The following is a 144,179-nucleotide window of genomic DNA, read 5'->3' as shown; positions in this document are numbered from 1 at the left end:
CAGTAGTTGTGGCGCACGGGCCTAGCTGCTCCGCGGCATGTGGGATCCTCCCGGGCCAGGGATCGAACCCGTGTCCCCTGCATTGGCAGGCGGACTCCCAACCACTGCGCCACCAGGGAAGCCCTGTAAAATGTTTTTTAAAAACTAAAATGTATATGTGATTCATTAAAAGATGTTTCAGATTAAGTGGGCATTCTGATTCTTAAAGGAAGATTGACAGGTGCGGTGAGAATGACACATTGTGTCATGATAAGTAAATTAAGCCAGTTTTTGTTTTGAAAAGTTAATTTCTAAATAGATCAGTTAAGGGGATATTATCAAGGAAAATGGTTTAGTTTGAATGAGAACCACAAAGTCTGAGTGGCAGTTATAATAAATAATTATGTTTAAAATTAGAGTCAAAGACACAGTTTCTGAAGAAGACATCTCACATCCAGAGATAGTATGCTCTTCTTTACTATCATTTGCTCATTATTATTCTCAATTGATTTCAAATATATTTTATACATTGACTATGTCACAATTCACCTGATTATTATTTATTTAAATATAGTTTAATCTTTTAAAAAAGTTTTCTAGTTAAAAGGAAGTTTGTATTTTCTCTTAATGTGATATCAGTCTGTTCAAATGTCTGTAATATGTGTAATATGTGAGGACCTGATGACAGTCAAACATTTAAGCCTATGGGTTTTTTTTGGCCAGTTTATGCTATTGTGAAACAAGGAATGAATACATTCTTTTTTAAAAAAAAAAATAACAATTTTGACACATGTCCCCTTAAGAGGTTACAGATTTAGCTAAAAGGAACATATTCACCCATAACTTCATAAGTTAACCAGAAAAGCCCTGAAATTTTTATCACTAAATTTCACATACATCATATTCTCTAACTAAAATGCTCAGGATTAAGATAGTCTAGGGAACGCTGCACTGTCTTTTTATTTTTAAGATAATCCTGTCTTCTAACAGAGCCTTTCTGTGTTTAGTTTGTTGATAGATTAATAAGCTCGATGTGAATTAAAAGTTCTGTGCTTAAATGCTATGTTTGACAAATTTAAATAGATTTCTTCACTGAAGGATTCCTCGTACTCTTCTATTTGCTAGTGTATACCTTAACTCTCGAAGAAAAAAATTTCAAATATATTTGACCATAGAATTTTTTCAAGTAAGTTTTTAATTGGCCAGGATTTACAGACTATGCCTTGGTAAAATTGAACTTAATTCCAGGTAACAACATCAATCATTTCTGTTATTATTTTTATAATAAATGTCATAAAGCAAAGACTATTTTATCTATTACTTTTGGTGGCTTTCTTGATTTACTTACTTCACTTCTTTTTTAATGCTATCATGTATATTTTACAAAGATCCTGGCTTATCTGTTAGTATACTTCTCAAACTTATCTCATCTTGGTAACTGAGAAGTTATGCATGAAAGAACTGAATCATGAGAGTTTGGGATTAACATGGCTGTCATGAATGATGAATATTTTATACTAGTTAAGACATCTTTCATCATAACTGTGCCAGCTAGGCATACTTTTATATCTGTTGGTCCTAGGAGTCAATAGTTGCTTGGGAAATGCTGTTATACCTGTAAGTTTCCCAAGGGTGCCGTGTGCTTAAGATTAAAAGAGATGAACTAAATTTACATGGATATCTCTTAGGTAGCCAGCTATGTGTTTGAAAAAACATATTCTAAATCATGAATCTGAACTAAAGGCATGGAGCCACATCCAGTGTTTGGCACTAGATGTAGATGGTTCCATATGTTTACTATTTTTTGTTTTAATTTGAGGTATTTAAGATTAGATACTTGAAGAGAGAACTTTTTGTAAGCTTGCTTAGTTCCAGTGGAAGTGTTTATTTGGCTTTATAAACGAGTACATGTCAATTATGCATCAATTGACAGTTAAGAGAGTATTGAGATTTATTATGAGAGATGCTGTGTAATCAATTTTAAATTATAGGACACTAATATAATTAGATTTTTAACACATAAAAATTGTAAGGAATATTTAGGCACTTAATCAGAATTTTAAAAGCCAGTGATAACAAGTTAATAATTGTGACAGCTAATAGAGTATCTAAATAAATGTCACTATTTGTATTAATTGATATTTAATTTGCTGTAGCTTGCCTTGGTAAATGTTAATTAAATGCCAGAAAATTCCTTATAATTTTAACATATTAATAATCTTATAATTATGCCTTTATTGCTTACATAATTATAAGTTAATTACACAGCTACTAGATTTACTGTACCCTTTATAGAGAGCTCAGGACTATTCATTTTTCTCCACAGGTCAATAAATTTGATTGCCTGGTAACCACTGTAGGTCATAGAACATCAGAACTATTTGTGAATAAATATACATTTCCATACAAAACTCTGAATATTACATATTAAATCAAGAAAAATGAAATAATGGAAATCTGCCATTATTCCTTTTATTAATCTATTATCTTTTACCTTAGAAAATATGTATTGATATGGGAGAAAACATGGGAATTGTTTGTCTTTCACAAACTTTTCTAAAATGGTATATATGAATAGTATTTTCTTTCAATGTGCTTTCATATGTGTAGTCTGATTTTATATATACAACCTTATAAAGTTCAGTTATCCTTATTTTACTACTAAGGAAACTGATTTAGAGATTAAATGACTTTCCCAATATAATTCCATATTACTGTTGCTTACACACACACTGACCTTTGTCACTCTTCAGTCCCTTGTATTTTCACCCCCACTTCCTCCCAACTATCAATTTCCAATCTAGGTATGTTGCTACGACCCTGTTTACCTCTCTTTCTGGTAGACAACTAAACATTATATGAAGAAAAAAAACGTAAATATGGTCATTGGTTCTTCAAAAAAACCATGTTTCTATCAGCTTTTCACCACTGTGGTCAAGCCTGGTAATGAAGAGGCCATGACTTACTCATCTTTGGATGCTTAGCTGAGGCTCTATCACAGGACATGCAGTATTTGATGCAAAAGTATAAGTGAATTCAAAACTTGTAGAAGTTTTGTTCAAGTTCAAGTTAGGTCCATTTCATCTCTCTCCTGACGGTTATAGCAGAACATCATCTCCTCCCAGTCCTCAGATTTTAAGCCTGCCGCTCTCTTACCAGTTTGACAATTTTGTCTCTTAGAGAGAGACCTTCTACAACCAGTCTCTCAAATCTGCCTCTCATTCTCAAATTTCAGCCTATTCTCATCTCATTCTTTCTTATTACAAAAGAAGAGATCCTGTTTTTTAAGGTGGATCCTCCATTTATGTTCTTGATCATTTCTATTTACATCTAGTGCTTATAGCCAACCACTGATTTCATAAAATGTACAAATAAAAAGCACATACCACTAATTAAGCAAGAAACAACACAATTTGCATGTCAAAATCACTAAATAGAGGTGAAACCTCATTATTATTTATTTTATACTTACAGAAATATTTGTTATAATAGACACATTTGGATTGCATTTTTTAAAAAAAAAATTAATTGCGTATTCTAAAGGTAACAATAACTCAGCACCATGGAGACATTAATTAATACATAGTATTAGTCTTTTTCAACATATTGCATCATGATATAATAGGAAAAAATGGAATGGATATTATGACATCTACAGTCCAAATTGTGCACTGGAAAATGAGATAAATGGATTAGAAAGCTTTTGTAGCCTTTTCAAATTCCAGGTTTAAAATTAAACTATTTGTCCTTCTACTGTACATAATATATTAAGATTAGAATAGATTGTTAAATAAGCAACAGTCACTTCTTCCATATTCTCATTCTTGATTTTATAAAATAGTGTTTTATTCATGTTGAAGCAAGTTTTATCAGTCATTCTTGCATCACATGAAAAAGTCTGCATATTCTGATGATGGAAGAGACCAAGTTTTACAGCAATCAGTGCAGAATCTACTACTCTGCCCAGTTTCCAATTTTCTTCATAATTTGATGTCACACTACTTGTTCAATATACTTTCTCAGTTCTCTTCAACATGTAATTAGATTTCTTATCTCATACTACTTCCATAACTTGCAAATCTATAGCTTTGACCAGAAAGACCCTATCTACTCACCTCTGAGTGTTCAAATGGTTCTCATTTTTTGAAGACCCAACCACGTCTTATATTTTATCATCTTTATGATACATTATTAACAACTCTGGCCTTCACTGATCTTCAATACTGATGTTCCCCAGTAAATACTCTTTATTTAATTGAATACCTCTTTTATATTACTTGTCTTGTGCATTTTAAATTTTTCCCAAACTGTATCATTAGACCCTTCAGACTAATGACCAGGACTTCTGTTTCTGTTTTATCTCTAACACTCCCTGGCATTGTATTATGTATATAGCAGGCAGTAGGCATTGTTCAATTTAATTCTTGTTTGAATCTTGTACTAGTGGAGCATTTTTAATTCTGTGGTTCTTTAGTGAAAGTGAATTACCTAGAAGTTTGTTGAAATATGGTCTCTTCTGGCCTGCCCTGGATCTGAGAACCATGGAGTAAGGGCCAATACTCTTTAAAAGGAGCCTCACTAAATCTTATACAGCATATAGGCTGCAGGTGACCAAGTTTGGATGTAGATTTCTAATACATAAATATTACTTCTCACCTTATTTTAATGTTGATGAGCATCAAAGGGGAAATGATCCTGCAATTCATCAAACATTTTTGGAATTTTTAGACTAATTAACAGGATATTATTAGGATAAGTATATGTACTTCTAATTCCACATATGCCTTGTCCATGGGTAACATTTAGAATATGACAAAAAGAAAGTATGTAACACCAGTGAAAGATCTTTTGATGACCTCATTGTTTGTGTGCTTTGAAATCTAGTCTGTATAGTGAAAGAAACACTTTTCATGATCAACAGCAAATTAATTTAAAAAAATTAAAATAGACCTATTCCAAAGAAAGACATTATTAAAGAAAATTCAGTGTATATCACTTAGTTCTTCCTAAAGATCTTTTTTTTTTTTTTTTTTTGCTTTTTTAAGAGAGGAAGAAACTTATACTAAATATAATTGAAAGGAAAAATGGAATTATCCTGTTTGTCTTTATTTTGCTTTCCTATGGGTAAAAGTCACAAATTATTCTGTGAATTTTATCAAGGAAAAAATGTGTCTTAATAGATTGCCTAGGTGAAGCTCCATTCTAGAGTAAAAATTAAATTTTATGAGAAACCAATTTCTCAAAAGATTTTCAGCTTAAAAATGATTTTTAAATACTCCTAATCATTACTGTTAGTTTAACTCAGCCAGCAGCTATCAATCCAGAGTTTCACGAACATTCTTTGCAGAGGAAGTTGGTCCATAGATATAAACTTCAATTTTAATTTCTTGCCTTTTGTTGTGTAGAGATAATATGCTTTCCAGGTATGTACTTAATTTGTAATTTATATTTATACCATTCTGAAATCCATGCGGTAGGCTCATCCTGGTACAAAGTTACCTTTCCCATAGGACTGGACATTTATACACTGTAAATGAACAGCTGCACAGTGTACTGGTTTCCAAGGCTCACATTAGTACAACGCTAATCCATGTATATTTGCAAATTGTTATGATCATTGCTCAGAAATGGCATCAGTTGCAGCTGCAGCATTCTGAAAATATTTCAGACTTGTGATGGCTAGAACAACAACACAGAAATTATAATCATCTGACATCCATCACCACTGCTCTTTCACTTGATTACACCAGTCAACAAATCCTGGGCAGGAAGACAGTGAAACAGGGAACAGCACAAGTCTTATCTGCTAAAGAAATTATTATCCTTCTCTCAGATTTTCACCATTCCAAGTTTCTACCATCTTCCTTCTTCCATTTCAAACAGTATCCAATACACAAACAGAATAAGAAGAAATATGATTTTTTGAAATGTCCATTAATGTGCTACTTCTTAAGAACTGAATCAACAAAGAACTTCTAAGAAAACCTAGTCCCAGGTAATGTGAGGTTGTTATGAAATATTAGTCTAAATATGATTTTGTTTTTAGTATAAACATATTTATCTGCTTCTTTTTCTCTTTTCATCCCCCCTCTTTGTTTTCTTTTTTCTTCTTACTGGAAGATTTATTCTCAATGTACAGGGTAGACAGGATTTCTTTTTCAATGCTGCTGTTTTTATCTTGTATCTCCTAATCCATATACTATGGCTAAACAGTTGTCTACTGAAGGCTATTTTGATAATTGATGTCTATGAAGTCACTATAGAAATTCAACCTAAAGCAGTTTTTTAAGTCTCAGTTGTAACCTTAGTGTTACTAGTTTTTCTTTAATCTCCCAAACAAGCAGAGCAACTTCATAAGATCCAACACCAAGCAAAGTGCTTTTACTTAACATATGCTAAATCAATGTTGTGGAATGAACTAATGAAAGAATATTTAATCAGATGACGTGTTATAAAAGTATACTGTGTCTTTTCAAATTAGGATCCAATTAGACAAAAAAAAATCCTAGTATTATAACATGTAATATAAAACCTTTCATTGGCTGACCTTTGCTTGTTTATTATCCTGCTTGCAAACCATCTTTTCATTATTTGCCACACCATATATTATGTCTGAATATCCTTAGGTTTTAAGTGTAGTATTTCATGGCTTGTGCATGATGTTCTCTCTGAGAGAATTCTATTCACTAGTAATATATCTATCTCAAATGATTCTTTCTCCAGAAAACCATTTAAAGCATACAATTCAATTTAAAAAAATTTTTTTAGTAAAGTTGCAGAGTTGGACAACCATTACCAGTATCTAATATAGAACATTTTCATCGCTACAGTTTTGATTCTCTTAATTTCTTTGTGTAGATTTGTGTTACCATCTGGTTTCACTTTTTTATTCGAATACATCTTAATTCCCACCTGCCCTCCTTTGTATGGCTATCGTATAATGTTTGTATTGTGTAATATTATACAAATTACATATATATTACATATATAAAAATGTATTAGATGTATATATATACCTCCAATAACACAATTAGATACATTGTTTTATTAAATTTTTAATTATTTAAGAGAAGGGAGAAGAAATATGTAATTATACTATCTTTTATAACTACCTACATAATTTTTTTAACTAGCACTCTTTGTTTTTTCATGTGGCTTTGAATTTATGTCTGCTATCAGTTGCTTTCAACCTGAAGAATTTTCTTTGATCATTTCTTGTAATATAGATATGATAGCAATGCATTATCTTTATTTAATTTTCATTTTTGAAAGACTCTTGGTGGTTTTTTTTTTTTTTTACCTTTAGAACTTTGAATATGTTGCCCATGACTTTCTGGTTTCCATTGTTTCTGATGAGAAGTCTGACTCTTCTAATTTGGTTTCTCCCACATGTGATGAGTTGTTTTTCTCTTTTGCTTTCAAAATATTTTCTTTATTGTTGGCTTTCAACATTTAACTGTGATGCATATGAGTGTGGATATTTTTGTGTTTATCTTATTCGAACTTCATTATATTTTTGGATGTGTAGATCAATATTTTTCATCAAATTTGGAATATTTTCAGCCGTTGCTTCCTCAAATATTTTTCTGCCCTTTTTTCTCTTTCTTCTCCTTCTGTATTTTGCATACATTGATGTTCTTAATGATGCCCCACATTTTTCTGAGGCTCTATTTATATTACTTTATTTTTATCTCTTCTTAGGATTGATAATTTCTATAATCTTTCTTCAGGTTTGCTAAATCTTTGTTTTGCCTGCTCAAATCTACTATTGAACATTTTGATTAACTCTAGAATTTCTATTTAGTTCTTTATTATAATTTGTATCTCACTATTGATATTCACTGTTTGTTGAGATATTGTCAGCATGAATTTCTTTAACTCTTTAAACGTGGTTTGCTTTAGGTCTTGGCACAAATTAATCCTAGCTGCTTGGAAATCTGTCGACAAAGTTCAAAATCTGGTTCCCACAGAAACGTTTCTATTGTATGTTTTGTTTTGTTTTTTCATTTGTTTGACATACGCTTTTCAGAACTTTGCATGTCTCATAATTTTTCAGTTGAAAATTATATCTCAAGATCATATAATGTCAGAACTATGGAGACTGATTCCCACCCACAGACACCTATAGGGAGTTGTCATTTTTGTTATTGTTGTTTGATTGGTCATTTGTTTATTTGTCTAGTGACTTGGTTGAACTGAAACTATGATGTTTTATTTTCCCTGCAGTTTGAATCTTCTGATGCCCCTGCTTAGACTTTTCTTTTTTTTTTTTTGCTTGTTTTTATCTTTTAGCATGGCTACCAGTGGTTTCTCCTTTGTCAGCATAAGCTACTTACTGATCACTGAGTGTGTTTAAGCCTCCTGACCAGTTAGATTTCTACTCTTTAATGTTGGATATGTGTGTGGCTTGTGTGCTGTTAACACAGTCAGTTTTTGGCAAACATTCATCCAGGGACTAGTAGCCTGGATGTTCTCATTCTGATGACTTCTGAGAGGGCATAGCCCTGGGCATACACACAGTCTTCCAGACTATCAAGGGTGCATGTGATTTTATTTTTAAACAAATAAACTTCCTAGAAGTTGTTCCTTGGTTAGAGTAGCCTAATGTTCAGGCAACATTGATCAGAGGTTGTAGTTAAGTCCCCTGTGCCAGTTGTTTTCTGCCCTCTGTTAATAGATAAGTGTGAGATTTAGGAATTGTTTCCACATCCTGTTCTGAGATTGGGCAGCCTAGTGAATGTGTATAATCTTCATGATTCCCAGGGTTGAGTGTGATCTCAAGGGGTTCCTCTATTGCTCTCTGTTATATTTCTGATCGCTCTGCCGTTTTGCTTGCTTCTATCAGTATGATGGAGCTACCAGACCCTCTTAATTGCTCTCTCCCAAGATCTTCATGGTTTGTGACAATGAAGGGAACATCAGTCCTGTTGCCAGTGCTCACCCAGAAGAGTGTTTCTGCAACATGGGGCTGAGGAGGACAAGATAAAGTAGTGTCCTTCCCCTCTTGGGGAGCCCTCTAGGGCTCCCAGCCCTAGACCAGGAGCTAGAGGGAGGGGGAACTCCCTTTTTGCTACACCCACCCAGGGTAGAGTTTCCATATGCAGGTCTGGGGAGCAGCATAGGAGTAGGTTGTAGATCCAATACCACAGTCACTTGTTTTCTAACTAAGATCTAGCATATCTTCTTGAGTGGATGTGTCTCTATTTGCTGTAAATCCTTTAGACAATTTCCAGAGATTTTAAAATGTTGTTGCTGTAGTTATTTCTAGGTAAAGGCTTGCTGCTGTTGTTGGAGACAGTGTCATCAAGGTCCTCTCTCCACCACTCTAGAAGAAAAAACAGGGTTTATTGCAGCAGTGTGGGGCTTTTGTTTTGCCTTGTTTTTGTTCATAATTACTTTACTGACATACCCATCATAGTAAAAGGCCACTTGGTAAAAATCGTATGATTGGATAATCACTTTCAAAAATGTAGCAGTCACTTGCTAAACACTCATGTTTAATTTTAATAGTTAGTTTAGGCTTTGTAAAAGCACAAATGAATAGGTTATAAAGTTAACTCATTGACTTGCCACTTTATTTGATCTCATTTCCCATGTATGTTTAACAAAGAATATTGATGCTTTTGTCTTCTTTTATATCATTATCATTTCTATGATTCATTACTGAATCATCCTTCCTAGAGGGAATAAAATATTCTTGTATTTTAATACAATTTTATCAAATCATCCAGCAGCATATCAAAATAATAATATAACACGATCTAGTAGGGCTTATTCCAGGAAGCTAAGGGTTTCTCTTTATTAATCTGTCTATTAACATAATTCTGTACAGCAGTAGACCAAAATTTTAAGAAAGTATATGATTATCTTCTTAGATTCTAAAAACTCAGTGATGAGACACATACTTCCTAAAAGTCTCATTAAAACACTTCCTCATAAGAAATGGTTCTGATGAACCTAGGGGCAGGGCAGGAATAAAGATGTAGACATAGAGAATGGACTTGAGGACACGGGGAGGGGGAAGGGTAAGCTGGGATGAAGTGAGAGAGTGGCATGGACATATATACACTACCAAATGTAAAATAGGTAGCTAGTGGGAAGCAGCCGCATAGCACAGGGAGATCAGCCCGGTGCTTTGTCACCACCTAGAGGGGTGGGATAGGGAGGGTGGGAGAGAGATGCAAGAGGGAAGAGATATGGGGATATATGTATACGTATAGCTGATTCACTTTGTTATACAGCAGAAACTAACACAGTATTGTAAAGCAATTATACTCCAATAAAGATGTTAGAAAAAAGAAAAAAAAATATTTGTTTAGTTAAAATAAATAAATAAATAAGATAAACAGCCCTGGCTATTTCTGTCCTCACTGGTAACTGCACAAGTTTGAACAAGCGCAAAAGTATAATTCTTCTGCATTTCTGTTAATGCCGCCTGCTGACCTAAATGGAATATTTGTTTGCCTATACTAAACATCATATAAAAAATTTATCACTGAAAAAAAATACTTCCTCATAAAAATATTTTGTAAGCATACTTGAGTTATCTATTTATTTACTTATTTCAATCAACACATATGTTAGCAACAAATCTAATGAGGAAACTATGAAGGCTTCTCGGACAAAGTCAAGGAGAAATGTAAAGATCTCCTTTATCACCGCAATCATTTAAAAGTCTTCTATATGTATATAAAAGAAATGAGGGGTAAAAATTAGACAGGAGGAAATAAAACTATTCTTATTTACAGATGATATTACCATTTACCTCAAATACCCAAGAGACTTAATTAACACTACAAGTGATATGATAATTCAATAAAGAGATGGGGAGCAACAACCAGTGAAGTAATACAATTAAGGAAACAAATCTCTTTATACAAGCAAAAGAAAATACCTAGGAATCAATAAGAAATGTACAAGATCTATTGGAAGAACAATTTTAAATGCTACTAAATGTCACAAAAGAAGAGTCAAACAAACAGAAAGACATGAGTGTTTTTGGCTAAAGTGGCATGGCAGGTAGAAGTGAGCTCTAAGCCATAGGTGATTAGTTAACTGAATAGCCAATCTGTTTGGTGACCAGATATTTTCTCACAATGACTGAGTGGTTGCCTGACATCTCTACTTCATCACACTAATGGGCCAGTAGAACACAGCCCTCGTTTAAGCAAACAGTAAAAAACAAACATATCTGCACTATGAAGGCATATTAGAATTTCAGAGGAAGACGTCTCCCTAGGCACTGAAGTGTAGTTGTGGGGCTGGGTAACTTTTTTTTTAAACAACATGATTGAACTTCATAGAAATCCCCCCCACCATCACCAACCCACCCAGGAGTGTAATAGTTGATGTTTAATACCTCTTAGAAAAAATAAAAATACTCTAAAGCACTAGATTGTCTTCTAGTATAAGAGAGTATATATAGTCTAATCTTACAAATAAGTTTAGCGCACCCTATTTACTGATGTTAAAAAAAAAATTGACTTTTGCTTATAAGGTTAATTAACTATATTTTTTAAAGGTTTTCATCTTTCTGTATAAATAATGTCCGAATATAGTGCCTCCATGTTTGGGTAATGTTAATAAAGCATTTTCTTTTTCCGGAGTCTGGAATAGAAATGTTTCTGTGGTTCTGCTTTTACAGAGGAAATTTATTGTATTAGGCCACAGCTGTAAATTTTCTCCCTCCAATCCTATAAATTTCTTCTAAATGTTTAATGGTTTATAACTGTAATTATTCTTGTGTGCCAACATTAAACTTTAAAAAGTTTAATTTGGAGACTATTCAGAGAAACTCATCTTTTTTACAGCCTCATAAATAGTTCTTTGATGAAATGAGCAGAGGCTCTGTGTCTGCCCGAGGTGAATACAAATGACACCACATAGCCTGTCCTTATGAAGAGGAAACAAATGCACTGATGTTGAAAGTGATCAGCTGGTGCTTAATAGCAATGGGGAGTAATATGTTCAAAGGTGGGAAATGACATAGTTCTCAAGCTTTATGTCTTTCTCCTTCTCCTCCTCCTTCTCCTTGCCCTCTTTTTTCTCCTTCTTATTTTTCTGAAAGTTCTCAAAATTACCAACTAGTTCTAAGAAACAGAGGATGGTGTAGGTATAGCCACCACAAATTCCTAATCCAGAATATATAGTTCATGGCTTCTATTTAGTCAATATATTTCAGTGCCCTTTATGAATACTCTGCAATGGAGAATACATAGCTATATTATATATTGCTAAGAATATATCTTCTTTGCAAAGTTCATTTGCTTTATCATATCATTTCAAGAAACTGAGGTGAATGAGAATTTCTTCAGCTTCACTGTAGGCTATGGACATTGAGATAAATACTGAAAACTCTCAAGTAAACAGTTGTACATAGAATGCTTCCAAATGTGAATTTATACACAGTAGTTCTTTAAGTTCAATTAAGATAGAATACCCAGTTGATTTTCTTTAATTAAATTCAAGGAAAATAATTGAAAACTTCTCACCTACAGATACATAGAAGGACATGGGCATACCCTGGAAAAGATTGAAGTTTCTGTTTTTATTTTTAAATTTTTAATTATTATGTTTAAATATATATTTTACCACAAAACAATGCATTTTCATTTTGTATAATTGCTTGAATTGAAAAAATTCAAATTAATTTATGATATATTAATATACGACCTTAATTAAAAAGGTATTTAAGATGGCAAATACTAAAATATATATCAATTATTTCTTCTATATAGGCATTATATACACATATTTGTAACATATGCATTTTTCAAATTTTAAAGCTAATACACAATTAAAGAAAAAAATATAGAAAAATAGATGTAAGCACAAAACAACAAAACAATCTATTTTCCTTTCCAAAGTTGTCTGCTTACTCTATAGGTATAATTCAGATATGATCATCAGACTTCTGACTTACAGAAATGTAAGATAATAAATTTGTTTTGTTTTAAGACACTAATTTTATGGTAATTTATTATAGCAGCAAGAGCAAACTAATACAATAAAAATGCAGCATAGGTAATATAATGTATGTAAAGGTACAATATATGACAAATATGGCACAAAGGTTGGGAGGGGAGAAATGGAGGTATAGTATTATAAATTTCTTATCATATACATTAAGTAGTATAAAATCATTTAAAGGTGGTTATGATAAATTAGGTATATATTATAAATCCTGCAGAAGCCACTAAAATAACAACAACAAAAGAGTTATTGATAAAAAGCCAACAATGGGATGAAGTAGAATCACAAAAAATTATAAGATGAGATCAATGGTAAACATATAGCAAGATGATCGATTTAAAGATAAAGATGTCAATAATCACATTAAATGTAAATGCACACTGATTAAAAGTCAGACATTGTCATAGTTAATAAAACACCAAGGTGTACTTATATGTTGTGTATAAGAAATGTACTGAGACATAAATTTAAAGATATGTATGGAAAAAAGATATACTGTGGTAACACTACTTATAAAAGGGTGATATTAACAAAGTAGATTAAGGAGCAAAGAATATTCCCAGAAATAAAAGGTTATTTTATAATGGTAAGAAGTTAATTATTCAAGGGGTAATAACAATCCTAAAGATTTATGCATGTAACAGAGCTTCAAAATACATGAAGCAAAAACAGTAGAATTAAAAGGAGGAAAAGCCAAAGCTACAATTATAGGAACAGATTTTAATATTCTTCTCTCAATAATAGACCAAGTAAACAGAAAATCAGTAAGGATATAGAAGATTTGATCAATACTATTAACAAAATTAAACTAATTGACATTTATAGATTCTCAATCAATGGCAGAATACACATTCTTTTCAAGGATACATGAACCACTTGCCAGAATAAACCATCTTCTGGAACATAAAGCATGTTATGTTTCAATTGTTTAAAAGGATTCAAGACATACAAAGTAGATCTCTGATTAAAATGGAATTAAAAGATAAATCAACAACTTAAGAATTTCTGAACAATCCAAACATGAAAGCATAAAAATGAAAATCAAAAAGTATTCTGAATTGAATGAAAATGAAAATACAATATAACAGGATTTGTGGGGTGCTGCTAAAGCAGTACATAGAAGGAAACTAGTAGCAATAAAGGCCTATAATATTGTAGAAAAGGAAAAAAAGACAATCAGTGACCTCAGTTTCCATGCTAAGACACTACAAAGATAAAACAAAGTTAAATGCAGATAAGTATAAAAAGAAAGAAATAACATCAGAATGGAAATATGAAATTAATGAAATGAGAAAAGTAGAGAAAAATCACTGAAAATGAGAGCTGTTTGAGAATATCAATAAAAATTTCTGACTAGACTGACCAGAAAAAAATGGAGAAAACATAGACATCTCCAAAATCAGGAATGAGAGAGATGACATCACCATAGGTTCTACAAATAATAAAAGTATAAGTTAATAAATATTATGAACAACATTACATCAATAATTTTTAAAACTTAGACTGGACAATTCCTTGAAAGGCACAAAATATTGCAATAGCACACTCAAAAAGAAATTGATAACATAAATCTGTCTATATCTATTTTAAAAATTGAATTTGTACCTAGAAACCTTTTCGTAAAGAAAACTCCAGACCCAAACGTTTTCAGTGATGAATTTTACCAAACATTTAAGGAAAACATAATAAGAATTATATACAACTTTTCCAGAGAATAGAAGAAAAGAATTCCCAATTAATTCTATGAGGTCAATATTATCCTGATATTACAATTAGAAGAAAGACATGAAAATAAAATAAAACTACAGACTAATACTCTTCATGAACATAAGGGCAAAAATTCTTAACAAATATTTAGAAAAAGAAATCTAGCAATATACAGAAATATATGATACTCATGAACATGTGGGATTTATCATAGGAATAAAACTTGGTTTAACACGTAAATAATCAAAACGTAATTCACCACATGTGCAACTTTTTTAAAAAAGAAAAACCATGTGATCTTCTAAATAGATATAGAAAAAGCACAAACCCAACATCCACTCAGATGAAAATCTCTAAGAATAGTAGGGAACTTTCTCAACCTGATAAAGGGCATCTAAAAAAAAAAAAAGCCTACAGCTAACATCATACTTAATGGTGAGTAACTGAATTCCTTCTCTGTAAAATTGGTAGCAAGATAAAAATATCTGCTCTTACCACTCCTATCTATCATGGTACTAAAAGTCCTAGCTAGTGAAATAAGAGAAACAAAGAAAATTAAGATCATATAGATAGGAAAGAAAGAAATAGCACTCCCTAATTGCAGACAACATGATTATGTAGAAAATACCAAGCAATCTACAAAAAATATCACAGAACCTAGTAAGTGGGTTTAGTAAGATCACAGAATAAAAGGTCAACATACAAAAAGTCAGTTATATTTCTATTTACTGGCAATGAACAATTGGAAACAAACTTTTTTTTTTTTTTCTGAAACACCATTTGATAGCTCCTTTAATCAACAGACATATCACACCATTTGAATTCTCTCTGCCATAATTGTTGTTTTTCCCATTGGCTGATATCTTTCTGGCACACTTGTTAGAAAGAGGAGGCTTGTTTAATCTCTCTGAGCGGAAGAGCCCTTTCCTTATTGGAATTTAATTAAATGTGTTTTCCCTGATACTCCTTGCTGGGTTTCACTATTTCACCATTCATATCAGTATAAATCAAATCAAGAATTAGAATCACATCGTAGGTTAAACAGGGAAAGTGTGATATAAAAAACTATGAAACTCTGCTAAAGGAGTGACTGTAATTGTAAGGAAACTGTATATGGTAGGTGAGGGATGAGGGGTAGTACTCAAGAAAGGACAAACTTGGAAAAGTTCCAGACTTTGTTGGAGAATTTTTTTTTTTAATTTTTATTTTATGTTAGAGTATAGTTGATTAACAATGTTGTGTTAGTTTCAGGTGTACAGCAAAGTGATTCAGTTATAATATACATGTATCTACTTTTTTACAAATTATTTTCCCATTTAGGTTATTACAGAGTATTGAGCAGAGTTCTTGTGCTATACCATAGGTCCTTAATGGTTATCTATTTTAAATATGGCAGTGTGTACATGTCAATCCCAAACTCCCAATCTATCCTTCCCTTCCACCCTTCCCCCCAGTAACCATAAGTTTGTTCTCTAAATCTGTGAGTCTGTTTCTGTTTTGTAAATAAGTTCATTTGTATCATTTTTTTTAGATTCCACATATACGTGATATCATATGATATTTGTCTTTCTCTGTCTGACTTACTTAGTATGATAATCTCCAGGTCCATCCATGTTGCTGCAAATGGGGTTATTTCATTCTTTTTAATGGCTGGGTAATATTCCATTGTGTATATGTACCATATCTTCTTTATCCATTTATCTGTCAATGGACATTTAGATTACTTCCATGTCTTGGCTATTGTCAACAGCACTGCAACGAACATTGGGGTACATGTATCCTTTTGAACCATGTTTTTCTCTGGATATATGCCTGGGAGTGGGATTGCTGGATCATATGGTAGCTCTGTTTTTAGTTTTCTAAGGAACCTCCATAGTGGTTGAACCAATTTACATTCCCACCAACAGTGTAGGTGGATTCCCTTTTCTCCTCACCCTCTCCAGGATTTATTGTTTGTAGATTTTTTGATGATGGGAAAAACTTTAATTCGGCCTACTGAATAGCAGAGTTCACTGGTTTGCCCAGGCCAGAGCTGGTCTGCAGTCACTGTACAAACAGGAAGCAACATCATTGTACTGGTGGTGGAGCAGCTTGCTGCAAACACTCTAGAAAACTGTGGCACAGGGGCCTGCTAAGGAATCACTGTGCAGTTGTAGGTGGGAGGTCTTTCTTCCATGTACATCGCTTGCGGAAGGCTATTTACCAAGCCTGACCTAGGCCACAGTGTTAGGGCAGAGATTCACCGGATGTTTCAAGTCCACACATTAACCTACCAAGCAGCTGTAGGAAACAGCTAAAGGATGGTTTCCTCCCGCAGTGTCTCTCCAGCGCCCTCTACTGAGAAGCATAACGTGCAGCTCACCATACAGAAGGGATGCTTAAAGAATTCTGTCCATTATGTCTGCACATATATTGAAGGGCACATTTGGAGCAGAGAAGCAATAAATTGATAACTGGCATACCATTTATTTTTTTGTTTATTAATTAATTTATTTATTTTTGGCTGTGTTGGGTCTTGTTGCTGTGTGCGGGCTTTCTCTAGCTGCAGCAAGCAGGGTCTACTCTTTGTTGCCGTGTGTGGGCTTCTCATTGTAGTGGCTACTCTTGTTGTGGAGCACAGGCTCTAGGCGCAGGGGCTTCAGTAATTGTGGCACACAGCCTCAGTAGTTGCGGCTCGCGGGCTCTAGAGCACAGGCTCAGTAGTTGTGGCACAAGGGCTTAGTTGCTCCGTGGCATGTGGGATCTTCCCAGACCAGGTATTGAACTCGTGTCCCTTGTATTGGCAGGCAAATTCTTAACCACTGTGCCACCAAGGAAGTCCTGGCATACCGTTTAAAATCTTACATCCTGCAGTTTACATAGGTCAAAGGGAGAGTCAGTTATGCATTCATGTGCTACGTAACTATATTTCCCAAGCCAGTACAAGTTATTAATTTTCCAGATATAGTCAAAATGAGGAATTAAAAAGAACTTAAAAAAAATTATAAATTATATCCATCTCTTTTCATCAACACAACAAATTTACCGTGATCACTACCTTTGCCGCCTGCATTCTCACACTGTTCTTTCATTCCTTTTCTTTTGTCCTTTGTATTCCCATAACTTTATACAACTTTCCCTTTCTGTACACAACCTCATCCCCTTTATCTTCTGGATTTCTTCATGACCTCATCATCTCTTAATTTTTAAAACAGGTTTATTGAGGGATAATTGACATAAGATAAACCGTACATATATTTAAATTGTACAATTTAATAAGTTTTGACATAATGAATAAAATTGGAAAATCATGACAGTCAAGATAATGAACATAATCATCAGCCCCAAAACCTGTGCAAGCTCTATTGTACTCTCATTCTTGTTCCTCCCGCCCTTGCTGCTCATCTGCAAGCAATAACAGATCAGCTTTCTGTCATCATATGATTTCCTTACTAGCTTTTTAATAAGTCTAGAATCTGTAATGAATCACCTCTTTCATTCCTGATTTTGGCAATTTGTAGGTTCTCTCATTTTTCACTGATCAATCTGGCTAGAGGTTTATCAATTTAATTGATCTTCTCAAAGAATTAGGTTTTCATTTCATCTGTTTCTCTCTCTTTTTTTTTTTTTTGCTTTCTATTTCATTGATTCCTGGTTTGCTTATACTATATTATTTTATCTGAATTTAGTTTGTTATTTATGTTGTAAGGTGAGATCATTGATTTGAGACTTTTCTTCTTTTCTAATATCCATTAATGATAATTTTTTAAATTATCAATTATTAATTGTGTCCATCATTATTTTGTAGCTGAAGCTACATTCCACAAATTTTATGTTGCATTTTTATTTTCATTTGGTTCAGTATACTTTCTAATTTCACTTTTGGTTTCTTCTTTGACATACCGATTATTTAAAAAGTATATTATTTATTTTCTGAGTTTGGGGGAATTTTCCAGAGATCTTTCTGTTATTGGTATCTTATCTATTTACTCACATATTTATCGGTCCCCCTCATTTATTCCTGATATTATTTTTAAAATATTCCATCCCTGAAGATATGTCCTAACTTATAAATAATGACACAGCAGAACATTTGAAGATAAATGAGAAGTCCAATAAAATTATAAGTGATATAAATGTAGATGGAGAATTCCAAAAATAGTTTGATTAAATTCCACATGATATTCATTTAAAAAGGAAGTAATTTAAGCTCATTTAACACTCATTAATGTAAGTTCACATAACACTCAACACAGATAATTGATCAGTAAGCATGTCAGTGTTTAGTTGTTGCACAGCTCAGGTCCCCAAAATATGTTTTAATAATGATCGTTGAATGATAAACCATGTCTATTATAACTAGATCTTCATGAATTTAATGATATTTATTTAATAATATATTATTAATTTAGGTATTGAGGATTTATAACTACATAATGGATATATTGCTTTATATACTCATAAGTGTCTTTTAAGAAATCATTAAAGTATCTAACCTCAATAATGATCCTATTAAGTTTCAATTTAATGCCTAGTTAAGTATGTTTAGGGCAAGTCGTTTAGACCATGCCCATACAGATGAAATGAATTAAAAGAACCAAAATAGTTATCTAAATAATTTCATCCAAAAGTAAATTTTAAGATCTTAATTAACCAGGACAAATGTCTTCTTTGATGTGTTAGGTACCTCTGTAATTCTTGGATATTTTTGTTTTCAAAGAATATAGTTTACATGTCATTAAAACTATAGTGAAGTCTCCTCAGGGTAGTAAACCTTTTTTTTTTTTGGCTTCTATATTTTTCTCATAGGCCAAATGAATTAATCAAGATGCCTAATAAATTCTTGATAAAAACTACTTAACCTTAGTTAGAAACACTAAATGATATCTACATAACATCAAATTTCATGGAGTATGAAATTTTGTAGTTTTTATTACAAGTTTTATAAAATATTATTATACTATAATTTTTTAAGTGTCTCTAATGTAAAACCAATGCATGAGGTTTTGTGTTTGTGTAAAAAATGAAAATTAGGGCACTAAATACTTTAGACTAAAATTGTCTCAACTATCTGGAAAAGAAAGCATTTTTATTGATTCATTATTTGACTATCTAAAATTGTCAGCCATCAAAAGATAAAGTGAGGCATATTGAAACTGTTGAGTTTATTTGAGCAAAACTCGATTCTAATAGGGCAGTGCCAAACTGGAAGTGGTTATGAGTACTCCTCAGGTAGGAGCTGTGAGAAAGGCTTGTAGAGAAGGTACAGAAACAAAGGAAGAAAATTGATTGGCTGTAGCTTAAAGCCTAGTTGGCTATTTCTGATTGGTTGTCCTTAGGTTTCGATTTCTTAACCTTGAGGTATTTACAGGCTTAGGTTTTGGTTTGTATACTTAGGCCACCAAGCATTAGAACCACTTCAGTGTAATGGGCTTCTTGTTTAATTAATTTAACATATGATGCTCATTTCTCACTTACTATGTAAATGTCATTCTTCTGGATACTGAATCATATTTGAAGATTAAAAGTGTGTAGAAATCAAACTTTTCAGTCTAAAGGGTAATAAATATGGAAATAAAACCATAAAGAAATACAAATATAATGTGATAAATACAAAAAAAAGGATAAAGGTGAAAATATTTGTGTTCAGAGGAAAAGGCAATTATTTCCAAAGAATTAAGGGAGATTTTGTAATAGAAATGGCATTTGATCATGTTCTTCAAAAATTGGTAAAATTTGGAAAATATCAAATATTTGGAAATCATTAAAGAACTGTAAATATTCCAAAAGAGCTAAGTTATAGGATAAAAATACTTGTTATGAGTCCAAGCAATAGCTCTAAGTTTGATAGAAGGAAACTATGTAAGAAGGAAAATAGTTTAGGACATAGTTGTCAGCATTGTCTGGTACAGTGAGTGAATTGAATGTCCAGCTAAGGAGTTCAGCTATCAATGAGATTTATTGAAATGACTGTCTTGATTATAATTTTTCAAGGAGCAAATCATATTCATTAACCCAAGTTTTCCATTGACTTTGTATAACTAGCGTATTATTTGTTTAAATAATCTTTGGCAGAGAAAAAACTGAAACCCAAAATGTTTCTTCTGAAAACTAAACCTAAGGCCAAGATGAGCCCTGAGAGCACTAATTATGTGTCAAATTTTAGTTTATAATCTGTTAAATAACTACTGTAAAAAGACCTGTTATGTTCAATCCAATGGGGGAAAAAATGTAATGCTCTAAAAGCCTGTCTCCAATTATTTTCCTAATTCCTCTTCCTATACCATTTCAACTGCATCATTCACCTCAGGTTTCCACTGTTTTTACGATGCAGCAGCTCCTCTAGTTCTCATGAAAAGTGATCTATAATCACGTTGAAATTGATGTGTTAGTGACTTAACATGTAAATCACCACTTTAGACAAAGAGCAGGAAGGGCTAGGGTAATTCTCCATAAAAATTAAATGCTAATGCTGAACTTTCGGCATCAATAAGGTCAGTTGGTATATTAGCTAGGACTCAGGTTTGCAAGTGGCATAGAATTCAGACCAAACTATCTTAAAGGGGAAATTACTGGTTGATGTCCCTGTAATATCAAGTACAAGGTTACTTAAGTGGAAGTTAGATGGAAAGCATTCCAACAATGTCTCACAGCTGCACTTTTTTTTTTCTCTCTCTCACTCTATTTCTCCTAATGCACTCCATATTCTCTGAGATTTCCTTTCTCTCCTGGACTTTCATAGCAGTTTTAGATGTTACATACCTCTGTTTGAATTGGGTGGTAGAAGACATGTTTCTTTCCCAGAAGTTCCATCAACAGTATTATCTTGTTTCATTCGTTCTGATTGACTCAAGACCTTCCATGGTGAACAATTAGTGGAATGTTCCGATGGGCTTGGGCCAGGACACCTGCTCCATTCCCTATCTGTAGGGAACAACAAAATTTAAATGGTGTTTTGTCAAAATGTAAAGTTGACTTTGATTAAAATTTCATGGCTTATGAATTACTTATGCATTCATTAATAGTGTCAGGTATGGGAAATTTATGTAGCAATATGAAATATTCCCGAGACTTCTCTCTCAACCAGAAAGCCTTCATATTTTGTTCAGTGTCAAACCTCAGACTTCATGAAAGCCTATACCTGCTATCCTACTTCATAATTCAGGCTGAGTCACTTTTTTTTTGAGGTTCATATATTTTTTTTTTAACATCTTTATTGGAGTATAATTGCTTTACAATGGTGTGTTAGTTTCTGCTTTATAACAAAGTGAATCAGCTATACATATACACATATCCCCATATCTCCTCCCTTTTGCGTCTCCCTCCTACCCTCCCTATGCCACCCCTGTAGGTGGACACAAAGCACCGAGCTGATCTTTTAATTTATATTCCCCTTTCACTGTTTCTCTGTAACTGCACTATCACATGAGGCCATGTGGCTCCTGGTGCAATTTCTGGATCCAGATACTTCCTCTTATTCTCAAAATACTTCAACTTTTGCAGCAAACATAACTTCTAAAAGTAGTCATTTTAAAAATCAAATTTTTGAAAGAATGTTTGTGAAAATCTCAGTTGAATTTCTACAAGAAAAAACTTTATTATATTTATTTTGAATAAATTTTAAAGAATCACTTCCAGTCAAAATTTGTGTATAAGGTTATGAACCAGCTTTCATTTCCTCTCCAGCTTCAAAATGTGTGGCCTCTCATTACACAGAAAAATCCCACCACACTATTAGTTCAAAGAAGTAGTGGCAAGAGAGTTTCACATCTTATTATGTAGAGTACAGAGTGAATGGAAAGACAAATATCCTTCTAAAGATGGTCTAAGGATGATATTAAGACTGCCTAGGTCTTCACACAATATTTGATGTTTTTGAACTGAATCTGTGTTACTGTGTTGTTTTCTCTCCATCCTACTTATATTTTAGAGACACGCTACTATTTAGAATGTTTAGAAATATTATAATTACTTTTTAGATAAGTTCGATTTTAAAGTCGATGTCCACTGATATATATATATATAAATACATATATATATGTATTTATACAGAGACATATATTAATAATGCACACATTTATATTTAGTAAAAATACGTTTATAGAAAGTTATACTTTTTGTTCATTTCCTATCTTTTTTCTACATGAATATGAATAATCTGGGATTTATATTGAGATCATGAAATATTCTTCAAAGTTCATTACTGGCCATAGTCTTTAAAGTTGAAAAAAAGTAAAAAAAACAAACAAAAAAAGCTGTACAAAAGTTTATATTATTCCTTAGAGAATTCTCAAAGACATAAAACAGAATGTTATATTCTTCCACTGAATATTTGCCTTATTTTCTGCAAAACACCAAACATGGGAAAAATCATTTCAATTGAAGTAGAGTGGAATTTGTCACCCCAAAATATTGCCTCTTTGACATAAGTACTATTTTGGGCTGATTATTTTTAAGAAACAGCAGACAAAGGAGAAGTTCTGAAAACTGAGCAGAAGTTACCCTTTTGTAGGAGACATTTACATTTATAAGGGGAATCTCCATTTGTGAGGGTCTCTCCCTACTTATACCAGGAAGAGGAGGGATGACCAAATCTCTGAAATCACTTATCAGTTTAATAACTTAAATATGCATAAGAACCACACCCTTGTTTACTGTGCTTTTTCTGGAAACCTGCCATAACTGGCTCACTCTTCTTTCCCCCACCCCTAACATCTTTCTTTTGTCTTCAGCTGGAGACGGTATTTAAAAGGGGGTGGCTTGGGCCATTTCAGGGAGTTTCTCAGTTTTCCTGGATATCTCCCATGTCTACAGGAGGTATGTATATTATTAAACTTCTGTTTCTCCTGTTAATCTTTTCTTTTAGGGGACTCTCAGCAAAGAACCTAGAAGGGTAGAGGGAATTTTATTTTTCCTCCCCTACACAGTCCTACCAGGGCCTGAGGTAATCTCAGCTGGTGTTTCAGAGTTTGTTAGAGGAATCAGTCTACTTCTGGATAGTCCTTTGTGTTTACCAAGGCTGCTTTTTATTTTTATTTTTTTTTGATCGGTGCTAAACTCCTATTTTTTCTTATCCTCAGCACTGTATATCTACTGAAAGATTCATTCAGCTTTTCAACATGTGTACAAGCTTCTAATTCTCCTGTGTTTTGCATTTTATGAATAACAAATGATTTCAGGAGACAACTGGCACTGTGTCAGGCTTATTTCCTAATGCCTCCATCCTCTTTGAGATTTAGAACACCCAATTCCAGGTTCCTTTAGCAGCCTAGAACTTTATTTTTTTTTCTACCTGACCCCATGGGATTGCCTAATGCTCTGATGTTTTTTTCTTCTTGGTACCCACCCTCTGCTGGGCATCTTCTATGGGCATTGCATGTAGCTGAAGAATTTGCAAATGCCTTGAAGGGAAAAGCATCAAATGCAATTTGGATTTGGCTCAATGAGAGCTTCTTCCTAGGATTTTGGCCTCTCTAATTTGACTGCTTTTGAAGCTCATTAATGCTTATAAATAGACTTTTTTTTTCTGTATATTTTCTTCAGCTTTTGTAGGTCTTCTCAGTCAGAGTATTAGTCTATTTAAATCTATCCCATTATAGCCAGAAGAAGCCCCCTAACTTCTTCTAAAGTGTGTGTGTGTTTATATACCTGTTTTTTTTTTTCTATTTCTATCTGCTTAGTAAAGACACACATAATTTGTGTAGAAAGCATCTTTCGGATTGTATGGATAAATGAACTGTTATCTTTGGAAACATTGGCTACATTACAAGTAGATATGAAGTTAAAAAAAGCACAAAAGCCATAATGTGGTAAACATCTTTGTTGCCTACTCAATAGCCATCTCCTCCCCAACCCCCTCTAAGTTTGTGTCCGTAGAAGCACAAAACCCCACTTTTGATCACTTACTGAGTATTGTAAAACAAAGAATGTTGCTCACTATCCTTTCCTACAAGGATTAAATGATTAGCTGCTGCAGTAGCTGACTGACAGTGCATCCTGAGAGGAATTAAGGACAAAAAACAAAATGAGGCACTCTGTGCTTTGGAAAAACAGGTTCCTTAGATAGTTAGATGTATATCTCAGGAAGAATTGTAATGAACCCAGATTCTTGCTTCTTCCCATACGTAAAAAAAAAGCACTAAAATCATTAACCAAGATATCTGTTCCTTCAAACAGCAGTAACCTTTAATTGAGGCGTATGCTTGACTACATGTATTCCCTAACCAAAAACCATATATATACTGGCTTTTCCCCCTACCTCTTTGGAGGAGTTCTCTCAGAAGCTACTGAGAGGCTGCTTTCTGGGCTATAGTCCTCAGTAAGGTCCCTGAATAAAACTGACCTTCACAACTCTTATGTTGTGTGTTTTTCTTCCAGTCCTCAGTATCCATGTGTTTTAGCTCGTGTCTTCAGCTTGAATGGGTGAAATTTCATTAGTTGCAGCCATAGTTGGTAACTCTATTTTCCCTGTCAATGATAGTATTACAAGTCAACCTGTAAAGCACTTCTGGCTAAGGAGATGTATTGGAAAGCCTTCTTTGTTGCTTTAGAGTAAGTCTCTCTTCTTTTAAAAGGTATATGAAGATTAGTTGCTCTTCTAACCCTCTTCTGAGTTTTGGGAAATTTGGTTTTGAACATGTGATTTCTGGAGATTTGAGTAGAATTTACAAACAGGAGCCCCAGGGGTGAGGGAGAAACCAACATGCTACAAATGTCAGAACGGTAAGTTGGAAGGAACCAGCGTCCATGAAAATTTAGCTGAGTTACTGAAGCAACTTGCCCTGGGAGGAATCTATCATTGGGCATCTCAGTGAGATAACGTGGCCGAGTGGCATAATCCACTTTAAATTATGTCACTTAGAGTCAGAAGTCTCCTAACTTCTACAGGGGCATCTAGAGACACCATCTTGCCATCCTCATATGTGTATTTGTTAATTCATGGGAACTAAAATCAGTATCATAAGATGAGACTGCTACTTTTGGCTCAATTCGGTGTTAAGGGTGAAAAATTAGTTAAGGTTGCCATTTTGTCTTTCAGCACGCTTCTGTTTACTCTGCACCTTGAAATTTTACCCTTTTCTAGTTCTCTGGCTCTTGCTTTGTTTTCAGATGCTTTGATTTCTAGATCCGTACCTAATGCCTTTGCTCATGCCTCTCTCACACCTGAAGTTCTCTACCTCTACCCTGTGACCTACATCTGTGAAAATGTTACCTTTGTTTGATGTCCTTATCAAATATATTCTCCATAATGAAGGTTTTTTTTTTACTCAATAAAGCTGCTTTTTATTTTCCCTGATTTTTCAGAGCATTTCTTTTTGTGCCTTCCTTTGCCCATTCTTATATTTTGCTTTATATTTTACTCAGACTTTACACTTTGTGAGGTCAAAGATGGCCTCATGTATTGATATATAGTGAGGTCCTTGAAAAGGGGAAGGGTTTTCATTCATCATTGTATTGACAGTTCCTGGTACGTTGTAGGTATCTAAGAAGTATTTATTGAATGAAATGATACTGGAATGCTCATTTAGAAATTTTCTCTCAGAGACTCTCTCCTTTCAGCTCCTTACCTGGAAAAATTCACATTGCAGATGTCTATGAGAGTAGTTAGTTACCCTTTGGATCCAATTAGTGTTTAACTTCTGCTTGCAAGAACAATTCAGTCCTGAAAGTAGTATCGGCCATTAAAATGAGGCACAAAAATTAACTTTTTTTTATAAACAATTCATTTTCCCTACCGGAAGCAAACAGGTAGAAAAATAAATGAAATTAGCATTCTTATCTCGTCTCCCAGCATAGATCTTAAGGCACTCTGGATGAGTTTGCAAGATTAACATAGCAGAATTTCACATAAGAATTGTTCACAGTTCCATGGATGAATTTAAATGTAATTCAGGAATATCATGAAAGAATTTAATTTCGTAAAAGTGAATGCAGAAATTGCAAGGATTAGAATGCAAAATACCACCAATTTTCAGTAAGTATTTGCTGGAATTAACCTTGCTGTATACAAATATTCTGTAATTCAGTATGCACTGGTTACTTTTCTATCAGAAGTAGCACTTAGTTTAATTTTTTCTCTGCACACTGAGAATTTGTGGTCTCTTAATTTAGAGACCAAGCTGCTGGGACCTCCCTCTCTGAATAGCTTTATTCCAGAAGGGACACATTCCATGTGCTTTGAGATCCACAATCTTACTCCTACTTAGTAGAAACAGATGAGATCTAAGTCCAGCAGAATCTAAAAGGAAAGGAATTTGGGGAGCTTGCAAGTTATCAGTTGCAATTCTTTAATCATGATGGAAATATGAATTACTAACATGTATTCAGTGCATACTATGTCTCAGGTATCTTGTTTAGTACTTAGCATGCATTATCTCACCGAGGATCATAGACACAGCCATGGAAAATAAGCTATGCAGCCTCGCTTTTATCATTCTTGAAAACAAAGAAGAGGAAAAGATCTAGGATCACTCACTCTGCCTCCCATCATCCTCTAACATCCATCCTTTACTACACATGATTTTGTAACTATAAAAATGAGGGCAAATTAGTCCACAGCATACATTTTATATTTTATTTTAATTGGTGTGTGCCTAACTGAGAGTATTGAGTCATAAGGACTTGAAATGTGGGTAAAACTCTTGAATGAAAGTGCTTTTCTTTTTTTCTGATTCATTGTATTCAATATCACCAAATCTGTACTAGATATTTTTCATTTATATTGTCCACAGGATTAACTAAATCACTTAGCCCTTCGGGAAATAAAAATAGAGTATGTGGGAAATAAGAATAAAACAGTTGTAAATGTTTTCATAAATGACATAATGAGCATGTAATGAAATAACTGAACATTGTGGTTCAGCCTTTGCGATGAGCTGCATAAGTGTGGGTGGCTCTGAGCTTCACCTTCCTCATCTGTAAAATGAAAGAGATTGGATTCCATCTTCCCTAGTATCCATTTAATTTCAAGTAGTCCACGGTACTAGGGAAGAAAAAGAAAGAAACTGTTTTTTTTTCCTGAGACATGAACAAAGTTGAACAACTTGGTGTTGATTTCTCCTGAATATTTTGACACCGGGAAGGAAAAGTAATTTATTTTTGGCTTTTTTCCTTCCAGTGTAACACTGGTAGTTTACACTATAATCAAAGAGACGTTAGTACACTTGTTCTCAAAAATATATTGAAAATATGAAATCCGGAAATATTGAAAGAGCGAGCTATTGACTCATACATAGACTTATGTTGATTCCTATTTCCTGTCATTCAAGGATGATGCTATAATAAACACTAGAAAGGAAGTTCACTGGAGTTTTTGCAAGAGTGAGAGAACTGGGCCTTATGTACCAAACAAATAAATTGGTCTGTTCAGTCCCTAAATCTATGAATGTTGACGTATTTTGAGTCACAACCAACACACTGGACAGTTCACTTCCAGCCTGGGTGTGTGACGTGGGATAGCCCAACGTGAGGTTTGTCTGCCTCTCTTTTCACAGCCTTGGTGGGAAATTTCTACTTTCTACAGTTCCTGGCACAAAAACTTCTGCACCGAAAGGAGTGGCAAACCATTTTTCCTTTGGGTTTGGTAAATCCTTCATTTCAAAGAATAAAATGATATAAAATCACAATATACAATTACTTTACAGACTCAGAGCTCACAAATCTGTCATTTTCAGTTATTCAAACACTGTGGGGAAAAAAACAAAACAAAACCCAGCAATAAGTAAAGTATCTTCTGAGCCACAGATACCTTGTAAAATGCATACATTAATACCCAGTCTCACAAAAAAAACATGGATTTTCAGCTCAGACAACACTGAAAGGAATAGCATGGAAATGACTGATGGGAGACAGACCATTTATAACATCGATACATAAACACGTATTGAGCACTTACTATTTGGCATTTATTGTCCTAAGTGCTATATCACCACCATGAAATAGAATTATTTTGTGAATGATTACCACAAATTACTACTTATTTCCATTTCATAGATGGTGAACCTGAGGCTCCGAAAGATGATGTGACTTACCCCAAGTCACACAGCTGTAAATGGTGTTGCCAGAATTTAACTTCAGGCAATCTTAGTATAGAACTCATACTTGAAGCCATGACGTTTTATTATTTTTCTGACGTTGGAAAAGTGTGATAATTTGTAGCCTAAAAACAGAGATGAAATAAGGAAATAAAGAGACATTTTAAAACATCCATTAGGGAAATACGAACTGCTAAAATATAAACAAATATTGATCTATTACTATATTTACTACAGTTGGGTATCAGTGCTTTCAGCAAATTAGTTTTCTCTTCGATTTCTGTCATTTGTGAGTATTGCATGGCAGAGCAAATTTTCTTAATTTACTGACCATAGGTTTTCTCATATATAAAATTGGGATGTTTTCATTGTGAGAGATGCTGTGATAATTAAATGACTATAAAAGGTCTAGCACAATGTCTGGCATATTTTGAACACTTAATACATGGTAGCTACTACTATTAGTCATTGGATAATAACAATGTAATATAGAATGTGCTCAGATCCTAGTATTAAGATTCAAGTGGATCATATCACATTTTTCTTTTGCCTGATGCTTATGCCAGTCATGTTGTTTATAATGTATTTTGCAATTATACATATATATAAAATTATATATATAGTACACCAATAGTAGTACAAGAAAAAACTGAAAGCACTAATCTTTTAGAAAAAGTTTGCAAAAGGAATCATTTTTAGCCTCCAACATATTTAAGGATAAAATAAAATGTCATAATCTATTTCCAAGATTTCAAATAAATGATTCTTAGTTTGAATTCTTCAAACACAGGTAGTTGGCTGTTTGAGGTCATATACTAAAATGCTGGTGCAGTGTAAATGCTCACATTAAGCATAAATTGCCCATATCAGAAGCAAATCATTCATACAGCACATAATCACAGATAGTATTGGTTACTTCACAATTCCTTGGTAAAGTCTGTTATAAATATTGAATCTCTCTAGAAAAAGATATTTTTCCATGTCAGTTTAACCAGAAAAATGTCCTTTCTTTAATCTTACAGTGTGAATCCAATTAATAAAGAGTTAGTAGAAACACTTTTTTAATAAAGAATGATAGTCATTGTGGCTACATACATTTTCATCTATTTGAGAGAAACGCCTAAAATGCTGGATAAATATAGAAACATTTATTTTAACGTATGGCTAATCTCTTGAATGCAAAGGACATTTTGGTGACAAGAACAAAAATAAGTAAAAAAAAAAAAAGAATAAAAATAAGTAAGTATTGTAGCTGGAGGTTTCCCTAAAGGGATCTGATGACAGATTTAGTGGATTAGGATCTGGATATATTTAAAGGTGCGTCTAAACAGCAGGGACAACACAGAACCTGGGACTATATCGGAACGACCTATTAAAAAATACCATACTTATGCATGAAGCCAGGACCCAGGACTCCCTGGAGACAACACTTTCAGTAAGAAAAATACTTGCACACATACTTCCCAGCCCCCCACCCTCCCCACACCCCATGAAATCTGTGAAGGGAGATTGTAAAGAGCCATGGTCTTGGTCAAGTCTTGCTTGAGAACTCTAGACAGAAGACTACACAAATGAGGGTTAAGGTGACTTAGATGTTGGTTCCAGATTGGTAGCGTTTCCAACAGTCTGGCAAAAGAATCATAAGCCTTCTATAGAGGAACTCACTTTAAACCTGTACCTTAAAATCTTGCCACAGAGAAAGTTCCAAGGAATATGGCTCATCTTCAAAGCTCACGAAAATCATTAGAAAAATAGGTCACCATGAGTCAATAAGAAAATACAATTAAAAAATCAGAACTGCCAAGCTCATGAATGTTGGAATATCAGGAACAAAGGCATTATACAAAAATTTTACTTAACATATGGTATAACACTTGGTGAAGACGGCTGAGTTAATCAAGCTCCTCAGTTCATAGCATCGCAAAAACATTGGTCTCTGTGAAGTCCCTTTCATGTTTCATTTATTTCCCTTTAACTACATCCTTGACTCCTTTCTATATCCTTATAGGCAGTGGTTGAGGTATGTGGATATATGTCCTTGAAATGGTATATATTATTGTAAATATGTAGTGAGGTTTTGGGGTCTGACTTTGATTTACATATATGCTACTTTTGTTTTACATAATTACTCTGTGCTATTTTTTAATATCTTTCCATAACTGTATTTCCATAACTGCTTTCTGTATTGGAATTCCTATAGTTAATGTAACTGTTTTCTCTGTTCACACAAATACTTCACGATGAACATCTTACATGTTCCCTTATAGAACTTTGCGAAAAATGTGTGTGTGTGTGTCAGAGAGAGAGAGAGAGAGAGAGAATCAATATGAATCAGGAGAGAAATGCTTGCTCCTAGGTACTTACTGAATTTAAGTAAGTTACTCTTAAGAATGGCTGTTTCTATCTTTCTTCTCCTCCATCTGACTTTAGTAATTAGGATTCTAAAGTTAATTGTGTTTGGACAATAAAGACCGGTTCCTAACCTGTTGCTGAAAATTTAAGGTTTGTTTAAGTGTCTTTAATTAACGTTACCCAAAAGGAAATTCCATGTTGTCCTTATTACAAAACAGGAAATTTGTCTTTGTCTTTTAATGATATAATACTACTAGAAAGACATAGAATTTGGTTTCTGATCTGAACCTAATCTATACATCTACAACTTTCTCTCTGTGTAACACTGGGCTGGTGACTTAACTGACTTAGGAGCTTTGATTTTATCATCTATAGTATAAGAATAAATACCTATTTTATATAATTATTGTCATGATTAGTAAAAATACTATACAGAAAATGCCTGTTACAGGGCAATCCTGAAATGCGAATTCCATTCCCCTTCTCATATCCCCCCCTTTTTACCTTTCATAATGCTTAGCATAGTGGCTCGTCATATTTTAAGGGCATTGACTACTTTGGAAAGTAAATGAAATCATTCTAACAGTTTTATTTTAAAAATCACATATACATTAAATACAAAATATTACACAAAATATCAAAGTGATCATGGACCTCTTTAGAGGCCACATTTGTTTTTAAAAATATTTTCCAAGTTTCACTAGAGCCTCTGGCATTTACCTCTTTCCATGGAGGACAGCCCCCAAATATGAATTAGATTCACAACCCCCATGATTTGGATAAAGGAACTGTTTACTGGGAGCTGATGTAACTAGCCCAGAGTTAGGCTGATGGTAGCAGCACTCCAGCTTAGCAGAACTCTTTCTCTCCATTCCACTGTCAGGAGATAAAGAATGAGAGCTTTCTGCATACTTTTTGCAAATTATAATTTGCTTTATATGGAACATTCATTAATGGCTTTTGTTTTCTTGTCCTGAGGCACACATTTCTGTCTATGCCTTTGGTAAATGGTTTCATTTTCTGCCATTATTTATTATTTGTACTTGTCAGATTTTTAATTGTATAATTAAGATGCTATTGGTCTTCACTAAAACAATCATCAAAGTGTTGTGACAGTGTTATACCAAATAAATTCTGAGGCCACTGAATATAAAAGGGAATTTAAGGATTCTAAGCTACCAGGTATGTAACATATTTCACTCAGGGACAAGCTTAATCAGGTTTAGGAAATAACCAGTTTTGCTAATAGCCATTGGAACACAGCCAGTTATTAACTCTCTATTATTTAATGAAATGCCATTAGACCAGTGAGCAATGTTTGAAATGGGGAATTTTAGGGAAATAAAATTAGGGGCAAACAAGTAGACATTGTTTTCCAATTCCTTTCTATGAAAACAGCAATATTGGGAAACAAATAAAACCAATTTAAAACTACAGGGAGTTTTCCTTGAGATAACAAAACTGAGGTCTGGAAAGTTTGTCATTTGCATGAGGTTATGTACTAATTGGGATTTCTAGTCAATCTGACTGTTTAGTGTTTTGTTTTGTTTTGTTTTTTTCCTCTTTTAGTTTCTTTTCTCCCTATACTTTGAGCATGCCACTGCACTTGGCCTCACTGGTAGCATTAATAGTTTAGACACCCATGTCTCCAGGATGTGGAGGTGCTGGGAAAGCAGATTAAAACATTTACAGCAAATTCTATAGGGCTATATATCTTTTCTTAATCGAAGTAGATTCTCTTTCAAATGCATATTGATTTACACAAATCCAAACTGCCTAATTACAAGAAACACTTTCTGAATTTATATAGATTAACATCATCAGCTAAAACATATGTGCCCAGGTACTATGTAGATGGGAAAATGTACAACTGTTTGATTATACATTATTTTTATCCTCGAGATAATATTTTTCTTTTGGAAAAATTGTTTCCGAGTCTTGTCCTTTTCCCCCCACTCTTATGAAATGAGGCTTTAAAAAAATGCCTTTATATTTCTTCTTGTATATGAATTGTATTGTGCAACTGTTTTGTTTTGTTTTTTGTTTTGTTTTGTTTTTTTTCCCTTTTGACCTTTTTCCCCTTTCAATGTGAATAACTCTGAGGCAGACAAGTACTGGATCAAAGCATTCCCAATTCTCTCCAGGAGAAATCTGCTGACACCTGAACTGGCTTCTCTTGGAATTGGTTTTGGGTTGATCTTTACATGACCTTTGAAATCCTGGCATCTGACTTGCCTTGGACTTGGACTCCATGGCTCTAAGCCTAGTTGCTTCAGGGACCTTGTCCTCCCAATCTAGTAATTTCTGGACCTTCTGTCTATCTTAACCCTCTGGAAGCCAAGATAGGAGAAGCTAGTATTTTCTGGGCCTCTTTGTTGGTCCTAACCCTATGAAAGATAAGATATGTAAAGCAAAATACCACACACCTCTTTCAAGTGGCTGTTGTGTCCCAATGAATATACCAGTGCTGAAAGATGTGCTTATAGAGGAAAAATGATGAGCTAAATTGGAAAATGCCAGAGACTGGGAAACCTTTGGCACTGTATACAAAAAAGGGCCTCAGCCAGTGATGCAGTATTTTACTTAAGCCATTCTAAATGCGAGATGGCTAAAGTTAACAGATTAAAATTTTAGGAAATTTCCAAGACCATGAGTCCCAAAATAATATTTTTCATAATACATTCTTTCACACTCAGATGCAATTCTTGGTTCTGGCTTGGACTATTGACAGATGTGCCAACATTCTCCCAGGGAAAAAAAATGCAGTCCTCACAGGGCTTCTGCCCAACTGGAAAAGGGAAATTCCAGCCATCTCTTAATAAAGCATGTGCTCCAGAGATTTGCAACTCAATTTTGTAGAGCTAATGAGTTTGAAGATGATTGGAATAAACATTGAAACTTTGGTAGCAGCTTAGCCGAATTCTGGCTAATCTCTATGTCCTTTGTGGTTTGCCCTTCACAGATGCAAACTCCTCACAGCTATTGCTAACCAAGATTATTAGTGCCATACAAAGCCAACTGAAAACAAGTCGAGTGACAATCCTTATTGTGTATCTTTAATTTACAAAGGGAAATTCTCTGGGCAGTTTTCATTAGCTTCTAGCAAGTTTAATTGGCTGAAAACATTGCTTTCATGATCTTTGATACCATGTGTTGGTACAAATTAAAGCATAGCAGCTTCTAGTCACGGAATTTTGCTCCTCAAATGCCTCCAGAGGGTTAGACTAGACAAAGGAGGGTCCTTAACAGAATTATTACAAATCTCCCAGGGTGCAAATTGATGCTTGTAAATGTCAAGATTCAGTACTAAACAAAAGAACAAAAGTTCAGATAAACACATGCGTAATCAAACATTCATGAGAAACATATAATGTGTTCAAGACAGATAATGCATTCAGGAGTCCTGCATTACTTGAAATAGCGGCAGGTACTTTTATAGAAAGATTTGTTTTAATGTATTACAGTATATGAATCTTGTCCGTGTGGTATCATAATGCATTGATAGTTTTCTGACCAGTTTGAATTTGTATCATCACTGATGGCCTATTAACTGAATTTGGTCAATAAGAAACATTCAACCCTGATTATTTTGTGTGTGATTTACATTGATTACCCCACTGAAGTAATCTTTGGGAAAAATAAATTAATCTTCTTGAGTTTGAGAAGGTAAGGGGAGGAGGCAGCAGACTAAGATTTGATATATTTGTCTAATAAGAGAATCACAAAAATAGTCATGTCCAGATTTTTCTGGTTGGAAAACACCGTTACGTTGATACCTCTGAGGTGGTTAGTCTTCGGAAGGTGGGCCCTCAGTAACCAAAATCACAAATTCCTAAAGCAATGCCGGTTGTTAGTTAGGATATATGCCTGCTTCTGCAGACCAGGATACTTAAGGTTGGCTTTTAAGGGCATTCACTCCCCCAAAGGAAGTCACACATCTCTTGATGAATTCCTAAAAAAGAGCCAGGGGAAATCCTAAGGGAAGTGTCACAGTCACGATAATGCACATTGTCCAGTTTTACCGTCTAGTGTTTATCTGCCAAACAGAATACAGTAAGTCCCCTACATACGAACCTTCAAGTTGCGAACTTTCAAAGATGCGGACGTGCCCCTGGATGCCAGCTGTTGTGCTGTACTACTGTACTTTTCAAGGTACTGTACTGTAAGATTAAAAATGTTTTCTTGATATTTTGTGTTTGTTTGTTATGTAGTATTTGTGCGAAAAGTACTATAAACCTATTACAGTACAGTACTATGTAGCCGATTGTGTTAGTTGGGTACCTAGGCTGACTTTGTTGGACTTACAAACAAATTGTACTTACGAACGCGCTCTTGGAGCGGAACTCGTTCGTATGTTGGGGACTTACTGTAAATGTTTGCGTCATCTGCTAACTCTAGTGGGTATTGACGTATTCAGACCTTTTATCTTCCATTGACTAGACTCAAGTAGTTAGGCTTGCGACTTCATGTTGTGAAGAAGATTATCACCTTAAAAATAACACAACTCCTTAATGAGTCTATGAATACTTATTTGAAACATAACAAATAGGTATCATGGATGTCTCCACACCCTATTCCAGAGGTCATGACTAACAGTCATTCCCTGGCATGCGGTCGTGAGAGTGTTTCAGGTGTTTGAGGCTGCCAATACCAACCCGACAGGATGGGGACACTAGTAGAAAAGTTTTGGTCCTGCTCTAACTATGTCATGAATTTTATAAAGCACTCTGGTCTTATTAGGGAAACATATACAGACAATCTCCTGGGGAAGAATCTTCTTGTATGTGATTCTTAGTAATCTAATAATACTAATTCTTAGTAATTTCAGATTCTGATGGTAATATTTTCAGGCTTGTCCCTAACTCTAGTGTATGTTCTTTATTTAGATAATGTGACACATATTTTACAATAATAATTTCAACCCTCAGTGGTCATTTTAGCAGAAAAGTTTAAAAGTTTAGAACCATTCAAATGATGCCTAGAAACATTTTAACCTTCTTTTTTCTTGGTATAAATATGCATACATTTAAACTATTGCTAATAATTCATTTGCTTGAATAGTCATAAACTTTAAATATGATATGTAGCTATTTGATTCAACTCCACTTTTTAATTAGAAAAAAATGAAGTCATTTTTAGCATTAAAAATCTTCAATAATGTTTTAAATGAAAGATCATGCCAGTGGTTATAAAGAATTAATTCTAATTTCTAGAATAAATCAGCAAAACACATTTTTGCTATTTAAAAAATGTTTGCTAAAAGGAAAAAAAAAAAGCATTTGTATGCAAGGACATGCATTCCCTTCTTATGCAAATCTCAAAAATGCTTTAATTTTCCTGAACACTTAATTGACATTATACATAGCAGTGAACGATTCATACAGAATCACGTTTATGTGAAAGCAAAGGTTCCTATTGAGCAGTACAGACTTGAAAGCCAAACCAGGAAACTATAATAAGCAACTAAGTAAACATTTAAGTCAAATGTGTGCTTCAATAATGGTGGTGTAATGGGATGATTCTTAGTAGATGCAGAGGAAACAAAAGAAAAGAAGTAATTCTGCTTGAATCATGTGACACTGAGTTTCTCTTTCTCATTGTCCCCAAATATTCACAGTAGGGAAGAGAATGTTCCCTCCATCTTTTCCTTTTCTATGCCCGCCCAGGGGAAGAGAACAATTTCATCATGTCTCATCATGCTCAACTTTCGACAGCTCCTTGAAGAATGCTCCCCAGGTACATGTGGACCTCAGTTAGCAATGAATGGGAGGGGCAGGTGTGGAGGGGCTCCAGGCATCATAGTGAGCACCCCCATGTAGTTTTCTCTTGCTACTTACTGGCACTGCTCCCCTGGTTGCTACTTCTCTCTCTGAACCAAATGGGAGAAAGCTTAATAGATATCACACCTTGCCCCTAAGTGGTTTTCATTCTTTTGGTTCACAAAAGGCAAGATTTAACTCTCCCCTTAACTGTGAAATTGTACTTAATTCCCTAGGATCCAAGCCAGGAAACTATTCTAATTATCACACTTTGTACAGTACCATTAACTTTTCTAATTTATCCTAATCTTGTGTTCTCAAATTGGGCACAAAACTCCCAGATTAACCCCTACCCGGGGCCTTGCCTTTCTACAGAACCTTCTTCTTCATGGGTCTGGACAGACTTATTTGAAGGTCTTAATTTGAATGATTCAGGCTTGTATATTAGTGTTCATATCTCCATTGGTGTCACACATTATGAGAAAGCTCAGACATGAAAAGGTAAGTAGGGATTTAATAAGCATGTTTGTACATCTCCTGTAGTACCAAGGAGCACAGACTGAGGTGGAGTGAACAGTGAGGAAAACACAGGGTCTAGAACTGGGTCTTCTGCGTTTGAATACTGACTCTACCACATACCAGTTGAGTGACCTCAGGAAAGTTACGTAACCTCTCTGTGCCTCAAAACTCTTATCGGCAAAATAGCGCTTAAAATCAGAAACAAAACCATAAGGTTATTGGGAGGAATAAAAGTATTAGTATATGTAAAACACTCAGATGTGTGCCCAGCATCTAGTAAAGCACAGTGTACTTCTTAAAAACAAAACAAAACAGAACAACTTGATTCAAGTTTGTCTTATTCTTGATTTTGTAGACTATTCTTTACGCCAATCATTATTGTTTCTGTGTGTTTCAAATGTCTTAGGTAATAGCTTATGTTTTCGTTATATTTTCAGTGATATCTGTACACAATTTTACATTTTAATATAAGCACAAACTTCAGTATTTTTTAATAATTTAGCTTTTTGGTATTTTGTCTAAAATATTTAGCTTATGCTAAAGTGAAATAAAACAAAATACAACATTGTATGTATAAATTATATGGAAAAAGCTTGAAGTAAAAATCTGATGTAAATGTTAGTAGTGGTGCTTTAGATAGAATATCTCCCCCAAATTCATGTGTTGAAATCCTAATCCCCAAGGTGATTGTATTAGGAGGCGAGGCCTTGGGGAGGTGATTAGGCCATGAGAATGGAGCCCTCATGAGAGGATTAGTGTCCTTATGAAAGGAGACCCCAGATAGCACCCTTGCCCCTTCCACAATTTGGGGACAGAGTGAGAACCAGGAAGTGGGCTCTCACACCAAATCTGCTGGTCCTTGATCGTGGGATTCCCAGCCTCCAGAACTGTGAGAAATAAACGTTCGTTGTTTATAAGCCATCCAGTATTTTGTTATGGCAGCCCAAACAGAACAAAACAAGTGGCTTCTAGTGTGTAATGGTATTTTCATCCTTTGTACTTTGCTCTTCACAAAATTCTATTATAACTATGCTACCAAGTATTGCATAAGTAATAATAAAAGTTTAAGAGACTGTGAGCTGGTCTGCAAACACAAACACACATACACACTCACGTGGACCAAAGACAGCAATCTAACTGTCAAGATGGAAGGCACTGAGAAAATACAATCCGTAGTGTGACTTCCTCTTCCCTTGGAATCCCGTGGGGATCATACTTACTGAAGATCCTCCACTGATTAAAATGGCAATCTCTTTTAAATCAGTATTCAGAATACACCCTACAGACTTCATCCAGGTTCTTCAGGTGTTTTGATAAATAATTCTCTGATTGCGTGTGTTTTGAAAAGAGGAACTAACTGAGGAATGAGAGCAGAATGGTGACTAACCTGGAAAGAAGGGTCCAATTATCAAACAGCAAGTACCCTCCACGTAAATAATGTGTGTCTTTCCATGACTCTTGCTTTGACAGCTGGTTGCTGCTTCTCTCTAGCAAACTGAGGTCTCTCCTCCTGATTAGGTCACCTCCCTTGATGATCATAATTCTTAGTGTCACAACAACATAGAAACAACAGTAAAGCAGGGATAACAACAAAGCCTTCTGGGCACTGACATTGCATTCATCTCTGCACGTTGTATGGTTTTGTAAATTGTCTTCACTTTGTAAATGTGCAAAGGCTGACTACTGGGTTTCTTTTCAAACTGGAGTTTTATCTAACAGATGATATCATCAAAATCAGACAGTGGTAGGGGTTCCCTTACCGCTCTCCTGGCAAAATGCTATTATCATTATGCTCCAACTGATCAAGTTTGAACTGTTTGCTCCAGAGGGATTAGACAGGGTATAGTTTATTTGTAAGGATGTTCTGTTGCTGTAATGTGGAGTGGAGTATGGAAATTCTCAAGTGAGTTTGGACAGGTACGTAGTTCATATCAATAATTCAAAGCCTCTCCTTCCTGAAACAACTACGTATTTATCTCAGTTACTCAGTTTGGGGTAAGATATAGGTTATAATCACTATGGAGCCACAGTTTCCTAAACTTTCCTGCAAGTTCTGACATTCCACCTGTCTTTCCTCCTCACTTTATAGTCTCACCACCAGCATATCCCTTGTGGGTTATTCTCCATATTTAGCTATATAGAGAGAGCATCTCTTCAGTTTCTTCCTTGATACCCATGGGAACCAAACAGGCCATTTTTTTTTTTGTTTGTTTGTTTTAACAGGGAAACAGTCAGATATATAGGAAATTACAAACTTGGGGATGTTAAAAAATGTTCCAGACATGCTCCTTGGTTAACAGTCCCTGTCTCCCTTCTGGGATGGTAACGAGACACCATATTGTTTTTATGGCTCCAAGAAGACCAATTCTTCCCCAGTGTAGACTGAAGAGGCAATCGAAGGGAGAAAAAGAAATGTCTATTTTTCTCATTTGGGCAGTTTACATGCCTAGGGATTTACACTGGATAATACTAATTTTCTTAAGCCTTTACACCTCACCAAAGAACCCTTTGAACATTTCTTACCTATCCAGAGAATCAAGGAGAAAGTAGATCGTGTCCCCATCTGTTACCCAAATGATTTATGTGGGGTGAAATGTATTTTTGGTATCTTAGGAAATTATTTACTATTTTTATTTAGTATGAAATATTTATTTTTTTAGTACAAAATAGAACTTGTAATTTAATAAAAACAGGTTCTTCCTACACACACACACACACACACACACACACACACACGTTTATATGAATGTAGACATAACCATAGTGCACTGTAAAGGCAAAAGAAATCTATAGATATTGTATCATCATGGTTATTATAGCTGTCATATATCTTGCAATTTTTTACACAACTTTTTGTTTTAAATATTTGAAATATGTATGGAAACAGAGCTTCTGATTTTATTCGGAATTTAAATATTTCAGGTAACCATTTTATTTTTTGTTTATTATAAATTTACTATTCATTATCTCTGGTGAGATTTGCTATCATTTATGATAATATTAAAATTAAATATTACTTTCAACTGAACCATTAAATTATGAAATTGAAAATTAATCCAGTCATACAGGTAGTAGTAGTTCATTCATCCTACCAACTCACGTTAGCCATCTGTTACTCTTCAAAATTATTTATTCAGATTGCGCGGTGTGTATCCAAAAGTAAAAGTGAGTAAGCACAAAAAGTTATATGTATTTTTTTAATATTGGTTTTCATGAATTCAGAGCATATTTGAATTAAATTTGGTCTTAGAGAAATTAATGTTCAAATTACAGGTGAGTAAAACAAGCCTGCAAAAGTTCAATGACTTTGTACAGGCCTATGACCAAAACCCTGATTTCTGGATTTCTAGTCATCAGAACTGTTAGTCTAGGAACTGATGGTAGCACCAGCTCTGTCACTAATAAGTTGGCTAAGTCATAGAAATTATTTTACCTTCCATTACCTTCATATCTGAACTACAAAATATGGAGGCCAGCTAGATACTTCCTAAAGTAATTCTGGTCCAAATATTCTGTGATTGCATCTCTAGCCATTCTACCAAGACTGTTTGCCTTCTTAGTGTAGATTTGCATATTAAAATTAAGAGCTCCCATTCCCCAGAAGGACACCTTCTGCAAAAAAATTGGGAATTCTGTTCTATTAAGGGAGAATAGTTACTATATGAGCTTTCAGATAAAAATAATATTCTAACATGTATTTATGGCACAAATTTCAGGTACAGAAATATAATTCCTGTAGTCTCCTCTTCAGAGTTGAAGAGTAAGCAGTCTTTCTGTGGAATATTAAAAATGCAATATTGATTTTTGGCTAAGTAATTTGATCATTTAGACACATTAATCAATGCAGTTTTCAGAGTGCATTGAATAACGGGTGATCAGTGGTATGGTAAGCATAGTCAGTCAGTGGTCAAGACTTGCAGCAAGATGGTAGGTAGAAAAAGTGTCTAGAAACTTTAAGGTGGTATGATATCCCTAGGATACTGTATTACCATTAAACCAATAAAAGAAGTTACTAAGGTGAAAAGGGCAGATAGGGTTTCTACTTTGGGGAAGCATTTCTACTTTGGGGAAGATAGATTCATATGTTAATTCTTCAAAGATTTTCAGGAAAGGCATTCAGGTTAAACCCAGGCAGAAACCAGTTTATTTTTGTAATTAACACGTATGACAGTTACATCAGGTAAACCCTTTGTGATCGGCAAAGTGAGGAAGAGTATTCAATGGCTACATCCTTTGTACTCAAAGTGTGATCCACTGATGAGCTACCTTTGGCATCATCTGAAATTTGTCAGAAATGCAGCCTCTCAAGCACTGCCCCCACCCCAGAATGACTAAATCAGAATCTTCTTTTAACAAGAGGTACATACAGTTTAAAGATTGTGAGGCATTTGTTTGAAAGCTTTATAACTTTAACCATCTTATTCTCCCAAATTCAGGCCAAAATAGCTAATGATTAATGTCCAGTTTTTCTGCATGTCGTGAGAAATTTCTTTAGCATGGAGGACACCTTTTTACAGAAGAGGTATTTTTCTCCGTTTCATTTTCCCCTGAAGGTCAGAGGCTAGCAAACAAGGTGATGGTCTAGCCAAGAGCTGCTGTTCTACCGCACGCCCGTCCCCCAATACCTGGCCTGCTTCCTTCTCTGAGGTTCGCATTTGGAAATTTCCTTTGGGAGAGGAACAAAGCTGCCGGCTTTATCACTCTTCACCTCAAGCATGTTTTTGTCAAATCCTAGTCTCCAGGCAGACCCTCCACCACTGAAATTTCAAATTTTTAAAGAAATAAAAAGCAGTTATTTTCAATGAAGAAGTCAGGGAAACTTGGGGCTGTTTTTTTCTGTTTGTTTGTTTTTTTTCTTGATAAGAAAGAGTCTTTACTTCTTAAAAACCTCCGTGACTCAATCACAGAAGCTTTTCTTACCCTAGCCAAAATGCCATTTTATTTCTGGACTTAAAACAAACTCTTTCCCCTCTGTAATGCATACTAAGCCAAATTTGTTTTTGTTGTTTTTTGTTGAATCTCAGAGAACCATGATCCTTTTTAACCACTCATCTAAATGTATAATACACTCTCATTTGTGACACTGATTATTACTCTCCTGGCACTAGAAAACAGCAAGTATGTCTTATTTCTGTGTATTCCCTCTGTTTAGCACAATGCCTGACCCACGGTAAGCATTTAATAGTATTTGCTGATTAAACAAAGGAATTTGAGACTCAAAAAGTAATTGCTCAAAATGTCACACACACTTGAGATGTTTCTAGCTATAAATTCTATGTTTTTTCTTCTGTACCAATAGTTTTTCCAACCTGGCTGCATCCCAAACCAATTAAATCAGACTCTGAATATGGAATACTTGTGTTGGTATTGTTAAGGTCCTCCAAATATTCTAATGTGAAGCGAGGCTTGAGAGACTCTATACTTTGCTCTCTCTTTAATGTAATGGTGCCAAATCTTCCAGTTTGATAAAAAACAGCTATTGAGGAAGTCAAAATAAACTTGTCAATTGGTAGGAAAACACAAGGAATGAAAAATGTTCAGTTTGAAGTAATGAAATCTCAAAAAGAACTGGCTATCTGTCTTTAACTATTTGAAAAGTTTTCTTATATAAATGTGATTAGACTTATTCTATATATTCTCAGGAGGCAGAACCTAGCTGTATGCATGCAAATTACAGAAAGGCAGTTTGGGGCTCAATATGAGGAAAAAGCCTCTTAGAACTTGAACACTAAAAATATATTGCACCATTTTTGGAGGTGATGAGGAACATATTGCGGGAGGTATTTAGGTAAAGCTGGGTGGGTGGGTTGGTGAGGTCCAGATGCTGAATTAAGTTAGTTAGAATGTGGCTGCATGGGACTCTGTGATTCTGTCTCAGAATATTTATAAGTTTTATTAAAAAATTATTTAGTAATAATAATATTAAAAATAATGATAGTGAATATTTGTTGAATGTTAATTATGAGCCAAGCACTATCTTAAACAATTTATATTATTGTATTATCTCTGAAAGCCTCACAACAACTTGGTGACATTGGTATAATTAATAGCCCCATCTTAATGAGGAGGAAACACAGACATAGGAAGATTAGTAAAGCTGCACATGGTAATTAGCCAGAAATTATTGAAACAGGGATTCAAACTCAAGCAGTCTAATCTTGAAGCCTGAATTCTAGGTCATTTGGTTCCAATCATCCATACAGATTTCTGTATTTATCAGACAATTAAATACTGTTACTTTTATAGACATATATAGGTTTAAGATACCTACTTTAAGATACAAGAACAAAGCCACTAGGGAAGAAAATATTCAGTTCATTTCTTCTCTTTAAAACCGAGAGATTGCAACCATGTATTTGAAGCAGCAAAGGATGAAACTTTGTTTTGTCGGCTTAAGATGTTAAGGAGATACGCTTGATCTCTCCATTGAATGATAGGAAGACCAACTGAGGTGCTGCTTCTCAAAATCTCAACTCAGAAGTTTTGATTAAAAAACTTTTGTAGCTTATTCTTAGGACCTCAGTTTACTCACTCCCCCCTAAAGCGGAGAAAATTATGCCAACTTCGACAGACTCAATGAGAATTAAATGAAATAATTATCTAAAATACTTGGCACAGTTCCTGGTTCTCAGCATATGTTAAGCAAGTTTTAATTGCCTTCCTTTATCCCTCTTTTATTGTTTGTTCCATCACCTTTAAAACGGTGCCAATAAAACTCCCTGACTTAAGCCATAGTGCAGTTATGAAGATAAAAAATGAATTTATGTATATTCAAGCTATGAATACTGTAATTTACTATTTACAGTTATCACTATTAGTCATTGCCCTTTTAATTATTTAGTTGTCTATCACTATCTTGTATTTTGATTCTCCATAGTATGTGCCACCTCTGTTGAAGGCACTATAGAAATATTTCTAAGAAAAAAAAAAGGTCATAAAGTTAGATATGCAGCTAAGCTTCCCAGGGAGACAAAAAACTGGAAGGTACTAAAGAATATTGCTGTAGTAATTGCCATCTGCATCCTGTTTAGATTTGCTCTCATGACCCTGCATAGTTTCAGTGTAAAGAAACTATGGGAGAAGCAAAGGAGGTCACTCTTACAGCCAAAGGAAGTCTCTCTCTCTCTCTTCTCCCCTGTTCAGTCCTACTTGGAACTGAGTTCCCTGCCACCATTGTCTACAGAGGGTGAATATTTCCACTAGTATCAGGAAAATTGGTACATTTCTCTTCTTATTCAAGCTTATTAAGGCCATGCTCTTTCAATTCTTTTTCCTCATAAATACCTGCTTCACTTCATGCATGCATTTGGCTTCAGATTGAAACTTTTAGTACAACAATGAACTGCTTGTGTTTGTGTTTTTCTTTGCTAGGAAATGCATATACAGAAAGGATACCAGTTTGGTTTAATGTTAGGCCAATAACTCTAACAGAAAACTCTTCAGAACAAAAGCAGTGTAGGCATTTTTCCCCAAATAAATCATGTTTGCAGTCAACTGATAGTGACAAAGAGACAGAAGAATTATGTTTGAGAAAGCATATTTATTATTATGAAGTTTTCAATAAATAGGGCAAAGAACAAGCTGTGATGAATTATGTTTTACTTAGGAGTACATTTTCAGAATTGTTAATAAAAGGAATATTGACTTCAAATGAAAGTCATAGTACTTAGTTATTTTTTATATACATCATCAAGAGAGAATGACTACAAATAGGTTTTACCCCAGTACTTTATACTAGCAGAAATAATGGACTTAAATTTTCCAATGAGTAGGAGTGAATTCTCATGTAATCAAGTTAATTAAACTAAATAAAGCATCATCACAGATATAAAGAATAGTTTGGCAATATGTCCTTTTCTACACGATTTTTCAAACTTTTTTTTATTCCATCAGTTCAAGTGTGCAACATGTAGAACCTATGGTATCTTTCATTTACCCAAAAGGAGAAAATAGCTACATATTTTCTGGCAGCCAGGATCATGCTGCGTTGGTTTTAGGAATAGGAAGAATGGAGTCTTGTCCTTCACATTTGGAAAGTACATTGTGGAAATGTGAAAGTTCTGCTGAGTGTCTCATTTTATATTTTTCAACTATCCAGACTCCCATATTGAGAGCCTGTTTGTACACAGATTGATTTGTTTAGGCCAGAGGAGCTGGCTTTCTCACCAAAAGTCATTCAAAATCATCAGGACTTTTCAACCTTAGCCAAGGCAAATAAACTTCCATTTCCACAATATCCACAGTTTAAAGGCATGAAGGGTTTCTTCACAAATACTCAAGGATATTTAGGAACTCATTTCAGTCATCCAGAATCATCCTGGTAAGTTTCCCTTCTAAACAGAATATACATTGGTGGTGATAGTCTATCTCCCTGCTGTTATTTCAAAAGTAGTTTCTTTACAGTTCTGTTATAGTGCTTGAGATTGATCTATATTTGTTTTTGGTTTTAGTTTTGGTGGCATTTTGAAGAGGACAGGGCATTTTTGGTCAGGTAGAACTGAATTCCAGATTTACTACTCTTTGGGACTTTGGACAAGCTTCCTAGACTTTCTGAATCTCCATGTTCTCATTTATAAAACCAGTGGAATAAAATCAGTCCTGCAATGCTAGAAGTAAAAAGGTCAGCAATGTACCCGGCACTTAGCAACTGCTTTATTATCATTATCTTGAGTAAATGAAATGAAGACCAACACTGAATTACAGGCATCCATGAAGATGTACAATTTTAAGGCATAAGAAATGACTAATGAAATGTCCAGGAATTTTTCAAATTAAAAAAATGTTTTTCAGATCTCCAAAATATCCATTGATGTATGGGATTATTACAATAAAATTTGGAGCAACAAATTTGCATAAAAAAGAGCATTTGTTTAGCCCTTGGACTCATAAACTGTGTCCATTAAGAATTTCAGAAACTTCTCTATTTAAACTTTTCTGAAACTAACTGTGATTCCTTGTTCCACTTCTTTTTTTTTTTTTTTTCCTTCAGAGAACCCTTATATCAAGCAAGTAAAAGACAATTTATCCAGAATCATTCTAGCATGTCACAGTTCTATTTAGCGTTGCGTTGAATAAAATGACAGCTCACAAATCCCAACCCTGTTTTTTGGTCAGGGTTTTCGGTCCACAGTTCAAATGAAGCTTCAGCATTTTCCTTAATGCCCAAAGTAATTTGGCAAACAGAATTTGAGAAAAGAACATTTTTGCTTCTGCTATGCAAAGCCCATATGCTCCATAAATATTATTTAGCATCTCCATGGTGCATTCTGTGTGCGCTCTGCTTTATAATCATTGCTATGGCCATTAGCATAAAAATGCTTTTCTCCAGTCTTTATTTTTTTCCATGCTTTGGCTTTGAAATTTTATCCTTATTCATAGTTCAAGAACTTTGCAAACAAATAAGAATAAGCTGCACAGAATACTATAGGCAGCTTCGATCCCAGTACTAATCTGCACTTTGTAGCATGAAACGAAAGTTAAGCAAGCATATGGCCAAAGACTGGAGCACAAATAATATTATGCCATGAGACGTAAGAATGGAAATATTTATTAAGGTGATTAATTATAAAATTATCATTTATCTTTCTCTTACAAAATTTAAGGCTGATCACAAAAGTAAACTTGTTTGTCCTGTGTGTGTATGTGTATTATATACATATATAAGACATATTATATTTACGTATACACACATAGTCTTGTTATGTTTTTTACTTTTATATTGATTATATTTTTTATATAAAAGGTAATAGAAATATGTGAGGGAAATGGCAAAATAAAGGCAAGGATGAGATTAGTTTGGAGAAATGTATACATAGACTCTTTTGTAGTTTATAAATGTGGGGTAAACATTTGTTGGGAGACAAAGCAAAAAGGGGACCCAGTCTGCCACAAAAGCCATGGTGCCCATGGGAAAAATAAAAACAAGCCAATTGCTCAGCACAGATTTTCCTGATTCTGACACTTGAGGGAAGCTCTTTCTGTGAATTATCTAAAAGATAAATGAGGAAGAGGAGACAGAATAAGTTTTTTATAGATTTTGATCATTAAGATTACACACAAAATATATAACTACTAATGAGTCAGCTGCTTTTTCTAATACTGGTGTCTTACACAAATTAAAAAAAAATACATATCTTTGAGTCAAATCTTGCTTTATAGAACATTATTACCATATTGTAAAGCTGCATTTATATTAGTAGAGGCATTCTTATTTCACTTAACAGACATAATTCTAAAGATTTGAGTGAGAATAAAATTTTGGTAAAAGAGATTCTATATTTTAAATAAGGTGTTTTTATTTAAAATCTCACCATTGTATCCTTTGGTATACAGAAGTTCTTAATTTTAATAAAGCCTGCAGAAAGGAAAAAGAAAAAGACAACCAACTCATTTTTTTAAAAAAGGCAAAATTGTTACCTCATCAAAGGTCATAACCAAATAGCTCGTAAATCCATCAACATATGCTTAGTATCATCGGTTGTTGGGAAATATAAATTAAAACAACTACCAGATATACTATACATCTACCATAATTACTAAAATGAACTGAAAAGTGCACGTACATTTATTAAAATGTAGGAACCATCCAAATGTCCATCACCAGTGTCATGGATAAATGTATTGTGGTCTATTCATTCAATGAAATTGATATGGCACTAACATTTCACAAACTGCAGTTACACAGAACAGTATCAGTGACTCTCATAAACATGATGTTAAGAAGTCAGACAAGAGAGAGCTGTGGTTACCTTTAAGTGATGACTGGGGAATACTGACAGGGAGGAAACATGAGGGAGGCTTCCAGGGTGCTGGTAATGTTTGACTCATAGCTGTGCACATTATAAAATGTCATCTAGCTGTACACACATTATTAGTACAGTTTTCTGAAACTTAATATAGGCTCTTGAAAATCTCAAAAATAAGGGGAGCTCCTATATAGAATAAATCGCAAGTTTGTTAATAAAGCAAAAATAAAATATAAAGAATAGAGCTTTAGAAGTGTGTGCTTCTTTGCTGTGTAATGCAATTTCTCAGGGTTATTCTGTTGGCTATCCTTTGTATCCACCCTTCTTATAGCACTTATGCCACGGTATTATATTTATCTGTTTACATTCTTGTTATTTTTGGTTATCCTGGAAATTTCTCTTGGGAAAGGAAGAAGGTACTACAAACACCTGAAATTGTTAGATTTCTATTCTGTACTCTTTAGAAAGGGGCAGCATCAAAGCAAGGCCTGTCATTCCTGCAGCCTGTACTAGAACCTCTCCAGCAGGCCCCAGTCTCTTGGTGCTGAGCAATCATCACCGAGCCCCCATCAGCCAGTAAGTTGTACGCCATGTTTCTGCCCTCAAACCCTAACCCACTCCTACCACCATCAAGACTGGGGAAGGTGTGGAGCCGAAAGCCAATCAGATTACCTCTTTTGAAATTTTGTTCAGGAGGCTTAGGACTAGAAGTCAGTTGACTGGTTTTGGTTTTTGTTTTTGTTTGTGTGTGTGTGTATGTGTTTTCTCCTTGCTGAAAATGAGGAAAAAAAAAAAATTTCCTACATTAAGATCCTTGTTTTTCTGACAAGTGTACAGTGGAGCAGAAAGGCCAGTAAACATATAGAATTAAGAATGAAACAGAAATAAAGATGAGACCATGTTACCGTGAGAGCTGGAGGAAAGTAGCTTCCTTTGTTTATAACTTTATTTTTCTCCTTCTAGTTACATGTGAGGCCAACTGCATTTCCCTTCTCAAACCAGTAGCTGCATCATTTTAATTTGATGCGGCTTCTCCATGCTTCTGTTACTTGCAAAACAAGCAAACAAACCATAAACCCTCCTTTAAAACACATATATGCTGTTTCAATCAATTACTTTGCTGAGGCTTGGAAATTTGACCTATATGTGTAAATTTACTTTTTAACTTTATACTTTGTTGATTTTGTTCATCTGAATTTAAATAAAGTAGCATCATAATTTCTCATCTCTCTCAGATTAACCATAGGACAAAATCTGGTTTACTAGAAGATGAGTTTCTTGAAAGCAAAGAAGTCTTATTCTAAGTTTTATCCCCAGTATTTAGTGGGGCTTGACGTTAAAGAAAGCTTCCAATAAATACTGACTAGAAAAATGAATTATCCTGACATGCAGAAAGTCTACCTAACTGTGGAAAGCAGGAGAGTCCCCTGCAAGGTATGGTGGTGGCAGTGGCTGTTAAAGGGGAAGACTTTAGGGTGAAACCTTGTGTATTTGGTAAAGTGTGAAATAAATCTTTAGCAGGAATGAGGTGGGCATAGCTTTGATGATTTTCTTCCCCCGAGAAACTGACTCCATAGCTCCAAAAATAACATCAATTTTAAAAGTGTATTTGCTGTCCAAATAGTAACCAACATCTTTTTTTTCTTTCTTTCTTTTGTTTTTACATTCATGGAATCAAAGAACAAAATGTAGCCATTAAAAGAGGCTGTTTGGACATTTACGTTTGAAAAACAAATTTCCTCTCTTATTTCTGCTTGTGCTTCAGAATGCCTAATTTGAAGGCTCATGATTTGCTGAGGCAGTGCAGCAGCCTGAGCTGTGCATAGCGGCTGCATGTTTATGTCTGATCCACAGACAGGAGGATGTGTCCATAAAACATGAGAATGTGATTATCAGAGCTTTGAAATGAGCAATACCGGGTAAGCAGGCACAAGATTGGCTGCGCCGGACCTACCATGGGCCCTGGATGCCAAAAATAGTGCAAGACACACACTTAATTTCAATTTTAATTTCCAAAAGGCTTAATTGATTTAAAACTGATATACAACCACGATTTACTATTTACTCCACTTCTATTCAGTCTTTCACTTAAACCCTATTGTTTCCTAAAGATATGGAGAGCCTGTACCAAAATGTTAAATAAGGCATACATTCTTATAAACCCATAAGTAGTATCTCCCCTCTGTTTTAATCAGACTTTGTTGTTGTTGTTTATTGCAAGGAAAAAATGTAGATAGATTTAAGACATAGGGAGATAAGATAATGAAATGGAATAAGGCATAGTTCTAAACTGCAGGGTCCAAAACACACATATATCACAGTCATTCCTGAGGTATGTCATAATGACTTTACTACAGATAGTGGTCAACTTACTGAAAATTTTATATGATTTCCTTTTGAAAATACATTCTGTATTTTGAAGTTATATTTTTGTAATGTTTTTCTAATTCAGTTGTATTTTTAACATCTTCTTTGAGAGAAGCTAAAGTCATGGTTAGACCACCAGGTAAAGGTAAGGTGAGGGGAGTAATCACGTTATATGGAAAGTGAACTTCATTCTTCATTTATCTGACAAGAGAGAAGTTTTCAGTCATTGATATGAAAGGTTTCAGGATTTCATTAGTGTCAATCTTTATGTCTAAATACATCCTTAAAGTCCACTGCAGACACCTCTCATTTTTTCTCAAAAGATTATAGACTAACTGAAATCAACTTGATGTCCAGTGTTTGGGGGAAAGTAGGTTTTTGACATGACCAAGTTATGTACAAATCTCATGTAATTTTATTAAATCATAAGATCTATTTTATCAAATCTTATGATAAGATTGCTTCCTAAAAGTCTTTAGACAATGTAAGGACTTTGGGATTTGAAGGCATTGCCCCTTGAAGATGCAGGGCTGATGCGAATAGAACAAAGGTTGACACTGCCTTTACCCACTGTACTGGAAGTGCTGTTCCACACGAGGTACATAGGGTATATATGGCATAAGTGATATGGATATGACACTGTGAAATTCTCATGGTCATTTTTGCTTTGTGTCTTCTGAATATTCAAAAAAATGTTTTTCCCAGCATTTTGGCCCCAAGTTGTCTCTTCCTTCTAAAGAGGACCAATGTATTCAGTATGTAGATGTTGTAACGCAAAACATGGATAAATAACCTGATAAAAGATTATCATTGTTGCCTCTGTTGTTGTTCTTTTTGCTATATCTCAGTGCAAGAGACAGTTTATGTTAGAAGTTAATGTTTAAAAGTTTAATGGTTAGAAGTTTAGTTGAATTTTTTTTCTAGAGTTCATAATTTGTGAGGTCAATACAAAGGAATGTTTTATATCCAAACTGTACTGAAATTTTAGCAGCTGCGATGATTAGAAAAGAATTTAAAGATAGGTATTGCTCAGAAGACACCAAGTTCTTTAGGTAGATGTGGGTTTTAAGTCAACTCACTTTTCTACATTTCAATATATGGTAATTGTATGATTTTAAAGTTTTGGTTTTGAATAGAGGATGCAATGATTTGTTCTGGGGAGCAAAATGGTATAATGATTTTATTGTCAAGTAGATTTAGATTTTTATCCTTTTCTATTTACTAAATGGGTCAGGAAACCTTTTAATATTTCAGTATTTGGGCCAAAATAAGGATATTATGTCTAATTCATAAAGTTTATTATGATAAATAAAATAAGCTATATAAGGTGTTTAAAACCCCTAGCATATAGTCAGTAATCAATAAATGTTTGTTTATATTTTTCCTCATAATTTAAAAAAATAATACTTATATCAATATAATCTCACATATAATCTCTGTGCTATAATAATATTAGGTAATAAGAGTGAAAAAATATTGATAATATTTATTACACTGAGAAAAGCATTTAATGTGGATTTCTCTTTTGATCTTCACCATAACCTTAAGAGATAAGTGCAATTTTTGTCTCACTTCACAAAAGAGAAAACAGAGGAGAAAGATTTCATAACTTGTTCAAGGGCACATAATTTATCAATGGTGGAGGGAGTATTTAATGTTGGCAATTTGACTCTACAACCTGTAACCTATACACATACCACATCTAGAAATATAATAACCTGGCTGTAGAAAAATAAAAATAAATTTTAAAAAGAATTGCAAAGACATGGCTAAGAGAATTGGGATGGATATAGAACTTCATACTTCTAAGCACCTACTTTAATACCCCACTTTACAATTGTTATTAAACCCATCAGAGAATTTTTCATTCATTTTCTGGTTTAGGTTTTAGAATTTCCATCTTCTTATAATTTTCTTTCCTCTGTTAAGCTTCCCTATCTGATTATACATTAAGACTGTACTTACCTTAACTTTTTAAATATTCTTGAAGTTTACTTTTTTAACACCTTTTTAAGACAAAATTTATATGCCATACAATTCATGCATTTAAAGTATACAATTTTATTTTTTTAAGTAAACTCAAAGCTGTGCAACCATCACCACAATTCAAGTTTAGTACATACCAAACTGTATAAAAGAAACCCCGTATCCATTGTCAGTCATTCCTCATTTCCCAATACCACCCCATGGGCAACCACTGATCTACTTTCTCTGTCTATGGATTTGCCTTTTCTGGATACATAATATAAATGGAATCATAAAACACATGATCTTATGTGACTGCCTTCCTTCACTTAGTGTAATATTTTTAAGTTTCATCCACATTATAGCAAGTATCAGTACTTTATTCTTTTTTGGTGCCAAATAATATTCCATTGTGTGTGTATTTCACATTTTATTTATCCATTTATCAGTTAATAGACATTTGGGTTGTTTCTACATTTTGGTTATTATGAATAATGCTGTCAAGCACATTTGTGGGCAAGTTTTTGTGTTTAAATTTTTTTTAATTTTTCTTGCATGTATACCTAGGAGTGGAATTGCTGTTGTAACAAATTACCACAAACATACTAGCTTAAATCAATGCAAATGTATTATCTTACAGTTCTAGAGGTCATACGTTTCACAGGGAGAAATTCAAGGTGTCAGTAGGGCTATGTTCCTTATAGAGGCTCTCGGAGAGACTCTGTCACTCTTGCCTTTACTAGATTTTGGAGGCCATCTGTATTCATTAGCTCCTGTGCCCTTTTTTCATCTTCAAAGCCAGTAAGGTATTATGTTTAAATCTCTGAGCCTTCTGCTTCCCTGCTTCACTTATAAAGGCCCTTATGATTACACTGGGCCCAACTAGAGAGTTCAGAATAATCTCAAATCCCTTAACTCCATTACATCTGCAAAGTCCCTTCTGCCATGTAAGATAAAATATTCACAGATTCTGGAGGTTAGGCCATGCATGCCTTTGGGGAGGAGGCATTATGCTGCATACCACAGTGGGTCATATGGTAATTCTATGGTTAACATTTTAGGGATTGTCTGTTTTCCAAAGTGGCTGCTTTTTTTTTTTTTTTTAATTAATAGCTACTTTATTTGTTGATTTATTTTATTTATTTTTGGCTGTGTTGGGTCTTCGTTTCGTGCGAGGGCTTTCTCTAGTTGCAGCAAGTGGGGGCCACTCTTCATCGCGGTGCGCGGGCCTTTCATTATCGCGGCCCCTCCCGTTGCGGGGCACAGGCTCCAGACGCGCAGGCTCAGTAGTTGTGGCTCACGGGCCTAGTTGCTCCGTGGCATGTGGGATCCTCCCAGACCAGGGCTCGAACCCGTGTCCCCTGCATTAGCAGGCAGATTCTCAACCACTGCGCCACGAGAGAAGCCCCAAAGTGGCTGCTTTTTTACATCCCCACCTGCAATATGTAAGGGTTTTAATTTTTCTACATCCTCACCAACACTTGTTTATTGTCTATCTTTTTGATAATAGTTATCCTAGTGGGTATGAAGTCATATCTTCTTGTGATTTTGATTTGCATTTTCCTAATGAGTAATGATATTGTTAATCCATTAATGTGCTTATTGGCCTTTATTTCTTTTATAGAGAAATGTCTATTCATACCCTCTGTTTATATTTTAATTGGGTTATTTGTCTTCTTATTTTTGAATTGTAGGAGTGAGTGATTTATATGTTAGGATATAAGGCCCTTATCAGATATATGATTTGCAAATATTTCTCCCATTATACAGTTTGTATTTTCACTCACTTGATGGTATTGTTTGTAATACTAAAGTTTTTAATTTTGAGCAAGTCTAATTTATTCAATTTTCTTTTGTCACTTATACTTTTAAGTTGTATTTAAGAAACCATTGCCTAACTTAAATTCATGAAAATTTACAGCTATATTTCCTGTAATTCTTTGAGCATATTTTTCTTTAGTTACTTTAACATATTTATTATAATTTCTTTAAAATCTTCGTCTTTTAAGTCCAATATTTTGCCATCTTAAATTGATTACTCTTGACTTTTTTTTTTTCTTGAGTATAGGTCATATTTTTTATAGGTTTTGATTGTGCACTAACCCTGCTGATAATTCATTGTGGGAACTCTTGTTTCTCTTATCTTCCTGTAAAGATTTTTGTTTTAGCCAGTCATTCTTTTACCAGTTGATCACTTTTCACTTGTCCAGACTTGATCTCTTGCTTTATTAAAGCTATTAATATTTCTGGAAAGCCCAAAGAATTTTCAAGACTTTCTAATTTGGAGGTACTAACCATCCAAATCTTGGTTCCTCTTTGGTACTTCAGGTTTGATTTTAGGCTTCATTTGGGCAGATCCAGAATGAACCTTGTTCTGCAATATAGTCTTTATTCCTAAGGCTTGGCTTTTTTGATGTGTCATAAATTCCTGCAGCATTCATGCAGGGCTTTATAAATATCTCCACTTTAACCAGGCTCAGCCTCCAGTGTTGCCCTCTACTCCTTCACAACTCATATCCTTGTTGCATTTTCAACTGTATCAGCTGCTTTTTGGAAAGCTTTGTGTAATCTCATCCTGCATGTGTACAACCCATAATCCAGGAAATTGCAGGGAAACATAACACAAACTCTGGCACCTTCCCATGTACACCTCTTAGCTGCTTTGTTTTGCCCTTTCAGCTTCAAATTCTGAACTCTTCCTCCAGTAGAAATGCTGAGCTCTGCTTAGATTCTAACTCTCTGTGTTATAGTTGGAAAATCGTCCCCAATAAAGAATAAAAGCAATTATACAGATCACTCAAAATTTCTTTCCTCTCAGGAATTATATTATTCTAATACCTCTTGTTCAATGTAGGAAATCTTTTTTGACATATATATTTTGCCCAGGATTATGGCTGTTTACAACTAGAGGACTAGTCCATTGTCAGTTACTCTATCATAACAGGAAGTCAGATAGAAACTTTTGATAAATATTTTAAATTATAGCCATCCCAACATTTCTGAATGTTGGATATCCTGTTACCTTTTCTCAGATATATGGTAATTTCTATTGACTTAAATTTCATTGTCTGATATGTTTTAGGTAGATAATTTCATACCAATGCTTATAGTGAATATAGTGAAACATTTTTAAAACTTTTAAGTGGCAAACAGGGATCCAATCTAAGTTAAAATGTAACCATGTGTGCTTGTAACAATACAAATGCAATATATATAATGCCTAAATCTGTGTGTGTGCAAGTAAAAGGCAAATAATTCACCATCTCTGATGGACGGAGGCAAATATCTTTGGAAACGAATTTTAAATACATCCTTATCTTGTTAAATTGGAACAAGATGATGTGGGATAAATACTTTACTGAATCCCAGAAATGATGTAACTATCATGCTTTCTAGAAAGGGATCATACTATAAGTACCTCAGTTTGACTCTTTTCTCACTTAACAGGTGTTAGATACCTTTCTAGGTCAGCACATGTAGATTTATAATATTCTTTTAGGAAAGCGTTGTAAAACTCCATTGTATCAATATACCATGAAAATGTTATCTAATTCTCTTTTGATGGACATTTAGACTACTTCTAGTTCTCTATTATTATAGTTATCTATTATAGTTATCTAAAAAAGGAGATATTCTTATACCTACATCTGTGTGTACTTGTGTGTATATTTCAGAAAGAAACATTCTAGAAATGAAATTGTTGTGTAAGAACCTTAGGCATATTTTGAAATATGACACATAGTGACATGCTGCACTTTCAAAAGTTTGTAGTGATTTACATTCCCACAATGCTAATCTAACAATAAATATTTAGGTATTGTTAGATAAAAGGTGTCTAACAGTAAAGTAGAGTGACTCCTTCAAAAGATAAACTGGCATTTGATAGGTTTTTCATTTTACCAGTCTATTAGAGGGGACAAAAGACTATCTTATTATATTGTTTTAAGTATTTCTAATTTTATGTAAGTTTTTATGTTTAATATCTATATGTATTCCTTTGTAAATGTCTTTTAAACTGCTTTTCTACTGAGTTATTGTATCTTCTGTGTGTTGGTGTATCCTGGATACAATACTTACTGTATACGTTTGGTAAACTAATTTAATTATTTAAAATTTCAGTATCCTCATTTATAGAGTGAGAAAAATAATAGTGCATTCTTCATCATATTAATATTATAATTAAAGAAGATAGCAAATGCTTAATAAATATTACCTATTTCTAAACTTAAAAAAATCCTAGTACATTAAGCATGACAACTGTGTATTTCATATGTACATCAAATAATTCATTTAAAAAATGCTTTCTTTTGTAGGCCTTAAAGTAAATTTTAATTTGGTTGTATTCAATTTATCCATCTCTCCTTATGGATTTCTGATGTTTATGTTATTATTTTGAATGACTTTCCATTCTAATCTCAGAAATATATTTAATCATGTTTTATTCCAATAATTTATGATTTATTTTTTACATTTATATGCTTGATACACATGGGCTTCATTTTCTATATGTGTGTGTATAAGGACAAAGTTAGATATCTAACTTTAATTTTAAAATTTTTATCATTATCCAGTTGTTCCAAGTCTGGATTCTCATTCTTCTCATTCTTTTTAATTTTTTTTCTTTTTTTTTTTGGCTCTTCTTATACTGGTAAACAATGTATCTTTAATTACTCTGCTTTTATAATGTATACTAATATCTGAAACAACTGCTTCCTCATTTCTCTTTACTTTAGAATTTTACTGACTATTCTCATGTGTGTGTGTGTGTGTGTTTCCAGATAGACTTTTAAATCATTTCCACAAGCTCCAAATTATACTTAATTTTTTTCTCTGAAGTCACATTAAATTTATAGATTTAGGAGAACTAATGTTTTTATACTATTGAGTTCTCTGATCTGAGAAAAATGTTATATTGTTCCCTTTTTATTAATTTTTTATTTATGTACCTCAGCAGTATTTAATACCCTCTTTGTATATATTATAAACATTTCTTCTCCATTTCCTCTCAAATATTTCACTATTTTTTGCTTGTCTAAAAAGTTAATATGATCTTTTTGAATTATAGCAATAAACTTACTACCATTTGTCATCTCAAAAATATTTTTATATAACTTTCACAACCAGCCATCATACTAATATTTTATTTGTTTACATTTCCTTATAGTTTCCTAGCTACTTCTCTTAAGGTTTCCAAATATACAGTCAAATCTTCTACCAATTATGATAATATTATGCTCTACTTCTACTATCCCTTTCTTAGAGAGATAAAGTATACATTTAATTATATGTTTTTAAGTTATTAATAAGGCATTTATCTAGGGTCATATCAGCACTAAACCTGTGAACATGTGTTACTCACTTTGACTTATTAATTTGGTGTATTCTATTAATAGATTTCCCCAAATTGACATAGTTTTACAATTTTTTAAAGGAAACCTGCTTTTCATTTCAGTGCTAGATATTGACACAACTGCTCTTTTTTTAATTTCTTCATTCTATAGCTGATAATCTTCAATTTTGCATATGTAGAGAGGTTCATATCTAAAGTATTCTCTCTCTGGAATTTTTAAGAAGTTCCAAAGTATATTAATCATTAGTATTTGTATTTAGAATTCCCATTCTCCATCTTTTTCTCCTCATCTTTCTCTTCTTAATGGTAGTAACCAGGCAAGATAATTGTGTTTTCTTTCTGTTTGTTACTCCTCCTTGAATGGAAGTCCTTTCTTTCTATTTGCTTGAGAATTCCCTGTGTACTCTCTTTTGCTCTCATTTTGCAATGTTTCTATTAGAACTTATTAGTTAAAAGACTGGATTTTGATTGTTCAATACATCTCTTGCTTGGAGGGCAAGGAATGAAAGGAAATGAGCTAGAGCACACAAGTTTCAGTTTAGATATGTTATCTTAAGATTAACATTTTTCTGCAAAATATGACAGATCCTCTGTTTCCCCTAGCATTTGATATATATATTTTTTTATTGGAAGTAAGTACTGAGGCTTGCATTAAACACATATTACACATACATCTTTTGTTTGGTTGTTTGCTATATATTTAAGTCTGCTGTTTATCTCTGCAAAATGAAGTTAAATATGTACTTCTCTCACCTGTCTGCTTCAACAAGTCTCGAAATTCTTACTTGGATAGCTAGTTGTGTGGGTAGGGGGTAGTGGGAGAGGGGATGGGGAGGAGAAACAAGAAGGTGGGTGTGCCCCCTCAGGAGCAAGGAAGGAAGGAAGGTGACCTAACTTCATCTACTTGTCAGTTAGAGCTCTGTATATACTGGAAATTATTTAATAAACCTAATACTGTGTGGGAATCACTGATTGTGAAAGTCTAATTTAAAAATCTGGTCCTGTATGTTAGCTCATCTCTATTTCCCTCCTTCCTGAAATCTACAGTAATCTCAGGCGTTTCTGGTTCTTTTCAGTGCATGGTAGTATATTCTTTTCTTAAAAAAAAAAAAAAGATAAAACAAAATCATCTAATGTAAATTCTCTGTTCTTAAATGGTAATGGGGTTTTACTCTTTTTCTCATATCACTAGCCACTACTTTTTCTTTTTTTCTGGTTTTTCCTTTATACATAAAGCCTCACTTTTGAGACTTATGTTTCTACTCTTCTCTCTACATCCCTTCCCTCTTTCTGTTACATCCCTAACAAGAGCCAGGTTATAATGGAAATGTAATAGATGAAGAAGTTGACATGGCCACGATTGGAGCTTCAGGGATCTGCACAATCCAATGAAGATGTAGATAAAAGAAGAGAAATAGGAAACTGGAGAGTGAAAAAAAACCTGAAAACTCTGGAAATTTGTAGGAGGATTCCCTGACAAATAGCTCAGATTTGTATTTAAAATGAAAATATTTATTGAGTGCTTATTTGGTGCCAGAAATTGTACCAAAGCCTCATTTTATAATTTCCTTATGAAAGAAATTTCATAACATATTAGTAGGCTGATTGAAAGATACAGGGTTGGCTGAGCCAAGCCTTTTCTAATGGTCCAGATTTCTTCTGATGACAACTAACAATGTAACTATGCCAAAAACAAGCTAAAAGAATATACATCCAACCATCCATTCATCCAATAATCAAATGTTTATTGAGCAGCTCTTAAGTGGCACACATGAGATTTATGTATGTTGGAGAATAAATAGGTGTTATTTATATCTTCAAAAATCTTATAGTCTAGGGAGAGACAATGAAATATAAGCATACAAATAAGTGTATTATTATAAGTTGTCATAAATACTGTGAAGGAAGGAAATGTGGGCTTCCAGTTGTTTTGGGTGACAGTGGAAGAGAGACATCATTCACAATGAAACTATATTATTATAGTCATGCTATGTTGATTGAAGATAAGAAGGACAAGTGCCCACCACCAAAAAGATTAGAAAGAAACTTTACAACAATAGGTTAAAATGTTTGGTTTTGCCTGGTCAGACTAGTTTTGTGCTTAGAAACAGCATTTTATTTAATAGTTTCTTTATAGTATAATTCCTTTGAATAGTTATAATGCTGATGGAATTCAAAATATTGTAGTACATTTGAGTACTGAACAATAGTGCAACATATTCTTTATGAGGAGAAAGCACTGAGGAGAAATAAAAGAGCTGCATAAGTAACCCAAAAGTGTGACAGAGAAAGGAGCTCACCCCTTCCAGTACTTTAGGTAATACAATGTCCTTGTAACACCAGTTGAAAAGGGAATCAATGAGTGCCACACGATTTAAGTGGCAGGTGCAAGAGTATATATTATTCCTATTCATCATTTCAACAATGGCAGAAGAACCATGTTAAGCTTATGGATATCTTTTCTTCAACATATATTTGGCAAGAGCCGCAAGCGGTATCTCTTGCTACTTGGCGAAAAAGAAAACTATGAGGCTACTTTCCCAATTAGTGTATTCAGCTGATTTTCTGTGGCAGAAGAAAATGCAGACTGATTTTTCAGCCCCCAAATGAGTGTGTCCCAAACTTGCTCATTCTACAAATGAGTGTCTGACACATAGCTGCCTTCAATAAATGCCATAGGAATAAATGAGAAAAAGAAAGAAGAGAAAATAAGAGGAATGGGAAGACAGAACGGAAATAACAAGAATTTGGAGTACTTAAGGCATTATTTTTATCTAGTTTGGGTGACATATAATTAACACATCACATTTTATAAATTTAAGGTGTACAACATAATGACTTAATAATATATGTCGGTATTGTGAAATAATTACCACAATAGGATCTTTTAAGATTTACTCCCTTATTCTCTTTCAAATATACAATACAGTATTGTTAACTATAGTCACCATGCTGTATATTACATCCCCAGAACTTATTTACCTTATACGTGGGAGTTTGTACCTTTTGACCACCTTTGTCCATTTCACCCTCCCCCCCACCCCACCCCCGCACCTCTGACAAGCACCAATCTGTTCTCTGTTTCTGTGAGTTTGGCTTTTTTAGATTCCACATATAAGTTAAATCATACAGTATTTGACTATCTCTGACATTATTACTAATTTGAAGTAACAAATATGTGATTGTGCCACAGGGGGAGAGAAGGAAGGGAAGATAACCTGGGAGACAATTACATGTCCTCAATTAACAAGTTCAGAAATAACCCAACGTGATCTTGTGTTTGGGTCTATATAGGGTATGTGTTATGCTAATGGTATTGGAAACAAAATAGCACATATTACAAAAGATGCATACCACTTTGAAAACAGAAATGTTGGAAAAGGTTAACAGATGTATATAATCAAAATGAAAGTGGGTATATCTGTATGACGTTTTGACAGTCTTCCAAATCATCTTTATTTCTCTCTCTCTCTTTCTGAGTAAGAAGCATATTGAGAAAATATTCATGCAAGATAAAGAGTATGTCTTTATTTTTTCTTTTGAACAGTGCTGTAGGTGTGGCAGGGACACCCATGGAAACATAGCATGACTAGATGTCTTAGTGAAGTTTCTGAATGTTTAAACATTTAAGATTTAAGAGCTCCTTGGTATGAGTGTCTAATTCATTTTGGCAGTTGACAGTTTACTGGCAGTTTACACTTGGTAAGTGCACCTGACTCTGTCAGTCTGTTTTCACAAGCTACCTATCTGTCACATTGTGAGTGGCCTTCCCTCCACTTATACAAAGGCTGTCTTTTTTATATTATTTTCCTCATGGAGATTTAAAGAGACTGCGTGGTGAAAGGCCACATAATCAGTCTTTGTGATGACACCATGCCTGCACTCTAGATATCAAAATAGTAAGAAAAATACATGCTGGTTCAGAAATTGTGATTTAAGTTACAATCTAGTACTGAATGGACATTGAACTTCAGGCACTTGTTAGCAATTTGTGGTTTTGTGTTTGTTTGTTATTGTTCATAATTTAGAATCTAGTCTTCCACAATAAAAGTAATGCAAGAAATAAAAATGATGCAAAGATACATGGAGAAAATTATTTGTAATCCTCAGAAGGATTACAATCCTTCTTAATAATAACCCTCCCAAGAAGTTCTGTGAAAGTAGATTTATATGGTCCTGAGATCTGTTATATGATAGCCAGTGAAGCACAGGGAGAATTCTGATATCCTAGTGATGATATTGCTAGCACAATTGCACACAGCTTCTGTGACTCGAAATGTAGGCTACACTGTGAAGGCTGGTACAACACCATGAAAGAAAAGGTTCAGAGGAGAAAGGCAAAGAGTCAGAAAGCTCTTGGGTCGTTACATAAGACATTCTATTCCTTGAAAATACAGCCTGCAATTGCAGTAGAATAGTTACATGCTGTAGAGGGCAGCTTGACTATTTGGGGAGTGTTAAGTAAACAGGCATCATCACAAGCAGTATGTCTTGCACCACATAAGAGTTGAGAGATGTAGCAAGAGCAAAGAAAGGAGGTTTCACCTCAAAATTTACCTCACACAGAACTAGTCTGGTATGAACATAACTCTCAGCCTTAGTAAATTGAATAATAAGTCTTCTCTGAAAGCTTTTAAAATGCCTGGCCTAGCATATAATTGGAAAAGTAGGATTGGAAATATGATTTTCATATCACCAACAAGTAGACTTCCTAAAGTTTTTTTTCACTACAAATTTTTTCAACAGAAGTTAAGGTTGTTAGTAGAAAATTCGTAAGGGTAATGCATTGATATTTTCAGTCTCCTTGATGAAATAATGAAAAATGAAAATTAAACAAAAGATGTTTGTGGGCTAAAAATTGATGTTTAACCATTGTATAAAAAAGAAAGTTGCAGTGCTCTTGATCCGAAGTTAATAAAAATATTAGAGAAGTATTTTAGCATTCAACAGTCCAGGTAACATTTATCTGTGAACATTTACCTGGTAATATTAAGTGACTACCATGTATCAACTAAATGCCAGGCATGAAAAGAGTTATTTCATGAGAGAATTAAAAAAAGACTGAAACACATTCAATATGAGTCACATCAGAAACCATTAGGATTAGAAACATTTTACTCTGGGAAGAGAACAGAAAGATAGAGATTTTAGTGTTTTAACAACTGAATTATCAGTCCACAGTTAAGTATTAAAAATAAAACTGACACTGACTCTATCAATAAGTAATTCATTACTGCCAAGAGACTTTTTATTAAAATTGAAATTGAGGATTATCAAAAGAACAATGATAAAGACTGTGTATCAAGAAGTGTTTTATTGTAAAGATTAAAAGCCATACTAAGAGAAGAGAGAATTTAGTTTGTTTCAACACACAAAAAAGGGATTAGAAACAAAAAGCCACTCTTGTCTGAAAAATAAAAGTCTGAGAATTACTTCAAGCAGGCAAGAAAAACTATACAAACTGCCAGCCAATTTTTATTAAAAATAAGGAAGAAGATAAAAGGAAAAATTAAGAATTCAAGCACAAATCACAACACGTCAATTATTTGAATGTGAAGGATGGCAAGGAGATTGAAGTCTTTCTAGACCCCAGTTATTAAGAAAATATTAGATATATTCACTTGAAAAGCCTAAATCAGAGAGGGAGTTAGCATATACTTTGAGGATTCTGATAGATTGTTTTGTGATATGATAGAAAAAGTCAGAAGTTTTGCCCTTTTTGTTGTTTCACATATCCATTTTTTCAAGAACTCCTTGATGACTCATACAGACTGTAAAATGTCATTTCCGTACACTGAAGCTACAAACCATGCTGGGATTACAGTTATTTACATCACATATCTTGTGGTAGAGAATGGAAGATAGAGTTACAGAGTATAAAAGAGAAAAGAACAAAGGACCATAGCAAAAATTTAAATGAGAGAGGGAATTTAAAATTCTCTGTAGCAGGGGACATTGGCAGGTCTTTTTAGTGAACTATGGAATAACCATCACACCATCAGGGTCTGTACAGATGCTTGGCAAATATCAAAGAGAGCTATACAATATCTTTTTTTTAATGTTTAGAGGGGACTAGATCTAAGGAACTCACAATTGGAAGACCCCTTAGTCCCCAAGTGACCTCTGATTTCATATTCAGCTTCTAATCAAAGCAGCAACCTTTCCCATGAGCTTTACAGATGATTGTTTAGTATCTGGTTAAACTAATTGACTGGTCATCTACTTATGACAATATTAGAAAATTTTAGTTACTTACCATTTTAGAAGGTTAAGCCTTATTTTGATTACAAATATATCTTCATGTAACTTTTCTTACATGGTTTTATTTTGAGCTACAAAAATCTAATTACTCTCACATGACGTCGTTTAAAATATTTGAAATTACATTTGTCCTCCTTTTCAAATTGAATATCCTTGGTTATTTTCTATAGTTTCTTCAGTGGTGTATAATTTCATCCCGGATAACATTGAATTGCCATATATCAAGGACATCACATTTTGAATTATACACATCATTTGTATAAAATAAAGATGAAACTATAACAAAATTTTCAAATTGGTATTATAATTCCCCTTTCAGCTATTAGAAACTATTTTTTATTAGATCAATCATTCTAAGAACAAGTAGAAATCAAAATCTCTCTCTTTCTAGATAGACAGATAGATAGATAAATAGATATACATACATATACATATTAGTATCTCTATAATCTCTGAAGTATATACACTTGGGTAAAAGGAAAAAAGGCTTCACAAAGCCTAAAATGGATCTTTCAATCAGTTCAATCATATGTTTGTAAAGATCATTTACTCTTAGTCTAACTTCTTGTCGGAATCGAAAGTACATACTTTCTTGAGCAGCAAAACACAATTCAGACACTAGGTTTTATTATAATATTCCACATATAATATACAATGCTCAATAAATAAATGTCCAGGCATACAAGAAAAGAAAACTTGACCAAGAGAAAAAGAAACAAGAGAACAAACCCATAGGCAATTCAGATTATGGTGTTATTAGGAGCAAAATTCTAAATAATTATAATTGATATGTTAAATTAAATGTTAAGAGGAATTATTTTGGCTGAAAACTGAAAACTGCCAAGAGACATATCAAATGGATGTTATATAAAATATAAGAACTAAAATTGAGAAATAAATGGATGGGTTTAATAGCAACTTATATAGAGTTAAAAAGAAAGTTAGTTAACTGAAAGTTAGATTAGTAGAAAATATCCAAATGGAAGCATAAAAAGTCGGAAGGGAAAAATAGAGAAATGAGTGTATTCTGTAGAACATAGTGACAAATCTAACTAATGTATAATTTGAGTTACCAAATTTTAAGAGAAAGGAATGGAGCAGATACAATATTTAAAAGGATAATAACTGATATTTTCTAAAATTGATTGAAGACATGTAGCATAGAATAAAAATGCTATAATACTTCTGCTTCTGGTTATGACTAACAGGAACTAGATATATTCCCACACATAAAATGACTTTTAAAAAGGGAAAAATATATGAAACAAGTATTTGCAGACATTGGACCATGGGCAACAGAAGACAGTGATTTCTGCAAGAAGGGAATGAACACTGTGAGCCTTCTGATGGCCAAGCTTGTAGCCTAGCTAGAGTTTCCAGGGTGCAGTGTGGGAGGGAACCCCAACAGGGACTAATAGTCTTCTTGAGTTGAGCAGTAGAGTTTATAATTTGAAAAGGCCAAGAAAGCTAGAATTTGTGAGGCAAAGTGCCAGAGAACAGTGCTATGCGTCTTGTTAAGAAATCAAAATTATTGTTATATATCTTCCCCTCAAAAAACCAGCAAAACACATATGAACAAAAAGGACCACTACAGGACCAGATGGCTACACTGGCAAATTGAATCAGAAATTTTAAAAGGAAATAATACCAAATCAATGTAAATTCTTCCAGAAAACAGAAAATGAGGAAATGCTTCTCAACTCATTCTTGTCAACATGCATTACCCTATGGCACAATCAAAGCATTAGCAGAAGAGAAAACCACAGACTCATGAATAGAGCTATACAAATTTTCATCAAAATGGAACAATTGGAATCTAAAAATATATAAAAAGTGTAATAGATTGTGACCAAGTGAGATTTATCCCCAAATTCAAGATTATCTTAAAATTATAAAAATTAATTTTTAAGATGAGCCTCAATTGCAGACAAAAAGAAAAACTTTATATTGGAATGGAAGATCTCATTCACTGTCCCTTTCAGCAGTGACATAGTTGTCCCTCAATATAGGCCTATTGTATTGAGTTGAGAATTGAGTCCATGATCCTATTTGCAGGAAAAGAATTTGATATGATGTTCATTTTGGAACTAGAAAAGTACTTCTATTGTAGTCTCTCTGGGTTGTCCTAAGATTTAAGAGGCAAGGATTTAAGAACAATTCCAGGGAAGAGCTTAAAGTAGAAAAAGCAAGAAACCACATTGGTCTGGTTAAAAGTTGTAAAAGAAATAAAGAAAGCATTCTGAAAACATGGCCAAGATGCTGATAGGTAGAGATGGAAAATTGAGGAATAGAGAAACCAAAAATACATCTGGCTTTGCGTATAAAGTCTAAGCAATGGAAATGAAATTGAGGTTCCAGACACAGGCCTTTGAAGTAAACTCAGTGTCAACTGGGCAAAACAGAATAGACAGAACTTACTACAGCCACATGAGCAAGAATAACAGGAAATCCAAAAGCAGAAACAACAATTCCAGTAGTGAAGAAACATGCCAGGTCCCAACATCACCACTTGTTGCCTCTTTTGTGTTGCTCTTTTGCCAAGGAAATGGGGCATGGAGGAGATGAAGTGAGATAACAAGATGAAAAGGGCCCATAAGCGCTATTGGTTGGACTCAGAAGAAAATCCCAAAGAATAGTTACGGTGACATTTTAAATTAAAGACATACTGCCATTTCAAAATTATTTAAATGTCTAGGTTAAAAATTTACTTACTCAGTTGTCAATGTTAGAATGTAAGATAATTTCTACCAGGAACATATAAGAAGTCATGATATTTTAAAATTATGAGTGCCTTAATGTGTAGATACTTTATATTGTGTTAACAAACAACTACACAATGCATAGTCTAGAATCTTTATTGTCTTTTGTCAGCTGTAATTTCTTTAACGACGGAATCTTTTTTATCTTTGCTTTCCCTATAGAACATAGTACACTGGCTTACACATGTTAATTTAATAAAGATCTTCTGAGTGCTAACAAAGAAAAAAAAGAAAAAAGAAAAAAAAATGAACCTCAACACTTATCTCACACTCTCTGTACAAATTAATTTGAAATAGATCATAAACTTAAATTTAAGAGCCAAAGCTACACAACTTCCAGGGAAAACATTACAGAAAAACTCTTAGTCACCTTGAGTTAAATAGAAACAAACAACAACAACAAAAAGCAATATAAAAGAAAAAGAGCTGCCTTATTGGACTTCATAAAAATTAAAATCTGTTGTTTTTCAAAAGGCTTAGTTAAAATGAAAAGACAAACTGCAAAATGGGAGATAATATTTGCAAAACATGTATCTGAAAAAGGACTTGTTTACAAAATGTATAAAGAATTCTTAGAACCCAGTAAATTTAACAAGTAATAAAACAAAACCAAAAAACTGGCAAACCACTTTTAAAAATAGGAAGATTTGAAGAGACATTTCATCAAAGATATGTAGTTGGCAAATAAGCACATGGGAATGTACTCAATGTCTTTGGTCATTAGATAAATGCAAATTAAAATCACAATGAGGTATCATTAGACTCCTTGGAATTAGAAAGACTGAGTATATCAAGTGATACAAGAGGGTGGGGCTACTAGAATCCTTATCTACTGCTGCTGAGACCTTAAAATGAATATAACCACTTTGCGAAAATGTTTGGCTGTATTGTGAAAAGCTAAACGTACAACTACTTTATGAGTTTTGACATAGAGATACACCCAGCTATTACTCAATAATAATGAAAGATTATTAAAAGCATACATCCACGCAAAGAATTATAGACAAATGTTCACAGGGCCATTAATTGTAACATCTCTAACATGGAAACAACCCAAGTCTCCATCATCAGGAGAAGGAATAAACACATTTTGATGTACACATTCAATGGACTACTACTCAGCTAAAAAAAAGTTACTGAAATTAGTGTTTAACACAAAAACATGGATGAATCTCAGTGACTCTACTGAGTGAAAGAAACTGACAAAAGAGAATCTATATGAATCTATTTGTATGAAATTCTATAAAATGCAAACTAATCAGTAGCGATAGAAAACAGATCTGAGAGATTGGGGTAGATGGAGTGATGGATTACAAAGGGGACTAGGAAACTTTCGGTAGGGAGAGAAATGTCTTTTATTTTGATTGTTACAGTAGTATATCTACAGGTCAAAACTCATGAAATTATACACTTAAATATGTACAATTTGTTGGATGCCAACTTTATAATTCAGTAAATCTATAAAAAATAATTGTTATTAAACTTAAGTGGAATAAACAGTAAGAAAACCACAACTGGCATATGATAACTGAAATGCAAAAACCAAAGCAAAGATAAAATCTTCTAAAAACCAAAATAATGAAGGCATATTTTCTTCAAAGGAGCAACAATAAAACTGGCAATTTACTTCTCAACAGATATAGTGGAAGAAAAAGACCAAAAAAAAAAAAAAAAATGACATGTTGAAAGTTACTTTGAATGGGAGTAAATGCCAACTTAGAATTCTATAACCAATGAAAATATTCTTCAAAAATGAAGATATTTTCAGATAGTCAAAATCTGAGAAAAATTTTCACTAGCATACCTGTACTATTGGAATTATTAAAAGGTGTACTTCAGGCAGGAGAAAACTATTCCTAGATTCCAGGTCAAAGATGAATGTAGAAGTGAAGAACTATGAAAATGGTCTATGGGAAAATCCAAATGAAAAATATCTGTATGAAACAGAAGCTATAATATGTTTGTTTGGTTATTTTTACTAATTTATTTTATTTTTTATTGTTTTATTGATGTATAGTTGATTTACAATGTTGTGTTAATTACTGTCGTACAGCATAGTGATTCAGTTAGACATATATACGTTCTTTTTTTATATACTTTTCCATTATGGTTTATCATAGGATATTGAATATAGTTCTCTGTGCTATACAGTAGGACCTTGTTATTTATCCAGTCTATGTATAAAAGTTATATCTGCTAACCCCAACCTCCCACTCCATCCCTCCCCCAACCCCTCCCTCTTTGCAACCACCAGTCTTGTGTTCTATCTCTGTGATTCTGCTTCTGTTTCATAGATAGGTTCATTTGTATCATATTTTAGATTCCACATATAAGCAATATCATATGATATTTGTCTTCCTCTTCCTGACTTACTTCATTTAGTATGATAATCTGTAGTTGCATCCATGTTGCTGCAAATGGCATTATTTAGTTTGTTTTGTTTTTTTAAATGGCTAAGTATAGTATTCCATTGTATATATGTACCACATCTATTTTATCCATTCATCTGTTGATGGGCATTTACATTGTTTCCATGTCTTGGCTATCTTGGCTATTGTGAGTAGTGCTGCTATGAACATAGGAGTGCATGCATCTTTTTGAATTATAGTTTTGTCTGGATATATGCCCTGGAGTGGGATTGCTGGATCATATGGTAATTCTATTTTTATTTTTATTTTTAATTTTTTCCCTAACTTTGTTCCTTCTTTTAATCTGTTTTTTAACTTTAAAATTTGAAATTTATCAGACTTAACAAAAAATTATAAAATGAATACAAAGAATATACTCCAATTTCCCAAATGTTAATGTCTTATACAACAAGTGTACAATACCAAACTGAAAAAAAAAAAAAAACAGCATTGATACAATACTGTTATCTAATATACAAATCTTATTCAAGTTTTATCATGCCTTTTGTTCATCGGTATTTCCATCCATTATCCTTTCCCTTCAGCCTGAAAAAATTCTTCTACTAGTTCTTGTAGTGCAGACCTTTTGAAATCAATTTGAAAATTATGTTAATTTTTTTTTCTGTCTAGAATATCATTATTTTGCCTTCATTTTTTTAGGATAAAATTCTAGATTGAAGGGATTTTTTTCTTTCAACCTTTTACAGATGCTGTTTCTTTTACTTCTGGCCTCCATTGTTTTTGGTGACACGCTAGTTATTTGTACATTTGTTTGTTTGTTGTAATACCAGTATTCCCTTGTATATAATCTTTTCTCTCTGGCTGCTTTTTTTTTTTTTAATTTTTATTGGAGTATAGTTGATTTACAATGTTGTGTTAGTTTCAGGTGTACAGCAAAATGAATTAGTTATACATATATCCACTCTTTTTTTTTTTTTAGATTCTTTTCACATATAGGCTATCACAGAGTATTGAGTAGAGTTCCCTGTGCTGTATAGTAGGTCCTTATTAGTTATCTATTTTATGTATAGTAGTGTGGATATGTCAGTCCCAATCTCCCAGTTTGTCCCTTCTGACCCCTTACCCCCTGGTAACTGTAAGTTTGTTTTCTACATCTGTAACTCTATTTCTGTTTTGTAGATAAGTTCATTTGTACCTTTTTTTTTTAGATTCCACATATAAGCGATATCATATGATATTTAGTTTTCTGAGGAACCTACAAACTGTTTTCCACAATGACTGCATGAACTCACATTCCCACCAACAGTGTAGGAGAGTTCCCTTTTCTCCACACCCTCTTCAGCCTTTGTTATTTGTAGACTTTTAATGATGGCCATTCTGACTGATGTGAGGTGGTACCTCATTGTAGTTCTGATTAGTATTTCTCTAATAATTAGTGATGTTGAGCATCTTTTCATGTGCCTATTGGCCATCTGTATTTCTTCTTTGAAGAAATGTCTGTTTAGGTCTTCGTTTGTGGTTATTGTTATATTATACATTTATTTAACACACACAATATTATTGCATCAGTTCAGAGCAAATTGAATGTTGTTAAGCAAATTGTAAGATCTTTCCATTAACTAAGTGATAAAACTACTTATTTATATTAAATTTTAAAAGATCAAGAATGGGTGTTGTAATATCAAGCGTGACCCTTAAGAGAATAGAAAGAGAATGTATACTGAGTAAGCTAATAAAGAGGTAAATGGAAAACTGAAACAATTGATTATTTACAAATGAAGAAAAGAAAGGAGTAAGAAATACAGAAAAGGTGGGACAAAGAGAAAACAGTAATGTAGCAAATTTAAATCAAAATATATCAGTAAGCACTCAAGCAACAACAGTAAGACTCCATTAGGCACAAAAACTTGATCTATATATTCCTTAAAAGGATACCTACCTTAAATACTATTTTAAATGTTTTTATATTTAAGTGTTTCAGTTTTCAACCTTTGAGCACAATAAATATTTGTTGAGGATCCAACTTGGGTCAGACCCACAGGTTCATAACATACAAGGCTAAAAACACATGTTATCTGTCCCCAAGAAGTTGTTTCTCCCTATAAAAAGATCTAAGTTTAAAATATCAGAAAAGAAATAATGATACATGCTTTTAATTATATCAGCAAATCAAATGGAAACTTTTCAATTCTGTTTGCATTTAAACTCTTTTGGGGGGTCATATATATGCCTCGAAATATATTGCTGTGAATCTGTTTTTGAGCACGGCAGGTAAGCATATTTACACAGAATTAGCATGAATGAACCAGTTTGCAGCATCTGTTCAGTGCAGTGTGGCTTTCCTCCAAGGTGAAAAATTCAACATAGCATAGCAACTTTTTTGGAGAAGGGAAAAGTGAACTTTTATTGTTTCTAGGCAGATATAAATATCATAGGCAGTGTCATGACAGACTGATTAATGGACTCAGGAAAGAGGGGAGAAAATGGTTCACTTTTATTATTTGACCAGTTTTACACATTCTTTCCTAATTTTCTGGTTGTGCCAAAACATGCTTGTTTTTTCTTTTCTTTTCTTTTGTTTTTTTAAGATTGAAGGATCAGTCCAGTTATTCATTGTGAGCACTGTCCATTAAAGAATGTGATGTTATTGTATGGGACTGTACAGTAGAGGATGCTGAAGTGCTTAAGTTCTAAGTCACATATGATTCCATGTTTAGGAAACAAGTTGCTTGTTAGGTAGTTTTCATACATATTTATAATACTTCATGTAAATTCATACCTAAGTACTGATATGCAAATAAATATGCATATGTATATCTAAATACATATACATTATATATAAACATATATATTGTATATATATGGGTACATATATAAATATATGAATGTTAAAATATATATTAATATATGACTATATATAAATATACAAATACAAATGCATACACACAGATACAATTCTTTAACTAGAGGTTTTTACAGTACAAATACAAATCTCTTCTAAATATCAACAGAAATTTATATTACCATTCATAACATATGACTGTTGCTCTCTGATTTGATGTATGAGCACTTAAAAAAGTCTTGAATATGACTCACTTTTAAATTAACTTAGTTTTCATCAAAGTCCAAATGAGCTTCATTAGACTCTAATTATTTTTTACCCTATTTTCTTAAATGTACCTTGCTCAATCCTCCATTTTCAGTTCAAGTATGAAGTCTTTTCTTTCCTAAAATAAAAATTTGTTTTCTGGAAGAATATACTTTGAAAAAGTCACAAGGAGTAGAACCTACAACTAACTTCTCAAACCCTGGCACTTCACAAATGAAGTATGCTTCCAGAAACTTAAAAACAATGTGATAGTCATTGAAATTTGGATTTGATAGCCAGGAAAATTACAATCAGTTTAAGTTTTTGAGAGGACTAACGAGGGAAAGTAATCTTCACTGTTGGCAAAAAAGAAATTTTGTTTGTTTACAACAATATACATTATTTTCTGCAGAAATTATTTTGCTCTTAATTTCTTACCTAAGCATCTTGTTATCTCAACCTGTTTATCTCCACTGGTAATGACGCCTTATTTCAAATGTTTTGAACATTTGTTCAGTGTAGGGTAAGAAGTACATCAACTCCTTCAAGTTTGTACCTGATTGGAAGCCTGAAAATTACACATTTTAAGCTATGACTTGGACTGTAAGCTTCTGATGAAATCTTAAAGTGACTTATTAAAATAATGCTTCTTAAATTTGTCAAGGAGAGCAAAAATAATTTTATCATAAGTTAGTAGTAAATAAATCAGAAGTCTATGGGTTAAACACAGGCAACAATTATGTTTTTAATGTCAGGGATAATTGGGAGGTAATTGCAGTTCAGGTTATTTAAACTTTAGCATATTTTATAATGTTTTGAGATAATAGCCAAACATGAAGTGCTTTTTACGTCATTTATCTAACTGGAGATAATGAGAAATCAACTTTAGTTTGAGTCATCAGCAATGATATTATGTTATTATCATTATCCCCATTTCTGTCACATAATAATGTTATATTAGGGACTAGTACATATCAACATAGCTTTCTTTTTTTAAAATTTATTTTATTTATTTATTTTTATTTTTGGCTGCGTTGGGTCTTCATTGCTGTGCGCGGGCTTTCTCTAGTTGCGGCGAGTGGGGGCTACTGTTCGTTGCCATGCTTGGGCTTCTCATTGGGGTGGCTTCTCTTGTGGCGGAGCGTGGGCTCTAGGCACATGGGCTTCATTAGTTGTGGCACGTTGGCTCAGTAGTTGTGGCTCATGGGCTCTAGAGCGCAGGCTCAGTAGTTGTGGCGCACGGGCTTAGTTGCTCCACGGCATGTGAGATCTTCCCAGACCAGGGCTCGAACCTGTGTCCCCTGCATTGGTAGGCAGATTCTTAACTACTGCACCACCAGGGAAGCCCCTCAACATAGCTTTTTTTTTTTTTTTTTTTTTTTATTTATTTATTTATGGCTGTGTTGGGTCTTCGTTTCTGTGTGAGGGCTTTCTCTAGCTGTGGCAAGTGGGGGCCACTCTTCATCGTGGTGCGCAGGCCTCTCACTATCGTGGCCTCTCTTGTTGCGGAGCACAGGCTCCAGACACACAGGCTCAGTAATTGTGGCTTACGGGCCCAGTTGCTCCGCGGCATGTGGGATCTTCCCAGACCAGGGCTCGAACCCATATCCCCTGCATTGGCAGGCAGACTCTCAACCACTACGCCACCAGGGAAGCCCCTCAACATAGCTTTATACTCATGGATTTGTAAGAAAGAAAAAGGAGATAAAGGGGAAAAATCTTCAAAGAAAGAAAAATATATGTGGAGATGACATACTGAAAAAAGTGTTGTTACTAGAAATCATTTAGGTAAGAAGTGAATTATTTCTTTCTTCCTTTATTTTTCCTTCTTTCTTTCCTCCCTTTGTTTTTTTTTTTCATCTTTAGTTCCTTCATTACTTCTTAAAATTTTCATCCTGACACTTTGGCACAATGTGGAACATATGGCCTCTATTACTTTACAATAATTTTCCCTTATACTTACAAGTCAAACTATGCTTGCTTCTCTTTCTATTGTCAATAGGCAGTAATCTAGCATTAATAGTTACTGGTCCTAGGATAGATATTATTATTCAGCAAACTTATAGGAAAAAGTAATACTTTTCTGCTAAATAGAATTAACAATATTAATTATCTTTAACTTCTCCTTCAAAAATAATATGCCAGTGTATTTTCTTCCCCACTCAGAAGTAGCATCTGTTCAAAAGTTACTTATGTAAAACAGAAAGCTACACATTAGAGTTGTGTCTTAAAAGAGTTCTGAGAATCGCATAAAGGCAAGACCTTGGCAAAACAGAGAAAGAACTTAAAGAAGAGCAGAGGGATATGACTCTTCTGCCAGAATAAGAAAAACACATAAAACACAACTTCTGATTATGATTCTGAAACTCAAGTGTGTCTTCCTTGGCATAGAACCAGAGAGGAATGAAGCAAGCAGCACTTTTTGTTTGGCACAAGTCTCAAAATGTGCCTCCAAAAAAACCAGACTTTTGGCGCAGTGAGACCCCAAACATCCAAATAAATGGCTGACTTTTTCTCCTTTCGCATGAGCTGAGCGATACCATTCCAGCCTCTGTGTACGTGAAGCAGCCTATTCATGTGCATCATGTTTCAATCCCCAGGATTACCACTCTCCTATCTTCTTTGATCATATAGACCAGTAGTGTCCGTCAATAGTTGATAATGTGTGTGTGTGTGTGTGTGTGTGTGTGTGTGTGTAGGTGTGTGTGTGTGTAGGTGTGTGTCCAGTGACTAGGCCTGGGAAATCACTTGATGAAACATGTAACACCTTACGTTGTCAAATTGTGAAGACATGTCAAAGGATGATAGGGACCTACCAAAAGAACATACTTTGAAGGAGTTTCCATGGACAAATCTGAAACTATTTGAGCATAAAAAATGATTGTAAATCTTTATAACTTTCTGATTAAAATGTAACTCTATAAGGGAAGAATAAAAAACTTTTCTTACAATGGAAAAATTTGTAAATCTATAAGGGAAAAATAAGAAACTTTTCTTACAGTGGAATGTCCTTTAATAGATATAAAAAGATTGACAGCATTAGAAAATCACCGATTTGAAAACCATAAAGGTATCATTTATTCAGGCAAAACTAATCAATGCATGTTAAAATTATTTGATAAGAAGATATTTATTACAAAAGGAACACTTTTATAGTTGTAAAAACTAGACAAATACCACCTTAAGTGACCAAACTTAAGATCATCAATAATGGGATAAATTTATATTGTGACATCCTGACATGAAATACTGAGGGTAATCAATATGACTTATGAACAAGAGTGAATATTAGATGAATCCAAATTGAGGTACATTCCACAAAATAATTGCTATGTAGTCTTAAAAAATTGCAAGGTCATGAAAGACAAAGGAAGAGGGACAAATTGCTCTAAATTAAAATGTATTAAAAATTCATGACATCTAAACATCACACATAATCTTGGCCCGACACTTTTTTTTTTTTTGCTTCAAAAGGCATTATTAAATTTGGATAAATTTAAATAATAAATGTATTTAGCTCAACTCATGACCCCCTTCTGTCTACTCTCAGTGGAGCCATCTGAGTTATTCAAGTGAAGCATAAGACAGATTATAACATCCACCTGTTCAAACCATCCAATGACAAACTATTAGGGTAAAATTCAAACTTCATACTACAATCATGGTGACTTATTATCCAAACTGGGACACTTTTGAGAGTGAATACCACATTATTAATAATCACCCCAAAATAACAGGCATAAACTTGGGTATATGATCACCTTGATTACAAAACCTTATGTAGCCCCCATTAATCCTCTGGTCTTCTCCTATTGTCTCTCCCTAACTATGCTGTTGCAGTTACTTTGGCTTTTCTGCTCCTATGAGCAAACTAATAAATCCTCCACCACAGGGTCTTTGCAAACATTGCGTAGCCCTGCCTGGAATGCTCTTGCCACAAATTTCCTCATGATGCCCTCTCTTATTTCCTTGAAGTCTGTACTGCAAAACCACTTTCTCAATGATGTAAAATATGTATGTATTTTTGTAAAATATGTAAAATTTCAATATCCCCTCTCTAAAATTTCATGTCTCTCTTTCCTGCCTTATTATAGGCATTTATTTATATATTTATCAATATATAATAGAACACAGAGTTTGATGATTTATCTAGATTGTTATCTGAATTCCATATTAGAGTATAAGATAAAAAGGGCAAGTATTTTTGTTTGTTGGATATAGTGTATATCCGTAGCTCTTACAATAATGCCTAGCACTTGATAGGCAATCAATAAATATTTCTTGAAAGAATTAAAGAATGTATTTTATCAATGAAAAATATTAAGTTTACTGAATGTTTAAGAAAAATAAATTCATGAATTATATGAAGAGTCAGCCTATATCTTTACTACAATGTATATCTTTATTCATGGCAATAAAAAGCAATTGAACATTAGTTATATTAAAATAATAATTTATGTATATCAGATTCATAATAATAAAATATAAACACTGAATTCTGAGCAACATTCAGTTATTCTTCATCCTTGGATTGGGTTGAATGGATGTTATTCTATTGTTTTTCTTGCATTTCACTGATTAATTGTTAGGTGGAATATTATTTTTTCATGTTTTTTGAAACATTTGTTTTCCTACTCAGAGTTGTGTCTTATAAGTCCTTTTTTTATTTGGTTCTTAGTGATTTATTTCTTTTCTATGAAATCATAAGAAGCTTATTGTGGTTTCTCTTAAATATAACATTTAACATTATTCTACCATAAAGAATATGCAGCATCATCTTATAAAGTTTAGGGACTAGAAACATATTTAAGGGATTCACATATAAGCTTACTATCCTAATTGTGGATTTGAAGTCAGCAACCTGGGTTTAAATTCCAGAACCATACTGTCATCCTGTATGATTATTTGACCTTTGCATAAAATCTTCAAGCTTCAGGATCTCCTTCTCATGGTTATTATAAAATGGAATGAAATAATGAATTTTAAGCACTTAATGTTACATTGTTTTTTATTAACTATACAGTGAGCTGTCTCCTTTTAAGGTACTCTATTATTATTAGGTTTTATTGTTATTGGTCATCATCTTTGACCAATAATTTCCATATGCAAACATATTTGCATATTCATGATGATGGAGTATATTCAACTTTATATCATGTGTTTTGCTTAATTGCATATCATCAATAAGCTTAATGCTGCAACATAATATGCATAATTTTAATTTTAATGAAATGAATATGATTCCATCTAGTGATGGTATCATAACTTATTCAAATATTAGACTAGTATTAGGCAATTAATTAAAATGCTTTTTAACACACAAATCTGGTAGGGTATAGTGAGAGAGGCATGGTCATAAACTCATGATAGTTATACAAATATGATCATAAAGTCTTTTAGGAAAGCAAGTTTGGAAAGATATTCAAACTTTAAACATATTCATTCTCATTGACCCAGCAATTCCATTTATGGGAATATCTCCTAAAGAAATTACCAGAAATAAGGACAAAGATTTATGTGCAAAGATTTTATCATGCCATTATTTATGGCAGCAAACAATTGGAAGCAATACAAAAGTCCTGCAGTGAATGATTACCTATATCATGGTACAGCCGTAAGAATAAAGAGTAGGCAACTCTTTTAAAATATACTTAGGAAAAGTTTTAAAATAGGGAAAATGCTCATCATATAATGTTAAAAGAAAAACAACAGATTTGAGAGGTATAAACTTATAACATATACAAGAAAATATTTGCAGTGTTATCTCTGAGTAGAGAAATTATAGGTGTTTTTAAAATTTTCATCAATTTTCCACATCTTCTACAATGAGCATACATCATTTTAAAGCTCATTTTTTAAAGAAAGTAAAGCTACTGTTAAATTACTAATAGTGACATCTATGTTGAGGTGGGGAATTTTGAATGATTTGGCATGCTATGTATTATAGTTCAACACTGATGGCATGATACCTTTGTTGGTGAGCATGATACCGCGTCCCAAAGGCAATGTCAAGCCATATCCAACCATTTTCAGCTTCTCTCAGCCTGTGGAAAGTTTCCAAATTGCAGTATTGTAAAAGCAGAATAAAGTTAAAGTCTTATGAAGTTGCAGACTAATGAACAGTAGCAGCAGGTTCGTCCACAATCCAATTACTTGGAAAGTAAATGTACCGTATCTAGTTAGTGATATTGTTTAATATTTAATCCTGTGAAACGAAAGCATGAACATTAAAGTTCTATCGTAAACCCTAGAAGCATGAAAATAAAGTATAAAGGTAGCAGGTCTTAATACTTCTACAGAAAAGCAAAGCCCTGTGTTAAAAAATTGCCCTTACACAGACTGCACATGTGCTGTTACAACAGGATAAATGAAAACTGATTCAGTTCTCATTTTTTCCTTCTGTCCAAAATAATTAAAACTGGATTAGGTTTGTTGCAGTCTCTTCAGCTGGCTTCTCAGATTCTGTAATGATTGGCAGTCTATTTAAAAATGAGCATTATTTAAGGTCACATAGTTTTGAACTTGAACTTTTAAAAACAAGTTTCTAATAAAAATATAGTAGGAAGATGACTATTTAGACTCATTACTAGGGATCATTGATTCCTACTTCTCCTGACGCCTCATGGCTACAGAAACTGAGGCCTCCAAATTACGAACTCACTCTCATCAAGACTTAAACCAGTTCCCATCTAGGCAGCAGAACATAATAAGCCCTCTCCTCACCAGTGGTAGAATTTGGAACTATCAGTTTTATTCTCATTATAGTATATGGGTATATATGGTGAATCTACCGATGAATAGCAAGTGCACTCAATTGCAGTGTAGTTTACAGGAATGCCACGTTTGCTCATTCACTATAACTAGATGCCTAGGTCAAATTCTGATTGTACAGCAGTTTCATTGGAACTCAACTGATGCCCTTAATCCCAGTTATTTTCCTACACCCCTCACACCACACCTAGTTCTCGTCCTCTTCCCTGTAGCACCTACAGCCCATTTTATATGTACTCAGATGCTGCCTGTAATCTGGTATCAAGCCAGATAGATCATACTGAGTTTTCAGTTATGCCCCCAGAGACTAACATACCTGAATTTTGTGTCCCATTCACTTTATTGACCTCCTTTTTATTTTCTGTAAATAATAGACAAATCATAACAGTTTTATTCTGGGAATATTACCTACTTTTAGTTGCAAACTGTTTCCCCCCAAGTTCAGACCATGTAGCCTGACTTGGAGTTGTCTCATTTTCTCAAGAATCCATCTCCCTAATCATAGGGATTTATTCAAGAAATGACAAATGACAAATGCCGGCCCTAACAGACTCTTTTCCTTAGGATTTTTCAAATTTGAATTGGACAAGAGCTACTTTCACTGATATGGTGAAAGAAGGATAATGTGACACCCAAAGCTGGCAATAGCTGTAGGATATAGTATTGTAGGTAATGATGCCTCACCCACATCACTTAGCCATTACCATTTCCATGCACGTTGGCCCAACCTCCTTCTGATAACACCTGCATTTCTTTCTGTGGACTTTCTTAGCTACTAGAGCCCTCTCTGTGCACATGTGTGGCAAGCCAAAAGTGATGAGGAGTTAACACTTCATAAGAGCAGTCCTCACTGATGACTGACAGGAGCTGGTAGGTTAAACACCCTAATTCCCTCACCCTTTAGATGGGATAACATGGAGCTGCAGGATCTATACCACCTGGTACCTGACTAACCCAAGAATCCTGGCCATTTCCAGAACTTCGTTTTTCTTTTTTTCTAGTCTATGAACCACATTAGTATTCTTCCAGTACCTACTCTTAGCTCTTAATTGAGAAATTAGTGTTTGATATTTGAATCCAAGCAAATCCAAATATAGATATAAATATCATCCTAAACTATGTCCATATGGTAGGCTGAATAATGTCCCCCCGCCACCAAAAAAAAAAAATCTATGTCCTAATCCCTGGAACCTGTGAATATTACTTTATATGAAAAAAAAAAAAAGATTTTGGAGATATGATTAAATTAAGGCTCTTGAGATAGGAAGATTATCCTCCATTATCCAAGTGGCCTAAATGAAATCAAATGTATCCTTTTAAGAGGGGGGCATAGAGTGATTTGGCCACACAGAAGAGGAGTAGGTCACAGAGGCAAATATTGGAGTGATGTGGCCACAAGCCAAGGAATTTTGGCAGCCACCAGAAACAAAGAGACAAGGACAGATTTCCCCCCCTAGAGTCTCTGGAAGAAGTGAGGCCCTGCCAATACCTTGATTTTGGTCTAGCGATATTTATTTCGAGCTTCTGACCTCCAGGACTATAAGAGAATAAACTGTTGTTTATACCACCAAGGTTGTAGTGGTTTGTTACAGCAGCCACAGAAAACAAACACAGTCCCATTGAACACTAAGGTACAAACCACGTATTTCCGAGACCAGATCTCTAATCCAGTTGGTCCCTGAAATCCCTTTTCTACCATCTTTTCCTTCTCCAGCTGCTCATCCACTGAAGTATTACCTAGCCTGAGTCCTGGCTGGATTCTACATTAGACAAACTAAACTGAATTTATACCAAACCGAGTCATCTTATGAACAATTTGCATAGTTAGTAGTTTACCTAAAATATGACCATACCACCACCCTTTTTAGTTTCGTTTTGTTTGCATTTTGTGTCTTTCTGCTAATTTTTTTTATCATTTTAAGCTTACTCTAAAATAAATTGTCTGTGGGCACACTGAATGATATTTTCTTTTACTTCTGAATTATCCAATCTGTCACATATAGGATTATTCTAATATGTATATATAGAACAACTAAAGAACTCTTAAAATAGTGGTTTTAGGTACTGTAATGTGAAATATTAATGTAAATAAATTATATTTCACTTTGTTATTTATTTACTTTTATTTCATTGTAAACATTCGAAATACATTAATTTTAGGCAAACTGAACTTTTCCTAAACATAAGGAAAATTGAACTTGGCCTAATGCCTTGAGGAAAGTGTCTTTGTGACTCATATTTCTTCCCTGGAATTTATCTATGCTAAGTTATTATAGTAAGGGATAGCAAAAAGGTAAGAGAGTTTGAATATTGCTTAATCATTTATTATCTGTAAAAGCTAGAGGGTTTACTAAATCTTTGAGTCTGTTTCTTTATTAGTAAAGTAGGTATAATTTCTCTTGCCATATAGGATTTCTATAATGGTTAAACTAGGTACTGTATAATGAACTAGCTGAGTGTCACACATAAAATTAGTACCCCCAAATTTTGTGATACACTACATTTGAGGAAGGTGTTAAATCAGTGTCATAAATATCTCTGACTACTTTATCTCCTCCATTAATTTAGTCATTACAGGAAGGTTTAGTGTCAGAAAGTTTGCATTACATCCTAAATTTGTGTTTACTTAGCAGAAATTCTGGGTGAAGATGGTGTCAGTAATAAAGTGCACGTTTAAATAATATAGGTAAATTATAAATATTAACAATAAAGAAAAATTGATAAGGCCATATTATGCAACTTGCACTGTTCTGAGAACAAAAGTTAGTTGACCCTTCAATGGAAGCAGAGTTGAAATCTGGTATCTGTGATGTAATATACATACAGAGGAATGGCCTAGACCATGGAGTTCATGATTTCTTAGTACTTTATCCATTTCTGCAAAAAACAGAAGTTCCCTTCCACATCCTGTCTGTTTTGCCACTAGAATCTCAGCCTACCTTTGTGACTGATACAAAATCACCACCACCAATTGCTACTTCACCCAAACACCTACAGCATTAAAAACACCTTTTCCTAGCAACCCTTCCTCAGGGCGCACATCTCTAATCTCAGAGAATGAGGAGAAATCCTTGACAGACTCCCAGACAGTCTTCTCCCTTTGCCATTCCCTTTCCGAATTTCCCACTTATCAATCACCCAGCTAACATACTCATTGATTCAGAGAACTCTGGCAGCATTTCATCTAATAAACTGTCCCTGATAGCCCAGTCTAAATTAAAGTCTTCTTTCTGCCTTCTGTTACATCACTTGAAAATTCCTACTATTGAAATTAGCATGTTATTAAGTGAAAATAGATCAAGACATAGTGCCTAGCCAATATTAGGGGCTCAATGATTTTGCATTGAATGAATAAATAAACAAGAGTCAACACTAATAGAAGAGCTGAGTGTACTGCTTTTTCTCATAGCAGAAATATTATAAGTAGCATATAGCTTTCTCAGGGGATGTCCCCTAAAACTTATTTAATACAAAGTGTCACTGAACTATAGTTTTGCTACACAAAATGAACACACACTCATTCTAATATTTAGGTTTTATGCTATTTGCAATTTCTAGATAGTTGGCTTTGAAAAAGAGCTGGGTAAAAGAATTAGAATGGTGGACAACACCTGCCCCCCAAAAAAAGCTTAAGGAGCAACGCAGTTATAAAATTCATTTTATAAATTCAGTGACAGAATAGTTCTTCTAAGAACAAGGACAAAAAACCTTTTATTCTTAGCTCATAGAACATTCTTATACCTATGTGAAGTATATGAATATTTTGAAGCTAAGAATAGCGATATATCACAATGTACTTTGGGGAGATACATATACACACACACACACGAATATATACACACACAAATATATATATACACACACACACAATAGGATATATACATGTATAATGTAAGATACATGTATATCTCAAACTTGAAATGTAAGATGTTCACAAAGTCACTGCAGATATTTAGCTAACAAATGAGTTAGCTAGACAAGTTTCAGTTTTTATTACTTAATCATAGAAATAATCCAAAGAAAAAATGTTTTAACATTCCATTAATTCATATAATTTGTGATGTATTAAAACTATTATTTGTTCAACTGTATAAAACTGTCCATTTCATGTACAAGGGTCAGAGGGTGCAAACAGACTTAACCTGAGGATTAGCTCTCTCCTATAATACTGGAATAAATAGCTTTTGTTTACCTGACATTTTCTATCCCATTCTACGAGTTGCTTAACTTCATTGAACCTCAGTTGTTCATCACTAAGATGAGAACAATAAAAAATATATCTCAGCATTGATGTGAAGATTAAAAATTAGAAAATATCTCTGGCACATGATAGAAGTTAAATAATCCTCTTTCAGCCTACGAAGTAAATATGTTGCAATTGGGTAGGGGAAGGAAGAGAACCTTCAGCAAATTTGTCAGATTCATTACCCTGCTGTCTGCAAAATTCAGGAGAATTATGAATGAATATCCATGTTCGTATAAAGTTGTATAAATCTTCATTCTGCTCTTTAATGTTCATAATGTCCTATTAGCTTTATATAGGCATTTGTACTATTAGTTCAGAACTAAATTTAAGAAAATATCACAGAGTGGACAATTGAATCATGTATCCGGATTGAGTCAGCAGTCTATAGCCCACAAGTCAAATCCAACTTGCTGCCCATTTTGTAAATAAAGTTTTATTGTAACATAGCATACTCACTTATTCACATATTGTCTGTGGCTGCTTTTACACTTCAATGGCAGAGTTGAATTCTTGCAACAGAGGCCATATGGCTAAGTATCTTGTATTTAGCCCTTTACAGAAAACGTTTGCTGAGCCCTGATTTACACAATTGACGAAAAGAAAGCTGTATTACAATTAAGAACAGCTTTATTTGATCAAAGGGGATAAATTTGAATAGAGGTATGATTTGGAATATACGTGCAAGAAGCTCAAGAATAATTCAGTTTCTTTTCTTTTTTTCATTTTTTATTGAAGTATAGTTGATTTACAATTTGTGTTAATTACTGATGTACAGCAAGGTGATTCAGTTATACACATATATAATTCTCTTTTTTAATATTCTTTTGCATTATAGTTTATCACAGGACACTGAAGATAGTTCTCCGTGCTATACAGTAGGACCTTGTTTATCCCTTCTATATGTAAAAGCTTACATCTGCTAACTCCAACCTGCCACTCCATCCTTCCCTCAAGCCCCTCCCCCCAGAAACCACCAGTCTGTTCTCTATGTCTGTGATTCTGTTTCTGTTTTATAGATAGGTTCAGTTGTGTCATATTTTAGATTCCACATATAAGTGATATTATATGGTATTTATCTTTCTCTTTCTGACTTACTTCAGTTAGTGTGATAATCTGTAGTGGCATCCATGTTGCTGCAAATGGCATTATTTTGTTCTTTTTCGTGGCTGGGTAGTATTCCATTGTATATATGTACCATATCTTCTTTATCCAATCATCTGTTGATGGACATTTAGGTTGTTTCCATATCTTGGCTATTGTGAATAGTGCTGCTATGAACATAGGGGTACATGTATCTTTTTGAATTATAGTTTTGTCTGGATATATGCTCAGGAGTGAGATTGCTGGATCATATAGTAATTCTATTTTTAGTTTTCTGAGGAACCTCTGTGTTGTTTTCCACAGTGGCTGCACCAACTTACATTCCCATCAATGGTGTAGGAAGGTTCCCTTTTCTCCACACCCTTTCCAGACTTTGCTATTTGTAGACTTTTTAATGATGGCCATTCTGACTGGTGTGAGGTGGTACCTCACTGTAGTTTTGATTTGCATTTCTCTAGTAATTAGTGATGTTGAGAATCTTTTCATGTGCTTATTGGCTATCTGTATTTCTTCTTTGGAGAAATGTCTATTTAGGTCTTCTGCCAATTTTTAGATAGCGTTGTTTGGGTTTTCTGGTTGAGCTGTATGAGCTGTTTGTTTATTTTGGAAATTAAGCCACTGTCGGTCTCATCATTTGAAAATATTTTCTCCTATTCTGTAGGTTGTCTTTTGGTTTTGTTTATGGTTTCCTTTGCTGTGCCAAAGCTTGTAAGTTTGATTAGGTCCCATCTATTTATTTTTATTTTTATTTCCATTGCCTTGGGAGACTGACCTAAGAAACCACTGGTAACAATTTATGTCAGAGAATGTTTTGCCTATGTTCTCTTCTAAGAGTTTTACGGTGTCATGTCTTATGTTTAAGTCTTTAAGCCATGTTGAGTTTATTTTTGTGTATGGTGAGATGGTGTGTTCTAACTTCACTGATTTACATGCAGCTGTCCAACTTTCCCAACACCACTTGCTGAAGAGACTGTCTTTTTCCTATTGTATAATCTTGCCTCCTTTGTTGAAGATTAATTGACCATAGGTGTGTGGGTTTACTTCTGGGCTCTTTATTCTGCTCCATTGATACATATGTCTGTTTTTGTACCAATACTATGCTGTTTTGATTACTGTAGCTTTGTAGTACTGTCTGAAGTCTGGGAGGGTTATGCCTCCGGCTTTGTTCTTTTTCTTCAGGGTTACTTTGGCGATTCTGGGTCTTTTATGGTTCCATATGAATTTTAGGATTGTTTGTTCTAGTTCTGTGAAAAATTCATGGGTAATTTGATAGGGATCACATTAAATCTGTAGATTGCTTTGGGTAGTATGGCCATTTTAATAATATTAATTCTTCCAATCCAAGAGCATGGGATATCTTTCCATTTCTTGGACTCATCTTCAATTTCCTCTATTAATGTTTTATAGTTCTCAGTGTATAAGTCTTTCACCTCCTTGTTCAGGTTTATTCCCAAGTATTTTATTTTTGGAGGTATGATTTTAAAAAGTATTTTTTTTTACATTCCCTTTCTGATATTTCATTGTTGGTGTAAAGAAATGCAACCAATTTCTGTATTTATCCTGCTACCTTGCTGATAATTTAGTTTCTGGAAACAACGTTTGAGACTGACTGTAGATTTCAGCAATAGTAAAATGTAACAGTTTCCATGTGGATCACTCAGAGTAAATGAGTGATTCAGTTTTTAAAGGAGTTCATCTTTCAGGCAACTATAATCATAGAGTGGTAATCTAATGATTTCAATGTGATCAAACTTGGTTGAATACCCATGTCTTCTCCACATGTTACTATAATCATATGACTGTCAAAAATCAATAAACTGGACAATAATAGTAACTTGTGGGTAAGAGTTCTAACACTGATGTTATAGGTTTACAGTAAAACTGGTAGTTTATCATAAGACATTCTTATTTAAAGGAATATTATTTAGTTCATTATTTGCATAGATAGATAGATAGATAAAAGTAATACATCACTACTTTTCATGCCCTGATCCCTCTTTCATTAGCTATTCAAGGATTGAAACCAAAGAACTGAGCAATTATGACTGTCTAGTTTTAATATCTTTCATATGTAAAGCTCTCGACAAATGTTTTATGATGGCAATACATCAAATTTATTGTAGTTGTTCTATGTGGCTAATTCAGGGTAGATTGCCTAATCCTTTCTATGGAAGAATTTTAAAGAGTATAGACATTCCTAAATGCAATACAAAAGAGCACAAAAAGAAAAAGAAAAATCCTATGCAATCCATCTGACAGAGGGATAAATACTGTTATCATTTTTCTCTGAACAAGTTTAATATTCTCTGTGTTTGTGTTTCTCTTAGCATCTGTTGTACAAACCACTCTGTCTGTTTTGTTTTGGTTTTTTCAGCTACACTACATTGTCTATCAATACACTTATACACCATTGTTTTTAGTATTCCAATACAGAAGTGTGTTATAATTTATTTTTGAGACTTCCCATTACTAGTATACAAATTATATAGTGTTTTAATTGTTTTCAGGTGTAAATAAAGCTGGGATATCTGCCAAAGGCTTTTTTCATCCACATCTCTAACTTCTTTCGACAAATTCCTAAAGTAGAAATACTGGGTCAAAGTGCATTTATTTACTCATTTGCTAACTTACATGTGGTTTATATATAAACCACCACTCCACTTATCTCTGTTTGAATACAACATTTGAATGTTATAAACATATCAAAAGAGCTATTATTATAACAAAGACTGTGTGGATTTATTATTCTCATTTATAATTCAAAAATCCAGAGGTCAGAGTGCACACAAAAATATGCTAGAAAATGTTTGCTTTGTCTATACTGGGCTCTAAAAATATTTACCCAAACACATAAAACTTTTTAGTGCCATAAAAGTGGGGAGTATATACAGTTATTCCACATTTATATCCTTGTGTATATGAGAGTAGTAATAGCAATATGCAAATACTTACTTTATGTCTAATATAATGGGAGCTGATCTACTTTAGGAATTAAAATCACCAGAGAAATGGATTATTATGACTTCCTAAAGGTTATTATATAGAAGAAGGAATAAAATAAATCATAAATATTACTTTACAAAGAATGAATATTTTTAGCTTGATTTAACTGAAATGGTCTTATGTTTCCTTTAAGGTATTTTTTCCAAAGATTTATAGCATTTATTCTAAAATATTTTCAGTACGTCTTTAAAGCAAAAATTGTGCTGATTTTGCACAGGAAGCAAATGAACTTTCTTAATTTCATTTAAAATAAGCTATTGTATCGCCTATTTAGTAAAGTAACCAAAATCCTGATTGCTTTGTATACAAAATAGAGGCTGTTGATTATTCTGTAAATTAGATAATGAAATTGCCTATTGTATGAAGCAAGCTATTTTTTCCTTAATCAGTCTGCCTTACCTTATATATTTATAGGTATTGCATAAAAATCTAGGTTGATATTCCTTTAAAATTATGTAAACAAAAGGGAAATTTTATTTATACTATCTAATCACTGAAAAAAATACAAACACTAAGTTATTGATCTAACTATCTTCAATTTAGAAAATGTGACCCTGAAAATTTACCAATTAGCACCATTTATCCACATAAAAATCATGACCTATACCAAAAACTATGGTAAATTAATTTGGTCATCTGAAAAATGGGGATGCTGCCCCTTTCTGACCCCATTCCCACATATCTTCTCTCTCCCACAGCCCACTTGTTGCCGTAGTCTATTCCTAAGGCATATTACCATGAGGGAACAAGTGGTCAGGCAATACCATGTAAATGGTGGACACAGGAAGATTTTACAGAGAACATAAAGAAAAGCCAAGATGGTCAATGAGTTGTTTTGGGGCCCAGTGGGGTCCAGACTCAGAGTACTCAGTAGACCTAGCTGGTATCTCTGAAAGACAGGTACAATAATGGAAATGAAGCAATATAAGTCTTTATTCCTCCAACAATCTTTATTTTGTTATTGCATGTCCCCTACACACTTAACCCCACACCATAAAAAATAACTTCTATGTTCCATAAATGAATGTGTTAGTTTTGGTTCATATTTTTCCCAGAGATTTATGCAATGGAGAATGTATCAATTTTTGGAGAGCTCTGTGTTTAAACTTGCTTGGAGATTGGGGATGAGATGGAGTGGTAAATTAGATCGTCTCCATGGCCTGAATTACAATAATTTTCTTAAAATTTGTATAAGTTATATACAGGCAGAAAAATAGTTTGTCAGTTTTAAGCCTCAAAGACCAAAATCTTCAGTAATTTACATTCATCAACTCATTTAAACCCATAACAACCTATGAAATAAGTACTTCTTTTATCTACATTTTTGTAGTGAGACAACTGAGTCACAGAATATCAAGTGCCAGAATGCAAATCCATGCTGTCTCACTTCTAAATACTAAATATACACCTAAAATAACAATAGTTACAACAGCTAGCATTTATCGAGTTCTCACTATGCCTAAGAGACTTTGAAATACATCAAATGGATGGATTCATTTAATCCTTAAAACAATCTTTTGAGGTAGGTGTTAATGCTATTTTACTTTTACTTATTTAAAAAACTGAAACAGAAATGTCAAGTATCACATCTAGTGCCACATATCTATGAAATAACAAAGATGGAAGAAAACACAGGCAGTCCATCTTTATTGTGCAGCTTGGAAACATGGTTTATTTAATATAGCTTCGAATTAGAGCAAGGACCATCCACACATTTTTTTCCCCAAATTATCTTGGTTATTGTAACATTCTTATTCCTGTGTAGAAATTTGAAAATCACTTGAAATACATATATTTTAAGCCTTTAAACTTAGTGAAGATTCACCACACTTTAGCAACTATAAATTCATTTTTTATTCAGTTCACATTAAGATTTTGTAATCAGAAATATTACAGAATTAAAATATTAGTAACCAAGGTGTTCACTGTGTATCTTTATATTAAAATCAATAACAGTAAAAAATACCTGTGTAACAGTTTTGGAAATCATTAACAGAAGAAGCATCATCTCAGTGTTGGCAAAAGATAGTAGAGTAGCCTTATGTCAGTTTGAACTGTATGAGGTTGCCAAATTTGACCACTTTTGACCTATAAAAATAGCTTTGCCTATGTTTCAACCTATTACTATGAATAAGGATTATGCAAACGATGGAAGATATCTATAGATTTATATGCAGAACTTGCAACTCTATCCAAAGCTGAGATTAATTATGCATTATTATATCTAAACAAATTTCTCTACCAGCTGATTAAACTTCAATATGTGTAGCTATAATGCTTTCAGCCAATGAATGCTCTGAAATTTACTGAACATGTGTTGCTCAGAATACAGAATATATAACCATCAGCATTTTACAATCTATAACAGGAAACACAAACTGCATTCATGAGAACTTCACTAACTATGAAGAGTTAGGTTTAATAAAGGTGTTCAGGGATAGGATTTATGTAAGAATTTGCACAAAGCCCAATGACGGATTGATCCCACAGACCTCTTAAAGGTATATTGTATAACTAGTGCATGTTTCTTTTTGGCACTGAACTGAAAAATCAGAGGTTATTAAGAAGAGTAACAGGCAGTGGTAGTTATATTTCACATAGCTTCCATAACTATCCAACACATGACATATATTTCCTTTAATTAAAGCATGGTAGAATGCAGGAATTTGGTAATCTGTCTCGTAATGCTCATAAGCTTAGTAGTAATAAACTTTGCTAAATACTAAGTTTGAGAAAATGCTGTGCAGGCAGATGGTGACTATGAGCCTCAAGTCTCTCCCAGAGCTGCAAACAGTACCATCTGCTGCTCTGCTGATTTCTTTTATGTTCATTGGTATCAAATTTAACGGGGGATCACACTTTACATTTTAATTTTACACCCTGGCCACAATGGTGGGAGCTCTTATCTCCCTCAATGTATACTTATTCAAGTTAGTAAGGAATTTTTCTTCCTTAAAAAAACCCAAAAAACGGAGACTACCGCTTTTCCATTCATGATGGAGTAATAGGAACTGGATTTACCCTCTGTTTAAAACAAAGTAAAACATCACATCAAATATATAAACAACACTTTTCCAGACACTGGACAAGAGTTTCCAGGCCAAAGCACATAGAGGAAAAGCCTCGATGAAGCTCAGCAGACTTCTTGAGTTAAGGATCAAGACCTGGGAGTCTGGGAAAACAAAGAAGGTAGAGATCACAGGGGAAATTATTAGAGAGGAGAGAGCAATACAGCCTGATAACTCTGGGTATCTGCAAAGCAATTGACTCAGTATTCAGCAGAGTACTGATCAGCAAACTTTAGTGAGGAAACACTAGAAGCCTGGGAAAGACCCATCAGAAAAGATTTAAGGTAACAATACTTGTACTTACATTGGGCTAGGAATAATGCCTGTCTGTTCCCACAAGTCATACTGGAATATTACATGATTCATATGGCTTTGATCAGGTTGCACAGAAGTATGTTATAACAGATATTAAAAGTGAGACAAAAGGATCAAATTGTTTCCAGATAACTACTTTCCAGATGAAAGCTCAAGAATATTAATAGGAATAAAAAGATATCCAGAATTCAAATAGGTAAAGCTCATAATGTCTGCTATATAAACAAAAATTAGCAGGAATACAAAGAAGTGGGGTAATAGGAGAAAGTCCAATCAATTGAATCTGGCACAGATATTTAAATTAGCAGATAAGAACATTAAAACAGTTATTAAGCCAATTCCTATATGTTGAAAAAGTTAAGCAGATGCAGGATTTTCAAAGAGCAAATCTTCTCCCCATAGCAATTTTAAAACTATAAAATTGATAAAACTAATCATTGGACACTCTGAAAATCAAGCAAGGTAGACAACAATATGAGGAGTATTTGTGTTTGTAAACCTGCCAAACTTAAAGTAAGAACAGTGAGAATCTGCATCATTCTCATTAAAAGCTGCACCCAAATTTTCCCCAGTATGACAGAATAAAGGATTACCACACTTCTAGGATTACCACACTAGAAGAACACTGGCATCTTCTCTGCAAAGGTTTAAGGAGACTCACTGCATTTGTACCATTGGATGATATTCATGCTCAGTGGCATTGTCAGTGGATCAATAGAAATTATGTAATCTAATATGCATATCAGAATGGGAAAAAATATTTAAAATCATCAGAGACTCAGAGATCTGTACAATACCAACAAGTACACCACCATATATGTAGCTGGAACCAAGAAGGAGAGGAGTAAAAATATTAGGAAAAATATTTAAAGAAATAATGGCTAAAAAATTCCCATATTGGATGAAAAGTATTTATCCACACATCCAGAAGCTAAAGGAAGGAAGGAAGGAAGGAAGGAAGGAAGGAAGGAAGGAAGGGAGGAAGGGAGAGAGAGAAAAGGTAGAACTAAGTACCAAGATATCTTTTCATGGATATATTGGGTTGGCCAAAAAGTTCATTTGGGTTTTTCCAAAAAGGCGTAGAAAAAAATTGAAATCCTTAAGAGAAAACCAAAATTAATCATGTTCAAAGAACCCACAATAAGGTTAACATCTGACTTCTCATCAGAAACAAGGAGGCCAGAAATGAATGGAATGACAAATTGAAAGTAGTGTAAGACAAAAAAAAAAAAAAAAAAGTCAACCAAGAATTCTGTATCTAGCCAAACTAGCCTTCAAAAGAGAAGGAGAAATAAAGATATTCCCAAGATAAAAAAAGAATAAGGGAGTTCATTGCTGGCAGACCCATTTTACCAGAATTAGTAAAGGAATTCCTTCAGACTTGACACCAGATGTCAGAAATGACACCAGATGGTTATTCAACTCTTCAGGAAAAAATAGAGATCACTGTAAGTGCTATATATGTCACCTTAATTTAAAAGACTCAATAGACATATATATTTCTCATTTAGTCTCTTTACTTCTTTAATTGACACAAGATTATACAAAGCAATATTATAACACTGTTATTTGGATTCTAATGACAATGATAGCATAAAGGATGTGGGAGGAAATTGAGCTAAAGTTGAGCAAATTTGCTATAATTTACCAGAAATAAATAATTATTAATCTGCTGTAGTTTGTGGTAAGATGTGCCTATAATGTCATATCTAAAAACAAAGAAAGTGTAGTAGAAATAAAATCAACAAATTAAATTGATATGGAAAAAATGACTTTAAGATAGAATTTTATTAGAAACAAAAAGGGGCATTTTATAATGATAAAGGGGTCAATACCTCAAGAACATAAAACAGTTATAAATGCATATTCACCTAAAATCAGGGCCCCAAAACACAGGAAGAAAACCTGACAAAAAAAGAATGAGGAAAAGGCAATTTAACAACTATAATTGGAATTTTCAGTGTCATGCCCTCAATAATTTATAGAAAAACTAGACAGAGAATTAGTAGATATATAGAATACTTGAAAAATATTTTTAACTAACTTCACATAAATGATATGTATAATACTTCACTGAACAGCACAATAAACATTTTTTTCAAATATGCATGAAATATATACTAGGCCATGTGACAAGATAAATTAAGATTGAAGTTATACAAAGTAAGTTCTCAACCTGCAATGGAATTAAATTAGAGATTAACAAGAGAAAGAAATCTTTAAAATCCCCCCAAATATTTGGAAATTAAACAGCATATTCTACGTAATCTATGATTCAAATAAGATATAATAAGAGAAATTAGAAAATATTCTGATTAAAAAAATAGCATATCAAAATTTATAGGAAACAGCTAAAGCAGTGATTAGAAGAAAATGTGTAACTTTAAATGTATTTACCAGAAATGAAGAAAATTTTCAGATAAATAACCTTGCCTTGTATGTTAATAAATTACAATAATAAAGAATAAATTAAACTGAAAGCAAGCAGGGGAGAGAAAAGAAAAATTATAGGAGACATCAGGGAAATATAAAACAGAAAATTAGAGAAAATCAATGAAAACAAAAGTTTATTCCTTTAAATATCAATAAAGCTGACAAATACTTATCTAGGTTAACCAAGAATGAAACAGATAAGACACAAATTATTAAGAACAAAATGAAAGAGAATACATTACAACAGGCCCTATAATTTAAGGGATTATTATGAATAATTTTTGGCATCATATTGGACGACTTAATGAAATAGGCAAATTCCTAGAGTGACATCAGTATCAAAACTTATTCTAGAAGAAAAAAATTAAAGTGTACCTAAAATAAGTGAGGACATTGTATTACTTATTAAAAATATTCCCACACAAGGAGTACAGTACAGATGACTTACTGGTGAATTCTATCAAATATATAAAAAGGAAATAATACCAAGTCTTGAGCAAACTCTTTCAGATTATAGAGACCAGCATTATACTGATATGAAAGCCAAAGACATTACAAGAAAACTATAGACCAATAGTCCATATGAACATAAATACAAAAGTGCTAAAATACTAGAGTTGAAATCTGGCAAAATTTAAAATGTGTTGTATGCACAACCAAGTAAAATTTATGCCAGAAATATGAGTTGGGATTAACATTAGAAAATTAACATAGTACACACTATTAATAGAAGACAAAAAAATACTAATTTCAATTGGTACAATGCAATTAATGACTTTTAGTTAATGTCAAATTGCAAATGCATTTGACAAAACTCAACACTCATTCACAATAAAAACTCTCAACAAAAGTAAAAAGGAAATTTCCTATATCTCATAAAGGGAAGCTAAGAAAAACCCACATCTAACATCATAATTAAGAATGAAAGACTGAATTTCTTCTTCCTAAGATCCAGAACAGGGCAAGGATGTCTACTTGCACTACTTCTAGTGAACATTGTACTAAAAATTCTAGCTACTTCAACAAAGAAAAAATTTAAAAGGTACTAAAGCTATCCATGATGGAAAGGGAGAAAAAAAATCTCTTTATTTGCAGATTACATAGCTTTTATATAGCAAATTCTAAGAAATACACACATAAAACTACTGTAACTAATACACAACTTTCGCAAGTCCATAGGACACAAGATCAAGATACAAAAATCAATTAAATTTCTGTACGCTAACAATAAAGCACCTAAAAAGGAAATGAAGAAAACAATTCCATTTACAATAACATCAAAATATAAAGTACTTAAGAGCAAATTTAACCAAAAATAGATCAAGATTTGTACACTGAAAAATACACTAAGAGAAATTAAAGATCTAAATTAACAGAGAGACTTTTCAAGTTCAAAAGGTGGAAGAAACAATATTGTCAGGAAGGCAATTTATTCCAAATTTATTTACAAATTCAATGCAATTGTTATCAAAATCCCCAGAGAATTATTATAGAATTCAAAAAGCTGATTCTAAAATGTACTGGAAATTCAACACACCAAGAATAGCCAAAACTATTTTGCAAAAACAGTAAAGTTGGAGGATTTATACTACATGATTTCAAAACTCACTGTAAAGCCACAGTAATAAGTACAGTGTAGTATTCGTGCAAATATATGCATATAAGTCAATGGAACAGAATTGAGAGTACTTATCAATTATCGCACTTTCAATATGTGCAGCTTATTGTGTGTCCATTTTACTTCAATAAAGCGTTAAAATACAAAGCCCAGCTAGAGTGTCATACTGTACACCAAAGTATATACTTTGAAAGGTGAGATATGATGTGGATTTTATTCATAACATTTTTAGTTGCTGCATGTGTATTCTTAAGGGATTTGTTTTCACTCAGGCACACACATGCTAATTAGGTATCAATTTTATTTTTCAGATAAAGTTGAGAAAAGTCTTACTTCAAAGCCTAATCCAATCTTCCTAGAAAATGTAAAAAGTTTTTGGCCAGCAGTGACTGGAAGCATAATAGAAAGGAAAACTGGCTTTACTTTCTTGCCAGTCTTTCACTTTTATTTGGTAAAGTAGAAGGAAGACATGTTATTAAATGTGTAGTTTGAGGGATGAGACAATATGGGAATATGTTTATTTGAAATGAGAAATTTTAAGAAGGTCATCTTCATGTACTGTGAAATGAAAGAAAGGTAAAATGTGTTTAGTAGGACATTGCTCCAAATAATTAGAAATCTGTGTTCCTTGGAGGTCTAATAACTATCTACTTTTGAGCAAAAACACTTCACTAGATTGTTTCCTCAAATATAAAATGAGGAATTTTATCAGATAATGGCTAGAAATAGTCTATCTGTAAAATACTATGTTTCTAGAAAGTATGCTGCATTTGTATCCCTCTTGTTAATGAAATTTTTTTAGATGAGCAAGGTTTTACTTTTCCATTTTTATTGAATTATTTCTCTGGACTTTGTTTAAGCAATTTATTTCATATTTTAAAGGTATTTTTTGGATGACTAAAGAATCAGGGTGTAGAAGTTGTCAACAAACCACTTTGTTTAAACAAACATAGAAAAACCGTTTAAGAACATGAGATACCAGTCTAAAGGAACTTTAACATGTTAATTGTAAAGAAAAAAAAAAGGACACAATATCACCACCTGGACAAAATTACTTTGTTTTTATTTATTTATTTATTTTTAATTTTTTTTATTTTTTGCATTTCCCTGTTAACTAATGACACTGAACAGTTTTTCATGTACTTATGACTCATTCGTATATCTTCTTCTAGAAAGTATCTGTTCAAGTATTTGCCCATTTTTATATTTATGGGGATCTTTTTAATTTTAATTTAATTTAATTTATTTTTTTATACAGCAGGTTCTTATAGTCATTTTATACACATCAGTGTATACATGTTAATCCCAGTCTCTCAGTTCATCACACCACGACGACCACCCCACGCTGCTTTCCCCGCTTGGCGTCCAAACGTTTTTTCTCTACTTCTGTGTCACAATTTCTGCCCTGCAAACCGGTTCATCTGTACCATTTTCTAGGTTCCACATATATGCATTAATATACAATATTTGTTTTTCTCTTTCTGACTTACTTCACGCTGTATGACAGTCTCTACATGCATCCACGTCTCTACATATGACCCAATTTCGTTCCTTTTTATGGCTGAGTAATATTCCATTGTATATTGTACCACATCTTCTTTATCCATTCGTCTGTTGATGGCCATTTAGGTTGCTTCCATGTCCTGGGTATTGTAAAGAATGCTGCAATGAACATTGGGGTGTGTGTGTCGTTTTGAATTATGGTCTTCTCTGGGTATATGCCCAGTAGTGGGGTTGCTGGGTCATATGGTAATTCTATTTTTAGTTTTTTAAGGAACCTCCATACTGTTCTCCATAGTGGCTGTATCAATTTACACTCCCATCAACAGTGCAAGAGGGTTCCCTTTTCTCCACACCCTCTCCAGCATTTGTTCTTTGTAGATTTTCTGATGATGCTCATTCTAACTGCTGTGAGGTCATACCTCATTGTAGTTTTGATTTGCATTTCTCCAATAATTAGTGATGTTGAGCAGCTTTTCATGTGCTTCTTGGCCATCTTATGTCTTCTTTGGAGAAAGGTCTATTTAGCTCTTCTGCGCATTTTTGGATTGGGTTTTTTTTTGATATTGAGCTGCATGAGCTGTTTATATATTTTGGAGATTAATCCTTTGTCTGATGATTCATTTGCAAATATTTTCTCCCATTCTGAGGGTTGTCTTTTTGTCTTGTTTATGGTTTCCTTTGCTGTGCAAAAGCTTTGAAGTTTCATTAGGTCCCATTTGTTTATTTTTGTTTTTCTTTCCATTACTCTAGGAGGTAGATTAAAAAATATCTTGCTGTGATTTATGCCAAAGAGTGTTCTTCCTATGTTTTCCTCTAAGAGTTTTATAGCGTCCGGTCTTACATTTAGGTCTCGAATCCATTTTAAGTTTATTTTTGTGTATGGTGTTAGGGAGTGTTCTAATTTCATTCTTTTACATGTAGCTGTCCAGTTTTCCCAGCACCATTTACTGAAGAGACTGTCTTTTCTCCATTATATGTCCTTGCCTCCTTTGTCATAGATTAGTTGACCACAGGTGTGTGGGTTTATCTCTGGGCTTTCTATACTGTTCCATTGATGTATATTTCTGTTTTTGTGCCCGTACCATATTGTCTTGATTACTGTAGCTTTGTAGTATAGTCTAAAGTCAGGGAGTCTGATTCCTCCAGCTCCGTTTTTTTCCCTCAAGACTGCTTTGGCTATTTGAGGTCTTTCATGTCTCCATACAAATTTTAAGACTTTTTGTTCTAGTTCCATAAAAAATGCCATTGGTAATTAGATAGGGATTGCATTGAATCTGTAGATTGCTTTGGGCAGTAGAGTCATTTTCACAATATTGATTCTTCCAGTCCAAGCACATGGTATATCTCTCCATCTGTTGGTATCATCTTTAATTTCTTTCATCAGTATCTTATAGTTTTCTGCATACAGGTCTTTTGTCTCCCTAGGTAGGTTTATTCCTAGGTATTTTATTCTTTTTGTTGCAGTGGTAAATGGGAGTGTTTCCTTAATTTCTCATTCAGGTTTTTCATCATTAGTGTATAGGAATGCAAGAGATTTCTGTGCATTAATTTTGTATCCTGCAACTTTACCAAATTCATTGATTAGCTCTAGTAGTTTTCTGGTAGCATCTTTAGGATTCTCTATGTATAGTATCATGTCATCTGCAAACAGTGACAGTTTTACTTCTTCTTTTCCAATTTGTATTCCTTTTATTTCTTTTTGTTCTCTGATTGCCGTGGCTAGGACTTCCAAAACTATGTTGAATAATAGTGGTGAGAGTGGACATCCTTGTCTTGTTCCTGATCTTAGAGGAAATGCTTTCACTTTTTCACCATTGAGAATGATGTTTGCTATGGGTTTGTCATATATGGCCTTTATTATGTTGAAGTCAGTTCCCTCTATGCCCACTTTCTGGAGAGTTTTTATCATAAATGGGTGTTGAATTTTGTCAAAAGCTTTTTCTGCATCTATTGAGATGATCATAAGGTTTTTATTATTCATTCTGTTAATATGGTGTATCACATTGATTGATTTGCATATATTTAAGAATCCTTGCATCACTGGGATAAATCCCACGTGATCATGGTGTATGATCCTTTTAATGTGCTGTTGGATTCTGTTTGTTAGTATTTTGTTGAGGATTTTTGCATCCATATTCATCAGTGATATTGGTCTGTAATTTTCTTTTTTTGTAGTATCTCTGTCTGGTTTTGGTATCAGGGTGATTGTGGCCTTGTAGAGTGAGTTTGGGAGTGTTCCCTCCTCTGCAATTTTTGGAAGAGTTTGAGAAGGATGGGTGTTAGCTCTTCTCTAAATGTTTGATAGAATTCACCTGTGAAGCCATCCGGTCCTGGACTTTTGTTTGTTGGAAGATTTTTAATCGCAGTTTCAATTTCAGTGTTTGTGATTGGTCTGTTCATATTTCCTATTTCTTTCTGGTTCAGTCTTGGAAGGTTGTACCTTTCTAAGAATTTGTCCATTTCTTCCAGGTTGTCCATTTTATTGGCATAGACTTGCTTGTAGTAATCTGTTAGGATTCTTTGTATTTCTGCGGTGTCTGTTGTAACTTCTCCTTTTTCATTTCTGATTTTATTGATTTGAGTCCTCTCCCTCTTTTTCTTGATGAGTCTGGCTAATGGTTTATCAATTTTGTTTATCTTCTCAAAGAACCAGCCTTTAGTTTTATTGATCTTTGCCATTGTTTTCTTTGTTTCTATTTCATTTATATCTGCTCTGATCTTTATGATTTCTTTCCTTCTACTAACTTTGGGTTTTGTTTGTTCTTCTTTCTATAGTTCCTTTAGGTGTAAGTTTAGATTATTTATTTGAGATTTTTCTTGTTTCTTGAGATAGGCTTGTATAGCTATAAACTTCCCTCTTAGAACTGCTTTTGCTGCATCCCATAGGTTTTGGATCATCGTTTTTTCATTGTCATTTGTCTCTAGGTATTTTTTGATTTCCTCTTTGATTTCTTCAGTGATTTCTTGGTTATTTAGTAACATATTGTTTAGCCTCCATGTGTTTGTGCTTTTTACGTTTTTTTCCCCCTGTAATTGATTTCTAATCTCATAGTGCTGTGGTCCGAAAAGATGCTTGATATGATTTCAATTTTCTTAAATTTACTGAGGCTTGATTTGTGACCCAAGATGTAATCTATCCTGGAGAATGTTCCATGTGCACTTGAGAAGAAAGTGTAATTTGCTGTTTTTGGATGGAATGTCCTATAAATATCAATTAAATCTATCTGGTCTATTGTGTCATTTAAAGCTTGTGTTTCCTTATTAATTTTCGGTTTGGATGATCTGTCCATTGGTGTAAGTGAGGTGTTAAAGTTCCCCACTATTATTGTGTTACTGTTGATTTCCTCTTTTATAGCTGTTAGCAGTTGCCTTATGTATTGAGGTGCTCCTATGTTGGGTGCATATATACTTATAATTGTTTTGTCTTCTTCTTGGATTGATCCCTTGATCATTATGTAGTGTCCTTCCTTGTCTCTTGTAACATTCTTTATTTTAAAGTCTATTTTATCTGATATGAGTATTGCTACTCCAGCTTTCTTTTGATTTGAATTTGCATGGAATATCTTTTTCCATCCCCTCACTTTCAGTCTGTATGTGTCCCTAGGTCTGAAGTGGGTCTCTTGTAGACAGCATATATATGGGTCTTGTTTTTGTATCCATTCAGCAAGCCTGTGTCTTTTGGTTGGAGCATTTAATCCATTTATGTTTAAGGTAATTATCGATATGTATATTCCTATTACCATTTTCTTAATTGTTTTGGGTTTGTTTTTGTAGATCCTTTTCTTCTCTTGTGTTTCCCACTTACAGAATTTCCATTAGCATATGTTGTAGAGTTGGTTTGGTGGTGCTGAATTCTCTTAGCTTTTGCTTGTATATAAAGCTTTTGATTTCTCCATCGAATCTGAATGAGATCCTTGCTGGGTAGAGTAATCTTGGTTGTAGTTTCTTCCCTTTCATCACTTTAAGTATATCATGCCACTCCCTTCTGGCTTGCAGAGTTTCTGCTGAGAACTCAGCTGTTAACCTTATGGGAGTTCCCTTGTGTTTTACTTGTCGTTTTTCCCTTGCTGCTTTCAATAATTTTTCCTTGTCTTTAATTTTTGCCAATTTGATTACTATGTGTTGGTGTGTTTCTCCTTGGGTTTATCCTGTATGGGACTCTCTGCACTTCCTGGACTTGGGTGGCTATTTCCTTTCCCATGTTAGGGAAGTTTTCAACTGTAATCTCTTCAGAAATTTCTCTGGTCCTTTCTCTCTCTCTTCTCCTTCTGGGACCCCTATAATGCGAATGTTGTTGCATTTAGTGTTGTCCCAGAGGTCTCTTAGGCTGTCTTCATTTCTTTTCATTCTTTTTTCTTTAGTCTGTTCCACAGCAGTGAATTCCACCATTCTGTCTTCCAGGTCACTTATCCGTTCTTCTGCCTCAGTTATTCTGCTATTGATTCCTTCTAGTGTATTTTTCATTTCACGTATTGTACTGTTCATCTCTGTTTGCTTGTTCTTTAATTCTTCTAGGTCTTTGTTAAACATTTCTTGCATCTTCTCGATCTTTGCCTCCATTCTTTTTCCGAGGTCCTGGATTATCTTCACTATCATTCTTCATTCTTTTTCTGGAAGATTGCCTATCTCCGTTTCATTTAGTTGTTTTTCTGGGGTTTTATCTTGTTCCTTAATCTGGTACATAGCCCTCTGCCTTTAGTCTTGTCTATCTTTCTGTGAATGTAGTTTTTGTTCCACAGGCTGCAGGATTGTAGTTCTTCTTGCTTCTCAAAATTTGTATTTAAAACAAATAACTCTCAAAATGAATAGTTTTCTTAATTATCTTTAATACAAAATGATGTAGACTATAGTGACCTGATTTTGATTATAAATATTTTCATGAGTGTTTTTGGGGAAAGGTTTTAATGGAGTTTATATTATTTATATTTTTTGTAATCCAATTTTTCTAATGATACCCATAATATATTGAATAAATATTCTTGTGTTGACAATTGAATCACCTTGCTTTCTTATATCATGGCAAAGTTATTCTAAGCAGAAAGTCTTTCCATGGAATTCTACCCTCAACTTAATCTCAACTGGAATCAGATCAATTTCACTAGATGTACAGGGTAAAAACATCCTTTTTCTCTCTCTCATTTGAAGTACTGTGATAATACACTTGACTAGTTTGACAGTTAGGATGGTTGAAGCCCATATAATCTTCCCATGAACATATACTATATAGTCTGTTTCCAGTAGGGTTCAAGCTATCTGGAATGTCACAAAATAGCATTGCAATCTTTGATTTTGTTGTGCTGTTAAATACATTTTCTCTATCCTGTTGCTTAATGTCCAGTGTATCTGAATAAGAGAAGCAATGTTTTCTCAAGATTTTATTTTCAAGCACTTCCATTTTGGGGGACTATTTTTAAACACTATCACGCAATATGTTTCTGAGATATTACCATTTTGAACTTTCACAGTATGCTGTTATTCTTACACAGTGTAAAATTTTTTCAGCACAACAAGAGTAAACATATTTAATTGATGCAAAATATCAAGTAGAATTCTGTCACATTTTTCCTAAAATTATTTTCGCAGTAAATATTTTATACAGGATATTTCAAAAGTAAAGAAGGTAGAGAAGCACATACATACAGCTCACTTCTTGCCAGCAACCCAAGTAAATTAAGATCATGATGTTTGAAGAGAGCTATGACATTTGAGGGTCTCATTTTATTTTATATTTAACTGAGCATGGAGAAAATTTCTTAATGTGTTTAAACAAACACTTTATCACACGTTTGATATTTTTTATTATTCAGCTGCCTTACATAAAAGAGAGTTTATTACTTTATGATATCTGGGGCATTGTGTAGCCAAACTGTTAGTCTTGCCAGTGTGATATGTTGTCCTTGTAAATATTCCAACTGCTTGTGTTAGTATATTTCAATTTCGTTTGTCATTATCAATTTCCTTTATATTTGGGAATATTAATATATGTAAGAATTTGAAGTTAACACCTCATAAATAATGATTCAGTGCTGTTGTCTCTTACCCAATGGAGATAGACAACTTTTGTGTATTTGTCCACTCCAAGAAATCCTATTTCATAATTGTCACTCATCCTCAAAATCTGGGTTTCTCTACCAAGTCTGCTATACCTGTCCAACCATCACTGACCACAGAAATTTGGATAAGGAAAGGACAGCTGAGCCAATCAGACACTCCCTGAAAGAAATTTGAAATTGGATTTGAAATGATAGATATAGGATCATGTAAATTTTAGAGTGGAGAACCAGTTGTGAGAATAGAGGAAATAACCTGTGTACAAAGAATGAATCAGACATGAAAGAGACATGTAGCACCTGACAGAGGACTTAGATCCCAGCATTTTTTTTTTTTGCCTCAACCCTTCTGTGTCTTGACACTACTCTTTCTACTTGATTTCATAACCTAAACCTGTATCTTTATAAGGTAAAGTAATATAAGATCTTAAGCTCGTTTTAATGAAAAATAAAAATAAGAAAAAGATGTACTGCTTACTATTTCCCAGACACTGTTCTAAAAACATATTCATATTAACTCATTTAAGCTTTGCAACCCCTAGAGGTAGGTATTATTACTATCGTCACTTACAGATACTGAGGCATAGAGAGGTTATATAATCTCCCCATAACTTATGCCTCTTTTATATGACAATTGAACAGAAAATTATGGAAAATATAATAAAGACTTTATTTTAACACATTAAAAACCTTTGTCCATGCTCAATTAAACATAGACTTCCTAGACTTGCAGCTAGAAAGTCTAAAATAGGTTTGTTGATACTAAATGAATAAAACCAAGCAAAATAAAACAAACCAAACAAGTAAACAAAACACAAACAATCTTAACCAAGGAACCTGGTGAAGACAGTTATATGAAGCTAATGGCACTCTGGTCCATATGAAGGCCAGAAACAAAGACACTTCCTTTGCAAATTATTACTTTAAGCCATGAATTCTCAAAGGAGGTGGGTGACATTGCCCCCATTGAGAAGAAAATTGGTTCCTGGGGTGAAAAAATCTTTTTATGTTTAAGTCACAAGTATACATACAGTACATAAACATATATATATTGTATTTATGGTATCAAAATTACATGTGAGAGGCAATTAGAAAAACCATCTGAAAAAGCTATTTAAGGGGGCGATAATGAAAAGAAAAAAAGATTAAGAAACACTGCTTTAAATTATCCAAAGTTTTTCCTATGTATATTGACCTCAGCTTCAACCATGACACAAACTATAAATGTTTTTCTTAGAATTTCCTAAGAATTTGTAGTTCTAGGATTTGGGATAAGCTTTTATCAACTCTTCTCAAGTTCAAAAGCATTATGCAAGCTGTTTTCTGAATTAAAGAGCTGCAAAAAATATTTATGTTTTATGTTATTAAAAAGCATTTCAAAAATAGCACTTTTTTTTTTGTGCTCTCATTTGTTCAAAAATAGCTTTCCTTTTAAATGATGAAACTTGTCACTGGCTCATTTTTCCATGGGAACAGCTGCTTGTTGCATGTTTGAACATATTTGCTTAAGAAATACAAAATTATTAACATTCTAATCCTCTAACCTTTTAAGGCGAGCCAGCTGTGATTATTCACAGCTAGACCATAGCCTTTGGTTTCAGCTTTGTGGAAACTTCTTCCCTTTATTTCTCAGAGAATATTACCTGAACAATTTGATTTTCTAAGTAGGAGCTATATCATACGTAAAGCAACCTCAACTATTAGCCCCAAGAACTAGGGAAAATATTAAAAAATATATTAATCTGGTTTTGCTAATAGTAAGAATTGTTAATTGCATTTTCATCTTATTTTTAAAAAAAACTTACAGCACTTACTATGTGCTATAGTGCTAGGTACTGTTTTAAACACTTTAAAATATGTATTTTTTTAACTCAATTTTTTTAATGTATATATTTTATTTTTGGCTGCGTTGGGTCTTTGTTGCTGCACACGGGCTTTCTCTAGTTGTAGCGAGTGGGGGCTACTCGTTGCAGTGCATGGGCTTCTCATTGCAGTGGCTTCTCTTGTTGCGGAGCATGGGCTCTAGATGTGTGGGCTTCAGTAGTTGTGGCACGTGGGCTCAGTAGTTGTGGCTTGCAGGCTCTAGAGCGCAGGCTCAGTAGCTGTGGTGCATGGGCTTAGTTGCTCCGCGGCATGTGGGATCTTCCCGACCAGAGCTCAAACCCATGTCCCCTGCATTGGCAGGCGGATTCTTAACCACTGCACTACCAGTGAAGTCCCCACTTTAAAATAGTAATTAGCTTAATCTTCATGAAGTACGTACAATCATTACCCTTGCTATTTTTATAATTTAAGAAATTGAGCCAAAGAGTGGTTAAGCAAATTGCCAAGGGCCACACATCTGGCAAGCTCCAATGCCAAGATTCAAACAGAGGCCATCTGGCTCCAAATCCTGTGCTCATTATCATTAAACTGCAATATTCGAAGCACCTAATTAATTACCTTAATTATATTTTCTTATTTATCCTCACAGCAACCCAAAGAAGTAGCATGGTTATTACTTCCACCTTGATGGATGGAGACCATAAAGAAGACAGAGTTTGAGCACCTGGCCCCAAATCCCAATACTGTTAAGAGGTGAGCAGTGGATTTGAACCCAGATCCTTTCTGACTCCAGAGCCCCTATGCTGCACTGCCACAGGACTTCACACCAATTTCTTCCCAACATGTCAAGGTAATATGTATCATTTATGGAGAATCACCACACTGGCTTGTTTATATCACTCTATAGTTTGGCATAAATCAATCCAGTAGTCAACAACTAAAGGTTTCTTTCTCACCTGTAATAGCATTTTTTGCCCAAGAGAATAATTGCTCAATCAAACTGGTTGAGGTTCTAGCCACGGAGTTCCTTTTTTATTTACAGGAATTGAAGATATCTGGGAGACAGTCTATCTATAGTTTTGAACTATTACTGAAGTAGCCTTTTAATGTGACCTTGTAGATTCCAACCCAAATGATGATCACTCACATCTTTCCCATGTTCTAGGTATAATGGGACCTAACCTAGCATGTTTACCATGTCTTGAGTTCAGATATGAAGAAGGCTGCCACCTACAAATATATGTACTATCTTGTTATCAAAGAAAGTGATTTATCCAGTCCCAAGTGATAAATATTCATATAGTAGTAATCATAAGTTATGCCATACCATGCTTTATATTGTATTGAGTAGTTCACTTAAAACCTCACATAACAATCCAGTTATGTTGGCAGAGCAGATATTTTATTACCCATTTTATAGATGATAAAAATGATGTCCACATGCTCCAGTGATGTCTAATCAAGGTAAAGTTAGAGGTGGGACCTGTTAGCCATTGTGTGGATTCGATTAAATATATATTTGGTGGAAAAGCCAAGGCACGGATGCTGCTTCCCATTGAGAAGGTAGGTAAGTTATTGTTTTTCTGTTACTCAGTGTAGACCCCGATAACATTGATATCTACAGTACAACAACTGTGTAAAACATTTTAGAACTGAAAAGTGAATTGGTATGTTGTTTTGTGGACAGATTAATAGGTTTGAAATAGTTCATATACTCTACCTTTATCCCTTACACCCCCTCTCTGACCCACCCTTGCCATTACTCATTCCCCATATTTGTGGTCACTGGAGTACCTGTATGCCTCCACATACACAGATGAGGACTTCTGGAAGTTTTACCCCTTCTCATGTGCTATCATTTGACTCACCTAGCCTCATAGTTATAGAGAAACACTGTGCTATGCAGATATCACTATTCACTTTCTAACACTAAGAAAGGAGTTGCCATAGAGAAATAAAACTATGCAGTATTCCACAGAAGCAGGAGTATGTGACTTTAGTTGTATCAATGAATTAATTATAAAGTCTTATCTCTAATTTATTCCTATTCTTTTTATCCTCATAGAATGTTAAAATGAAGAGTCTATACATTCAATATAGTAAATACCTTCTTTTCTGGAAGGTCACTGAGATCCAACTGGGACCCGAGACAGTAACAAGGAAATAGTTTCTCGGGTCTGGATCCAATCTCAGCTTTAAGCCAGGATTAGAAAATGATTTTAATTTTATATCATCACCTAAAATCATCTAGAACTGACTTTTAAAGTGCTCTGTCACCATAGCCTAGCTTATTAAGAAATAATGGTATTAGCGAATATTAAACTACTTCATAGTTTTGTATGAGAAAATATATAACCTTCATTCCAAAAAATACAAGCTATACTTTAAGGGAACAAATTTCAAGTGGATCCTTGAGAATTCCACAGGTCTCTGTTTAGCTCACTTGGGTAATACAGATACCAACAGTGGGCCACATACATTGAATGTGCATTTAAGTGGCACATCCATTTTTTTCTAGAAATAATTATCTAATTAAATGTACCTAATGATTACCTAGGGTAAATTCCTTAGTATGCCCTTAAAATTTATGACTCGGTACCAGGGAACCATTGTTATCCAATGATAAAACATCAAGAAAGAAAAACTTTGTTTTTCTAGGGAATCTAAGAATGATAGTGAGCAGTTGAATTAACTACAAAATTTGGTTCATAAAAATCATGCCAAATACATTTCTTTAAGAAATTATCCTGGAAAGGATAATTACTTCAGAGTAAAAAAAAAATAGAGAATTAAATTCAAATATTTATATACATATTTATTTAACTAAAATGTATTATATTTTAATTTTATAGCTTTGATTAACAATTAAATGAAGACTCATTAACCCCATATGCAGTCCAAGAATGAGAATATCATTTATAACTTGGGTCATGATTCTATTCTCCTGTGCTATCTGCTTGTTTCCCCTCTAGAGGGAACAAGTATATTGTACTGTGTATTTTTACTTTCTTTTTTTGTTGTTCTTGTTTTTGTTTTAATTTTAGCATGCATATATGTTAGCATAAGCAATATAATTTGGGATGTTTTCTGTTTGAGAACTTTACAAAAATGATTTCAAATTATGTAGTTTTCTGGCACTTCAGTTTTCTCTCAATATTATGTTTCAAAGTTTTCTTTGTCTTGTGGTATATAGCTGGAGTTCAGTCATTTCATTCTTGTGCAGTAGTCTATTGTGACACATCACAATTTCTTTAACCATTTTCTTGTGGTAAGTTATTAGAATGTTTTTAGTTTTATTTTGTTTTTTAATGTACAGTGCTGCTATACATATTTTTATCTTAATTTTTTTGTGTGTATGTAGAAATGTTGGATCAGTGGATATGTATTTAATATTATAAGGTAATACTAAGATTTTCCCGAGAAATTATACAATTCACCCCCAATCAGTACATTCTCACTGATGTACATTCCTTCAATATCTGGTATTTTCAAACTTTGTAATTAGGGAATCTAGCATATTTCTACATTTTTGAAGGGTAGTTTTAGTAGGTACACAATTCTAAGTTGACATTTACTTTTCACAACACCTTGGTAATGTTTTCCACTTTCTTTTGGTATCATTTGTTGATACTAAAAAAACTGCTGTCTTTCTAATTGTTGTTTATTTATGAATGACCTGGATTTTCTCTATGTCCATTTTTAAGGCTCTTTTCCTTTATGTTCTGAAGTTTCAATATAATGAATATGGACCTGATTTATTTTTCATTTGTGCCATTCAGAATATAGATTCATAAATTTTTCATTTATATTACCATTTCTGTCAGTACAGGGAAATTTGTAGCTGTTTTTCCTCAATTCGTTTTTTCAGTTCTCTTCCCCTACAACATCAATTAAATGTATACTATACATTTTCATTGTCCCCCATATCTCTTAATTATTTCCTGATTTTCATCTTTTCATGGAGTTGCTTAAATCTGGGTGATTTCTTCAGATACATTTTCCAGTTTTCTTATTCTTTCTTCAGTCGCTTATTATCTACAAATTAATACATCCATTGACTTTTTCTCAAGGATTTTATTTTACGTCTAGAAAATTTTTATTTCTTAGTTTATAGTTTTCAAATCTTTCTGTTTAATTCTAATGCTTTTTGTTGCAATTCTTCTAATTGCATTTTTTCTTTAAATATTTATTACATAGTTGTTTTATATTATATATTTGATAATCTCAATATCTGTAGTCATTTAAGATCAAAATCAGTTACTTGTTTTTCATGCTTGCTTTCTGATGTCTTTATTGGCCATTGGCTGTGAACTCATTGCTTGACCCTAATCTTTGTGAATATAATAGGATTAAATTAAGGAAGCTTTATTCCAGAGAGGATTTGATTTTACTTCTACCAATATCCAGTGGTCCATTACTGAACTGAAAGCACTTCAGGCCCCTTCAAAATTAATGGATCAGTGTTGGGTCCCAGAGTCAACTTTTCTATTTTTTAGCTGACTCAAGACTTAGTACCCAAATCCACTTCTGCTATCAGCATTTTCCTCTAAGGAAAACCTAGTCTTATTGGCAAACAATTCTCTGCCACCAGAAAACTTTCTTGGAAGTAAAAGGGGGAGGGGATTGTCTTTGGAGAAGGTTTTTTTTTTTGTTTTTTGTTTTTACCATTTAAGAGACAGCAGTGCTCCACTGTGATGTTCTATCCATGGTACCATCTGTAGGGTTGTTCAAAGAGCACCTTTTTAACCAAAAGGCTGGAAACTAAGTTTAAAATAATGCCATTACTAATGTCTTCACTACAAATTTAAAACTTATAATTAAGGTATAGTGTTTGAATCATTAACCCTTTTACAGAAAGGTAAAAGTCTTTCTGAATGAAATTTGTGGCTTATAGAAATTGACGTTTATATTGCTGTGTATGGAAAAAAAATTACTTCTAAAAACAATTATTTAATTCTTCCCCCTTTTCCCATCCCACTGAATGTTTGTAGAGGGAATTCATTAAAAGAATATAAATATTTGAGAATGAAGGTGAATAGACAAAGGCGGATCAAATAGCATGTCATAAAGGCTAATGAGATTTAAAATTATGCAAATAAAACTTTGGGTGAATTTGCATGATAATTTCTTCACGATGACATATATACATTGTAAATTCAATATTTAAGGGAAACAATAAAATCACCAATCAATTATACTAGATTTGATAAGAATCCCAGAAGGCATGCTGAAGTGTGAGAGGTTAAAACTGACTAAACTGATGAGCTAATATTTTTTTCTTTATATATTTACCTTCAGTAGTTCTTAAATTTTCCTCCGCATTTTTTTTCCTCCATATAAATTTTCCCAACTAAGGGGTTAGAAAAAAAAAATTTAGTGTCGGTGTTCACTCAGGGAAGCAGAACCATTGTGAGTTATCAGGTAAGGGAATCAAACTACACAAATGTATAAACAAGCTAGGGAAGTCTACAGGGGTAGGAGGAAGACCAAGGGGCCACAGCCAGAGAATCTGACAGGCCAAATGGGCCTACAAAGGAGAAAGTGGTGGAGAAATCTGAGTGAAGTGTATATATCTGCAGCAAAGCATCTTGTCATGGGCCTGGGCCTTTTACTGGTCAGTAGTCAGTAGTTTGAAAGAACTGAAAACAGAGGAGAGGAAAGCAAGTGCAAACTAGAATCTGCCAGCCCTTCTGTGTGTCACCATAGCCAGCCACTAGTTCCTGCAGAGAGCAATGGCTGTTGCTTCACTCTGCCTCCCAGATCTTACAGTTGTACCTTGTTTACCCACATTAACCCAGAACAATACAGGGTAGGAGATTCTAGGAAACGTAGCTCCAGTTTAACAAAACTGATTAAAAAAAATTCTGTGACAATCACTTTCAACTGAAATTAGTAGTTATAGACATTTCTCACTTATCAAAGAACGACAGGAATAAAATTACAAGATATAAAATTTCATTGAAAGCTATATTTTCCTTATTAAATATATATAAGATTTTCCTTATTAACGATGTATATGTAACTTTACATATATATTAAAGATATATATATATATAAAACCTTACACATATATAACTTTACATATTTATTACATATATTGTAACTTTACACACACACACACATCTGACAGAGAAAAAGTGACTGTAAAATGTCGTGGGCCTGGGTATAACAGAATCATGAATTATTTAATATTGATACGAAGCTTTTCTATTCACCAGTTGATTTTCCTTTTTTTGCACATAGCACAAGAACTTTCTTGATAGATTTATAAAATCTTATTATTAAAAAATATCCTTCTCTAAAGATAAGTAGTATGTTCCATTAAATGTAAAAACTTTAGAAATTTGATAGAAGGTTTTAATTTAATGTTCTATCAAAAGGCAGTAAGGAATTTCCCAGAAGAGATATATAATGTAAACATGTATTCAGTCATGTTTCTCTGAGCTTTGTTCTTTCCATTCTAATAGGAGAAATTATTTAACTTGTGTTGAGGAGAAATTTTTTAACTTGTGTTATCTCAGGCTTTTGGAAATATGTGCAGATTTTGTGGCAATATAATCTGATGATATTTAAAACATATCATACTAAATAAATTAGTATTTAAGCAAATTAAGAGAGATAAAGAGATTTGTTTTTAAAGTAAGATAAATATGTTTGCATTTAAATACATAAAGATCTGTTCTTCCACATTTTTGACATGTTATCCAAAATTAATATTTGGAAGAATTTACTTATTTAATCAATAAACATGCAACTCCCCTTATGTTATTTCTTCAATACACGTTTTAGTATCTCTGCATCTCCCTTGGGATAACAGACAGAATCTTCAGCATGGGCTTCATATGTTTCATAATGTGGTTAAGCTATATTTTCAGGCTTATCCTCACACTTTCTCATAGGCACACTCTCTGCAGTATCCTAAAATATTTGTGTTTCTCTGAATGACTCATACATTTCCTTATTCGCCAGGCTTCACTCATGCTTTAGTAATTAATTCCCATATGCTCTGAGAATTCTGTAAGTGACAATGTCGTCTAGTGGTTTAAACCAAGGAATTTGGTGTCTGCTTGAGACAAGACTCATGCTCTTTTCTGCTACCTTGTGAGGATTTCTTATTCTTTCTCTTGTTCCTTTTTTTAACTTATAAAGTGGGACCACAAATAGTAACGTTATCGTGAAACAATGATATAGATTAATCAATTACTACATGTAAAATGCTTAGCAGAGTATGGCACCTAGTAAATAGTGAATTTTATGTAACATTATTTTTATCATTCTTTTTTCTTCTTTTTTAATTGAGGTATACTTGCTATAAAATATTATATGTTACAGGTGTACAATTTAGTGATTCACAATTTCCAAAGCTTATACTCCATTTTAGCTATTATAAAATATTGGCTGTATTTCCCATGCTGTATAATATATCCTTGTAGCTTATTTTATACATAATAGTTTGTACCTCTTAATCCTCTACTGCTATATTGCCCCTCTCCCCTCCCTTCTCCCCACTGGTAACTACTGGTTTGTTCTCTATATCTGTGAGTCCGCTTCTTTTTTGTTATATTCACTAGATTGTTATATTTTTTAGATTGCACATATAAGTGATATCACACTGTATTTGTCTTTCTCTGTCTGACTTATTACACTTAGCACAACGCCCTTCAAGTCTGTCCATGTTGCTGCAAATAGCAAACTTTCATTATTTTATGACTGAGTAGTATTCCATTGTGTGTGTGCGTGCGTGTGTACATACACACACACACACACACACACACACACACATCTTTATCCATCTGTTGATAGACATTTAGGTTGCCTCCATATCTTGGCAATTATAAATAATGCTGCTCTGAACATTGGGGTGCATGTATCTTTTCTAATTAGTGTTTTTGCTTTTTCAAATATATACCCAGGAGTGAAATTGCTGGGTCATATGTTAGTTCTATTTTTGGTTCTTTGAGAAACCTCCATATTGTTTTCCACAGTGACTGCACCAATTTGCATTCCCACCAACAGTATAGGAGGATTTCCTTTTCTCCACATCCTCACCAACATTTGTTGTGTTCATTTTGATGACAGACATTCTGACAGGGGTGAGGTGATATCTCATTATGGTTTTGATTTGCATTTCCCTGATGATTAGCAATGTTGAACATCTTTTCATGTGCCTGATGGCCATCTGTGTGCCTTCTATGGAAAAATATCTATTCAGGTCTTCTGACCATTTTATGAGTGGTGGCTTTTTTTTGATATTGAGTTGTATGAGCTGTTTATATATGTTGGATATTAATCCCTTATTGGTCATATCATTTGCAAATATTTTCTCTTATTCAGTAAGTTGTCTTTTTGTTTTGTTGATGGTTTCCTTTGCTGTGCAGAAGCTTGTAAGTTTAAGTCCCATTTGTTTATTTTTGTTTTTATTTCTATTGCCTTGGGAGACTGACCTAAAAAAATTGGTACAATTTATGTCTGAGAATGTTTTGCCTATGATTTCTTCTAGGAGTTTTATGGTGTCATGTTTAAGTCTTTAAACCATGTTGAGTTTATTTTCTATGGTGAGAGGGTGTGTTCTAACTTCATTGATTTACATGTGGCTGCCCAACTTTCCCAACACCACTTGTTGAAGAGACTGTCTTTTTCCCATTGTATCTTCTTGTCTCCTTTGTTGAAGATTAATTGACCTTAGGTGTATGGGTTTATTTCTGGGCTCTCTATTTTGTTCCATTGATCTGTATGTCAGTTTTTGTGCCAATACCATGCTGTTTTTATTACTGTAGCTTTGCAGTATTGTCTGAAGAATGGGAGGGTTATGCTTCCTGCTTTGTTCTGCCTATGGTTTCCTCTAGGAGTTTTATAGTATTCAGTCTTATATTTAGGTCTTTAATTCATTTTGAGTTTCTTTCTGTATATGGTGTTAGAGAATGTTCTAATCTGATTCTGTTACATGTAGCTGTCCAGTTTTCTCAGCACCATTTATTGAAGAGACTGTCTTTTCTCCATTGTATATTCTTGCCTCCTTTTTCATAGATAAATTGACTATAAGTGTGTGGGTTTATTTCTGGGCTCTCTATCCTGTTCCATTGATCTATGTGTCTGTTTTTGTGCCCGTACCAAACTGTTTTGATTACTGTAACTTTGTAGTATAGTCTGAAGTCAAGGAGCATGATACCTCCAGCTCCATTCTTCTTTCTCAAGATTGTTTTGGCTATTTGGAGTCTTTATTGGTTCCATACACATTTTTTAATTATTTTTTTCTAGTTCTGTGAAAAATGCCATTGGTATTTTGATAGAGATTGCATTGCAACTCTAGATTGCCTTTGGTAGTATGGTCATTTTAACAATATTAATTCTTCCAGTCCATGAACATGGTTTATCTTTCCATCTGTTTGTGTCATTTTCAATTTCTTTCATCACTGTCTTATAGTTTTCTGAGTACAGGTCTTTTACCTCCTTAGGTAGGTTTATTCCTAGATTTTTTTATTCTTTTCAATGTGATGGTAAATGAGATTCTTTCCCTAATTTCTCTTTCTGACCTTTCATTGTTCGTGTATAGAAATGCAACAGATTTCTGTAAATTAATTTTGTATCCTGCAACTTTACCAAATTTATTGATGAGTTCTAGTAGTTTTCTGGTGGCATCTTTAGGATTTTCTATGTATAGTATCCTGTCATCTGCAAATAGTGACAGTTTTACTTCCTTCTTCCAATTTGGATTCTTTTTATTTCTTTTTTTTCTCTGATTTCTTTGACTAGGACTTCCAATACTATGTTGAATAAGAGTGGTGAGAGTGGGCATCCTTGTCTTGTTCCTGATCTTAGAGGAAATACTTTTTGCTTTTCACCATTGAGTGTGATGTTTGCTGTGGGTTTGTCATATATGGCCTTTATTATGTTGAGGTATGTTCCCTCTATGCCTACTTTCTGGAGAGTTTTTATGAAAAATTGATTTTGAATTTTGTTAAAAGCTTTTTCTGCATCTATTGAGATGATCATCTGGTTTTTATTCTTCAATTTGTTAATGTGGTGTGTCACATTGATTGATTTATCCCACTTGATCATGATGTATGATCCTTTTAATGTATTTTTGGATTCAGTTTGCTAACATTTTGTTGAGAATTTTTGCTTCTATGTTCATCAGTGATATTGGCCTATAATTTTATTTTTTGTGATATCTTTGTCTAGTTTTGGTATCAGGGTGATGGTGGCTTCATAGAATGAGTTCCAAAGTGTTCCTTCCTCTGCAATTTTTGGAATAGTTTGAGAAGGATAGGTGTTAACTTTTCTCTAAATGTTTGGGGGAATTCACCTGTGAAGTCATCTGGTCCTGAACTTTTGTTTGTTGGGAGTGTTTTAATGACTGATTCAATTTCACTACTGGTAATTGGTCTGTTCATATTTTCTATTTCTACCTGGTTCACTCTTGGGAGATTGTACCTATTTAAGAATCTGTCCATTTCTTCTAGGTTGTCCATTTTATTGGCATATGATGAACAGGAGATTTAGCAATGAATAAAATGGGAAAAGTTCTGCCCTTTTGCCCTTGTGAAGCTTGGATTCTAACAGTGGAGATATCCAACAAATAACAATATATATTTCTATTAATTGTTTACATGTCTTAAAGTTACTTTTTAAATATTCCCATTAATATAATTAGAGAATATTCAGTTCTTAAAGGGTAGGGAAAATTTTACTCTTCTTTTTCCTCAGTATTTTCCATAATATCTGGCCCAAAGTAGCATTCAATAAATAGTTGCTGAATAAACTCATTAATGAATGAATGACAGCTACAGAATCATAGAATTTCCCCCAAATTTTTAATATATAATTCCTGAGTCATTCTCAAGTGTGTATTGGGTGATCTCTCAACTGTATATAAACACATTTATCTTATAATAAGTTCATATATTTGTATATACATGTTCAGTACATACAAATTCTATATATTTAAGTGTAAGTTTTCAAACAAGAACATCAATAATATTAAAATGAGTACTTCTGAATCTCTACATCTATATATATTTCTAAGTTTGTGTGTGAGAGAACATAATGCCAGAAAAATATAAAGCTCTATGAAATAAAAATATTTCTGACAGAGTTTATATAGGTGGGAAAAGCTAAGGGTTGAAATATATAGAGGTAAATTAGTACATGGTAACCAGTCATCAATTCTCCTAAGTATTATCTTTTATCCTATGCAAATGTGATTTCCCCCTCACTTTATAGTTTAGAAAAATAGTTCACCATTTAATGCTCTAATCCTTACTTTGTTAGAGGGGAATCACAAAATAAATATGCTTATACTAAGAGATTATTTATTATCCTATGTTAGAAAAGAAGACAACAAGGTTAGTATAGATTCTATTCTATGCAAACGGGTGGTTGTACTACATGAAGTTATAACACCACAGTGACTTTCTAAACATTTTTAGCATGTTCTTGACAGGATGAGCTTCTGTTTATCTACCTCTCTTATCAACAGTCAATCTGCATTTTGTATCAGGTTGTGTTTTTCTTTTCTATTTATTTCAAGCAAAGCTACAGAAGTTAATTCTTTACTACATGCAGTAGGAATGTGAATCTTAGTAAACTGGATGGTAAACAACTTCAGCTTATTGGGAAGACAGAGTATGCTAGATATCCTTCTTCTTTCTCTGTCCATGTATCATCAGAATGTCCTGTTTATATAAGTATATTCCTTTACCTTCGGCTCCTCATTCAGATCAGCAAGTGGGGAACAACAGAAAGTGTTCTAAGTGAGGGAGGAGAGTGACGCATTGGGATATTTTTTTCTCCTCCTGGGCAAGACAGCTTCATGAATGTGACACTTGTGCAGTCACACATGGTCCCACACTGTGAAGGACTGGACATTGATTCAGGCAATAACTTGAGTCAAAGAAAAGACACAATATATTTTTAAGGAAATGCAAGAAGTTCAATATGTCTAAAATGGTTGTTCTCACTAAGTGTGTTTTGGCAGGCTGTTGTGTCTCCAATTTTGTTTCACTGAAAAGAAGGATGAAGCTTATCAGAAATAAGAGTTGTAAATCTGTGTGAGACATCAACCATGCACATACACAAAAAGACAGCATAACTAACAAGGACAAACTTTGCTTCTAGAGATTTGTATAGCTCAATGGAGCATCTCATTGCTAAGAGATGACAAGAGTGACTTGTGCCCTAATAGTGAAAATTTGTATAAAATATTTGAGATGTTATACTACATTAGAGATTGAACTGTAATCATTGCTGCTGTTTAATGTTGATTTGAATATGTTTTATACCTTTGAATATGCTACCAAGGGCTCTTAATTTTGAGTGTGCCACATATCCAAAGAAGTAATCAACCTCTGGTCTAGAGTATATTCAGTTATGACTGAAAATAACTGAAATTTATTCCTCAGTGTTGGACTCTAGCCAAGATCTAAAGAGTTTTTCTGACTATACTAAGTAGCTTGGAGTCCACCCTTTTGGCATAGAGTAGGCACAGAAAAGGAGAGAGAAATGAATCAATTTATGTTGTGGGAAAAATAACTCTGATATATGAAGAATAAAAAACTTGGAATTTCAGATGTGACAGTTTCCATGCCAAATAATGTTATAATGATGTTCAAATTTGTCATCTAGCCTGAGAAAGAAGGAAAGAAAGAAAGAGAAAGAGAGAGAGAAGGGAGGAGGGAGGAAGGGAGAAAGGAAGGGAGGGAGGAAGGAAGGGAGGGAGGGAGGAAGGAAGGAAGGAAGGAAGCAAGGAATGCACTAACATGAGTATTAGCTGGTGTGAACACAATGTTTTAGAAAGACAAGTCTACTTCAATCTTTATTCTTAACTTGGAGAAATGTGTATTATGCAGTATTTGAAATTTCTTCCTTTCATTCACAATATATCTCTCCATAAATATATATTTATTTATAAATATGCATATATATAAAATGATTCAAAATATAGCCTGGAAAATATGTTTCTAAGTAAGTATTATCAGGAACAGGATCTTAAATCCAATAAAGTTCTTCACATCCTAGTTCATCTTCAATTTTCCCTGAACGTGCAATTTTTACTTCATATTTATCATTTTTGAAACCCTTTTCCTCAGTGCACGTCTCAGAATGACAGCTTTTCAATTCAAGTAGTTCAACCTTGGTGTTATTTATTTGACAAGATACCTCAGAAACCACTGTTATTCCATTGATTCCTGGTGGATGGATAAAGTCATCATCCTTCCTATCTGTGTCCAGTAAATGGATTCTTATCATAATTGTCACAGGATGTTTGAGCCAGACTAACTCTAAAGGAGTAGAGCAGGTCTCACTCACTTTAGTTTGTATGCTTGGGGTTGTTTTGAAAACTAGACACTATATAGTTTCTATAAATTTCAGAAAATAACAATTAAAAAATCATGCTGGTAAAAATAATTTACTATTGCTATGATTTCCTAACTTCTACCCCGCTTCTTCTACAAGGTGTTTCCTTTTTCCATAAAAATAACAATAGACAAAGAAATATTCACCATCCACAGGCAATGTCTGGTTGTATACAGATTATGTCTAGATCCTATAGGAATTTTTATGCATATGATGTGTTAAGAAAAACATGTGAAACAAAAGCCCTTTATTTGAAAGAATTAAAGGTATAAATTTTGACAATAGGGAAAATGTATTTGTGGGGAAAAATTTATCAACCACAATGCTTAATTTATTAAGGCAACCATTGGTTTTCTCTACTGGTGTTATCATGATTTAGTCTGGAGACTTTGTCCATAATACCAATGATTATATACGGTTTATTTTTCTTAAGGGCTGCCACTCTAAAAAATAAAAACAAAGAATTAGAAAACTCTAAAAAGGACTTTTTTTTTGGTTACATATCCTTTTTAGACAATATTTTTTGAGTGTTTTAGCAGAGGACACATGAGTGTTATAATAAATAAATTATGCCTTCTTCCTAGGAACAATTCCTTGAATTAATAATTCCATCTTTTTTGAAAGAGTATGTTAGACATCTAATAAAGAGAGCATCACCTTTCTTTTTCAAAATGTGATCAATTTTGATTACCTAATATATGTAAAGTAGGAAAAAGGAAATAAGAAATCTATTTGTAAAGAAGGAAAGGCTTTCTGGGTAGCAGTGGGGGGCAACCAAATTTTTCTCAGCTATGTTCTCCTTTGCAGAACTTTATTAAAGTAAAGAACTGATTTATTTGCCTCTCAAGAGGCAAATAATTGAGTCTATTTTAACTACCGTATCCTAGAACTTACATATCTTTATGTTTCAAGCAGTAAACATATTGACCTTTTTTTGTTCATCAGTTTTGCACATTACATATAGACTTTCTATGATTGCAGATGACAATTAAATTGTTACACTGGTGTCCTCTCTGCGTTTCTTCCAGTATACCCAATATCATTATAATACAATTTTTGCTTCAATGTATATTCCATGTTTACATTTTTATGTCTTCCTAAATATTCTTCACAACCAGTGTGTGTATTATCTTTATTTTTCCCATATTTTTTGTTGCACTTGAACTTAAAATTTGCCTTTTTTTCTTTAATTTTCCTTTTACCTATTATTAAATCTTCTAACACCTTCTATTATCATTTCAGCACAATTTTTCACAAAAGCATCACATCTGCTAATCAGTTTAGTTTTTCATCTTTGGAGATAGCCCTTTTCATCCTGGGGCATGCTATTCTCTTTGTCTCAGGATCAGAGATCCTGTTTCCCTAAATTAAGGATTTTTTTTCCTTCTTGGTTTTCTTCTTTGTTTTGGAATAAAGTAGTCTATGCTAATTTTTCAGTTTTAAAGTATGGTACAATAAGGAAAGAGCCCTGCACTTCCATGTATATTGAATTACATGGAAACAACGTAGACTGGTTATCCTTTCTGTGTGAGGTATAACTTTCATCTTATTATCTTGGGAATAACCTAAACCTTCAATTTGGAGATCCCCTTTACTTCTCTCCTTTATTGGCTATTTTGATATTAGAGAATATAGGTTTATGAGAAAAGAGAAGGACTTTCATAATATTAAAGGGGTCAATTAATCAAGAAGATATAATAATCCTTAATGTTTCCTAATAAACGTTTCAAAATACAGAAAGTCAAACTTACAGAAATGAAATAAGAAATAGACAAATTCATAAGTACAGTCAGATTTTTATATAAGAGATTTCAATACTCCTCTAGCAATGATGGATAGAACAAAATACACACACACACACACACACACACACAAACCACTTAGAGAACAGTTTTAAAGTTTCTTTAAAAGTTAAACATATGTCTGCCATTGAGTCCAGTCATTCCACTTCTAGGTATTTACCCAAAAGTGAGGAAAGCGAATGCCCACCTAAAATAAATGTCCATACCAGCTTTATTTGTAAAAGCCAAAATAGGAAACAGCCCACATGCCCATCAACATGGAAATGGGTAAACAAATTATGGTATGTACATAAAATGAAATAAGGTCATCTAAAAAGTAATAAACACATAATACTATGGGATGATCATGGAGCTAAAGTGCCTTTTTCTTCATATCATATCAAGGGACCATACTTTCAACACTTATCACTGCTTATTTTGGGCCTGGTCACCTGACTGAGATAGTGCTTGACAGGGTTCTCCACTGTAATATTACTCTCTTTTCCTGTTTTTCATACTATCCTCTGGAAAGAAGTCACTATGCGCAGCCCCTATTTAAGGAGTGGGTTTATGCTACATCTCCTCTAGGGCAAAGTGTCTACATAAGTTATTTGAAGTTCTACTGCCTGAAAGATTTGTACTTTCTCCTGCATGTAACTGTATTCAATAATTTATATCAGTATGAATTTATAGATATTTACTTTATAATTTGGGTTACTTTTGATTATAATCCAATACTACTTTATTTTGTTGGTGAAATTGTTCCAGCTTTAGCCACTGGGAGTTCTTTCAGTTGCCTTTTGTGTCTTTTTGACACACCACCATCATTGTAGGTTTGTTTGTTTACTGATTGGTTGATTTTTTTTTTTTTTTGAGCACTTCCTTAATTCTTGAGACCACAAGACATCTGGGATCATCCTGTATTTTCCAGTCCTAGAATATGCCATTTTTCTGGTTCCTCTTATTGTAGAATGGTTTTAAAAATCAAGATCTAGGGGGCACCTTCAAGATGGTGGAGGGGTAAGATGTCTTACTCCTTCCTCCCCACAAATACATCAAAACTGCATCTACATGTGGAACAACTCCTACAGAACACCTACTGAACACTGGCAGAAGACCTCAGACTTCCCAAAAGGCAAGAAACTCCCCCACATACCTGGGTAGGGTAAAAGAAAAAAGGAAAAACAGACAAAAGAATAGGGATGGGACCTGCAGCTCAGGGAGGGAGCTGTGAAGGAGGAAAAGTTTCCACACACTAGGAAGCCCTTTCACTGGCGGAGACGGGGTGTGGGCAGAGGGGAAGCTTCTGAGCCACGGAGGAGAGCGCAGCAACAGGGGTGCAGAGGGCAAAGCAGAGAGATTCCCTCACAGAGGATCAATGTCGAGCAGCACTCACCAGCCCGAGAGGCTTGTCTGCTCACCAGCCAGGATGGGTGGGGGCTGGGAGCTGAGGCTCGGGCTTCGGAGGTCAGATCCCAGGGAGAGGACTGGGGTTGGCTGCTTGAACACAGCCTGAAGGGGGCTAGTGCGCCACAGCTGGCCGGGAGGGAGTCCAGGAAAAAGTCTGGAACTGCCTTAGAGGCAAGAGACCATTGTTTCGGGGTGCGTGAGGAGAGGGGATTCAGAGCACCGCCTAAACGAGCTCCAGAGAAGGGCGTGAGCCACGGCTATCAGTGCAGACACCAGAGATGGGCATGAGACGCTAAGGTTGCTGCTGCAGCCACCAAGAAGCCTGTGTGCAAGCACAGGTCACTATCCACACTTCCCCTCCTGGGAGCCTGTGCAGCCCGCCACTGCCAGGGTCCCGTGATCCAGGGACAACTTCCCTGAGAGAACACACAGTATGCCTCAGGCTGTTGCAACGTCACACTGGCCTCTGCCGCTACAGGTTCGCCCTGCATTCTGTACCCCTCCCTTCCCCCAGCCTAAGTGAGCCAGAGCCCCCTAATCAGCCGCTCCTTTAACCCCATCCTGTCTGGCCTGTCTGGAACAGACACCCTCAGGCAACCTACATGCAGAGGCAGGGCCAAATCCAAAGCTGAACCCCAGGAGCTGTGCGAACCAAAAAGAGAAAGGGAAATTTATTTGTGCAGCCTCAGGAGCAGCGGATTAAATCTCCACAGTCAACTTGATGTACCCTGCATCTGTGGAATACCTGAATAGACAATGAATCATTCCAAAATTGAGGCAGTGGACTTTGGGAGCAACTGTAGACTTGGGGGTTTGCTTTCTGCATCTAATTTGTTTCTGGTTTTATGTTTATCTTAGTTTAGTATTTAGAACTTATTATCATTGGTAGGTTTGTTTATTGATTTGGTTGCTCTCTTCCTTTTCATATATATATTTTTTCCTTTTTCTCTTTTTCTGAGTGTGTATGTGTATGCTTCTTTGTGTGATTTTTGTCTGTATAGCTTTGCTTTTGCCATTTGTCCTAGGCTTCTGACTGTCCGTTTTGTTTTTTCTTTTTTTTTTTAACATAGTTTTTAGCACTTGTTATCATTGGTGGATTTTTTTGGGGGGTTTGGTTGCTCTCTTCTTTCTTTCTCTCCTTCTTTTTATTTTATTACTTTTTAATGTTATTTTAAATAATTTTTTCCATCTTAATAACTTTATTTTATTTATTTATTTTTTCTTTCTTCTTTTTCCTCCTTTTTCTTCTGAGCTGTGTGGCTGACAGGATTTTGGTGCTCTGGTCGGGTGTCAGGTCTGAGCCTCTGAGGTGGGAGATCCGAGTTCAGGACATTGGTCCACCAGAGACCTCCCGGCCTCATGTAATATCAAATGGCGAAACTGCTCCCAGAGATCTCCATCACAATGCTAAGGCCCAGCTCCACTCAATGACCAGCAAGCTACAGTGCTGGACACCCTATGCCAAACAACTAGCAAGACAGGAACACAACCCCACCCATTAGCAGAGAGGCTGCCTAAAATCATAATAAGATCACAGACACCCCAAAACACACCACCGGATTTGGTCCTGCCCACCAGAAAAACAAGATCCAACATCATCCACCAGAACACAGGCACCAGTCCCCTCCACCAGGAAGCCTACACAACTCACTGAACGAACTTTACCCTCTGGGAGCAGACACCAAAAACAACGGGAACTACGAACCTGCAGCCTGTGAAAAGTAGACCCCAAACACAGTAAGTTAAGCAAAATAAGAAGACAGAGAAGTACACAACAGATGAAGGAGCAAGGTAAAAACCCACCAGACCAAACAAATGAAGAGGAAATAGGCAGTCTACCTGAAAAAGAATTCAGAGTAATGATAGTAAAGATGATCCAAAAAGTTGGATATAGAATGGAAAAAATACAAGAAACGTTTAACAAAGACCTCGAAGAACTATAGAGCAAACAAACAATGATGAACAAAACAATAAATGAAATTAAAAATTCTCTAGAAGGAATCAATAGCAGAATAAATGAGGCAGAAGAACAGATAAGTGACCTGGAAGATAAAATAGTGGAAATAACTACTGCAGAGCAGAATAAAGAAAAAAAGAACGGAAAGAATTGAGGACAATCTCAAAGACCTCTGGGGCAATATTAAACACACCAACATCCAAATTATAGGGGTCCCAGAAGAAGAAGAGAAAAAAAAAAAGGGACTGAGAAAATATTTGAAGAGACTATAGTTGAAAACTTCCATACTAAGGATAAGGAAATAGTCAGTCAAGTCCAGGAAGCACAGAGAGGCCCATACAGGATAAATCCAAGGAGAAACATGCCAAGACACATATTAATCAAACTATCAAAAATTAAATACAAAGAAAAAATATTAAGAGCAGCAAGGGAAAAGCAACAATTAACATACAAGGGAATTCCCATAAGGTTAACAGCTGATCTTTCAGCAGAAACTATACAGGCCAGAAGGGAGTGGCAGGACATATTTAAAGTGATGAAAGGGAAAAACTTACAACCAAGACTACTCTACCCAGCAAGGATCTCATTCAGATTCAATGGAGAAATTAAAACCTTCACAGACAAGCAAAAGCTAAGAGAGTTCAGCACCACCAAACTAGCTCTACAACAAATGCTAAAGGAACTTCTCTAGGCAGGAAACACAAGAGATGGAAAAGACCTACGATAACAAACCCAAAACAATTAAGAAAATGGGAATAGGAACATACATATCGATAACTACCTTAAATGTAAATGGATTAAATGCTCCAACCAAAAGGCACAGACTGGCTGAATGGATACAAAAACAAGACTCGTATATATGCTGTCTACAAGAGACCCACTTCAAACCTAGGGACACAACAGGCTGAAAGTGAGGAGATGGAAAAAGATATTCCATGCAAATGGAAATCAAAAGAATGCTGGAGTAGCAATTCTCATATCACACAAAATAGACTTTAAAATAAAGACTATGACAAGAGACAAAGAAGGACACTACATAATGATCAAAGGATCAATCCAAGAAGAAGATATAACAATTGTAAATATTTATGTACCCAACATAGGAGCACCTCAATACATAAGGTAAATGCTAACAGCTATAAAAGGGGAATGGACAATAACACAATAATAATAGGGGACTTGAACACCCCACTTTCACCAATGGATAGATCATCCAAAATGAAAATAAATAAGGAAACACAAACTTTAAATGATACATTAAAAAAGATGGACTTAATTGATATTTATAGGACATTCCATCCAAAAACAACAGATTACACTTTCTTCTCAAGTGCTCATGGAACATTCTCCAGGATAGATCATATCTTGGGTCATAAATCAAGCCTTGGTAAATTTAAGAAAATTGAAATCATATCAAGTATATTTCTGACCACAACGCTATGAGACTAGATGTCAATTACAGGAAAAAATCTGTAAAAATACAAACACATGGAAGCTAAACAATACACTACTAAATAACCATGAGATCACTGAAGAAATCAAAGAGGAAATCAAAAAATACCTAGAAACAAATGACAGTGGAAACACAACAATGCAAAACTTATGGGATGCAGCAAAAGCAGTTCTAAGAGAGAAGTTTATAGCAATACAATCCTACCTCAAGAAACAAGAAACATCTCAAATAAACAACCTAACCTTACACCTAAAGCAATTAGAGAAAGAAGGACAAAAAAAACCCAAAGTTAGAAGAACGAAAGAATCATAAAGATCAGATCAGAAATAAATTAAAAAGAAATGAAGGAAACAATAGCAAAGATCCATAAAACTAAAAGCTTGTTCTTTGAGAAGATAAACAAAATTGATAAACCATTAGCCAGCCTCATCAAGAAAAAGGGAGAAGAGTCAAATCAATAGAATTAGAAATGAAAAAAGAGAAGTAACAAATGACACCACAGAAATACAAAGGATCATGAGCGATTACTGCAAGCAACTCTATGCCAATAAAATGGACAACCTGGAAGAAATGGACAAATTCTTAGAAAAGCACAGCCTTCTGAGACTGAACCTGGAAGAAATAGGAAATATAAACAGACAAATCACAAGCACTGAAATTGTAACTGTGATTAAAAATCTTCCAATAAACAAAAGCCCAGGACCAGGTGGCTTCACAGGCAAATTCTATCAAACATTTAGAGAAGAGCTAACACCTAGCCTTCTCAAACTCTTCCAAAATATGACAGAGGGAGGAACATTCCCAAACTTATTCTACGAGGCCACCATCACCCTGAATCCAAAACCATACAAAGATACCACAGAAAAAGAAAACTACATTCCAATATCACTGATGAACATAGATGCAAAAATCCTCAACAAAATACTAGCAAACAGAATCCGACAGCACATTAAAAGGATCATACACATGACCAAGTGGGGTTTATCCCAGGAATGCAAGGATTCTTCAGTATACGCAAATCAATCAATGTGATACACCACATTAACAAACTGAAGGAGAAAAACCATATGATCATCTCAATAGATGCAGAAAAAGCTTTTGACAAAGTTCAACACCCATTTATGATAAAAACCCTTCAGAAAGTAGGCATAGAGGGGACTTATCTCAACATAATAAAGGCCATATATGACAAACCCACAGCCAACACCGTTCTCAGTGGTGAAAAACTGAAACCGTTTCCACTAAGATCAGGAATAAGACAAGGTTGCCCACTCTCACCACTATTATTCAACATAGTTTTGGAAGTTTTAGCCACAGCAAGCAGAGAAGAAAAAGAAATAAAAGGAATCCAAATCAGAAAAGAAGAAGTAAAACTGTCACTGTTTGCAGATGACATGATACTATACATAGAGAATCCTAAAGATGCTGTCAGAAAATTACTAGAGCTAATCAATGAATTTGGTAAGTAGCAGGATACAAAATTAATGCACAGAAATCTCTTCCATTCCTATACACTAATCATGAAAAATCTGAAGGAGAAATTAAGGAAACATTCGCATTTACAATTGCAACAAAAAGAATAAAACACCTAGGAATAAACCTACCTAAGGAGACAAAAGGCCTCTATGCAGAAAACTATAAGACACTGATGAAAGAAATTAAAGTTGTTACAAACTGATGGAGAGATACACCATGTCCTTGGATTGGAAGAATCCACATTGTGAAAATGACTCTACTACCCAAAGCAATCTACAGATTCAATGCAATCCCTCTCAAACTACCAATGGCATTTTTCACAGAACTAGAACAAAAAAATTTCACAATTTGTATGGAAACACAAAAGACCCCGAATAGCCAAAGCAGTCTTGAGAAACAAAAACGGAGCTGGAGGAGTCAGACTCCCTGACTTCAGACTATACTACAAAGCTACAGTAATCAAGAGAGTATGGTAGTGGCACAAAAACAGAAATATAGATCAATGGAACAGGATAGAAAGCCCAGAGATAAACCCACACACATATGGTCACCTTATCTTTGATAAAGGAGGCAAGAATATACAATGGAGAAAAGACATCCTCTTCAATAAGTGGTGCTGGGAAAACTGGACAACTACATGTAAAAGAATGAAACTAGAACACTCCCTAACACAAAAAACAAAAATAAACTCAAAATGGATTAAAGACCTAAATGTATGGCCAGACACTATAAAATTTTTAGAGGAAAACATAGGCAGAACACTCCTTGACATAAATCACAGCAAGATCCTTTTTGACCCACCTCCTAGAGAAATGGAAATAAAAATAAACAAATGGGACCTAATGAAACTTAAAAGCTTTTGCACAGCAAAGGAAACCATAAAAAAGATGAAAAGACAACCCTCAGAATGGGAGAAAATATTTGCAAACGAAGCAACTGACAAAGGATTAATCTCCAAAATATACAAGCAGCTTATGCAGTTCAATATCAAAAAAACAAACAACCCAATCAAAAAATGGGCAGAAGACGTAAATAGACATTTCTCCAAAGAAGATATACAGATTGCCAACAAACACATGAAAGGATGCTCAACATCACTAATCATTAGAGAAATGCAAATGAAAACTACAATGAAGTATCACCTCACACCGGTCAGAATGGCCATCATCAAAAACATCTACAAACAATAAATGCTAGAGAGGGTGTGGAGAAAAGGGAACCCTCTTGCACTGTTGGTGGGAATGTAAATTGATACAGCCACTATGGAGAACAGTATAGAGGTTCCTCAAAAAACTAAAAATAGAACTACCATATGACCCAGCAATCCCACTACTGGGCATATACCCTGAGAAAACCATTATTCAAAAAGAATCATGTACCACAATGTTCATTGCAGCTCTATTTACAATAGCCAGGACATGGAAGCAACCTAAGTGTCCATCGACAGATGAATGGATAAAGAATATGTGGCACATATATACAATGGAATATTACTCAGCCATATAAAGAAACGAAATTGAGTTATTTGTAGTGAGGTGGATAGACCTAGAGACTGTCATACAGAGTGAAGTAAGTCACAAAGAAAAAAACAAATACCGTATGCTAACACATATATATTGAATCTAAAAAAAAAAAAAAAATGGTTCTGAAGAACCTAGGGGCAGGACAGGAGTAAAGACACAGACAGAGAGAATGGACCTGAGGACAAGGGGAGGGGGATGGGTAAGCTGGGATGAAGTGAGAGCGTAGCATGGACATATATACACTACCAAATGTAAAATAGATAGCTAGTGGGAAGCAGCCGCATAACACAGGGAGATCAGCTCGGTGCTTTGTGACCACCTAGAGGGGTGGGATAGGGAGGGTGGGAGGGAGACACAAGAGTGAGGAGATATGGGGATATATGTATAGCTGATTCTCTTTGTTATACAGCAGAAACTAACACACCATTGTAAAGCAATTATATTCCAATAAAGGTGTTAAAAAAATTAAAAAATAACCATATGAGAACACTCAAAATTAAATAAATCATATTGGAATGATACTGTTAAGTAACTAAAAAAAAAACCCAAGATCTAGGCATTAAGTATGATCATTGTTACTGGGGTGTCGTTGCCTCTAGGGCCTCTCAGCTGACAAAGGAAAGACATATATGTTTGAATAATATAAGTATTCTGTAAATGTCAATGGGTCAAGTTAATGATTCATGCTATTTAAACCTTCTATATCCTTCCTAACTTTGTATAGTTTGTTCTGTCTATTATTGCTAAAGGAGTATTGAAATCTTCTATATTGAAACTGACTGTTGTTAATGGATTTGTCTATTTCTTTAATTTTCATGAATTTTGATTTCATATAGTTAGAACCTCTTCTATTAGGAAAGTAAACATTAAGGATAATTACATCTTATTGATAACATCATGAAGGTCCTCCTATATTTTCCTGATAGAAAACCTATATTCTCTAAAATTAATGTAGCCAGTACAAACTTTCTTTTGAACAGAGCTAGCATAAAATTTTCTTTTATTCTTTAAATTTTTAACCTATTTGTATCTTAATATTTAAAGTAAGCCCCCTATAGTTTGGTCTTACTCTTTTATCCAATCTTAAAATCTTTTCCTTTTGTTTGGGGTGTTTAAAACTATTTATATTTAATGTGATTATTGCTATGATGCATTCAAATCTATCATTTTTCTATTTGGTTTATATTTGTCCTATCTGTTCTTTGTTCCCTTTTTCATCTTTTATTCTGCCTCTTTCTGTATTGAGTACTTTTTAAGGTTTTATTTCATCCCCTTCACAGGTTTAATGGCTATACTGTATTTTTTTAGTTTCTTTTATGATTTATAGAATATATAATTAACTTATCTCATTTGACTTTCAAGTAATATCATAGCATTTCACATAGGGAATAAGCACTTTACAACTGTTCACTCACTTCTCTTCTAGCCAGTGTGATTTTGTTGCCACACATGTTATTGATCCAGTTTTGAAATTATCTGTGATAAAAGTTAAGGTTTTATTCTCCAACAAATATATTAAGACAGCTATTGAAAGAAATGGATTTTGAGAAGGAAAAAACTTGAGAGAGGTATGGAATAGAAAATAAATATATATATTAGAAAATTGTTACTATTTTGCCTTTAAATGTCAGTTATCCGTAAAAAGAGATTTTAAACACATGTATTGACATTCTCTCCCTGTTTATCATTTCTGGCACTCTGTTTCTTTGTTGAGGTCCATATCTCCATCGGGTGTCTTTTTTCTTCTTTAACATATCTTGGCATGCTGCTGCTCTGCTGGTAGTGATTTTTTTAGCTATTTTATTTCTAAAATAATCTATATTTTGCCTTTGCTTTTAAAAGATATTTTCCCTGAAAATACAATTCTAAGTTGACAGATTTTTTTTTTTTAATTTCAGCACTTTATTGATGTTTCTGGTGTGCCTTCCAGCTTTTGTTGTTTCAAACAGAAGTCAGCTGTCATCTTTATCTCTGTTCTTCTGTGTAAAATATTTCTTCTACTTTGAATTCCTTTAAGATTTTATCTCTGCATTTAAGCAATTTGCTTATGATATTCCTTTTTATAGTCTTCATCATGTTTCTTCTACTTGGGGTTGGTTGAGCTACTTCAATCTATAAATTTATTATTTCCAACAAATATGGAAAATTGTAGTTACTTTTTCTTTCAATATTTTTTTCTGTGCCTGTCCTTCTCTGGGATTGACAATTACAGCTATATTAGGGTGCGTCAAGATATCTTATTATTTCCTGATGCTCTGACAATTTTTTAGTCTTTTCTTCTCTCTTTCATTTTAGATTATATTTATTGTTATGTCCTCAATTTTACTAATCTTGCACAGTGTTTCTTCTGCTGTGTATCATAGCCATTGCATTTTTTATCTCCATTATAATTTTATTGCTCTTTTTAATATCTGCCATAGAATACATTTATTATACCTATTTTAATTGTTATTCATTTATTTTATTTCTTTACAACTATTTTAATATTCTCATCTACTAATTTTATCATCTGTGTCATTTCCTCATTGGTTTTGACTGACTGATTTTCCTCCTTTCATCAGTTCTATTTTTGTGCTTCTATACATTCCTGGTATTCTTTGATTAGATGCTAGATATTATGAAATTACTTTGTTGGTATCTGTTTATCTTCTTATTACTGTAACTGCTAATGAGCTTTGCTCTGGGATGCAGTTAATTGTAAACAATGTTATTTCTTAAAGGCTTGTTTTAAATTGTTAGGTGGTACCAGAGCAACCTCTAGTCAAGACTACTTTGACCCTACAACTGAGACCGCATACTTCCAAGTACGCTTCCCAGTAGCCCATGTATTATGAGGTTTCTTTACTTTGGCAGTTGAAGTGAGCTATAACCAGTCCTGGGTAAGCTGCGTATATTGTTTGCTTTGTTCCATTTCTGTCATTCATTTTCTAACTTCAAATAGTTGTCTCACATACATGTATTTATCTGTATTTAGGTGATAGCTTAAGATGAATTCCCTGAAGATTTCTGAGGCCATCACTCTAAGCTGCTTACTTTTTTCAAGTACACTGCCCTGTGAATTCTAGCCACTTTGGTCTTCCCAAATCCTCAACTCTGTCTTCTTAATTTAGGAGGCCTAGCAAGTTCTGGGCTTTTTCTCATTTCACCATTACCTGGAAACTGTCTACAGATTATAAGCTGAGGCAAATGTTGGGCTCATCAGGTTTGTTTCACCCCCTCTCAGAGATCACTGCCCTTCACTACTTGATATTCAGTGTCTGAACAACCATTGTTTATATATTATCTTGTTTTTATTTATTTAAGAGAGTAGTATGAAATCTGATCTCCTTTGCCCCTACTTGTCTAGATGTGAAAGTCCACATTCTTTTGTTTTGTTTTGATAATATGAGAAATTAGCCTGTTGTGTCAAGCTAGTAAAATTTTGAAATATCTTTATTATATCAGCTAATACTAACTGAACTTAAACATAATACCTAATCTATATGACAGGAAGTTCTTAGAATGTGTCTTGGCATATATGAACCATCATTAGGTCTCAATGAGATCTAATTCAGCAGCCATGCCTTAAATAATTTGTATATTTTTGAAAGGTTTGTTTAGAACATTTGCTTAAATATTTATTCTTTTATTCTCTCTTGAGTGAAATTGAACTAACATCTATTTAAGGAAGAAGTTGGAACTCTCTGATTTCCTATATCCAAACAGACTTAATTTCCAATTCCCAGAACTCTGCTCTCTTGGTTATAAATGCTATCAGATCAAGATGATTCCATAATATTACAAAATGAAATTGCAATTGAGAGTCCAAATTAACTGTTTGGTTGACAGAACAAGAATAAAGGCATTTTTAAAGGGACAAGGATTATACAATAACGTATTATTATACTATAATAATATACATAATATAAAAACATAATATGTTATTAATAGATACAGCAGAAAGTCAAAAAGACTTTCTATCATCTTTCCTGGATGGAAAGATTTGAGGAAAGTTTTATGTATTTTTTTATGCCTGCTAAATTTTGAACACTATTTTTCTCTACGATAAAGTTTGTTACTTTAAAGCAATTACATATACAAGTGTATGGACTGGATTTTTACTGCGACCATGTGTTCAGCAGAATTTGTGGAAAAAAATAAAATGGAATCAGTACACTTACTGCACGCATATTTCCCCTACATCCACTTTTAAAAACTCAGCCCTTTGGTCATGTAACAGTTCAAGGGGCATCAAAAGCAGTTTCAAGTCCAGAACTGTTGATTTTGAAAAGTAAAAAGGAATGAGGAGAATCAAAGGTACTAAGTTAGCCAGAACAACAGATGGTTATAAGGAAACAGACGCAAAAGACTTGCTTCCTCATCTGATTTTCACCCAAGACTTTAGAACAAGAAAACTGGGTTATATTGCAAGATTCATGCTAAAAATAGGGCCTGCATGAGAATTTCCATTGCTGGTCTATTACTAGAGAAACTAGCTTTGGCAGCACTGGGGAAAGAAGAGACTCCATGTTTCCTCAGGGCCTATATAGCAGGATTGCTTTTCTCTATAGTCTGTTGATCAGCCAACATGACTCCAATGAATTCTGGACTTACTCCCTGAAAGAATGCCAAGTATGTTAAATAAGCTTCACATTGGGAGCATCTAAGATCGAGTGATCATAACATCATTAGATTTAAAATGCTCATGAGGCCAAGTTCTAAAGGAAACAACAGAAGATCATCAGACTTTTAAAAATGCCAACTGTGAGAGAGGACAAAGCGATTTAAAGAATGCTTATAAGAAGCATGATGTATGCAGGATTCATCACAAGAGAAAACAAAATAGGAAAAAACTTATCAAGCAACTAACAGGGAAAGAAGAAAGAATACGATTTAATGTATTCTATTAAAATCTATCTGTATTAAAAAAAAAAAGGTCCAGTGAGGTTTTAGGGACCACATAAAAATTAGAGAGGTGTTGAAATCTACAAAGAATAACAAGGAAGTTAGGTAAGCAGCTGTCTCATTGAAGTCAAAAAGATTAGCTAATATCCGCCAGTTAAGAACTTAAAAGTGTGGCTTAAACTCTCCCTCTATTACTTCTTTTCTGATTGGGTTTTAGGGAAATCTGTTTTTGTGGATAAAGTCTGATCTGGATCAGCCCAGGTGGTGGCCCATATCCTATAACTTAAGAATGATTGGATTAACCTCATTTCCTACAACCCCAAAAAGGACAAATCTCATGAGACTCAGTTGTAAGCCTCCTTTTAAAAATGTTAACATAACTTTTAGTTCCACCTCTCTTCATTTGTAATTAAGATGAATAGATTCATATTTAGATAGTTTTTCCTCATTGCTAAAGGAAATCAGTTTTCTAAAGTAAAGCAAAAGGTGTTTTGATGAAGTTGAAGTACAAACTAATCAACTGTTTTTTAAGTATACATAAAGACCAAAAAGAATAAATCTTTGCTGGGGAAAAGCAGTGGAGGCTATCAGCCAAACAAACCACAAACAAACAAAACTTAAAAAACAAGAACATGCAGCCAAGGCATATTTGGTCCCTGAGTGATTAAAGGAAGACAAGTGAAGGTGGTGGTTGGGTGCGGGGGTGGGGCGTGCTTATTGGAAGAAAGGAGTTCAGGAAAGAACATAAGGAAGAGAATTCTTATTTACCTCACTCTCTCCTAGTAGAATCATTTGCTGTTTCCCTCTGTAGATGCTAAAGAAATGGGGAGGTGGTATGGAGATTTAGAGCTTTGCTATTCAAATGTAGTCTGAGAACTAGCAGCATGGATATCACTTGAGAGGTTGATAGAAACAGAGAATTCATGCCATATTCTAGACCTACCAAGTCATAAAATCAGTAAGATCCCTTAGTAACTTGTGGGCATATTTAAGTTAGAGAAGCACTAATTTCAAGCATAGGCTCTGCTGTCAGAAAAACCTGGGTTTGAATTCCCGTTCTACAACTTATTATGTAACCTTGGACGAGGTATATAACTTTTCTGATAATTTGTTTCTGCAAGAAAAATGGGGATAATAATAGCACCTAACTCATGAATGTGTTAGTTTAAATGAAATATCATGTGAAAATTACCACAATGCCTGGCATATCAAACAAACTCTATACAAGCTGGGTAGCAGGACAGCTGACTTGGATGAAATGATCAGAACAAGGTTAGAAAATATGTAAGAGATAAAATTCACTCTTTCCTTTGCTGTGTTCCATTTACTGATCTTGTATCTGGTGTTGACATGAACCCTTCAGTGGTAACTAGTTCATGCTATGTGCAGGCTCTGGCTAAAAAGCAAGAGTAATTCATCTAAAACAAAAGTAATATTTGGCCATTCGATCATCCAAGTCAGATCAGCTGCTCAATATAATGAAGTAATTGGGCAGATTTTGTTCATTAAAATAACAGAAAAAATTAACAATAAAGAGAGCTGATGATGTCAGCAGCTGTTATAGCCTTGCTTAAATGAAAAAGCTGAGTGGAAAGGTAGAAAGTAATAGCATAGTTGTCAGAGAGCCTGGCTAAAAGCAATAAAGGCTGTTGCTATTCTGAATCTCTGACTTACCTGTAATATTATATCTCCAGCTACTTCACTCTTTGCATTTGCAAATTCTATAACATAATTTTGGTACTTCCTTTGAAAGTATAGGAGAAAACTCTGTTTCATTGGTCCATAGCTTTAAGATTATTCAATTACTGTAGGTTCCAGCCAAAGTTACAGTTGCTACTGAATCTCGGCCAGTCCTTGCTAGCCATAGAAAGTTTTAGAGGGTAGCATATACCTGCATTGATATATCCATGCCCAAAGAACCATCTTCATCAAAGTAGGTAATCCCCTTTAACTGACTTTGAAGCTTGGAGAGTTGTAATACAGAGACATAACTGGTGATATTTCTCTGACTTAAAGGAAATGAAACCATGCTGGCGGTCAACTTGTCAACAGATATTATAGCAGGATATAACTAAATCTCTTGGGTCTGCATTTTCTTCATTTGGAAAATGAAGGTTGATAATTTCACCACAGAGAATTTTTATGGGTCTAAAATAAACGAAAGGTAAAACTACCTGTCAAGTGTTTATTAAGGTAGGAATCCAATAAGTGTTAGTTTTCCTCCACTCTCAGCAAAGCAGATTGTTTCATATAGATATGCTATATAATACACACTGTATTTTAAACTGGAAATATTGAGCAAAATATACAGTGCAAGTTTTATGACATACCCATGTAAGACAGGTAGCACTTTAACACATCTGTTTCTGCTTTAATTCCTAAATATCCATGTTATTCCATCTCATAAATGAACACTGCTGACCAAAAACCTTCTGGCACAATTTGTAAACTAAATTAACAAATTAATTTACTAATTTTAAACTGAATTTCAAAAAGAATCCCTTAGGTTTCTCCTATCCACGGATGATGATGTGAGTCATTGACAGAACTACTAACCTCTTTCTGCCTATTCTAGCTAGGCAGAGTTTTTGGCTATCTTCAAAAATTAGAGTGCTTAAGAGCAAATAGAAAATTCAGGGAGACTTATTTCACACAAAGATGGTGAACATATGGAATAAATTGCTAACTTAGACCAGCAGAGCAGATAATATAATTTAGTTTAGCAGTAAAAAAATTTATTTCTAAAGGAAGGTGAAGATGGCAGAAAGGAACTAGAGAGAATTGATGCCAGTGGCTTGGAGAATGTCAGATAAACCCAGATGAAAAAGGTTCTTTAATGCTCACATGGCCTCTCCCCCACCTCTGGCTTGGTATTCTTTATGTCCTTAGGATCTTTTAATTTTGTGGAAACGAATATAACTGTGACTAGCTTAGCAAAAATTGCTGCTGTATACCATAATGCACGCTATAAACCATGCGGGGATCTTAAAGTGCATAATCGGGCTGCATATGGCACTGTTAATTTCTATTACTGACTCTAAAACCATGAGGGAGTTAGTGCTTGCCTCACTGTTCTACAAGAATGATTTTTGATAGTTTCCCTTTGCACAGCTTTTCTGCAAAGTGTTTGTCTTTTAGAAAGGCCAAAAGGAACTTATCGGCTTTTTTTAAAATCTGTGCAAAACTGCCAAGCTGCTCTGGGCGCTGCCCCCTGCAGTCCCCAGTTTGCTAGTCTTCTTTAAGAAGGTACAGGTGTCTGTTCACTCAGAAAGAAATAAGCCTTCTTCTGGGCTTTGGGAATTTATGAAAACACCAACTATCTCCTTCATACCAAATGTAGAGCATAATATGAAATTCTATCCATGAAGATTCTTTTGAGGATGGCAAAGTTAAATAAGAAGGTAAATATTAGAAAAAATATATGTATATATACACATATAAAAACAAATTTTGCTGTGTTCTGCCATATGATTCTGTATTCTTTAATGGAACTTTGATTGAAATTATGTCCGTCATCTGGTTTCACCCAATAATTTATAAATTTTTAAATTCTGTTTTTACTTTTGGGTTTCTGTGGGTTTGAAACCTCCAAATTCTTGTCAGATTCAAGAAACCAACCTTCTAGTCAACCTCTCAAATGAATCATTGACAGCACATAGGCTTTGGAATCGGTAAACCTGGCTTAGGTTCTTAAAGACATCACATAATAAGTATATGCTATAGAGTCCCCCTAATCTTTCTATATCTTTGTTCTACTATCTAAAATATCTAATTATGGGTTAAAGGGGATTAAACAAAAGAATGATTGTATAGTGCTTAGCATAAGGCAAATGTGCAGTAAATCCACAATGATTTTGACTGTGTCTACTTCTGCATTTTTCTTTCACAAGAAAGTGACTGTCACTTCCAAGCAGTTTTAGGCAACCTACAAAAGTTGGTTTGCCCCCAAACCAGTCAATATTTTAAGACTGAATCTCCTTATATTGTAGGCTCAGCAGAGCTAAAGTATTTTCAGTAAGGCTTCATTAATTACAAACACAATATCAGTAGTTAAGTACCTCAATCTTTGTGATTTAATCTTTTATGATATATGATTAGATGATACTAGTTAAGATTATTAGTACAACTTTTTAAATTATTCTGTTTTCCCATAAAATAATGTTGCATAGATTTATAATATGCCTCTTTTCTCTCAATTTTTCATTCTTAAATTCAAATGGTTATATTAAGAAACCACTGCTCTTGCTTCTTTCTTGATACACAGGTTCATAACAACAATTTCCATTGACCAGCTCACCTTGATGTACAGTAGACAGTGTACATCGATATATTTAACTCAGTATATTTAAAAGTTAGTAACTCCCTATTGAGAACCTAGCCCACCTCCTCATTTATCTATTGGCTAATGGAATTCTTTTTGTTTTTTTAAGAAGCATTCATTCAACAGATTCATCCAACCAAATTCATGAAGCTAGTATTATATGCCAAAACTGTACTGGATGTTGTAGATATAAAAACGAACAGGATAGAAACTGTCTTTGCCCTCAAAGACCTTACATTCTAAAGGGAGAGAGAAGTGTAAAAAAAAATCACAACTCAGAGTAACAAATAATCCAGCCAAAGCAAGATATTTCTGACAGATTTATTGAGATATAATTTACATATCATAAAATTCACCTGTCTAAAGTGTGCAGCTCAGTAGTGTTTAATATATTCACAGAATTGTACAAACATAACTATAATCTAAATTTACAATATTTTTTGTCACTTTCCATTGACCACTCTATCCGCCTCATCCTAGGCAACCATTAATCTTCTTTCTGTTTCTATATATGCTCCTATTCAGTACATTTCATATAAATAGGATAATAAAATATGTAGTTTTTTGTGACTGATTTTTATCATGCAGCATAATGTTTTCAAGTTTCATTTATGTTGCAGCATTTACCATTACTTCATTCCTTTTATTTTCAGATAATTTTCCATTAAATGGATATACCAAATATTTGACACAGTGATTTTGAATTTCCTGAATCAACCTGGACACTCATGAGCATATGTACTTTTGATAGTGTATGTGCACTGTTTTTCTTTTAATTGCCCAGCAAAGTCTCTTCCTTAAAGTTCATGATGCTCCAATCTTGTCAAGGATTTAAAAGATTGATAACACCCATTGCTGTTGGTAATATAACTTGATACATACTTTTTGGAGGCAACTTGACATTACAAACCACGTTATTAAATGTTCTTGGCCTTCTGATATACCTTAAAGAAATTATTTGAAATGTATAAAAAGATATGTACAAAAATATGTCTGGTAGTGCCGTTTGGAAGGGTTTAATATTGAAAACCAATTCTCTACAAAATCAGATTGCTTGCAAAAGTACAAATGTATAGTCATAGCGGCAATATGCCTCAATAGTGAAAATGACAATGTAGATCTCTATTTGTCCACCTGGAAAGTTCAGATATTTTAATGTAAAAAATAAGCATGCAGATAATGCTCAAAGTAAAATCATGTTAAGGGCACATAGATATATAGATTGATATCTTTAGCTGGCTAGCTAGTTAACTAGCTGTGTTCTTATGTATAAATGGAAGGTTAATGAGTGTACGTGGGGTTGGTGCGGTTGTTGGGGGAGGGGAGTAGCATTAACAAATAAGCTTAATTTATGATACACATACAGGGGTGAAAGATAGGACATTGGGTCTGTGGAGGTGGAGTTAGGGCGTTGTAACTTAAGCACACACCCCCTGCCCTTCCCCTACACATACATAGAGCTGTAAGGCCATCAGAGAGCATGCAGACTTTGATGAAAGGACAGAGGAGGAGAAAAAATCAATACATAAATGACTGCAGTTTTTGAACTTGTAGTTGACTAGTATGATAAAGGCTAGGAAGCAAGCGACAAGGATACCTGGGGCCTTATGCATTGCTTGGCTAGAATGTCAACTCCAGACTGCTTACAGACAACTAGCACATCACTGTGAGCCTCTGCATGCTACTAGTGGGGGCAAGCACAGAGCAACTCACCTGGTGTATGTGGGAGCGAAGCCCTCTCAAAAGGAGGCTCAGGAAGCAAAAGGGGCAATTCTACCTCTGTCACCCAGGATTCGAGACAAGTGTGAGCTCCTCGGAGGCTGGGAATTTTCAGTAACAAACCTTTCTGTTAAAGGTCCATAGGGGACTGTCGGGTACATCTGGCCACTGGCTCAAGAATGAAAATTGGTTTTGCCCAAAAAGGCAAAGATCACCTTTAACAGGAAGATAATTTGCAGGTCTGAAAATCACATCTACCTCAAGTTTGAGTCTGGCAGTTCTCAACTCAGAAGGCGAGTAAGTAGGGAAGCCGAAGAGAGCAGTTAGGAAATGGGCTTCCTGACAGGTGTCCCTGCTCTTGTGGAGCAAAACTTTGTTTCTGGATAAGACTTTAGGGTATGCAAAACCAAGGGAGCTGAAGAGCGTCAATTATTAAGATTTTGAATGTGAAGGAGATGTTAGAGGAGTTATATTTTAAGAATTTACTATGTGTTAGGCAAACTTCGAATTCCCTTGTATGTATCTATACATGTAATCCTTATACCACCCTACAAAGTAGTTATTACCATGATTCTCATTTTATAAATAATGGCCAGCTATGGTGAGGTAAGGTGATTTGTCCAAGGTCACATAAACAGAGTCAGGAATAAGATTCAAAGTGTAGATCTTCACTGAACTTTATTGAACAACAAAATGAAAAGAAAAGAGAAGACTGGTACTTAGTTAACGTTTTAAACGTTTTAAATGCATGTGTTCAACTTACCTATAATAAGCAAACCTATCATTTATTTGTCATAATTTTTGCTTGATTGTCCCACTGTATTTAAGAATATTTAAGGTAAATTTAGTGTTAATGTATTTCAGAGGTTAAATGTACACACAATATTTCCACTTACAAAATGGTAAGCAGATTCTTTTAGAAACATATTCTTCAAACAGAGAGGATGTAGTGGATGTAGCCCTATAAATTGACCAATGTTCAAAATATTTTTCTCAGCCTGCTACTTAAATTGTACCCCTACCTTGTCCTTCACGATGTCTAGATTGGGTTTTACCAGAACCACAGTCCAGCCCTGGCTTCCCCCAAGATAGGGTGTAGAATGAAGAGTCCAGAAGCGTTGTCTCTCATTGTGTGCCTTTAAGCCATTACAGTGCACTCACAGCCCAAGAAAACCCCGAGGTTCCTGTCTCATCTTCTCAAGAAAGTCCTACAAACTTTACCTTTCAACTTATCACTTCACTCAGGAGCGTCCCATGATTTGAGGAACATGGCTTTGCATTTTGGCTTTTCCTTTTCAAGGTCTCCTTAGGATTTAGTTAATCAGTTTCATTCTTTCTCAACCCGAACCATAATGCCACCTTGCCAGGAGCTTCTCTTACATTCAGATCAATCCTTCCATCGTAATACCTGCAATATAATCTCTGCACATGGAATTTCCCAGTGTTCCCAAATACTACATATTTTCCTCCCTCCCTCCCTTCCCTCCTTCCTTCCTTCCTCTCCCTCTCTCCCTTTCTCCTCTTCCCTCTCTCTTTCATTAACATATAACATTCTTTGTTACAGTTACCAGTTCTTCTGCTAAGAATTTCTTACCATACTTCTCTGCCTAGAAAACTTACATACATTTTTGTATCTCAGTTGATCTCTGAAGCTGATTTCAATCTCTTCAATAGTTTCATTTCCAAATAATAATTACATTACATATTTTTGGTATGTCCTACCTCCATTACATAAATTCCCCTTGCTCTTAATCTATGGAAAGTGAGATTTCATATCTTATGCATTTTCATATTCAACAAACTGGCTAGAAAAATATGTGATACATAGTAACTATTTAATTTCTTTCTTAATGAATAAATGAATGTCAATCAATCATGAAGAATTATGATTATTGGCATCACCCAAAATTCTGGCCTAAACATAATACCTTTTTTATATCCAAATAACACGAATCTCTATTCTCAATTATATTGACTTAAATAATCACACCACATAACTTGAGAGAAGGACTCATATTTACAATCCAAAGTATTCAGAGTGCATTGATATATGCTTAAGGATACACAAAAATGAGACTGTGACCTGAAAGATGAAAACAGAATACTCCCTACCAAGTGTCCATTATGCAAGACATTATGAATGAGAACTCTAGGGGAGTAACATATTTCCCACATAAATGATAAAGTATTATGGTTGACTCTGATCCCCAAATGAGATATATGGAGTTTAGTATTGAAAACTATAACTTTTAATTTCACAATTATATGTGTAGCAGTTATGTTATGAAAGTCATATGGTCCCTTTGTACACATAACACTTGAGGAGTAATTTATATTTTTCTGAGTGTTTTTCATAGATGGTTCTTAAATAAGATGGTCTTTCTGAGGAAGATAAACAGAAACCAACTACCATCCTAATCACTATAATAACAAGTACAAAATTCATGCTGGCCAGAGCTTTTAACAGCACCTCGAAGTCCATAGGTTGCTGAAATGTTTGCTTCGGACAGGAACGGAAGCATATTTAATCACTACACTCAATAATTTATTAGGGCCATATGATCTTCACCATTATGCATGTGGAAAAAGCAAAAGGCACTCACAAGATGGAGAACTAGCTTAGGCATCTGGCCCCCTTCCTGGAAGTAGAAACTAGAGAAGCTATAAATGCAAGCATGAAGCATGAATTTGAGAAAGGGACACAAAAAATAAAAAGCCACTGGGAAGATCGGTGACTGTTAGGACCTGATATCGGTGACACTCTGGTTGTAAGACAGGTAGAGAATGTCGTAGTCTGCTCACATTGCCATAGCAAAATACCACAGACTGGGTAGTTTAAATAAGACATTTATTTCTCCCAGTTCCAAAGGCCAGGAAGTCCAATATCAAGGTGCCAGTCAATTCACTTTCTGGTAAGAGTCTCTTCCGGGTTTCCAGACAGCTGCCTTTGAGGCTGTGTATTCACATGACCTCCCTTGCATGTGCAAAGAGAGAAAGAGATCAAGCTCTCTGGACTCTCTTCTTAGAAGGAAACTAATCAAATCAGATCTGGGCCCTACCTTTATGACCTTATTTAACCTTAATTACTTTGGGAAAGGCCCTAACTTTAAATATATTGTCACATCTGTAGGTAGGGCTTCAACATTTAAATTTTGTTCAATTGGGAGATACAAACATTCACTCCATAACAGGGAAAAACTTCTAAATTCTTTTCTTGTATCTCCCCTTATTGGCTTGGAAAAATTGAAGCTGGATTTTAGTCGGATTTGAGTCACTTGCAGTTGAGATAAAAATACCTTAACTGATCCATTGAATAATTCTGATTCTTGTAAATTCAAATTATTACAGTTACCCTGAATCCTGTCTATTTGATCATTTCACCCTCTTCTGTCCTATGCATTAAAGTTACATATCCTAAAAAGGTGTAAAAGGTTTTTAATAGAGAATGTATAGCAAATCATATCTACAAAAAGTTACATGAGAATAATGTGACACTCAGTGCCTCACTATGTGGTTTTTTTCTCTTTAGCAATATTCATGCTTTAGTTTTAAATTAATCAAATGTTTCTTCTAACATCCCCTGTGAATACAAAAGTATTGAAAAAAGAGAAAGAAAAAGTACACGATAATGTCTTTCTATGAGACATATTTATTAGTTAAATTGCTTAGCCTATGTATACTCTTTCTGGTGTACCACCCAAGAAAAGTAAAATGTCTCTGAGCATCAAAGGTCTACCTTAAGTCCATTTCCTCCTTGAGCCAATTCTGCTATTTAAATTCCTTCTGCTTTCTCCATTTTTCTTTCAGCATATGATATTTTTTCCTGTCATGTTGCTATTTGTTGTTCATAAATTCCAAGGCATAACCAGTGCATGCACATCACAATGTTTTTATGAGAAGAGGGGTTTAGTGCCAGTGCAAAGATTTATGGCACCATATATTTTTTTTACTTGCTATTAGTCACACAGGCATTTTAATATAGAGATTAATTTTTAATAACTCTTCTATTTGCATCTCTGGACTTATTGATTTGAAACATGGTGGTGGTGGTGATCATGATATCTTTTTATAGTCAAAGGAACTTTAAATAAGCCTTTCTCATAAGACTACACATTTCTTATAGTCATATTCACTGAGCTGAAAAATGATCAGAGTGGACATATTATGTGAATGATCAAAACTCTACTTAATTTTGAAGAGGCTGTGTAATATATTCATTTGACAATAGGAAGAAAGAAACTCATTCTGTCTTTTTTTGTACTTAAAAACATATGCAAAAAAATTGCAAAAGACTACAGCTTAGTAAGACCCAATTTATTTAAGAATGTGAAGATACCATGGTGTACCTTCTTTCATTATACTCACTCAATCAGAAACTAACTCCTATTGTTTTTGAAAGTTACAATAATAATATGTGGGTAAATAAAACAATCAAGACCCTACTAGCAATATATTATTAAATTTACTTCTCAGTGGAATTCAAAACGGAAAAGTTCTATTTAAATGGAGAAATAAATATGAAGCAATTAGAAACTAGTGTACACACATACACACAATTGTCATGAACACTTTTTAAAAAGCTCTGAATGTCTAAATGTCTAACAACTGAGATTGATTAATGGTGCATTCATGGAATGACATATTATGTAGTTATTCCAATATAGACCAAAGGATAATATTAATGACACAAAAAAAGTCCTAATATTTTAAGTTAAAAAGGATCCATGAGTAAAAAAACTGTACTTGAAAGGAAGAATGTACATACATGTGTGCAGAAAATGCTATCATAATCAATTATAGTATGTTAATAACTCATCACTTGGTGATGTGATTGCAAATGTTTTTATTTCACTTTTACTTATCCATATTTTCTATATTAATATTGGATAAATTACCTTAAAAGATATATACTTATAGACATCTTGATGGATATACAAGTAAGATACAATAAATCCTTACACTTGAGGAGCATGAAAAGAATAATGATCTATATGAACTTGCACAGAATTCGAATCAACTCCTTCGAGAGGAGTCTTCCTTCTGTAGTATTATTAAGTTTGGTTATTTGGACCAACCTTCATGATCTATAAAGCATGGCAACTAGGAACACTTAACAAAATATAAACAAATCATCCTAAAAGCATAACATAGTTACTAGGTGCTATGAACTGCATTTTGTCCCCCCAGAATTCATATGTTGAAGCCCTAGCCCTCAGTACGATGGTATTTGGGGATGGGGCCTTTGGGAAGTGATTATGTTTAGATGAGATCATAAGGGTGGAGCCTTCATAATGAGATTAGTGCCCTTATAAGAAGATACATGACAGAGCTAGCTCTCTGGTTTATGGGAAAAATGTATTTAAATTAATTAATATGTTCCAACCCTTTCTGGACAATTCATGCTTAAAAAGGCTCTCCTAATAATAACAGGCTGTTTAAACCTTTTTAGAATATTCCCCTCAAATTAAGAAAGTAAGTGAACTTAATGATTAACATATTTTTGTGCAATTAAGGGGGTTTCCAATTCATTGCTTTGAAACATTTTAAATTATCTTCTAACCTAGTCATTAAGTGAAAGGTCATTAAAAATAATTTTTATGCCATACCGTGTCATGTAATTCAGTTTTAAAAAACTGAGCAAGTTAGCAATTATAAAAAAAAGTCTATCTCCATATGCCTTTTAATATTCCTATCTACTTTTTTACAAAAACAGATACACTTACTGCTTTTATTAAAATGGGAAAGTGGGATAGAATTGATTCAAACCCTGTTTCATTCTACCAGTAATTAATATTCATGAATTGATAAATAATGAAGATATACAAAGTTCAATATATGTCATCAAAAACTCATTTCCCCCAAATTACCTTTTTATATGTATTATTTATGTGTCAAAATATGTAATATATTTATATTCTTTGGATTCATTGGCTATGCTTTGTAAATGAAATGGTAATTTAAGTTACAAAAGTTTTATTTTAATAGTATCTTACATCATAGAAAATTTTTTTAAATGACTGTCCATATTATTGTTTCAGAGAATTAGGATCAGATGACAGATACTGTGACAGAGCCTTTAATGGATTTTATCAGTGGAATCAGTGTTTCTAACATACATGTGGGGAAAAAAATTCTGTGTTAAGATTTGAAACTTTGTCTTGCT

This window comes from Balaenoptera ricei, chromosome 6 (genome assembly GCF_028023285.1).
Source record: "Balaenoptera ricei isolate mBalRic1 chromosome 6, mBalRic1.hap2, whole genome shotgun sequence".
Taxonomy (NCBI): domain Eukaryota; kingdom Metazoa; phylum Chordata; class Mammalia; order Artiodactyla; family Balaenopteridae; genus Balaenoptera; species Balaenoptera ricei.
Note: the sequence above shows the minus strand (reverse complement) of the source record.